General features: G+C 42.7%; 3 protein-coding genes across 3 annotated transcripts in view; 1 reads left to right on the forward strand and 2 right to left on the reverse strand.

Annotated features, from left to right (window-relative positions):
* The window catches only part of LOC106610330 (Rho guanine nucleotide exchange factor (GEF) 38), an 18,328-nt gene extending 18,016 nt beyond the window's left edge, over positions 1–312 (reverse strand). Inside the window, exon 1 of the mRNA XM_045722888.2 lies at positions 1–312. This exon is cut by the window's left edge and continues 48 nt beyond it. Coding sequence (XP_045578844.1) covers positions 1–190 — 190 coding nt within the window. The 5' untranslated portion in view covers positions 191–312.
* An 8,225-nt stretch (positions 313–8,537) lies between these two features.
* On the forward strand, positions 8,538–16,256 carry LOC106610355 (inorganic pyrophosphatase). Its single transcript, XM_014209672.3, has 12 exons — positions 8,538–8,819; positions 11,621–11,685; positions 12,370–12,414; positions 12,516–12,569; positions 13,154–13,273; positions 13,876–13,962; positions 14,456–14,582; positions 14,764–14,891; positions 15,110–15,195; positions 15,417–15,486; positions 15,627–15,666; positions 15,826–16,256. Exons 1-12 carry the CDS (start codon positions 8,645–8,647, stop codon positions 15,852–15,854), a joined length of 1,026 nt encoding a protein of 341 aa, XP_014065147.1. The 5' UTR covers positions 8,538–8,644; the 3' UTR covers positions 15,855–16,256.
* A 111-nt stretch (positions 16,257–16,367) lies between these two features.
* Positions 16,368–72,947, reverse strand: LOC106610354 (methylcytosine dioxygenase TET2). Its single transcript, XM_045722890.2, has 10 exons — positions 72,300–72,947; positions 32,529–35,678; positions 32,341–32,431; positions 30,950–31,043; positions 30,139–30,347; positions 24,543–24,693; positions 24,334–24,423; positions 23,655–23,792; positions 23,083–23,440; positions 16,368–22,575 (listed from the first exon to the last, which is right to left on the reverse strand). Exons 2-10 carry the CDS (start codon positions 35,632–35,634, stop codon positions 21,140–21,142), a joined length of 5,673 nt encoding a protein of 1,890 aa, XP_045578846.1. The 5' UTR covers positions 35,635–35,678; positions 72,300–72,947; the 3' UTR covers positions 16,368–21,139.
* Positions 72,948–108,771: the final 35,824 nt, after the last annotated feature.

The following is a 108,771-nucleotide window of genomic DNA, read 5'->3' on the forward strand; positions in this document are numbered from 1 at the left end:
CCAGGGTCCCAAGGTTGATGTCACCTTTAATGTCGGCAGTGGTGTCATCGTTGGCCACCACGATGGTGTCCGTCTTCCTCCTCTCCAAGTGCATGTAGCGCAGGAAGTTAGGCCTGATTCTCCTCTTGATCACTTTCTCTTTTTCCTTCTCTTTCTCACTGCCGTTGTTGGCCTCCTTGTTGGGATCCATGTCGACCAAGAAGCCCTCTTCTTCTCCCCCCGTGCTCTCTGTCCAGCCAGGGAAAAAGAGAGAGGGAGAGAGGGACGGAGGAAGAGAGAGCCTGAGAAGTGCAACAGGTGTACTGTAGTGCACTACTGCCAACGCCACACAGGTACTGTGGCCCCTCCCTCTCCCAGGCACCTGCCCTGTCGTACCTGTCACAGGAGAGCTCTGTGGCCCCTCCCTCTCCCAGGCTACTGCCTGGCATACCTGTCAGAGGAGAGCTCTGTGGCCCCTCCCTCTCCCAGGCACCTGCCTTGCCGTACCTGTCAGAGGAGAGCTCTGTGGCCCCTCCCTCTCCCAGGCTACTACCCTGCCATACCTGTCACAGGAGAGCTCTGTGGCCCCTCCCAGGCCCCTGCCTGCCATACCTGTCACAGGATAGCTCTGTGGTCATGCCCCCTCCACTGCTGTACTTCATGGCCCTGCACCCTCCACTGCTGTGCAATGCAACGTCCACGGGAACACCTGCATCTCTAGAGAGAGAGATAGAGGGATACGAAGGGAGCAGTGGAGGAGAGAGGGACTATGACCACTACACTAACAAATGTACTATTTTGGTTTTACTAAAGAGAAGGGTCTCAAGGGACAACATGCAAAGCAAAACAATGCATGGAAAACTCTAGGTATTACATTGGTTACAGTATGCGTCAAGACAATGAGCCAGCATTTGTACATTTTATTTGTAATGTAAATGTTGGTTATTGTTGTTTTTTTTCATTTGAAGAACCTGGGGTCTATATCTCAAGGTGTTTACTATTCAGAATACACACAACAAAAATACATCAAATATATAACCAATAGATAACCTTTATTTCTGAGAGCTCAAGGAATCCCACATCCATGTTCATGAGATCATTATTTCCCACCAACTGTAAAATTAGATGCATGAATTCAACAAGTGGGTTGCTGTGGGAAAAAAGTCTGTTCAAATGTCAATTAAGTGACTCATTGCAGCAGATGCTGCACTTTAGGCAGATAAATATTGAAGGATAAAAACAGAATGCACAGAATCCACATGTTCACAAACATACAGCATGTTCTTCATAATAGAGAAATGTTGACGATAATGCTTAAAGTTTGTCCAGGAGGGCTACAAGCTATAACTAGGGCCCAGAGGTTTTCCTGGTGATTTCACTTGGTCAGGGGAAAGAAACCTGGTCCTAATCATACTGTATATTAACAATGATGAAAAGTTGTCAGAAAGAGTTACTTGCATACCTTTATAGGTCAAATCTCTTCTAAACTACAGCAAAGTCAATAGGGGATTAAAACGAGAGCACAAAGCACCAGGTCAAAGTGCACAGTGAGGAGGGAGGAGGGTTTTAAAGTGTGTATACCCATCTGCGTACAGCATTTGACCTGTGTTGACCATTCCTAATCGACTGGGCTAGCCAATACGTTAGCTTATGTAGTTAAGACAAGCTACAGCAAACATTGAAAGCGATCAACAGTCATGAAGCACTGACTGCACTTGAGAGAAAGAGAGAGGGGCATAATAGTGTAGTTTAAACATCATGTACTCTATACAGTATGTTCAGTAAATGAATGGGCCAATCTGAAAACACATTTCATTGAACCTACAAATGATTTGATCACAGTAACACAATAATACACACGGTTCTCACTCTGCTGATAAAACTGCCATACATTAGCTTAAAGTTTCAATGTCACATGCACAAGTACAGTGAAGTGCCATTCTTGCAAACTCAAAACCCAACAACGCAACAATGCATTATCTGTCATACTTCAGCCAGATCTGGTTCAGCAGGTATGTTGGCCATACAACAATAAGCTACTACAATGTTTTCTAGACAGGTAGTGCATTCCATGGTGAGAGGACAATGAATGGAGGCATCATTTCCCTCCCCACTGAAGCACAGGGCAATAAAGGTTCATATTGTGTTTCCAGCTCACTGTGTAGCATGTTGTAGGACACCTGTTAGTCCTCCATTAGACTGTGTTGCTCCCTGTAAAACATCTCGTCGACTCCAATGATACTCAACTCCAACTCCATTTTCTTGACAATTTAGTAACAGCGTAGAGACTGTTTGTACCTCTGAATTACATTTTCCTCTCATACGTGTGTCGTCCCCCCAAAAAAAATATATGCAGCTTTTACAAAAGTGAAACAACAAAGGCACATGCATGATATTTAATCACTTGACTTATTTTTTTTTTATCAAGGTCAACACAGTGACATACAATAAAGTTACAAAATGCACTGTAACATCGACTCAGAGTATTCAAATACACATAGTAAACATTACATATCAGGTTGAATTACCTCATCCTGATTTTTTTTATTCCAGAATAATACTTTCCTCTTGTGTGCCAAGCCTGTTCAGTTGAAGTTCATATGCCCTGGGGGAGCTTGTGGAAGTTAGGTAACCATGGGTGTGGACTGAGGTTCCGGCTTGGCATGAGGCTGCTATGCTGCTCAAAGATAGACTGGCTACAATGACTTCACACATGGGAGAAAGGGAGAAAGTGACAAACAAACTCAAGATAAAACACACAATAGATGCGGTAAAGAGGTCAATGGAACTCGACCAGAACAATGGAAATACCATGGAAACGTGTGGGGGAAAGATCCCACATCTCCTCATTTCCCCCCAGCATAATTAGCCAACATATAGGCTATTGGTTACATGTGTATTTCACACTATATTGAGGTAAAAATCAGAGTATAATACTTGTATGGATGTCAACCCCAATACATGTTCATGTCATCGTCACCAATGAACTGCATTACAGTTAAAAATGACTTTGAGTACCACCGCCAATTTCTCTATGCTAGCTATGCTACCAGCTTATACGAGCAGGAGTTACCATTTAGCAGTCACTTCTTATAAACCTGAAAAGGGACTATATCTAAATGTTCAACATGGTCTCAGAGTATTTTGTATTATTCTGTACGTAAATCCGAGATACTCCATTTAGTATAATATGTTACGTTTCCGTATGATATGTTACGAATTATAAACTGGGTGGTTCGAGCACTGAATGCTGATTCAGATCGTATACCACGAGGTATGACAAAACATTTATTTTTACTGCTCTAATTACATTGGTAACCAGTTTCTAATAGCAATAAGGCACCTCCGAGGTTCGCGACGTGCCTAAGAACAGCCCTTAGCCGTGGTATATTGGCCGTATACCACACCTCCTTGTGCCTTATTGCTTAATTGTAATTTGCACAATATGTTACAAATTTGCAAAACGTACAATATGTTACAAATTTGCAAAACATATGGGCTCCTGAGTGGCACAGTGGTCTAAGGCACTGCATGTCACTGCTAGAGGTGTCACTACAGACCCTGGTTTGATTCCAGGCTGTACAACTACCAGCTGTAATTGCGTGTCCCATAGGGCGGCACACAATTGGCCCAGTGCTATTAGGGTTTGACCGGGGTAGGCGGTCATTGTAAATAAGAATGTGTTCTTAACTGACTTGCCTAGTTAAAGGTTCAATATTATTTTTTTTAAGTATATGTTAGAAATTCTAATTTGTTGTGGCTAATGTTAGCTAGGTGGCTAGCCCTAACAATAGCTAGCTCTAGGGATTAGGAGTTAAGGTTCAGGGTTAGCTAAAAGTGTCAGGGTTATGGGAAGGGTTAACTAACATGCTAAGTCATTGCAAAGTAGCTAAAAAATAGTAAGTAGTTACAAAGTTGCTAATTAGCTAAAATGTTAAAGTTGTCCGTGATAAGATTCGAACATGCAACCTTCGGGTTGCTAGATGTTTGTGGTATACAGCCACATTGTGGGCCTGTTAAAATACATCAATCATGAGTCATTGGACAAATATCCACTTTGTTAGATCACATTTGTTGAATGTGCGCCAATCCGGCGTCCTTCTATCCCCCACGGTCTGCGTTCCAATTACCTCTTTACCGCATCTATGTCTCAAGTGACTCCCTCAAACAGGTTACTGTTAGGAGAATTCTGTTCCCAATGTTCATAAACTGAACTTCAATTAAACTACTCAGTCTGCACCCCAGAGTTTAAAAGATTCTGGTTAAATGACACAGACAGAGGCCCAGCTTACAATAGTCAACCATGTTTATTCACGAGAGCTCTGCTTAAAAATGAGGACACAGTCTTTTTATATGTACACATACACACACACACACACACAAATGAACTCACATCAGTAGAGAACTCCACCCCGCTTTAGGCAGCTGTATTTTTCCACAGTACACATACATTCTTTATCACACTTCTGCCACCTGTCTCCTAATCTTCTGCCCGCCTAGCCATTTTCGGGCAGTTGTTCCCCTCCCTAACTCAGGGAGGCTCCTTTTCCTGTTACTTTCACAAGGTTGTCTTATCAACTATGCCCTGCACATTTTGAAATAGTAACAGTGTTCTAGTCTTAAAAAGTCTACTCACACACAGTATTGGATTATAGTCTTTAACACATTATTATAGCCTTATAATAATAGTAATTGTGTTTGTAGAAATATTTACAAATGAATTACAAATTAAAAGCGGAAATGTCTTGAGTCAATAAGTATTCAACCCCTTTGTTATGGCAAGCCTAAATACGTTCAGGAGTAAAAATGTGCTTAACAAGTCACATAAGTTGCATGGACTGTGTGCAATAATAGTGTGATTTTTGAATGACTACCTCATCTCATTTTACATTTTACATTTTAGTCATTTAGCAGACGCTCTTATCCAGAGCGACTTACAGTAGTGAATACATTTCATACATTTTTTTTCCCCATCTCTGCACTGCACTATGGAAAGTATTCCTTGACTTTTTCCACATTTTGTTAGGTTACAGCTTTAATCTAAAATGGATTAAATCGTTTTTTTTCTCTTATCAATCTGCACACAATACCCCATTATGACAAAGCAAAAACAGGATTTTTGTTTGCTAATTTATTACAAATAAAAAACTGAAATATCACATTTACATAAGTATTCAGACCCAGTACGTTGTTGAAGCACCTTTGGCAGCGATTACAGCCTTGAGTCTTCTTGGGTATGACGCTACAGGCTTGGCACACCTGTATTTGGGGAGTTCCTCCCATTCTTCTCTGCAGATCCTCTCAAGCTCTGTCAGGTTGGATGGGGAGCGTTGCTGCACAGTTATTTTCAGGTTTCTACAGAGATGTTCGATCGGGTTCAAGTCCGGGCTCTGGCTGGGACACTCAAGGACTTTCAGAGACTTGTCCCGAAGCCCCTCCTGCATTGTCTTGGCTGTGTGCTTAGGGTCGTTGTCCTGTTGGACAGTGAACCTTCGCCTCAGTCTGAGGTCCTGAGCACTCTGGAGCAGGTTTTCATCAAGGATCTCTCTGTACTTTGCTCCGTTCATCTTTGCCTCTATCCTGTCTAGTCTCCCAGTACCTGCCCCTGAAAAACATACCCACAGCATGATGCTGCCACCACCATGCTTCACCGTAGGGATGGTGCCAGTTTTCCTCTAGAAATGTTGCTTGGCATTCAGGCCAAAGAATTCAATATTGGTTTCATTTGACCAGAGAATCTTGTTTCTCATGCTCTGAGAGTCTTTAGGTGCCTTTTTGCAAACTCCAAGCGGGCTATCAAGTGCCTTTTACTGAGGAGTGGTTTCCATCTGGCCACTACCATAAAGGCCTGGTTAGTAAAGTGCTGCAGAGATGGTTGTCCTTCTGGAAGCTTCATCCATCTCCACAGAGGAACTCTAGAGCTCTGTCAGGGTGACCATCGGCTTCTTGGTCACCTCCCTGACCAAGGCCCTTCTCCCCTGGTTCCTCAGTTTGACCAAGGCCCTTCTCCCCTGGTTGCTAGCTCTAGGAAGAGTCTGGGTGGTTCCAAACTTTTTCCATTTAAGAATGATGGAGGCCACTGTGTTCTTGGGGACCTTCAATGCTGCAGAAATGTTTTGGTACCCTTCCCCAGACCCTTCCCTCGACACAATCCTGTGTTGGAGCTCTACAGACAATTCCTTTGACCTCATGGCTTGGTTTTTGCTCTGACATGCACCGTCAACTGTGGAACCTTATATAGACAGGTGTGTGCCTTTCCAAATCATGTCCAATCAATTGAATTTATCACAGGTAGACTCCAATCAAGTTGTAGAAACATCTCAAGGATGATCAATTTTCGAGTCTCATAGCAAAGGGTCTGAATACTTACGTAAATAAGGTATTTCTGTTTATTTTTATAAATGATAAAAACCTGTTTTCACTTTGTCATTGTAAGGTATTGGGTGTAGATTGCTGAGGGTTTAAAAAAATATATATATTTTAGAGTAAGGCTGTAACGTAACAAAATGTGGAATAAGTCAAGCGGTCTGAATACTTTCCAAAGGCACCATACAGTTATCTGTAAGGTCCCTCAGTCGAGCAGTGAATTTCAAACACAGATTCATCCAAAAAGACAGAGGAGATTTTCCAATTCCTTGCAGAGAAAGGCACCTATTGGTGGATGTGTAAAAATAGAAAAGCAGACATTGAATATCCCTTTGAGCATAAAGACTTAAAAAAAACAAAAAAAACAATTAGGAACTCAGTCTGGCTTCCAACTTACTCTTGAAATGTTAATAGTAGAATGCACTAGTAGAATCTTCTTGTTACAGTATGTCAGTTATTGAATACCTTAGAGAGATATTTATAACTTGTCATAAATGTCCAGATCAACTAGCCCATGTCAGCTAACATTTTTTAGCTACGGTAGGTTTTTTTATCCCAAAGATTTTGTTGTAATGTTTGAGTCACTGAAATATCACATGAATACACATTAGACATTGTAAAATGTATAGAATTGCAAGAAAATGTGCTTTAATACTGCAAAATGTTCTCTGTACCTCATGACAAAATGTATAGAACAGCAGGGAATAAGCTTTAAAAACTGCAAAAAAAATGTCCATATCTGTGTATGTAAGTGTGTGATTGTGTTTGTGTACATCAATAGTCTATTTATGAACATGGATACACTTTGAGATTTCAAACTTTGAGATTTTAAGGACGGGTGCAGCTTAGCCTACCACCCGCTGGTGTTTATAGCACTGATGTGTGCATCTTTTGTTTGAACAACCTGCGAGGCAATATGACAATAAAAGAAGACTGAGGGGAGGGAGAAATGCTGAAATGGCTGGTGTGGGTGTTTGTTTATTGATAAGGACTTTGGTCTCTGTGGCTTCGCCAGCTTAATTACTAGCTTCCAGAACCATTACACCATTCAGGATGTGCTAGAGATGAGAAACGCAAAAGCTAGGGCGCTACAAAGCCAGATAGGCCCGTTACTATGGTGGCCATAAGGAGGGACCCGTCGCTTGAAGGAGGTTCAGAAACTAGTGGGCAGATTAAACAGCTAAAAGATTGGCTGCTGGGGATTTGAAGGTCTGGAGTTGTCAGTGTCACAGCTGTAAGGAAAACTGGACATTAGCCTACAATATAGCCTAAGAAACTACCATTGTGGAATGAAATGGTATGAAAGTGTTATTTAAGCAATAAGGCACGAGGGGGTGTGGTATATGGCCAATATACCACAGCTAAGGGCTGTTGTTACGCCCAACGCAATGCAGAGTGCCTGGATACAGCCCTTAGCCGTGGTATATTGGCCATATTGCACAACCCCTCGAGGTGCCTTATTGCTATTGTGGCTTTCAGCAAATCAGCATTCAGGGCTCGAACCACCCACGTAATAATGTGTAATTAGTAGCCTAACTATGAAAAAACAAACGTTTCGCAACAGAATCGGCGTAATGAAGACCCCATGTCTGTAATTGTATTTTTTATTGTACTTTTATTTTTTTTCTAGCCCATATATTTTTTATTAATATCAGTCTGTGACCTTTTCCAAGATGGCGGTGAACAGGGCCAACCTGCATAACATTTTCATGCTACACAAGAACAACTTAGTGAGCTCGCCATCTACTCTGACGTCGACCTCAAGAAGCCCCTCCAAGGTCAGAGTTCAGGACCTCTCAAAGGTCATGCAGTGTGTCATAAATAGTCATATTTTTTTTTAGAAGAGATCTTTGTAATCAAAGAAAAATAATGTAATACCACCAATCATCAATTGTTTGTCAATAGCTGCACATATCACTTGAGGATGAGAAAGTGATTGCTTGAATATTTGGGCCCAATTAGTGCCCATGTCTGTAATGTTGAACAGGGGATGTCTTGGCTGCACTGTATTCACTATTACAAACAAAAATGTAATTCAACACATCAACAGACAGAGCCACGTCGACCAACACAGTCAATAACACAAGACAAGTCTACATTCTCCCATTGATGGATGTCAGCCATTTTCTTTTGGTAAGGTCTCCTGCGTCTTCCATGTTCTCCTTCCCTTGAGGAATGACCTTGGCTGAAGATAGGGGGCGGTAAACGATAAGGAAGGAACACATTCAGGAGCAACGCAGCACCGACGTGGGGAAATACTCAACGGGAAGCAGGAACTAAATGAAAAGAAGCCGCTATAATGCGTTTGCTTCTGCGCTCTTCGCTATGGTACACATCGGCATTTCTTGGTTCGCATACTGCATTTAAAAGCGAGCTTGTCACACAAGCAATTACCTCATATCTGATAAAAACGATGCATTATCAAACCGAAGAGCGAGGACGACCGAACTCCTCTGACTACAGGATATATTTTAGTAAGTTATTAGCCAACCACCATGCAAGACACGGTAGCTCATTCATTCACCGATCACCAAAACGTGGCCGTTAGGGTAAATGGTACGGTATTAGCTAAGGATACATATTTCACAGCTGGTTTGGTCATTTACAATTATGGCCGCGTGGTTTGGTTGCATTCGACACATTTCAAGTGTGAGATGTGTTTTGACTGACATGTTGTTGGCTTAAAAACGCTACATTTAAATATTATTAGCTGCAACACATTCAATTTACAGAGCTCTTAAATTTTGAAAGGACATGTTTTTGGTGGCTACAATGTTGACGTACCCTTTAACCTTTGTCACGTGTTCTGTCATTGGTGAATACTTGTTACAAGTCGCCACAAAGTAATCCGTTTTCGCTTTTTATATGGTCTGGCTGGTAGGCTGTCATATTACAAGTACAGGACTGATATATAAGTCAAATTTGAAATACTATTTTCTTTCTATGGGTATATATGGGTTGTTAAAATGTGCTCCAGTGTGACATTAACAATGGCAGGTTTAAAGACCGGTCCCCATTGAATGTTTTCATTGCAGAAGACATTGATGGGGTATTCAGTTTTAAATTTGCTTTGTGGAGCTCAGTCCATATAGGTCAGTGTCACCCGCCTGACAGTTATAACCATTGAGGGGGTAGGGCATGTTGTCTTTAGTGTGAACTCCTCCACCCCGTACTATGGGATGATAAGAAATGCACTCATTTACAGAGAGCGAGCGAGTCTGGTCACACCTATTGGTTTAAAATGTTTCGATTATTGTTATCTGGATGATGTAGAAAATTGGGTGAAGTCAGGTAAATGCCCAGATCAATGTCCTTTGCCTGAGGGATTTAACCCCAGAGATTGTGATTTAATGGCACCTACCGGTATGCCTTTTGCTTGTTAGAAAACATTGCCCTAATCCAGGTCAATGGGTTGGGGTTAACCTGGGTTTTGATGGGTGCCATATTAGTTACTTAAAGGGCAATTCTGCCATTTTCAACATCTCCATCACCGAACTAGTTTCTGCATGTGAAAACAGCGTGTTACTATGACCTGTGCTTAAAAAGATAGGCAGAAAGGTCCTAAAACAATGCTTCTCTGTGACATCACAGGGTAGGATTAAAAAGTGATTTTCCAATAGAGGATATTTTATTGCTCCTCACATCACTGCAAATATTAACTTTTGATCATGTCATCGGGTAGAACTAACTTAATTTATTTTTCTTTCTACAAAATGTAGAAATGCACAGTTTTCAGACGTTGACACTGGTATTGTGCCGGAGATAATGAAAATGTGGTTGAAAAGGGGTGGAGTTAACCTTTTTTGAAGCGTTAAAGTGGAACACTATTGCATTGCTTGTGACTCAAAATGCTACATTTTTCTGTGAAGTGGTCTTACATTTTCTGTACCAACCAGTGGAAGCTCCTCAGGGGAGGACCGTCCTCAGTGAATTTCAATAAAAAGAGTGAAACATTTAAAGTTATACATTTTTAGATTCAACTATACTAAATATATTCACGGCACCAAATAATTGACTTTTAAAACACAGTTTTGCAATAAAGGTCTACAGTAGCCTCAGCAGCACTCTGTAGAGTAGCGCCATGGTGTAGCCAGTGGACAGTTAGCTCACATCCTCCTCTGGGTACATTGGGTACATCCTCCAGTGTAACTGCTAAACTGCTTTCTGACTGTACAGTGTACTGCATGATTGAAGCTAGCAGGTTTACGCGTTAGTTCTAGTCGCTATGTTGACTGATATGACAAGGATGTAGGCTGTGTGTAGCGGCTATAGTGGTCATGATATGAAGGGTTAGCTTGGAAAGAGCTTTTTCGCCTGGTCACAGACAGCTGATGTGTTGTGCACTGAAGTCCGTAAGCGAAGGGAAAAGATGAGAGGAGGAGATAGTTGCGAGAAGGAATTATATATATGTAACAGCAATGGGGTCATGCTGTTTTTATGTGGGCGCATTGAAAGTGAACTGTTTCTGTGTGACCTGGTGTATTCATTACGCCGATTCTGTTGAAAAACATTTCTTAAATGGAAGCAAACGGAACTGGGATAAAAATACCTGAATTTGTCCAATAGAAATTCACATTTGTGACTGTTGGACTAATGATTACTCCCTAGATCAGCTAGATGCAGGCAAGAGTGTGCAAGGCGGTATTGAATGTGTCACTGTCTGTCACCTTGATTACTCAAAATGATCTATGTTGTAAAGTGTTATTCATTGGCTGGGTTGTAGCAGCCTCATGATGGTTACAGGGAAAGTTTGAGTCATGTATAGCCTAAACTTATCGATGTTACATTGAGCTGGGTGAATGGAATATGAATTACAGTCATCCAATATGCTGTAATAGAAAAGGCCATGTTCATAAAAATGTTTTAAAAAACATCCTCAAAAAATGTCAGGCTCCCGAGTGGCGCAGCGGTCTAAGGCACTGCATCTCAGTGCTAGAGGCGTCACTACAGACCCTGGTTCGATTCCAGTCTGTATCACATCCGCCTGTGATTGGTTGTCCCATAGGGCGGTGCACAATTGGCCCAGCGTCGTTAGGGTTTGGCCGGGTAGGCCATCATTGTAAATAAGAATTTGTTCTTAACTGACATGCCTAGATAAATAAAAATCCTCCCTCATCTTAAACGGCACCGACCGCCACTGGCACCTAGTAACACCATAAATGTTGCATCAAGCACTTGCGGTATACCAACAGTTCCAGAAAGGTTTGAGAATGAATATATTACTAATACAGTACATCAGTCAATTTACTTTGCATGCGTTTCTGTTTTCTTCTAGAAACCTCTGACGGGAAATACATCTCTCCCTTTCATGATATTCCACTTATCGCCGATGGAGATCAGGTATGCTCTCGATGGTGCTACACATTTTGTTCAATCTGGGTCTATTCTTACTTGGTTGTTGTAGCTTTTATGAAACCGGTCTATGTGATGCAAGGAACAATGTTTCCATATTTCCTTTTTGCATGTGGAAATTATAATGGGTGTGAGTATGGAACCTTTTAGGCTGGCATTTTCAAACAGAAGCCACATTCATTGCCATTGATTTTTGGTGCGTTCAAGTGCTAAGACCACGTGTCAAACTCATTCCAAGCAGGGCTGAGTGTCAGCGGGTTTTTGCTCCACCCTTGTACTTGATTGATGAATTAAGGTCACTGATTTAGTAAGGAACTCCCCTCATCTGGTTGTCCAGGTCTTCACTGAAAGGAAAAACCAAAAACCAGCAGACACTAGGCCCTCCTTGGAATGAGTTTGATACCCCTGGCTTAGACAGAAAATCTCTGAAAAAGCATGATTTGATCTGACAAGGAAATATGTTTATTGAATATGTAAAGGTTACACATACTTCTCAGTGGGTTTGTCAATAGTAAGGTGGCCTGCAAATGTCTAGCCATTTTGTAGCACCTCACTTGCTGGGTATTTTTCCTGTTAGTCTACTATTAGTGTCTGGAACCTCGTACGTGATGTCAGATATTGTGTAGGTCTACCAAATATGTCTTTGTTAATGTCATTTGTGTCTTACTGAAGGAAAATGATGTGCCATCTAAAAAACTGAAGAAGAATGACAATGAGGTATCTCTACTACAAACAAAGCAAAACAATTGAATCTCTTTAATGAATGCTGAACGCCTTGATTATATTATCTTTGATATAGTTCATATTTTGTTTTACAGGTTCTGTACAACATGGTTGTGGAGGTACCTCGATGGTCCAATGCCAAAATGGAGGCAAGTATTGTTTTGGGAGCCTGTCAATGTTACTTTAAGTATTAATCTAATACTATGGTGTGTCCATATACAAGAGAATTTGAGACAACCACCGACATAAAGGCGGTCGACTTTTGTCCGAGGTTTGTCGTCCCTCGTTGGCCGAGCTCTATTTTGACTGATCCAAACATCGTTGAGAGCTTTCTGACGTGCTAGCACACTGGTCTTTGACTAGAAACAGCCAGACAATAGATTAATAATGCATCTGTCTTAAAAACAAAGGTCCTATAAAAATCATCTTCCCTTCATTATAAATTATGTCCTTGCACCAGGCAACTTGTTAATGATATTTAAGCACTTCAGGCAGAGAGAGAGAGAGCTGGAGCTGTGTGAACTTTGAAAGTTGATGGAAAGGTCATCTCAAGCTCTCCAGCAGTGGCAGCTGATGGAATAGTAGAGGAGAATGAAAGTGAAAACTGGGTTTGTGGGTACTATTTATTTTATGAGGATTCTAAAATGGATGCCCTTCTGATGTCACTGTCTCTCTTAAGCTGGTAAACTGCTGACCCGAGTCATCGTGTGTTAATTATGCATCTTTCTTTTAGATTGCAACCAAGGAACCACTGAACCCGATCAAGCAGGATGTGAAGAAGGGCAAACTCCGATACGTGGCCAACGTGTTTCCTCATAAAGGTTACATCTGGAACTACGGGGCGCTCCCACAGGTGAGACCTCTGTCACCTCTGAGTTGATCATCCCGCTGTTGCGTTACAGTGTTCTCTTGTTACGGAGTTGATCATCCTTCTGTCGTGTTACGTATTTCACCATCCCTCTGTTTTCTTCCGGAGTTGAACAAAATCAACAACTGGAGAGATTCTAAATGGACGTCTATCCCATTGTTAACCCTATTCGCTAGTCCTTCAGCGGAAAACACTAGAACGTCTCAGTGGAAACTCGACTGCCAGTAATGCATTTCTTCTTTCATCCTCCGGCAGTATTGATTTAGCCAAAGTGAACGACTAATACAGGCGGATACATGGAAAACACTTCACAATTCATAAAATGGGTCTTGTTGGTGAAATCCACAGCGTGTGGCCCTGAGCGTTTTCATATACGAGTGCATTAAGCAGCCTGCCCCGCGGACATCATTGATTTGCCCATTACTTATTATTATTGTCTGCTGCCCTCCCCACTGGCTGAGAAAGATGCACTGTGGTCGGCTCGACAAATTTGACAGTTCATCTCACGATGTTCAACATTACGGAATACAAACAAAGTGTTAACAGGGCTAATGTTGTTAGCGCTGTCTGTTCTCGTGTTGAAACAGACATGGGAAGACCCGAACCACACGGACAAGGACACCAAGTGCTGCGGTGACAATGACCCCATAGACGTCTGCGAAATCGGCACGCTGGTAAGACTGTCTAGACTTTGGCTAAATCATATCCAAGAATAATAACATTACTTGTATGTATGAAAGTTAATTTAGTCAGTTAATAGTTAATTTACAAACAATATGTGTCTAGACCATATTATAATTAAGCAATAAGGCCTGACGAGGTGTGGTATATGGCCAATATACCATGGCTAAGGGCGGTCCTTACGCACGACGCAGCGCAGAGTGCCTGTATACATCCCTTTGCCGTGATATATTGGCCATATACAACAAACCCCCGAGGTGTCTTATTGCTATTATAAACTGGTTATATAAATGTTTTGTCATAGCCATGGTATACAGTCTGATATACCACGGCTGTCAGCCAATCAGTATTCAGAGCTTAAACCACCCAGTTTATAATATGTATATAAAGTAGAACGTATAATGAAATGCATGTTAATAAAGAACATGTCATGTATATTGTACTTTTATCTGAGGAGTTGTCTGTCTTCTTACCTGTGTCCTGCAGGTGTGTTCCCCAGGTCAGGTGATCCAGGTGAAAGTGCTGGGGGTCCTGGCCATGATCGACGAGGGAGAGACGGACTGGAAGCTGATAGCCATCAACGCTGACGACCCAGAGGCCCCCAGCCTTAACAGTCAGTCTTAGGAACTTGTCATTGTTGTAGTAGACATTTTCAACACATTTGTCATATACTGGTCCCCTGTGGGAATCGAACCCACAACCCTGGCATTGCAAGCACCATGCTCTACAAAACTGAGCCACACAGGACCAGCATATGTTTAGAATCACAGTGTGCTCTCTTGTATTCTCCTCAGGTATCGAGGATGTCCGCAAGAGCAGATCGGGTCATTTGGAGGCCACGGTCGACTGGTTTAAAAAATACAAGGTGCCAGATGGCAAACCCGAAAATCAGTTTGCGTTCAATGGACAGTTCAAAGACAAGGTACATGGAGTTTCTCCATTAGGGCCACATACTATATATTAAAGCGTAATAGCTGGGATATATCGTACTATTTTCCTGAAAGTGTTCCAGTCCAGTGCCATGGTAGTTACTTTAATAGGAGGGACTCTGATGGTGCAGTCCCTTCCCCAGGGATAGCAAATGATTAGTTTCTTTCTATTGTCCTTTGTCTCCCTCCCTCCATTCCTCCTCCTCTTTAGGACTTTGCTGTGGAGGTCATTAAGTCCACTCACAAGCACTGGAGGGCACTGGTGCAGAAGCAGACTAATGGTGGCGAGATAGATTGGTGAGGAGCGTGTGTGTGTGTGTTATCCCAGCAGGGTCTGTTAGCCCACCAGGGTGTGTGTGTGTGTTTCAGTTTCATCCTACGTTACACATAATACACTGCTCATGTGGTCGGTCAGCTAACAGCCCCCCAGCACCCCTTATGAAATTACAATAAGCCTGCATTATGTGTTGTTGATTTTTCTGTGTTGCTAGATAATGACCTAAGTTTCTTAACAACAGTAAAAACGTCTCTGTCTGCGAGAGCCCTTTCAAATTCACTGGGGAGGACGCCTACAATGTGGTCAAATCGGTGAGAATATCAATTCAGCTCTGTGTGTGTTGTAACTACAACTAAGCTTTGTGTTTTCAAGCAATGTCGTCAGGAACAGTCTTAGTATCGTGTTTGGATCTGATAGTCTTGTGACATCATATCCTGTGCTTCCTCCTTAGGCTCCTGCTAGTGGCGAGGCACTTCCTGTATCTCCAGAAGGTATGTATCAAGTGACTGACTTGCTTGACAATGAGACCCATTTTAACCACATGATTGAATTGACAAGAAATAAGAAATACATATATTCATATTATATATGTGTATATATTACATTCCCTTTTTTACTGTCACATTGATATCCACTATTGTCTGTTACAGTGGACAAGTGGCATTTCCTTTCCAAGTGATTCTGGAGTGAAGTCCTGCGATGTAAAAAGCCGAGAACTTTTGTCCAATATTCAAATGAAGCACTTCAAGTACTGTATTTTTTCTATTGTTACTGCACATTTTTTAGTATTCAGCTGAATTGGTTATTCCCATCTAAATTTGTAAATGATTATATCATGTTTTATTGCATTATGTTTGAGACTGATGTTCTTGTACAGACAGACAGGCCTATTTTATTTAAAAGTGCCAAAATGCATTTCAGTAATGGGTTGTATGCTATTGAAATAAGAACACGTTCTTTGATATTTCATATTCATAATTTCTCAATTCGAAAACTACATTTGCACAGTTTTCTTTGTAAAGTATCCAATGGTTCGAGCCACCTTCTTTTGATAAATTAAAGCTTCCAGGTGTGAGACGCATGGTGTGCCTTTGATTGACATCAACAACATTTCCACACACAAACATGCAGACCAAAATAAATATTTTAACCACTCAAATTCAAATGACAACTAGATGGGAAACTTAAAACGTGCTTTAAATAAATATAAATTTTATTAAAAACACCCACATCTCAGCAATATCAGGAATGATATCATAAACAGCTTTCAAATAAACTGCATTCAGTACATTACAATACTTACAGCATTATAACATTCTTAATTCCATTTTTAGCATACCAACCTTAAAGGGGAACAAGGGAAGCAGTAACAAAAAAAGACGGAGGCAGAAAATAACAAAACGTTTTAAAAACTTTAGTGTCTCAAACTGCAAAATACCAACACGTGTACATTAAACTGCTAGCTTAACATAAGAGCTGTGCACTCTCGTGCGTTAGTCAAGGTCAAAGTCATTCAAGTAATGTTGAATCACACTCCAACACTCTGAAGCTTTTCAAGTATGGCTATGCTCATCACCCGCTATGTCTCAGACACTCCTTTTCACAACCACAACCTGCTACTGTCGCTGGGTCCTGTACACTGAAATTCAACATTAAAATGATCTATTCTTTTTTTTCACAAACTGCAAACCTTTACAAAAACTAAGTGACTTTAGCTAACAGGAACCTTAGAGCTGTAAACATTGCTGTTTTTTGACAGTGAGTGTTGCAATCTACAAAACCCAGGAACATTATCTAACTGAGCGTCATGTGAACCTGGAAAAGACTAAAAGATAGATTTGAAAGAAGATTGCTGATAGAAACATGGGCCGTGGGTACATTTGACAAAATTACAATAAACCTACACCTTTTAACATATTACAATAGTAGGTTGTTATTAAAAATCAACAATTGTATTTCTGTAATACAAACACGTGGTATGTACAATGTGGCATAATTTATTTTAAACACATTTACAATAATCTACTGATTTTCTTAAATAAAATGTTTTGTAATATTTTATTACATTGTTTTTTTTTCTGAAAAGAGAAAGGAAGTGCTTTGGGAAAACGATAGTATAAATGTTAGAGTGGGGGGGTTGTCACTCAGAAATCACCGTTGACTCATATCATTAAAATCAAATGGAGAGAAAGATAATCGTAATATAATTGTTTAGTGGTTATAAATACATTTCACTATTAAACTATACACAGGCACACAAATGTGCGTCATCATCTAGCATCATAACTGCCCTGGTCTTGCCTCACAGTAAAAGCGAACGCATCGCTCTTTACCTTGTCAATGCCATACTTTCCCTTTAGTCAATTCAGTGCATATTATGTGTTCAAATTTACTTCAAAAGTATACCACCAATCTACTAGCTAAAGCATAAGTACAACAAAAAAAACGCAGGTCGTCAATTCCATATTTTTGCTGATAAAGTTTAGTTTTGTGTTTTCTAAGTGTGTGTATTTATGAGGGGAAAGAAGAAACCCACACACTGCTCTTGCTAGTGTCACTGCTCTTTATTAAGCTTTATGTATCAGCCTCAAGGCCTTCATCAGATGGCTCTGACGAAAGCTCTGACAAGCCTTGAGGCTGATACGAAAACCTTAATAAAGAGCGGTGGTGATAAGAGCAGTGTGCGGGTTTCTTTTTCTCATCTCAACTGTTACCGTGCACTTGCAACAAAGATAGCTCAGATGTGCGAGTGCCTTTTTTAAGGGTGGTGTGTATACAGTACCAGTCAAAAGTTTGGACACACCTACTCATTGAAGGGTTTTTCTTTATTTTGGACTATTTTCGACATTGTAGAATAATAGTGAAGATATCAAAACTATGAAATGACACATGGAATCACGTAGTAACCAAAAAAGTGTAAAACAAATCAAAATATATTTTAGATTCTTCAAAGTAGCCACCCTTTGCCTTGATGACAGCTTTGCACACGCTTGGCATTCTCTCAACCAGCTTCACCTGGAATGCTTTTCCAACAGTCTTGAAGGAGTTCTCACATATGCTGAGCCATTGTTGGCTGCTTTTCCTTCACTCTGTAGTCCAACTCATCCCAAACCATCTCAATTGGGTTGAGGTTGGGTGATTGTGGAAGCCAGGTCATCTGATGCAGCACTCCATCACTCTCCTTCTTGGTAAAATAGCCCTTACACAGCCTGGAGGTGTGTTAGGTCATTTTCCTGTTGAAAAACAAATGATAGTCCCACTAAGCCCATCCAGATGTGATGGTGTATCACTGCAGAATGCTGTTGTAGCCATGCTGGTTAAGTGTGCCTTGAATTCTAAGAAGATCACAGACAGTGTCACCAGCAAAGCACCCCCACGTCATCACACATCCTCCTCCATGCTTCACGGTGGGAACCACACATGCCGAGATCATCCATTCACCTACTCTTCATCTCACAAAGACATGGCGGTTCGAACCCAAACTCTCAAATTTGGACTCATCAGACCAAAGGACAAATTTCCACTGGTCTAATGTCCTTTGCTCATGTTTCTTGGCCCAAGGAAGTCTCTTATTATTATTAGTGTCCATTAGTAGTGGTTTCTTTGCAGCAATTTGACCATGAAGGCCTGATTCACGCAGTCTCCTCTGAACGGTTGATGTTGAGATGTGTCTGTTACCTGAACTCTGTGAAGCATTTATTTGGGCTACAATTTCTGAGGCCGGTAACTCTAATGAACTTATCCTCTGCAGCAGAGGTAACTCTGGGTCTTCCTTTCCTGTGGCGGTCCTCATGAGAGCCAGTTTCATCATAGCGCTTGATGGTTTTTGCGACTGCACTTGAAGAAACTTTCCGGATTGACTGACCTTCAAGTAATGATGGACTGTCATTTTTCTTTGCTTATTTGAGCTGTTCTTGTCATAATATAGAAATTCCACAAATTAACTTTTAACAAGGCACACCTGTTAATTGAAATACATTGCAGGTGACTACCTCATGAAGCTGGTTGAGAGAATGCCAAGAGTGTGCAAAGCTGTCAAAGGCAAAGGGTGGCTATATAAAATATATTTAGATTTTTTTCACACTTTTTTTGGTTGCTACATGATTCCATATGTATTATTTAATAGTTTTGTTGTCTTTACTATTATTCTACAATGTAGAAAATAGTATAAATAAAGAAAGCCTTGAATGAGTAGGTGTGTCCAAACTCTTGACTGGTACAGTAAGTAATTCATTGGGATTCAAGATGGAGGCAAATTGCTGAATGAGAGGAAAACTAGATGAATGTACAGAAATGAGTTGAAATATCCCTGATTTTGCTATTATATCAAAGCTTAAAGTTCAAGTAATTCTTCCTAGTAGATCGAGCATGAAGAAAGCAGTAAGCAATGAACTCAGCCTTGGTGGTGGCCTGAAGTCTGTTATTGTAGTTAACTTTTCTTGAAAGTGACAACAAAGGAAGGAGAAGGAAATGTCTTTGTATCATGCTCCTGTAATATTGCCAAACTAGTTCTGAGGTATATGGCAAGTAGGTACTTTAACTGTACATCATTCATTAGCCTTCTCAACGCCCCTAGGTTCTCACATATGTTCGCATAGCAGGTTGAGTAGCACCATATGTAATTAAAATCAGTTCAAACCCAAAGAAATATAACTTTTCTTTACAACACTAAAATCCTAAAGCGTTAAAAAGAGTAATTAATTTACTGTACAAATCTAATCTTTTATCATACAACTAGATTACAGTTATTTAAAGATCAACCACAGCAAGCCAGCTGCCTTTGAAACCGTGATACTGACATATGAGCTAACCCTGTTTCATGTCCTACACCAAAGGAAGGTAAGGAACATGTTCACAAAACAACAGTCGCATGACAACACGTAATATAGCCACAATTCAGTTTTTTTTCTGTGAACCTGTGGTCAAGAACTCTGAAACAGTTGCTGACAAAGTAAATAACCCTTGCGAAAAGCACATTTTTTGTTGTTGAAACATTACCGTCTAAAAATGCACCTTTTTAGAATGGCTCAATTTACAATGTAAAGGACATGATAACAATTGTGAAACTGAAAGCACCAGAAAGTAAAATGTAAAAATTAGATTGGCATGATATTCTTACTGTTTTACAGGTAGGCTACAGTAATTTAAATCAAGTTTTTGTGATAAGTCTATCAATTTCATGTCTAGAAAATAATTCCTTTGTTGTAACTGTAGATGTTTTTGCACCAATCATCTGATTTGAAGGTATTATCAAAATATTTCACCTTCAATATCAAACGTGCTTTTTTTTTGCTGATGATATTTTGTCGATTTTGTACAGTATTTTCAGTTTCATCCATTTTCACACAAATCATCTGGAGAAACACGTTTATCTATGCAAACTGATTTGGTTCAAACATGAAGACATTTGAACAAAACTGTAAAGTAAAGACACGCTCCACTTTTAGCACCGTTATTGTGGTGTGTCCACAAAGTTCAGTGTTTTTTACAGTATGTCAAGATTATATATAAAAAAATGTTTAAATGCTTAATTAGAAAATTAAAGCCACCAAAAAGAAACATTGTTTCCAGTAAAATAGAGGTCCTGATGTATTGGACCTGCAGAGCACCCGAGAAATGTTAACAGTGTGTATCTTGTAAAAGTAACCAGATAATAAATACTTCCTTAGTAGAGGGGGTCAACCAACCAATCGGTAAGGTTCAAACTTTCAAGAGGTGACAAACCTGATGTACTCTATAATGTGGTACGACTTCCAATTGGTCAAGTTCCTTCTCCACCCACGCTGTGTGTTCTTCTGACACTGTTGCTTACCGTCGGGAGAGAGAGGATGCTCTGTGTTTTGAGGCTAGTGGTGCTTCAGCTTGAGGTTTTAAGATAGCACCGTCAGTATAGCACCGTGAGTTTTTATTCTCAGTGTTATTCCTCATGAGTGAACCCTACAGAACAGTATGAATATCTCTTGTCTAGATGAAGCGGCTGTACGGCCCTGTGACCTTGGTAAAAGCGTAGGGCGACGTGTTGACGTAGGTGTTTGTGGTGCACGACATGGACCTCTCCATGAGGGTCTGGATGAAGCGCTTGTACGGAGGCTCCCCTTGCTGCTCCGACAGCTCCGGGTGCTCCCTCTTCGCTCCCTTCTTAGAGCTCTTGCTGGGCGTCACTGTGGCGCCCTCGGCCCCGTTCCTCTCGGCGTCCTCATCCTTCTCCCGTTGCTTCTCGGCCATCTTGGCCTCCCACAGCGCCAGGCCGTGCTTTGCCTCGTTCATGTTCTTGTGCTGGTAAAACACGAGGGAGATGCGAGCGGGGTGGTTGCGTTTGGGTTTTTTTAGCGGCGTGGTGGCATGCATCTCCCGCTTGGCACACTCGATGAGGATGGAGCCGTGGCTGGGCGCCACAGCCACCCCGCCGATCTCCGGATCCAGGAAGTTGTGCTCGTTGTCGGACCACATGGCCGGTTTCTCCTTGGGTGTGGTGGGCATTGGCGGACCCGACCTGGGCTCCTGCTTGATCATGGGGGAACCCCCGTGGAGGTGTTCGTTGGGGAGCCCTGGGAACCCTGGTTGCGTGGGTGTCATGCACGGGCTTTGGAGACCCATCTCTGTCTTGACTTGCATACAGAAGGGGTCCTGGGGGCTGCCCGGGGGGAACATTTTGGTGCTCTGGGAGAGGTAGGGGTTGGGGTACCCACCAAACTGATTGCCTTTGCTTACTGCTGCTGCATAGTCCAGCCCTGGGTGGTGGGCTGAGGGTGGCCTGGAGAGGGCATCCAGGTATTGGGCGTCGGGGGCACCGCTGGGACCATACGAGGGGGGACCGTAGGGGCTCATGGGGTGGATGCTGGACCTCATGCTGCTACAGTTGCTGTAACCATTGATCTGTAAACCGGACTCACCATACCGCGGAGGGTAGTTGACCCCATAGCGTTGGTGCGCACCATACTGCTGCTGCATGTCAGGGTAAAGCGCTTCTGGCCTCTGTTGCCGGTACATGTCCAGGTGCTTTGGGTTCGAGGTGTAGTAAGGGTGGTAGTTGTCTAAGGGCGTACCTCCGTTACACTGATAACCCGGGTAGGGGCTACCTGGAGTCATGGGGCTGGGATAAGAGCTCGGTGGATTCGACCCATTTATGTAAGAGGTGGGTACGTGCAAAGGGGAGGGGTAAGGGCTTGCTGAGGCTGGTGGCTGGGGGTACATGCTACCTGGCTTGGAAGTGCTTTGAAAAGGGCCGGGGTGGTTGGGGAAGCGGGCGTAGGGGCTGGCTGGATGGGGGGAGCCAGGGAAGGCGTGAAGGGCATTCTGGTGCTGCTGTTGCTGGAGTTGCTGGAGGTGGGCGCCGAGGGGGTGACCTGGCGGCTGACCTGGTGGCTGGGGGGTCGTTCCCATGGCGCCTGGATTTGGACCTGGGAGAAGAGAGCGATGGAAACACATCTTAGAAACAGGCAGCATAACTTGGGCCCGCTGTTTTGGGTGATCATGACCTAGATTTTTATCTTTATTTTAAGTATTTTCCAGAAATTAGAATTACACCAAAAATGCAAGCAATTGTCTGAGGATGGTGCTGCACCATCTGACATAAAATGGGACAGTTTGATGGAAAAGCTTTAAATGAAAGGTTAAAATCCAAGTCATGTGACAAAACACAGGGCCCTAAGCATAACATATATAAAATGCTAAGAAATACTGTAGACTGACTGTGTACGATATCACCAGTCATTATACAAGATGATGCCAAGGACGCATGTTGATCGATCTATAAAGATTCAATCTATTAGAGGCTGATGGAATGCTAGAATGTGCTGGAGGAGAACAACATTATCGTCTGTGTCTTCTATTCTAAAATATCACTAGTCCTCCTACATTAGCGTCTTGTGTCTGAACCCTTCTACACGGTGTACATCTCCACCCACCTGTCCCAGGAGTGCTCTGAGCTATGCTCTCATAAGTGCTACTAGGTTTCAGCTTGGCCTGTAGGGCTTTCTCCGCCTTCGAAGGCGTGTCCGGTCCACCGGCGTTCTTGTTCGCGGCAGCCCGCTTGGCGTCCAGCTTCTTCTGCCGGCAGGACTTGGCGGGCTCGGAGAGCATGCGGATCTGGCGGCGGAAGGCATTGAGCACCTGGATGGCGCCCGTCTTGATCTTCTCCTGCTGGCCCTCTGCACTGCCAAATTCGTCCGTTGGCGAGGCCTTGTAAAGGGGCAGCACATGGAGCTGCTCGTCCTCCGGAATCTTCCCGATCTGGCGGTTGTCCTCCTTGGTTAGCGTGCACACCTGGGATAGATGGTGGGTGGGAAGAGACAAGCTTGAGTGCTCTGTTTGCTTTTTACAAATGTTTTGACTAGTGTTATTTTATTTACATCTGAATATCCACTGGGAAGAGGCATCTTCTGTTTATTACAGTATATATATTTTTTTTTACTTTTTTTTTTGCAAATTCCAAAATGTGACACTGTATTGGAATTTTGCTCTGTCATATTTGGCTTACCACAGTGCTGCCCCCCTGCATGTTGTGGAGGTCTCTGTGAGCGTGAGCACAGAAGTCCATACAGGCGGTGACACCTGAGAAAGGTCGCCCCTCCCCCTTTCCCAGACGGCAGTCTGGCGCCCTTTGCTCATGTTCCACCTGTGGATGAACAATATGGGAGTTCGTCACTGTCTGCAGACAGGTGGCGTTATTCCCCAGGCGAGTCACTGTACTAGTGTAGATAAGTGGTTCTATCTGGCGTGAAGAGAATGTAGGTTACTGGGTTAAGTACCAGTATGTCACAGAAATACCAGGGTTGTGTTCAGTTGAAAATGTTTTAAAACATAGAGAAAAATGGAGGTACAACTTGAACTTGTCCAATGAACAAACAGATTTTCATCTGTGGTTGCAAAACATTATGCTACGGCGTGCCCCACTGAACACGACCCTCAGTGCAAAGAGAAGACATGGATGCCCATAGGGTTTATGTTACGAGCATAAAAATCAGTCTCACTAAATGAAACTTATCACTGTTCAAGCTAATAAATAATTTCATTTAAAGGCTCCTGTAGGTGATGTAGCCCCCTTTAAATTAATCATGGGTAGGATTTTTTTTAAAGCTAGTGTTAATGTTGATTTAATGCTTTACATGTAAAATGTCTGGCAGTACTGTACATGGAGGCTACCCAGAAATCCTTACCTGGTTTTGATAGGCATCCGGTGCCAGGGTTTTGTATGTGGGGGCCATTAGGGTTGCCAGATTCTGAAGGTTCTGCTCCAGCCTTTCTTCCTGATAGAGAAGCAAAACACATTATTTCAGTGTAGCTTTGTTTTGATGACTGCCAATGCATAATTAGAGTAACACTAAATAAATAGGTTTATTAATACAGTATGTACTGTATGTTTCACCTCTTTCGGGTCGTCCCCAGTTAGCTTGAATTTGCGTGGGATTTTGCTCCTGGCAAACTTGCAGCCGTTGTAGTACATGCTCCAGGAACAGCCGAAGGAGAAGGAAGCACCACAGGCCTCTGGGTCCAGCCCCTGGCACGCACACGTCCTCCTAAACAACAAGGATGAGAGGAATAACTCTGTTATATAATTATACTGAACAAAAATATAAAAGTAACATGCAACAATTTAAACTATTTTACTGAGTTGTAGTTCATATAAAGAAATCAATAAATTGAAATAAACTCATTAGAGCCTAATCTATAGATTTCACATGCCTGGGCACGGGTGCAGCCATGGGTGGGCCTGGGAGGGCATAGGCCCAGCCAATCAGAATGTTTTTCCCCACAAAAGGGATTTATTACAGACAGAAATTCTCCTCAGTTTTATCAGCTGCCCGGCTGGCCTCAGATGATACTGCAGGTGAAGAAGTCGGATGTGGAGGTCCTGGGCTGGCATGATTACACACGGTCTGCGGATGTAAGGCTGGATGGACATACTGCCAAATTCTCCAAATGACGTTGGAGGCAGCTTATGGTCGAGAAATCAACGTTCAATTCTCTGGCAACAGCTCTGGTGGACAGTCCTGCAGTCAGCATGCCAATTGCACGCTCCCTCAAAACTTGAGACATCTGTGGCATTGTGTTGTATGACAAAACTGCACATTTTAGTGTGGCCTTTTATTGTCCCCAGGACAAGGTGCACCTGTGTAAAGATAATGCTGTTTATTCAGCTTCTTGATATGCCACACCTGATGGATGAATTATCTTCGCAAAGGAGAAATGCTCACTAACGGGGACGTAAAGAAATTTGTGCAATTATTTTTGAGAAATACGATTTTTTGTGCATATGGATCGTTTCTGGGATCTTTTATTTCAGCTCATGAAACCAACACTTTACATTAACATTTTTGTTCAGTATATTTTGTGGGAGCTTATATTTGTCCTATTTCACACATATGCACATATTGGAAATGTGTTTTTTTGCATATGCCAATTCTCCCTGAGACATCCTAAGAGAGTGAGGTCATGGCCATGGTCTGCCATTATCAGCCACGATCTTAGATCTTAAGCTTAAGTGCCTTAAAGACACATCAACAGGTTTTTCTCCTTGTCGTCTCTGGGATTCCAACCAGCGACGTTACGGTTATCGGCCCAACGCTCTAACCAATAGGCCATGCTATTATACAAATATATAAACGCAACATGTAAAGTGTTTATGTTTCATGTTTCAGGAGCTGAAATAAAAATCCCAGAAATGTTCCATATGCACAAAAAATGTATTTCTCTCAAATGTTGTGTACAATTTGTTTTTAAATCTCTGTTAGTGAGTATTTCCCCTTTGCCAAGATAATTCATCCACCTGACAGGTGTGGCATATCAAGAAGCTGATTAAACGGCATGATCATTACACAGGTGCACCTTGTACTGAGGACAATAAAAGGCCAATCTAAAGTGTGCAGTTTTGTCACACAACACAATGCCACAGATGTCTCAAGTTGAGGGAGCGTGCAATTGGCATGCTGACTGCAGGAATGTCAAACAGAGCTGATTCCACAGAATTGAATGTTAATTTCTCTTGAATGTTGATTTCTCTACCATAAGCCGCCTCCATTTTAGAGATTTTGGCAGTACGTCTAACCGTCCTCACAGCCGCAAAACACGTGGAACCAAGCCAGCCCAGGACCTCCACATTCGGCATCTTCACCAACGGGATCATCTGAGGGTGGGGGGGTATCTCTGTCTGGTTCTGGCTCCCCAGTGGGTGGGCCTATGCCTTCCCAGGCCCACCCATGGCTGCACCCATTGCCCAGTCATGTGAAATCCATAGATTAGGAACTAAGGAATTTATTTCAATTGACTGATGTTTTTCTATGAACTGTAACTCCGTAAAACCTTAGAAATTGTTGCATGTTGCATTTATACCCCTGGCACGCACATGTCCTCCTTAACAAGGACGAGAGGAACAACTCCTTTATATCAGGCACATGTACTCCTTAACAACAAGGACGAGGGGAACAATTCCTTTATATCAGGCACATGTACTCCTTAACAACAAGGACAAGAAGAACAACTCCTTTATATCAGGCACATGTACTCCTAAACAACAAGGACAAGAAGAACAACTCCTTTATATCAGGCACAGGTACTCCTAAACAACAAGGACGAGAGGAACAACTCCTTTATATCAGGCACATGTACTCCTAACCAACAAGGACAAGAGAAACAACTCCTTTATATCAGGCACATGTACTCCTTAACAACAAGGATAAGAGGAACAACTCATTGAATGCTATTCATAAAACTCCAGGCTAGATTTACCAAGTGCTCCCTCCTAGAAGCACATTTGTCAAAACCCTTAATCAACACCTACTATTTATTGTCATAGGCTTGGTTTAAATCCTATGTATAAATATTTACTCAAACACATTGCTGTGAATTTATACATTTCCAAATACCAGGTGGTACGGTTACCATTCCAAAAAAGGTTTATTACGTACAGTTGAATTCGGAGGTTTACATACACCTTAGCCAAATACATTTAAACTCAGTTTTTCACAATTCCTGACATTTAATCCAATAAAAAATTCCCTGTCTTAGGTCAGTTAGGATCACCACTTTATTTGAAGAATGTGAAATGTCAGAATATTAGTAGAGAGAATGATTTATTTCAGTTTTTATTTCTTTCATCACATTCCCAGTGGGTCAGAAGTTTACATACACTCAGTATTTGGTAGCATTGCCTTTAAATTATTTAACTTGGGTCAAACGTTTTGGTAGCCTTCCACCAGCTTCCCACAATAAATTGGGTACATTTTTGCCCATTCCTTCTGACAGAGCTGGTATAACTGAGTCAGGTTTGTAGGCCTCCTTGCTCTCACACGCTTTTTCAGTTCTGCCCACAAATTTTCTATAGGATTGAGGTCAGGGCTTTGTGATGGTCACTCCAATACCTTGACTTTGTTGTCCTTAAGCCATTTTGCCACAACTTTGGAAGTGTGCTTGGGGTCATTGTCCATTTGGAAGACCCATTTGCGACCAAGCTTTAACTTCCTGACTGATGTCTTGAGATGTTGCTTCAATGTATCCACATGATTTTCCATCCACATGATTTTCCTGCATCATGATGCCATCTATTTTGTGAAGCACCCCCACCAGATGATGCTGCCACTCCCGTGCTTCATGGTTGGGATGGTGTTCGTCAGCTTGCAAGCGTCCCCCTCTTTCCTCCAAACATAATGTCATTATCGCCAAACAGTTCTATTTTTGTTTCATCAGACCAGAGGACATTTCTCCAAAAAGTACAATATTTGTCCCCATGTGCAGTTGCAAACCGTAGTCTGGCTTTATTTTTATTTATTTTTTCTGAGGTCTTGGCTGATTTCTTTTGATTTTCCCATGATGTCAAGCAAAGAGGCACTGAGTTTGAAGGTAGGCCTTGAAATACATCCACAGGTACACCTCCAATTGACTCAAATGATGTCAATTAGCCTATCAGGAGCTTCTAAAGCCATGACATCGTTTCTGGAATTTTCCAAGCTGTTTAAAGGCACAGTCAACTTAGTGTATGTAAACTTCTGACCCACTGGAATTGTGATACAGTGAATTCTACGTGAAATAACCTGTCTGTAAACAATTGTTGGAAAAATTACTTGTGTCATGCACAAAGTAGATGTCCTAACCGATTTGCCAAAACTATAGTTTGTTAACAAGACATTTGTGGAGTGGTTGAAAAACTAGTTTTAAAATGTCTCCAACCTAAGTGTATGTAAACTTCCGACTTCAACTGTATACTCCCAATATCTTAAGTCAAATATAATTGTAATTGCGAATACGTAAGTATGGATAATTGAGATTTATATAGGAGCTAATCCTCGCTTCCCAGTGGGAAAGTGTAGTTTAGAGCACACAAAGAAACTCCTATAACTTTTACTTATGAGTCAGCCTAGCAGTGAAAAATTACATTGGAAACCTGCAGTTAAGCCTGTCCGTCTTATGTCCCATGCCTATGTGAATAACACGGTAAAAGGAAAATAGCATGTCGATTTTGGCTAGCAGGGTGTGTATTCATTATATACTATCGGCAGTTGTTTGATGACACGGTGAATGACATTACATCATGCTGAAATGGCACGCTACACCATTACACATGCGCTCCTGTAGAGTGCAGACATTACACTTCCTGTTTGAGCGGTTGAGACAGATGCTGCCAGTAGAATAGTTAATGCAGTCATTGTGTGCATTGACTAGAACAAGCTGTTCTACCTGACAGAGTGTAGCCACGTACACAGCACTTTGGAGAGCTAAATTGGTTAGCTATGTTATACATGGAATAGCCTGGTCCCAGATCTGTTTGTGCTGTCTTAGCAACTCCTGTGAATGGTCAGCACAAACAGATCGGAGACCAGGCTAGACACAGAGGGATAAAGCATTAGAATGTCTAACTGACTGAGTGTAGGATGATTCTGGTGGACCAGCTTTGGGCAAACATTGTCACAAACAACGCTATGACATGGTAAGTGGGATCACTTCCTCTCATCACGGGTTGGGTTTAATAGCCTTCAACTATCAATAATTCACCACCAGGTAACTCATCCCAGATAGAGTTCAGGGTATTGTAAAGTGAAGCTACCCAGGAGACAACAGAAGGGAGTGCGTGAATGAGCTGTTCTGTTCATTGGTATCAGGACCGGGACAAGCTGGCCTTTCATATTATGGTATATCAACTGACCAAATGCCCAGCTAGTGTGTGTCATGTCTGGTCGTCAGTTAAGCAGGTATTGTTATTATGTATCCCCTATCATAACTCTACTACCTTAGTTTGTTTTCAGGTATTATATTCAATTTGAAGTTGTACACGGAAGAAAAAGATAAACGCAACATGCAACAATTTCTAAGATTTTACAGAGTTACAGTTCATATAAGGAAATCAGTAAATTGAAATAAATTAATTGAAATAATAAATTAAACTATGGATTTGACATGACTGGGAATACAGATATGCATCTGTTGGTCACAGATAAGCCTACCTTAATTGTACATTTGAATTAAAAACGTATTCACCTGAGGCGGTCTTTCCTGTTTTGAGTGTACTATTTTGCAGTGTACTGTATTTGCATAGCAATGAGTAGCACAATGTGGTTGCAGTCCCCCTCAGTAATGTCTTGGATTATTGCACGTTGGCCGTGTCAAATAAATAATATGACTAAAATTAGAAAAGGGGAAGAAAATGTGTGCGCTTGGTTCAGCTGTCTAAACACATGTATGGTATGATTAGAAGCAGGGGCGCAACTTTGGTTTTAGAAGTGGGCGATACATAATTTATATATATATATTTTTTTTGCCAGATGGATAAACTCTCCAAACAGCGTACCCGACCGCTCGGAGGCGTCCGCATGGTCCTAAAAACACACCATTGCCTCGTTTAGGATCACATTCCAATGCTAAAGCTGGGGGGGGGGACAAAAATGCAATTTCAGAATGTGGGAGGACACCCGTCCCCAGTGAAAGTTGCGCCCCTGATTAGAAATTACAATTTTAGAGGCAAAGGCCCTTACTCTTCGTTGATGGCACATCGTCGCTGGGTGAGGGCTCCGTGTCTCGTCAGCGTGTCGCTGAGCTCCATGTAGAGCTGGTCTGCCATGCTGGTGGGGATGCCGTCCCAGATCAGGATGATCACCACGATGCACGCCGCCTCGCACTTGTGGCGCTCCCGCTCACGCACCAGCACCAGGAGCTTCTCGTCCACGCTGCCGCGCCGGATCACCTGGAACACACCAATGTCTTGATTTATTTATTTGATTGTAAATCTCATAGAGATTAAGTGCCTTTTTCCCAGAGGCATCTGGTCTGAGATCACAGCGAGATAGTACAGTAAAGTTTCCCTTCAAATTACAATATGGTGCGTTTTCACAATTGACAATTTTGTTCTAAATACCAATCCTCGATTCTAATTTCGGCTATCCCAGTTGGGTGGCAGGTAGCCTAGCGTTTAGAGTGTTGGGCCAGTAACCGAAAGGTCGCTGGTTCGAATATCCTAGCCGACAACGTGAACAATCTGTCGATGTGCCCTTGATGAAGGAAAGGAACATCTTAATAAGATGCTACCACCACCCATGACTTCAACTCTATTCTTAAACCAATACTGTCTGATCAGTGTTCACCAAAGTATGGAGGTACATATTACAGCAGCCCCAATTCAGAGTGAATCCTCCATATATTTAGATTTTATAACCCTAATTTGCTCCAGAGGCGCTGTACTACTATGGCTGACCCTGTAAAACAACACATTTCCCTGCACCTATCCGGTGTGTGATAATAATAAAAAAATGAATTTCTGAGATATTGTCATACTTCATTCACACTTACCCATTTAGCAATGGGGCATCCCTGTGTACTCTTTCCTTCTTTGCCTGTGTACACCACTTTTTCAATCCTGATGGCACTGCCAGTTAGCCCAGACCTTCAAAAGCAAGAATGATAGTTAGAGTAGATGCATGTGATATAGTAACAGAAGTGTACAGCAAAAAATGAGAATATGAACAGCGTTTGTTAAGTGCGGGTGTAAATATGGGGTTCAGAAGTGTACAACGTTACAGAGCGTTCTGATTGTATCGTTACAGAGCGTTCTGATTGTAACGTCTCCACATTAAATGTGATATATATGATATATGCAATGATATATATATATATATACATACATACATACATACATACATACATACATACATACATACATACATACATACATACATACATACATACATACATACACTTGATGACTGACAGGGGACTCTGTGTTGAAACCACAGTTCCTCCATCTTGGCACTCTCCCACCATTGTAAATAATATTTTGGAAGCTTTAGAAATGCATTTATTCATGTCTACATTTTGTTTTTGCCACGTTTATTCTATTACAGACACCTTAATGCATACTATTAAATTATATGATGTCACCTAAACATACAAATAAAAAAATAACATTTTCCTTAAATTATTATTTTTAGAGATCACTAATGTTACTGTCCCCACTACAACAACAAAATACATGTAATTTTGTCCTTAAAACACTGTAGAATTCCATTCATTCCGAACACGGCCTGCTCCTAATGGGGAGTACCAATATGGCATCAAAGCCTCTCAATAGCATCAGCAATCCAGGGCTTATATACATCACTGGATATATGCCATTTAGCAGACACTGTTGTCCAAAGCAGCATACATTCATGCATGCATACATTTTACCTACGGGTGGTCTCAGGAATCGAACCCATTATCCTGGCGTTGCAAGAGCCATGTTCTACCAACTGAGCTACAGAGGACCACAGTCACACAGCTACAGAGGATCACAAATGTAAAAGGAATGGAACAAATACAGACTTGATGCACGTATTCCCAGGTTAAATACTAATGGAATGTCTACGCGTCATATCCATGTCATGATTTATATGCCACCATGTTGAATTCTGGTGAGTGGTAAAATCAGGAACCTGTCACTCTAAGTATGGAGGTCATGTGACCAGAAAGTGATCCCAAAATGGCTCTGGTGTGAGAAATCTTGAGTTGAAATGTTTGTTTGAAACCATGAAAAGTTCAGTAATTGTGCACAGAAATACCTGTTCCTATGGTTTATTTGCGTGTGAGAAAGCAACGGTTTAAATGTTTGTTTGAAACATTGAAAAGTTATACATTCAGTAATTGTGCATAGAAAAACCTGTTCCTTTGTATTATGTGGGATGACGCGGGATAAAACAACCCACCTTGTCTCCATGATGTCACGGATGGCCTTGATATTCGGAGCGGAGCCCAGGTGAGTGTAATACGGCCCTTCGTCCTTCTCACTGATTGACTCTGTGTCAAAACAAAGAAAGAGACAACCCCCATACCCAAATTAGACATCAACCAGCAAATAATCTGTGTGTAAAGACAGACATGAAATGTGACTCACCCATGCAGTGGCAGGAAGGGATATCATACTGGGTCTTGATAGGAGTATCCATTAGGTTTTTAATGGGAGTATCCAAGAGTTTCATGGGGGAATTCATAAAACTCTGGAGCAGGGGTTCCTGCTTGGGGGTGAAGTCTAGGTGGGGTCTTTTCAGCCCATTGGAGCCAGGGCGCCCCATCCCCATGTCCTCCATCCCACCCGACCCACCGTCCAGGTCCGCGTGAGTCGAGAGCACCGTCACAGCGCCAGACTGCTCCACCTTGACCTTGTTGGGTGACCTGATGACGAGGGACTTCCTGTCGAAGACTGGCGAAAGCTGATACTGTCTGAGAGTCTGCTCCATGGTGGCTAGGATGCTCCGCTGGGAGCTGCTCTGGCTCTGCTCCCTGCAGCACGATGTCTGGGGCTGTGGATTGTACTCCTGCTTGACCTGGATGCCCCCCGCTACCATACCCATCTCTCGGCCCTGCTGTTGATGCTGCATCAAGGGCGGCGGTCCAGGCCCTTGGTGGTGAGGGTGTTCGAACCGCGGCCCATTCACCATCTTGATGGGCCGGACGCCGCGCTTGAAGTCTGCAGGGGTCTGTGGATGAGGGGGACCCAGAGACCCCCGCTCAGACTGCCTCTGTAGAAGATGCATCCGCAGGGCCGCGTGCCTCTGGAAGTCCCCCTGGGGTCCCCCGTGTCCCAGGGGTGGAGGCCCCCCCCTCTGGAACTGGGCACAAGACTCCTGCTGATTCTGCTCCATTTTAGGATACATCTGCTGTTGCTGTGCAGACACCTGCTGGTTTAAAGCACCGTGTGGTAAGTGAGGTAGCGGTTGTGGGGGGGTCTGGGTAAGGGGGAAGTCCATGTGGTTGGGGTGTGGTTGTCGGAGGTGGGGCGGTGGCTGCTGCTGGTGGGAGTATTGCTTGGGTCCGGGGCTTGGAGTGTACTGCCTCTGCTGTTGTTGTTGGTGCTGCTGTTGTTGTTGCTGCTTCATCTCTAGCTCCATCTCCATCTCCATGGTATTACTGCTGCTGTGTCTCCATGACGCCTGCTGGGACTGCTGTGCGTCGTTGGGCTGAGAGGGGTCTACAGGATTGTACCCAGGGTTGTTTCTCATCATAGACTGTATCTGCTGCTGGTGCCCAGGCTGGGGTTGACCACCCTGACCTCTGTAGCCTCCACCAGGGGATTTCAGCTTTTTCTCTAGCCTGATGTAGTCCTCCAGCTTGAGTTTGTTCAGCTGTTGACCGTCCATCGTGCCCTGGTTGGGGTCCTGCGACTGGGGTGCGTTGACCGACTGCTGTCCATCGTACTGAGACGGATGGGACAGCGGGCGCTGCTGCTGCTGTTGATGTTGTGGATGTTGTGGCGGCTGCAAAAAGCTAGGTGATAGTATTTCCTCTAGATCTGGGTCACCTTCGCATAAGTGCTCTGGCTGCATGGGGGCTCGAAAACAATTCTCCCCTTGCTGCTGCTGTTGAGGAGGAGGAAGATTACACTGCTGCTGGTGCATGTGTTGTGTATGTGGCTGCTGTTGAGGAGGAAGATTACACTGTTGTTGGTGCATGTGAGAAGGGCCTTTAGAGTCGGCCTGCTGCTGCCACTCTGGGGCAGGGTTGTGTTGGGCAGGAGGCGCTTGGTGAGGTGACTGGGCCGGCCGCGGTTGCTGTTGCTGGTAGGCCCCTCCGGTGGGTCCTACGTCGAAGCTTTGTCCCCCCGTCTGGAACCTCCGTGCTGAGTCGGGCTCCAGCATCTGGCCCCGGGAGTTTAGATCTATCCAGCCCATCTGGGAATTAGGGCAACCGGGATCCGCTCCTCCTCTCTGCTGCTGCTGGGTCGTGTCTTTCATCATCCCGTTTTGATGGGAGCGTTGGGGTCCAGGCTCGCTGCCACCGGGCAGGGAAGCTGGGCCCATGGGGCCCTGGGGGCCCGTAGAGTCAGCTCCACAGGGGTTCCCGGTCTGCTGTTGCTGCTGCTGCATCCCATACTGTTGCTGCCGGCGCCTCCCCTCACTCTGCCCCATGCCTGGGCTGGGGAAAGGGCCGGGGCTGAACACAATGTCCTCTTCTGTCTGCAGCGGAGTGCTCTGCTCTAGAGGGGTCAGGAAAGAGTTCTGATGGTTAAACTCCTGGTTAGGTTTCCTGTAAATGCCCTCTGTGTTGTTCTGATGTTGCGAGCCGTCAGCGGGCTGCTGTTGCTCTCCTCTGTAACTGTTAGAATACCCATTCACCATATACGGGGCAGCTGAGTTGTTATATCCATTGCTGCCTTGTCCTTTAGGGGCTGCTACCCCAGTTTGCTGCTGTTTCTCAGAGGCAGGCATCTGGGCTGAAATGGGAGGGAACCCTGAGGTAAGAGAGGTAGGTGACTGCGTCGTGGCTTGTTTGGGCAGTTCAGGGAGTTCGTTGGTGAGTGAGCTAATGTCGTCGACCAACCCCACCTCCGGTTGAAACTCCTGCGCGCCCGTCTGTGCTGCGATGGACACTTGTTCTGGGTAATACTGAGACAGAGTTTTCTCTAGAAGGTCACCAGGTGTGCCTTCAATGGAATTGGGGCTCACTGTAGCACCGTTAGCTATTTGCTTGTTCCTCGATAGTGAGAAAATATCCCCTCCATTTGAGAAAGTATTACAGTTTCTCTTATCCAGTCTTGTCCCATCGCAGTCAAACTCCCCAGGCTTTGTCAACTCTGGGAAATCGTCCATGATGTCCCCACTATCCTTTTTGTCCCACATCTCCTCTCCATCCCCTCCATTAATCTCCAAATCCGATCTGAGCTTCTTGGCCTGGTGAAGGCCCAGAAAGGACTGGTCACAGAGCGCATGCTTCAGATCCCCGCCATTGATCATGTTATAAGAGCCTTGGTTGAACAGTCCCTGCACTCTGGCAGGACTGCTACAGTTCTCCCTGTGTCTCTTCATTGGGTTGACGACCCCTGCCACGGCCTTGTTGTAAAGGTTCCAGTTTCCGTCCCTGTTGATCTGCTGATGGGCTCCTTCCGGCGACTGGGTGCCATTTTGGAGCTTGGCGGTGATCAGGTTGTCTGGTTGAGTGGCAGCGCTGAGTTGTGCTACTATCAGACTTTCTTCCGTCTCCTGGCTGGCCTTTTCTGTTTCCATCTGGCCTGCTCTGAGTCCATCCACAGGGTTGGCCTCTGTGCGTCCTGCATGGGAGATGGAGAGAGAGGTATTACTAAGCATGAAATACAGAAACAACAGACAGTGATAAGGTATGATTACACATTTAAACAATAATGTGAATGGTGCACATAGCACTGATCTTGAATTAAGGTGGAAATTGGTATTATATGATGATAGACCATTTTTATACAACCACCCTATGATTCGTCAATTGTCATCACTAGTTTCCACTTTCCCATAACATCACATTTGTTTGAAACGAAAGGGAAAAAACACACATTCTCTCCTAAATTGAATGGAATTGGATTTATTTATAAACACTGAGGACAAAACACATGTGGGCGGCGACACTTTGCATGGGGGCGGAAGATAGCCTAGTGGTTAGAGCGTTGGGCCAGTAACTAAAAGGTTGCTGGATTGAATCCCTGAGCTGACAAGGTAACCATTTTTTGTTCTTTCCCTAAATAAAGCAGTTAACCCACTGTTCCTAGGCTGTCATTGTAAATAAGAATTTGTTCTTAACTGACTTGCCTAGTTAAATAAAGTGGCGGGAAACAGTAATTGAGTCTGAAATCATCGCCAGCCTGGGTTACAGAGTTGAGTCAAAGGAGTAATATGTTTACACTTGGCTCTGAGTGGATTTCAGTTATGCGATATGAAGGAAGAGTCACAGAATTAGATTATCCTCAACTGGGTGGCAAGCAGGGAGAGAAATAAGAGTGCTGGGGGAAGGTTATCCCAGGACAACGTGCCGGGTCAACATGGAGTGACACACACAGTGTGGGAACCAGCGCGGTTGAAACATTTTTACTTCTGGAAAAAGGAGGTCAGATTTTCTGTAATACTGTCCTGTGAGTTTCCGCCTTTATGAAATCAGAGATGGTGAAATACAATCAGCTCCATTTCCTTTAAAGTGCATTAAGTCAACCGAGCTAAATGTAAAAATACCACGAGGCCAGATGCATAATATTCCCAGTCTACATCCATCATGCTGTACCTGATGGGAGAAACGCCAGTGAAGTTGAGGAATATATCTTCTGAATGTGCTGCTCTTTTTAGACACAAATTAACCCAGTGGCACTCAGATTCTCACGAATCCATTGGCAGCCAGAGCAGTATGAATGCTTCTCTGAGACAGACTCTCTCAGGCAAAACATTATTGGGTAGACAAAACATGACCAAATTATGCACATTCACCCCCCTCTCCCAACCCCCACACCCTCAACCCCCCCACCCCCGACGCAACGAGGTATTAGAAACTGTCTCTGTCTCAATATAGAGAGACAGCTCCAGCAAGGAAGGGGTCTCGATAAAGAAAGAAAAGCCAGAGGCATCTTGCAGCATTCTTTGCGTGCGCAGCATATTCACAACACGGCACACAGCTCCGAACCTGAGCAGCTGTCTTTGGGGCTCAGCTTGGCGAGTGAGGCTTCACTCCACAGCTAGAAGCAGCCGAGCATGTTTACAGAAGAGCGGAGGGAGCGAGAGAGGAGACATACCAACGGTTCCTCTACTCCTCCACCATGCCTCTTTCTTCTCAGGCAGATGCTGCTTGTATCAAACAAAGGGGTGCATGTGTCTGATCACATGGCTAGACGCTGACCTCATTCCATTAACTGCTACATGCTGGGAGTTTATGCTATAGAATGCCTTGTAATACGTGCTGGAGGATAAGATGACACTACCCTTTTCTTGAAGGAGAGGATGGGGAATAGGTTTTGTTCCATTTTTTGCTGGGGACTGGTACCTTTTTTTATACAATTGGGAAGAAAAAATGTATATTTGTTAAAAGAGGATTGAATGGGATCTCAAGCATTTACACATTTGTAACGTATTGTACGAATTGGAATTCGTAACATATCATACAAAATGGATGACGTTGTGCACAATTTTCGGGGACCCGTTTTGGCTCATGAGCGCTAATTTAAAAACTACTGGCTGAAATTATACAAAACCTCTGTATCATCACTTTAAAGGTATATTAAATATATTTGTTACAGGTATAGTAAATATGTATATACACTGAATAAAAATATAAATGCAACATGTAAAGTGTTGGTCTATATTTCATGAGCTGAAATAAAAGATCCCAGAAATGTTCCATACGCACAAAAAGCTTATTTCACTAAAATGTTCTGCACAAATTTGATTACATCCCTGTTAGGAGAATTTCTCCTTTGCCAAGATAATCCATCCACCTAACAGGTGTGGCATATCACAAAGCTGATTAAACAGCATGATTATTACACTGGTGCACCTTGTGCTGGGTACAATAAAAAGCCCCTCTAAAATGTGCAGTTTTGTCCCACAACACAATGCCACATGAACAATTGGCATGCTGACTGCAGGAATGTCCATCAGAGCTGTTGCCAGAGAATTTAATGTTGATTTCTCCTACTATAAGCCATCGCCAACATCGTTTTCGAGAATTTGGCAGTACGTCCAACCGGTCTCACAACCTCAGACCATGTGTATGGCGTCGTGTGGGCAAGCAGTTTGCTGATGTCAACGTTGTGAACAGGCATGAGCTATGGACAACATACACAATCATGTTTTATCGATAGCAATTTGAATTCACGGAAATACCATAATGAGATCCTGAAGCCCATTTGTTTAAGGTATCTGTGACCAACAGATGCATATCTGTATTACCACTCATGTGAAATCAATATATTATTTATTTAACTAGGCAAGTCAGCTAAGAACAAATTCTTATTTTCAATGACGGCCTAGGAACAGTGGGTTAACTGCCTTGTTCAGGGGCAGAACAACAGATTTTTACCTTGTCAGCTCAGGGATTCAATCTAGCAACCTTTCTGCTACTAGACCAACACTAACCACTAGGCTACCTGCCTCCGCTAGATTAAGGCCTAATGAATTTATTTCAATTGACTGGTTTCCTCATATGATCTATAACTCAGTAAAATCTTTGAAATTGTTGCGCATTGGGCTTATGTTGTAGTTCAGTATATATTTATTACATCAATGCTGAGTTCCACATTTTTCAAACTGTTGAAACATGACTGAGGCTGCATCATGTAACAACGATATTCTCCTTCTGTAATGTTGATGTTTGAGACAGGCGGGGAAAGGAGGCTGGTAAAATTACAGATGGTAGATGGGAAAAGAGCTTGCTATGCGTCGGCTGTTTAGCACTGCTCACCTTCTGCCCCATTGTAATTTACAGGTAACTGCCAAAACAAAGGAAACACTTGAGTAAATGAGCCCCATTAAAGACAGTATGTTGGCGGTTCCTTTATTTTGGCAGTTACCTGTACAAGGGGTGGTTGAGGCCAACTAACTTATAGGAAACTTGGCTTTATCCCCTCCATATTGTCATGTCAGTAAGGCCATACTCTGGATAATATAACCCTGGTTCCACAGAGGTGTGAGTCCCTGGTAGCCAAGACAGACAGTCTACTCTGTCCTATACTGTAGTTAGGAACTTTATCATATGGGATTAGAGGTATAGAGTTAATGCAAAACTCCTATAGGACACCTAGCGGGACGATTGGGCAGTCGCAGATATTGAATTACATTATGGATTTGATTGAGTGTACGCTTATCAAATCCACGACCTTTGGTTTGGCCGTTGTGACAGACAGTCAACTTAGTTCACACTCTGGGCTGTCTATTGTTCACAAGGTCAAGCGATGACATCACGGCGGAGTCACGATCGGATAACACTGGATAGGCAGGAAATAAGATGCCTGATTCTCATAATGAGTCGGCCCCTGCAGTGCTCACCCACCACATCTTGCCCCCATTGAGTCATTCTGGTCTGTTGTGATTTGACAACAATGCTGACTTGTCCTGCCCATTGCACCGCAATATCACCATCTTAGTAAACATCAACACAGCCAAGTCTTTGTCAAATTTTCAGCAGGCAAATTATGCTGATGTAGCATAATTACAGTATGTCCTTGTGTGGAGATATTTCAGAGAAGGGTTTCAGAGCTACTGTACACCAACGGGCCTATCATAGTGTAGTAACTTGACAAGGAATGCCCACACGCATTTCAATATTACTTTCCTTTACTTTCAACCCAAACCTAAAAGGTGTACAGCCAGGTACAAACGGTACAAATAGAGCAGAACTATATAGCCCACTCAACCGGTGGTAGAATCACATTGCACAGAACTCACTCTTAGTGATGACATCATCAAAAGGGGAAGGTCACGGTCAATACCAATAATAACCATGTCATTATTTATATAGTGTCCACACTATAACACATAGCTAGGTGAGAAGCCAGTTAAAGGCTGTTGAGGGTTGTATTGCATTGTGATGCAGGGAGGCATCTCTCTGAAAGAGCAATACTGTGAACCTTCACTCCCCCCCCCACAAAATATAGATTCCAGCGATGGCATTGATTTCTGTCTGCCACATGCCATTATTAATGCATGTAACATCCGAAGCATCTGCGAAATAATTACAACGCGCCAGGGCCAGAATCCAGCCACAGTCTAATCCATCATAATTATGAGCAACTCCTCTGCAGATGTCTCGAGGAGGAGCCGGTCGTGGCTCAAAAAGGAAGGGACTTTTCTGTAAAATATCACTGAAAGAGAGAGAGTTTCGGTGGTTAGTTTGACGCGGTGGGCTTCTAATGATTGTCGACAGCGCCATTAAGCCGGGAGAGCGTTGTCATCCCGCCGTTGAGATTTATGCTGTATCGCATTAGTGGAAACCAAGACTGTTCTCAGGACAGGTCTGCTGCTTTTGACTAGCAGAAGTGACTTTTCAAAGCAAGTTAGGAGAATTAACGTGGCAGGTTAGGGCAATTAAGTTAAGGTTGGGAAAAGGGTTAGGGCAACCAAGACTGTTGTCAGGGCAGGTCTGCTGCTTTTGACTAAAACGTTGTCATCCCGCCGCTGAGATTTATGGGCCGTGGAAGACGAGAGGTGGTCGTGCATGGTGTGGTGGCACAGGGCTGAATCTCAATAGTCTAAGATGGCTTCCTTTTCTCTTTCTTTCCGCATCTCCTTTCCCTTCATCATTGAGACAGGGCATTGAAATGACAACTTCCTCAGATCTCTGTTCTCTTAGGGACCACACACACCGCACGGAATGATGATCTGCTGTTTGTCTGCAGTTTGTTCGGCGCGGTGTGTTTCAGGGACCACCCGCTGGTGGACATCTGACTGCTGACATTTTTGTCCTGTTCTACATGTAGAATCAGTTTGCAAATTACGGCTGGCATTATATTCAGAGGTGATAAGTACTCTTGGCTGGCAAACGCTACCGGTATGACCGTGACTTTTAAAGCTCTCAAAACTCATGTCAGCAAAAATGTGTGTTTGAGGGCCACTAAATCATGTCCTTTCGTGCATGGAGCTCAGTGCGGGGGCCTCTAGAACGAAACCGCCAAACCGCTATGGTCCGATAAGAAAAACATGGTCCCCAACCTTTGAAAAACATAATTGGATCCAGCTTTAGATTCCCATGAAAACTCTCTCCCTCCCTCAAAGCGCGTTCAGCTCTATATGGAGCCGAGGACTGGTGTAGAAAAAAAAGGGCGATTTAATAATAAATAGCAGTGGTCGCGTGGTATGTTTCATTTGGCACAGTGTGTATATGTGTGTCTGTGTGTGTTTGTGCACGTGCACACCAAGTCAGTGGGGTTGATGATCTGGAGGCCATTACAGTTGCTTATGATCATGCAAGAGAAGCTGTCACCTTCAAACTGCACACTTAGACACACACTCTCTCTCACTCTCACTCTCTCTCTCTCTCTCTCTCTCTCTCTCTCTCTCTCACACCTTCCAAGCCTGAACTTCATTTGGGCAAGAGAAGACTAAAAACAACCGTGAGAAAAAGTTGTGTGTGCATACTGTATGTCTGTGTATCAAAAATCTACTAATGCACATATTGATGTATGGAGAGCTATCTATTTATCTGTCCAAAATAAAGGGTTGACTGATAGTAGATACGGTATGCTGGCTACAGCTCAGTACAGACTAGGTTGAGGTCGAGAGGAGAAAGGGATATGAGTGTATGTAGAAAAATCTCACATGTAACCGATTCAGCTCCACATGTGCTGTATTCCATGTGTCTGGCAGGGCAGGGAGTGCATGAGGTACAGTTCAGTTTGTATGAGTTTCTGAGAGGGAAGAATTTAAATGGGGCACCTGCTGGGGCAGACTGACAGGAAAAACGTAATTCATCATACCCAAAGTTTAGATGGAAAGTTATTTCGACTTCTATGTCGAGGGTCATAAGGTTCACACTGTAGTGTGCTTCCAGCACTTCCAATCTTGTACCCTTTAGTGAGAAAAAATATGTTTTATTATCACATACACAGGATAAGTGCAGTGAAATGTTGTTTTACAGAGTCAGCCATAGTAGTACGGTGCCCCTGGAGCAAATGAGGGTTAAGTGCCTTGCTCAAGGGCACATTGACAGGTTTTTCACCTTGTCGGCTCAGGTATTCATTTAACTGGCCTAACCTGCTGCCCTCTACTCCTACAGTTTCGGTTAGTCATAATACAGAGACATTTCTTTACAGAAAAAGTTACTCGTCCACTAACTTGAGGCGATCAGATCAAGTCATTATGGTTCATGTTTGCCCCCTCCAGCTATGCAGTTGCATTGTCTGTTGGGAAACAACAATAAACTCAGAGGAAACTGGTCAAACTCAGGGCAGGCTGGCTGGGCATTAACAATGTCCCCCCCTGAGACTGTGTGTCATCCCTCCAGGACATTACCACCTCAGCACCAGACCCCCGGTGTTAGAGTGATAAATCACACTCTAACGAGCCAGCCTGCCAGGACAAAATGGGGTGCTGCTCTCCCTGTCACTCTCCCTGTCACAACAGAGGTGACAGACCAACTGGAGGAGGAGTGAGAGATAGGGCAATGGGAATTCTCATGTTAACATCCAATCCACTCTGGTGGTGTCTCTCGTGACGTGAACATGCCCCGAGCTGAGCACTGAGTTTGAGTATAAAGTTGATGTTGTGAGTAAGATGTCTACACTAAGACTGAGTATGTCTCAGGATCAGGTCGACAATGAAAATAAATGATAACGGAGAGTGGTGGAATGTTTTATACATTATAGCTATTTGTGAAACAGTCCCTTTTGCGAGTTACAATTACTTAATTTCCAAAACCATTTCTAGTAAACTATCAATAAACAATCAATAGCTGTCAAGACTTGAGTAAGTAAGTATGCCTTGGACAAGTAAGCTTGACTAAACAGGAATATAAGCAGAATATGACATGCATCTATATCCTGAATTAAACAATATACCAGGGTTCCTCAACTGGTGGTCTGTGGGCCAAATCTGGCCCGCGGGTGATTTTATTGGGTCCCACAATTTTTCTGAGCAAATGTATTTAATTATTTTGGACATAAAAGACTGTAAAAACACCAGCAAATCGTCTCCACGTGATTTTAACCCTTTCACGCGTGAGTTCCAAATATCTCTAACGGTTGCCACAGCGTGAGTTTTTTTGTGCACGTGATGTTAGAATGTTCTCTCCATTCCAGAATGTGATTGTTACGTAACAGTGCATTTAATCCGCGCTGCCCTCAAACCAAAGCACGCAGACTGTTTTTATTTATAGGCTGTTTCAACTTCAATTTCAAATGATTTTCTAACAAGTTTTTATTTTCTAAGAACAGTTTGAATTTAGGTGTGTTCCGCCTCCTCAATCATTCACATAAAAATAGTCATTTTTACTTTTGCGGACAATTACATTTTTGGGACATTTCTGACCCGGACAAAATTCCCCAAGCACTTTCCAATTCCAAAATGAGGTGAGTAAGAGTTCACTCATTTTTTGAGGACTTCTGGAAAAGAATGGTGGGATGTGAACGACAGTAGACACACCCCTTCAACGTGCATACTATAAACAGACCGAACTCATCTTGTCTGTTATTATCTTCGGTTTCTGTGAGGAAAAAAATGCATGGCTGCGCGCTGAAACTAATCGTCGGATTACTTTCGATTTCTAGAAAGTGTTTTACTCAATTATTTTGATCAACGGTGAGCAAACCCGTGATGTGATTAATTGTAAATAGTAATTGCTATTAGCTAATTCATAGTGTAGTTTATGTCAGCTGAGAGTTAGAAAATATGACCGCTTGTGTTGCGTCAATCTTTCCTCAGCGCTAGGACAAATGTAGCCTACATTTTTCCGGTTAGGATGATTGTGTTATGCTATAGATACTTCTGTGAATATCTGAACATTGCATCAAAAAATAAACTGCTCACATTCTGGACATAACTTTGTAAGGACTGTGTTTGTGTAAATAGTTTCTGAAAAAAGTGTGGCCAGCTGCGCGCTGAAACTAATTGTCGGATTACTTTCAATAATTGTACATAGTAATTGCTATTAGCTAATTCATGGTATAGTTTACGTAAGGACTGTTTGTGTAAATAGTTTCTGAAAAAAGTGTGGCCAGCTCAAATGTTGATTGTTGCGTCATTCGAAACTGGCCGTTCTAAATGAGCATTCTAAATTAGTGTTCTAATCACACGGGGTGTGATCGTACGCTTCAGGGACCACTGTAGAACGATCACACCCCGTGTGATGGTACGTGTGAAAGGGTTAATTTTGGAAATCTGTTCAAAAGTATTCTCACACATAATAGAGAGACACGTGGTCGTATACAAATGTAAGCAAGGTTTGAAATTATTATGTTTTAGTCAAATATTATATCTGTTTGGGTTTCTTGCAGTCAATTAGCAGTCTACGAATTATTTGCAATTATGTTCTGGCTCCCTGACCATTCGCTGAAGATAAATCGTCCCACGGCTGTATGTAGTTGATGATCCCTGGTATTGACCATCTATTCTAGAGTGCATTTCCTTAGTTATGATACTGGTAACGCATGGTGAAGATCAGCCATTAATAAAGCTGAACTGACTAATGTAGTTCCACTCAGACTGAGGAGCTATTAAGACCCTTAAAGATGACGAGTCTTCCAGCAAGCTGCTGATGTGTGCGTATTGCTGAGCTAATCCCTTTCAGACACAGCTGGATGTACCGTGCTACGGGCGTCTTCTCTCACCCTCCGCCATCATAATCAGAAGTGACAACGTCCCTTTGTTAAATAGCTTCACATATGGGCTCCAAAATACTTCAACATACCCAGACTGAGAATGAATGAATGCCTAATAGATATTGTCTTTTCACGAACCCAAAAGGCAAGACTTAGACAAAAAATATGGTCCACTTGACAAAAAAAAGGTATGGCCCCAATATAAACTACTGTCCCATGTGACTTTGTTTTGTTTAGTTTCCCTCTCCCACTGATGTGTAAATCAGTAACTAAGTCAGAGGTAGAGCACTATCAGCGATCTGCTCCCAGCCCATGGCGCCCAGCCTCCCACTGGGCCAGGTCAGTGTGCGGCCCCGCTCCGGATCCTCGGGGACTCCGCTCCAAAGTTTAGTGTTTGCCGAGCAGAGCTGAGCTGCTTGTCACAGTTGGATACACCCACACCGACAACACAAAAAAACTCTCTCTGAGAACACAGATAACAAAGCCAGAGATCCCAGCTGAGTGCTGTACAAGCGCACATGCACACACACACTGAGAAAAATGTCCAATGTTGACTGTGCCTGGCTCCAAAACAATAGGGACAGATTGACTGCATTCTGTGTACTGCTAATTAAAAGGAATAATTCACAGTCTTCCTATTTTAACTCAGGAGTCTTCTGCATAATATGAGAAACCAGTGTCCACAACAAACGTATGTTTCTATTGGGATCCATTGTGTTACAGGGCTTCACTGAAGATGCCTGATAGAACTTCACATTACTGATGCGTTTGATCTATTTCCCTCTCCAGTTCCTAATGCCCACCAGGGAAAAGCTAGGCTTGTTATTTATTAAATGACTCCCTTGCTTTAAAGGTAGACTCAGCAATATGATGTTGATGCAGAAAGCAAACAGCGTAGTGGGTCAATTTCCGCAACATCTAAGAGCGTTAAAGCGCGAGGCTCAACTTCTCCACTGTTTTGGTCCCTGTGGCTACCACACAGTAACAGCCTGAAGCGAACCAGTGCACCGTGCACCACAGATACTGTGTGTGACTGTGTGAGAACGAGGTGTTGCGTCTCGCTCATCTCAATATCTGCGGTGCCGCTCATGGCAACATCATTCCGCTGAGTCTACCTTTAAAATGGAATTCAAATTGAGCTAGGTCCCTTTGTCCCTCCAATGGTGTGTGTGCCCTTTGTTTTAATATTGTTGCTTGCACGCTGGGTTTTCTACCGTATGCTAGCGTACCTGTAGATTTCCAGTTATTGCGCTAATGCTAGTTAGCATTGGCTCGCAAAACAACCAGAATCTTGTCAGAATTGCCAGAATCTTGCAGTATCCCTTTAAGCCTGAGGGTAAGGCGTTAGATACTGGCAACAGTCAGTTATTGCTGTTAGACAATGTAGACAGTGTGCGCACCAGTGTCACTTAAGGACACTGGCAAAGGGGCGAGCATGTAAATATCACGAACAAGACATTTTAAGCACTAAATGTAAGGATTATGTGACTTTATCCGACAGGAGAAGATTACAGATGTTGTACTATTCATGTATGAGCCATACATTGACACGTGAGTTTAATAAAAAATACTGACATAGTTTTCAAGGTCCCATTTCAATCTCTTTAAATGAATGGAGGGCTATGAATGGCTCGGGGGGGGAGGGGGGGGGGGGGGCTACTGTAATAGGCCAACTAACAGTTTGTTTTGTCATGGTCACCATATGACTTTAAAGCGGCATTCAGCAGTTGAAACAATTACAAAAAGTGTCCTCCCCGCTCCTGTTTCGGTAAAAAGCTGAAGGATGGGACTGGAGAAATGTAACCACACTCAAATCTGTAGACAGAGCTATGTATGCAAGGACTGACCGTCCAAAATGATAGTTTTAACCATATTATACGGCTATATAGTGTTTGTTTACGTTTCTTTAGTTTACAAACATTGGAGTCAAAAAAGCTTATATTTTGGGTTCTGATGGGGTAAACAGTTGAACTAAGGTTAAGGCATTTCTAAGTTAAATTCTATAAGAATCGATGGGTATATACTGTATAATGAATTTATATATCCACAAATGTAGCAACTGCAGTTTCCCCCTTTAACAGAAGTGTCGGTTTCCCTTAGCAGCCTATTCAATGAACAGAGTGATTCATTTTGGAATGAACTGACACAAAAACTCTCCAAAATACGCTTGGCAGACATTTATCTGGACCCTAATGCTCTTTCGTTATGTCATAATCTCAACATTTCCCTCCAAGAAATAATCCATGTCTCTTCCAACTAGAGTTAAGTGCAGCAAAGTGCATTGCAGTGGACTCACACTGTGTTTTTGTTGTTTCAGAGAGAGAGGGAGCAGCAGCAGTAGGAGAGGTGCGTTAGCAGACAGGGTCTATTGGCAGCTGACTTGGCAGCCGTACGTGACATTCACAGATAATGACAGCCGCTAGAAGGACCATGTCTCAGTTGGTCTCAGGTTCAGACTTGGGCAATAGTGGGGGTCAGAGACGGACTCAACATACAGACTCAACATGTAGGGCAATTCTGGCAAATGCCAGAGGGGCTGGTCCATCTTTAGCCCAGTGGGCCTGTCTAAAGTCGGGTTTTAGCACGGAAATATCATTATTTTTTGCTAATAATGGGGGCCTTGAGGAAAGAATGGGCCGGTGTGTAATACACTGGTGGGGTAGAAGGACATGCTTGGGGTCTGTATATATAGTGTCTCAGAGTGCTGATCCAAGAACAGTTTAGCCTTTTAGATCATAATTTATATTATTATATGGACAGAGGCGACCTGATCCTAGATTAGCACTCCTTCTCTGAAAGGCATTGTGAGTACAGACCCAGAGCTGGAGATATTCAAGAAGGACTCGTAAATCAGATGCACACCCTGGCCGTCAAGCACCTTTTTCTTTCTCCCAGAATGGTCCCAAAAATAAGCCATTATCTCAAGTGTATGTTTCCCCTTCTTCGCCAATAGCTGCTTAACTATGTTCCTGTCTGGCGATACGAATGGGGAGCACGCTTCCATCGAGGCTGTACATTTTGGGAAAACGTTTGAGTCACTGCCAACCTTGTTAAACTGGATTACAAATCCAGCACTTCCAAAGTAACTTTTCTTAGTGTTTTATTGTCTTGTGTTTTTACTATTTCCACTTGATTTCCTCGTTTAAATGTGCCAAACACCTACATAGTGAAATGTTATGAAAGGCCATGTGATTAAAAACACATTGGGGTGAACAAATGTGGCGTGTTTGTCTGTCTGCCCAGTTTTTGATTTTCTGTTTTCCTTCAGTCAATGTAGTGATTTGAGGTTTAAGATACATTTGTTGTACAGTATCAGTTGAGGTGGACACTTAAAAAGACTAGAGAATTAACATTTGGACCATAGATGTTGATTTTGTAACCCAGATGTTTCAAGCGTTCAAGTCTCTGCATGCATGGTTTCTCTCTCTCTTTCTTTCTCTCTTTCTTTCTCTCTGTCTCGTTCTCTCTCTCTTTCTTTCGTTCTTCACCCTAATGCTTAATAAAGAAAATGGGGGGGGGGGGGGGGGGAGTCACAAGGTAGACCACTGACCAGCCCAGGGCACTTTTGAAACAGCCTGCCAACAACTCAGTCACTGTAGGACCTTTTGTTAACTCATTAGTATAGTACTCCAGTACTACAGACCTGTCTGGTTCAAACTTCACTGGACTGTATGTTTATCAAGTACTTTAGCTAGTTTACATGTTTATTTGAACAACATGGTCTCTATGCACCATTACCACAATGGGGTCCAATTAGAAGTTGTCTCATTATTTAGATTGGGACTGACCTCTCACCTCATACTGAACCGAAGCCACACACACACACACACACACACACACACACACACACACACACACACACACACACACACACACACACACACACACACACACACACACACACACACACACACACACACACACACACACACACACACACACACACACACACACACAAATGCATGCACACACACTTTTCACAATTTACTGTACATCTGACAGTCTAACGTTGAAATGTAGTCTTTGTCTAATGCAAACGTTTCATCTTTTCACAAAGAGATGTTCTGTTACTTCACCAGTACACCACTGTGAATAACAGCCTGGCTCTACTGTATCTGTCTTCCCTCTGGTCTAGCCAGGCAGCGCTGGACTGGTTTCAAGCTGCACACTAGCTGTACGACGTGAGTGACACCAAATCATTGGCTTCCCGTCCGAGCTGTAATTGGGTCAGATGACTGGCGTGCTACAGCGGTTTAAATCCCTCACATAAATATAGACTGGAAGACTCGCTTGCTATGCGAAGCTCCCCACATGACCGCCCCCCTTTCTCGCTACATTACTCCAGAGTCCAACTAGCTCTTCCTCATGCAAACAATCAAGTGAGTAATCAAGAGTCCTCGTATGTTGATTACTTTACATTAAGTTGCTGTAATGTAAAGTAACAACTTACAATAAATTGATGTAATGTAAAGTCACACTTTACAATAAGTTGCTGTAATGCAAAGTAACACTTTACAATAAGCTCTTATAGCTAAGTAGTAACACTGCAGTTACAACAGTAACAGCATAGTTATTTGTTAGTGTTACGAATACTACAAGTATTACAGCAGCGTAATGTCAAGTGTACTGATTTTATTCGGTCCATGGGGTAGTGCCTCAATGGTAATCCGCTCTGGATCCCTGAACCTAAACACTGTAATACGGTGTTGGTAATAAGAGAACTCATGGTTCATTGTACGGTAAATCCCAACTATGCCTTTAAACAAATAAAAAATGACAAGTAAGCATTTCAAACATTGAGTTGATTTTGATTTGGATCAGCACTCTGAGACACTTTATAAAATACAGGGCCTGGTTGATTAATGGAAAAATGTGGTACTTTCTTTGCAAGTTTTATTCTGACGTCTAAGTTGCAAAATAATACCAGGCTCTAAAGTACTAGATTCTTTGTCGTGAAATATGAACTATTACTTTCAGTGCCTTGAAAGTATTCACACATCTTGACTTTTTCCACATTTTGTTGTTACATCCTGATTTTAAAATGGATTCAATTGCGATTTATTTATTTTTTGTCACTGGCCTACACACATTACCCCAAAATGTCAGTGGAATGATGCTTTTTGGCATTTTTACAAATTAACAAAAAATGAAAAGATGAGTCTTGAGTCAAGTATTCAACCCCTTTGTTATGGCAAGCCTAAATTAAGTGCCTTCAGAAAGTATTCACAAAAATGTGTTGTTACAGCCTGAATAAAAATGTAAATAAATACGTTCAGGAGTAAAAATGTGCTTAACAAATCGCATAATAAGTTGCATGGACTCATTCCATGTTCAATAACAGTGGTTAACATGATTTTTGAATGACTACCCCATCTCTGTACCCCACACATACAATTCTCTGTAAGGTTCCTCAATTGAGTAGTGAATTTAAAGAACAGATTCAACTAGAAAGAGCAGGGAGGTTTTTCAATGCCTTGCAAAGACTCGGAATATCCCTTTGAGCATGGTGAAGTTATTAATTACACGTTGGATGATGTATCAATACACTACAAAGATAAAGGTGTCCTTTCTAACTCAGTTGCCGGAGAGTAAGGAAACTGAGAGCAAGGAAACAATGGTCATTGGTCATCGTTTCAGAGTTTAATGGTTGTGATATGAGAATTGAGGATGGACCAACAAAATTGTGGTTACTCCACAATACTAACCTAAATGACAAAGTGGAAAGAAGGAAATATTCCAAAACATGCATTCTGTTTGCAACAAGGCACTAAAGTAATATTGCAAAAAGTTTGGCAAAGAAATTTACTTTTTTTCCTTAATACAAAGTGTTATGTTTGGGGCAAACACAACACGTCACTGAGTACCACTCTTCATATTTTCAAGCATGGTGGTGGCTGCATCATGTTATGAGTGTGCTTGTCATCGGCAAGGACTAGGGAGTTTTTTAGGATAAAAAATAACGGAATAGAGCTATAAGCACAGTCAAAATCCAAGTGGAAAACCTGGTTAAGTCTGCTTTCCAACAGACACTGGGAGACAAAAGTACCTTTCAGCAGGACAATAACCTAAAACACAAATCTAAACTGGAGTTGCTTACCAAGGCTACATTGAATGTTCCTGAGTGGCCTAGTTACAGTTTTGACTTAAACTGGCTTGAAAATCTATGGCAATACTTGAAAATGGCTGACTAGCAATGATCAGCAATGAACTTGACAGAGCTTGAAGAATTTTCAAAAGAATAATGGGCAAATATTGTACAATCCAGGTGTGCAAAGCTCTTAAACTTACCCCAAAAGACTCGCAGCTGTAATCGCTGCCTAAAGTGCTTCTACAAAGTATTGACTTGGGGATATTTCTGTATTTCATCCTCAAAAAACATGTTTTCACTTTGTCATTATTGGGTATTGTGTGTAGAGGAGTGAAAAAAAACCAAAATGTTATCCAATTTGAATTCCGGCTGTAACATCAAAATGTGGAATAAGTCAAGGGGTATGAATACTTTCTGAAGGCACCGTAATCAAGTAAAAAGTGAATAGTGACCTGCTGAGCAGGAAGGTAGAGTAGCAAAAATGAATGGTATTACATAATAGCAGGGTGTGTGTGTGTGTGTGTGTGTGTGTGTGTGTGTGTGTGTGTGTGTGTGTGTGTGTGTGTGTGTGTGTGTGTGTGTGTGTGTGTGTGTGTGTGTGTGTGTGTGTGTGTGTTGAAGTGGGTATGCAGAGAGTTAGTGCTAGTAGGCTTAAGGTGCACGTGGTTGGCAGGTAGGTGGGAAGCCAGGGGTTAGTTGTTCAGCAGTCTTATGGCCTAGAGGCAGACACTGTTTCTGTCTCTGAACCTGTTGGTCTGAGCCCTGATGCTCCGATACCGCCTGCCAGGATAAGTTTGACCTTTAAGATCATAATGACTAAAATAACACGGACAGGGGGACCGATCTGAGATCAGCTCTACGGAGACTCTTTATGAATATGGACCCAGTGTGCTGGAGGTGTTGGGGGACAGATGTTCATTCACACATGGCCATCTCACTGTGTGACCGATAAACCACCTCACACTTGTGATTTGTGTCACATGTGCTCGTTGCAGAATCCAATAATGCACCTCAGATGGTCACCCATGCCTCCTCTCTCTCTCAACATGTGACGCTCTCGACGCAACTCTGGCTGGCTCTTCCAACAAAAGGCTTCTGTGTCTGCAGCACTCCGCAGTTAGTCTGCCTTCTCCCCCCAAAAAAAACATTTGCATGCTGCATGGAATATTGCAATGTTCTTTCTTCTCCAAATGCCTGCAACTCATTGAATCTGAAATGAAAAAGGTTAGGCAGCGTTTCAGGGCATTCACTGGAAGATCTGCAAGTACAGTATATAAGTACATGTCTCTTTTTGTCTCTCTCTCTTTCTGTCTCTCGCTCCCTCTCTCCTACTCTCTGTCTGAAGCAGAATCATGCAGACTCACTGCTGGTATACCAGACCTACCTGTTGGAGGCTCCCACTGTGTCCTCAGTGTTTGGGATCGGTGCCTGGATGACACAGTATACTAGCAATACTCCATCCTTCTGCATGAATGAAATGAGAGCGTTATACTGAGGGGGATGTTATAGCGGAGGATGTTGACGCAAATTCCATCAGCGACGTCAAATCAGATCAAAGCAGCCAGTTTGGCTGGATAAGATGAAATCAGACCACAGATTGCTTAGATCAGTCTAGCGGTCTACAAGCACAAACTTCATGCTCAGGACACTGCTTCTTCCTGACTGTAGAATGCTGAAAAAGCTCAACTTACTTACTTGAAGTAGGCAGCATATTCCCTTCACCTCCACTACGACATGTTCATGTTCAAGGATCTGTTGCCTGGTGACTGCTCTATTGGTCGCTCCATACATTCAGTATGAAACTGCCATCGTAGAAGTCTCTAACCAATCAGATGATCAAAGCCAATGACGTGATTCATGATCCGTGTAGGCAGGCTCTGGCCCAACCCATCGGTTTCTGGGACCAATGAGAATGTTCAGAATGTGTTCGCATTCTACAAGACGTCGGGGAGGAAAGCAAATCCAGACTCTTTATGGAGAGGAAATGGTAGTGGGTGTGGCTGGCTAGTCAGGCTAAAGGATCTGACTTTAATATGCAAAAATATAAATGATGAATGTATATTCTTGGTATGCATTTTCCACAAACCCCATAGAAATCGAACCAAAAATGATGGAGTGGATAGTCCATTCAATAACAGTATATCCACTCTCTGTGGCTGCATTTCCCCTTCAATTCACAACCATTAAAAATGATTGCTGCCCGCACCTGCCTGCCCATCCAGCATCACTACTCTGGACGGTTCTGACTTAGAATATGTGGACAACTACAAATGCCTAGGTGTCTGGTTAGACTGTAAACTCTCCTTCCAGACTCACATTCAGCATCTCCAATCCAAAATTATATCTAGAATCGGCTTCCTATTTTGCAACAAAGCCTCCTTCACTCATGCTGCCAAAATATACCCTCGTAAAACTGACTATCCTACCGATCCTTGACTTCGGCGATGTCATTTACAAAATAGCTTCCAACACTCTACTCAGCAAATTGGATACAGTCTATCACAGTGCCATCCGTTTTGTCACCAAAGCCCCATATACTACCCACCACTGCGACCTGTATGCTCTCGCTGGCTAGTCCTCGCTTCATATTCGTCGCCAAACCCACTGGCTCCAGGTCATCTATAAGTCTTTGCTTGGTAAAGCCCCGCCTTATCTCAGCTCACTGGTCACCATAGCAGCACCCACCCGTAGAACGTGCTCCAGCAGGTATATTTCACTGGTCACCCCCAAAGCCAATTCCTCATATGGCCGTCTTTCCTTCCAGTTCTCTGCTGCCAATGACTGGAACAAATTGCAAAAATCACTGAAGCTGGAGACTCATATCTCCCTCACTAACTTTAAGCACCAGCTGTCAGAGCAGCTCACAGATCACTGCACCTGTACATAGCCCATCTGTAAATAGCCCATCCAACTACCTCATCCCCATCCTGTTATTTTTTTTCTTCTCCTTTGCACCCCAGTATCTCTACTTGCACATTCATCTTCTGCACTTCTATCACCCCAGTGTTTAATTGCTGAATTGTAATTACTTCGCCACTACGGCCTATTTACTGCCTTACCTCCCTAATCTTACCTCATTTACACACAGTGTATATAGACTTTTCTATTGTATAATTGACTGTACATTTGTTTATTCCATGTGTAACTCTGTGTTGTTGTTTTTGTCGCACTGCTTTGCTTTATCTTGGCCAGGTCACAGTTGTAAATGAGAGCGTGTTCTCAACTGGCCTACCTGGTTAAATAAAGGTGAAATAAAAAATACAAATTCACTTAGCACGTTTACAAGTAGGTACTCCTCCAATACATTTGGATATGAATTGAAATACATTTGAAAATATTCCTAAGGAAAAGCTGCTAAGCTAAGCTGCTGTGTCTGTGTCTTTACCCTGTGTCCCCTGTCTTTAGATCAGGTGTCCCAGCGACCAGAGGCCGTTGCTGATTCCTATCTGTTGTTGGGTAATTGTCTCTGCTCTCCCCCTCTCAACGTTTCACCTTTTCTGATGTACAGAGGGGGACATCAACATATGAATAGAGGAGAAAGGGAAAGTTCCTCACTGGAACTAATTGGTGTTTGTCTCAAGTCACTCAATAATGTTGTAAAATGATTTTATATCAAATGTTTGCAACACATATGCATTACTTAGTTTCTATTAAAACAAGGAATGTCCATGTGGGCATCTAGCTCCTTCCTTAAACCTGCAGAAATAAAATAGTCAAACTACACTATATATACAAAAGTATGTGGACACCCCTTCAAATTAGTGGATTAGGCTATTTCAGCCACACCCGTTGCTGACAGGTGGATAAAACCGAGCACACAGCCATGCAATCTCCATAGACAAACATTGGCAGTAGAATGGCCTTACTGAAGAGCTCAGTGACTTTCAACGTGGCACCGTCATAGGATGCCACCTTTCCAACAAGTCAGTTCGTCAAATTTCTGCCCTGCTAGAGCTGCCCTGGTCAGCTGTAAGTGCTGTTATTTTGAAGTGGAAACACCGCAAAGTAGTAGGCCACACAAGCTCACAGAACGGGACCGCCGAGTGCTGAAGCGCGTAGCAGATAAAAAACGTCTGTTCTAGGTTGCAACACTCACTCCCAAGTTCCAAACTGCCTCTGGAAGCAATGTCAGCACAATAACTGTTTATCGGGAGCTTCATGAAATGGGTTTCCATGACCGAGCAGCCACACACCAGCCTAACATCACCATGCGCAATGCCAGTCATCGACTGGAGTGGTGTAAAGCTCTGCACCATTGAACTCTGGACCAGTGGAAACACTTTCTCTGGAGTGATGAATCACGCTTCACCGGCTGGCAGTCCCACGGACAAATCTGGGTTTGCTGGATGCCAGGAGAACGCTACCTGCCCCGAATGCATAGTGCCAATTTTAAAGTTTGGTGGAGGAGGTCTGGGGCTGTTTTTCATGGTTTGGGCTAGGCCCTTTAGTTCCAGTGAAGGGAAATCTTAACGCCACAGTCAACAATGATATTCTAGATGATTCTGTGCTTCCAACTTCGTGGCAAAATTTTGTGCAAAGCCCCTTCCTGTTTCAGCTTGACAAAGCCCCCATGCACAAAGCAAGGTCCATACAGAAATGGTTTATCGAGATCAATGTGGAGGAACTTGACTGGCCTGCACAGAGCTCTGACCTCAATCCCATCGAACACCTTTGGGATGAATTGGAACGCTGACTGTGAGCCAGGCCTAATCGCCCAACATCAGTGACCAACCTCACTAATACCCTAGAGGCTGAAGCAAGTCCCCGCAGCAATGTTCCAACATCTAGTGGAAAGCTTTCCCAGAAGAGTGGAGGCTGTTATAGCAGCAAAGGGGGGACCAACTCCATATTAATGCCCGTGATTTTGGAATGAGATGTTCAATGAGCAGGTGTCCACATACTTTTGGTTATGTAGTGTAAATCCTGCAAAATTCTGCAAAATGTATGTATTAGTTGCCTTACAGAAAAAAATGAATGGCCTTAAAAGGTTTATTGATATAAAGCTCTCAAACTCAGGACCTTGAAGCCAGTTCCATTGCTTTTTCCCCCACTGTTCCCCTATAATCAGGGACTGATTTAAACATGTTACACCAGGTGTGTGCAATTAATGATCAGGTAGAACAGAAAAACAGCAGGTTCCGGACTTCGTAGGGTAAGAGTTGAATTAAACCAGTTTAATGAGACGGTTGATGCTCTTGCAGTACATTTGGATCAGAGTACAGATGTAGGATCTTAATTAGACCTATATTGTCACAGCAAAATAATCCTGCAACAACAGGATTTGAATGTTTAGTCCGTAATGTTTCTTGATCGTTGGTTTGGCTATTTTGTTAGGCTACATGAAAAGTGAAATACTGTTAATAAATTAAATCAAATTGTATTTGTCACATGCTTAGTGAACAACAGGTGTAGACTAACAGTGAAATTCTTACTTACGGGTTCTCGCCAACAATGCAGTTAAAGATAAAAAATAAAACATAGAAATAGTGACGCAAGGAATAAATACACAGTGAATAACAGATATCAAGTTGTGTTAATGTGTTGTGGTTTTTCAGTGAATTTATGTAAATCACAAAGCTAATCTACATTTCCTGCGGTACAAGGAAATTCTCAGCAACAAAAGATGAATCCAATTAAAGCATGTATCAGTAGTTTAAACAATAACAAAAAGTTGTCCTCGCCCGTTTCGGTAAAAAGTTGAAGGATGGGGCTGGAGAAATTTAACCACTCTCAAATTCATAGACTGAGCTATGGATGCAAGTACTGACCATCCATGATATACAAACTATAGTTTTAACCATGTTTTCAGGCTATACAGTGTTTGTTTACATTTTACTTCGCTTTGAGTTAACCAAGCTTATATTTTGGGTTCTGATCGGATACGACAGTTGAACTAAAGCTCATGAAGCATTTCTAAGTTATATTCTTCAAGAATCCATGGGTACATATTATTAAAGTCCAAAAATGGTGCAACTGCAGTTTTCCCCTTTTAACAGATGTTGATTTCCCTTAGTAGACGATTCATTGTACAGAGTGATTCATTTAGGCAGTGTATAAGTCCAAATGGATGTAGCCTCTGCTGATTGCCCCTTTTAAGATCCAACATCTGTAGCGAGCTATCCACATGGCTGACTCTATCCGTTATAAAATGGATATCATTTACATTATACACAGGGCATGGATATTACATTAACAGATCAAATTGTTTTCCAGTGGAGAAGTTCCATGTCTAAAGTTTAATCAAAAGGGCTACATTGCTGGCAAATTATCACATTTATTTGGAGAAATAACAATAGTGTGGTATTTTATATAATGAGTATAATAGTTTCTATTATTTTCTGGAAACTGAATATCTCGAAACTGAAGCAGTTCTCTCTAGCTTTCTCCCTCGTGTCTCTGGTATAAGGGGGGTTAGTTTTGACAGTCTCCTCTATAATAGTGTGGTTTCCCTGTCTGAGGTGAAAGAGTCTAGAAACGTGATAACGAGAAGCTCAAACGTGTACATTGTAGTGTACAGTCTAGCTCGTCAGCTCTAGCTCCTGTCTCTGGTTTGGTTTGAGGTGGGTGAGATTTAACATTCTCCTCTGCAACAGAACAGCTTCCTGTTGGTGCCTGCAGTCCAGGCCTAATCACCAGATTATGACACGATAAAGGCAGGGTGTGTCACATGACTTGCCTCTGGAGCCCTAGAGCACTGAACTCCCTCTCTCTGTGTCTCTCCCTCTCTCTGTTGTCACTCAGTGATCAACTGGCTGTGCAATCCATTTCTGTTTCTGCAGACTGGGCAATCTCGTCTAGTGGATGCATTTCCCAATGCAAATAAGAATACAAACTATGCACATTTTCATGCACCTTTTAAAAATCCTCAGACATTTTAGGAGTTTGTTATACATACTGTAATATTCAGTAGAATTAAAGGGACACATCATGACATCTTCAAACTAGGCTAAACTGTAACCTAGTTTAAAGGCAGCCTGTTTGTATGTAACACCATTGCATTTACCACAGTACTTTGTATCAAATGACATCAACATACACGGTAATACCCTTCCTAAAATGTTTTCTTTGGATCTATATTAATAGATGACCTCAAACACACCTCACCCACTCCTGTTTGTAATTTCATCCCAGAAACCCCCAACCCCCTAAATGAGGAGCCCGAGCCTGGTCCTGCCTCTGCACCATACACCCCCAACCCCCTAAATGAGGGGCCCGAGCCTGGTCCTGCCTCTGCAAAGTACTCCCCCAACCTCCTAAAAGAGGTGCCCGAGCCTGGTTCTGCCTCCACACAATTCACATAGTCTAATTGTTGGCAGATGTGGCACTCTGTTTCTCTGTGGTACCGATTCACATTGAGGTATTTGTGCTCCTCTCTCTCTCTCTCTGTAGTGTACATTGGGAGTTAATGGACGGTCTCTGTTACCTCCACAACTGTGCTTTGACATCTATTCATCAGCGTTTCGTCCACATAATGTGTTTCAAATTTGACTTCAGTGTTGCGCTTAGTGAATGAATAGCGATCATTTGAATATCTGTAGAGACAGAGCAATACAACGAGACATCGGAAGTCCGACTTTGTCAGACTCGGTAAGGTCGGTTCGGTTCCAGTTCGATTATTAAAAAAGGATCACTGTTTTTCGATTTCGGTTTTGATTACTTGAGTTGAATGCTGTAACAACACAGAATAAAACAATGAATAAAAGTCCAATGATGGTAGTGACTGCCCATTACTGCTTATCACTTATCATTTATTCACATTACTTTACTTCAATAGAATATTTCTGTTGTATATATTACATTTGTTTTATTTGATGACTATTTCATTCCAAGTCATCTCATCTCGATAGAGCTACTGCCTATGCTGTCTGTGACGTTCGTCATTAAAGGTAGACCAAGGCGCAGCGTGAGTTGGGTTCATCATACTTTATTTTAAATGTGAACCAGCAAAAAACAATAAACAATACAACGAACGAAAAGCTAGGCGTGCAAACACATGCAACACCAAGACAAGATCCCACAACTGACTGTGGAAAAAAAGGGCTGCCTAAGTATGATTCCCAATCAGAGACGACGAATGACAGCTGCCTCTGATTGGAAACCATACTCGGCCAATCAAAGAAAAAGACAACATCGACATACAACACACAGAATGCCCACCCCATGTCACACCCTGACCTAACCAAACAGAGAAATGTCTCTCTCAGGTCAGGGCGTGACACTGTCTGCCAAAATTACTATTTTAGTAGTTCTTCAAAGTCAATAAGGCATACTTTTATGACTGCTGAATGCCAACTATCAATCTCTTTGATCATGCATTTTCAGGTAGAGCTACGTCACAAATCAACTGCTGCTCTCTACATCCCCTCACGATAGTACACTCTTGTCTCTTCTGTGGCAGGTGTAAAATAAACACAGACCGGACAAGTAGATGCACAATGGATTATGGTCAATGTAGTTAATTACCACGTTTTATGTGCTAAACTATGTGGAATATTAGCCTGTTGGAAACTGCAACTCCTTTCTATATCGCACAGTTCAGGCTGGATCTGATTTATCTCTAGAGAAACTGTGCAATGTGTGCCATTGAGCTCACAGGGAAAAAAAGAACGAAATGGAATTCAAATAATTGAACCGATACTGGTCAATTAGTTGTTTAAAAAATGAAAAATAACAGAAATTGCAGTTACTCGCTCAGCACTATAAGTCAGACTTTGTTGATCCCGGGGGTAGGAAAAAGATCTATACTGATGCCTCAAATTCGGCTTGAAATGAAATAGAGACTTATAGCTACTTTTTCATCAAATACCAGCTAATACTGGTTGCACCCAAATTGCACCCTATTCCCTATATAGGGCACTACTTTTGACCAGAGCCCTATGGTGCGCTACATAAGGAATATGGTTCCATTCGGGACGCAAACACTGACACAGATGTCAATGATAACCTGTCTGACTGGCTTTTTCTCTGGTTGTGGGTTGGGTCCATCCTTTCCCACCCACTTCTGCCCTGATCTCACGCAACTCGCTCAGCAGGAAGTGTGACTAAGTCATTTGCAAGCCCTGCACATACAAACTGCCACAAGTCATTATACAACAACCACACTATTAGCTGTGTGGTGTGCTTACAGTTAGATCTGCTCCCCTAGCATTAGCCTTGTTCATTCTGTAGCAATATACCTTTAGAGATTATCCAAACAGTCAAGCCCCACTACGCTATCTTGCCTTGTACCGTTGTCTTCCTATCAGGGAAAAGCGGTGCGTTTCATTTGGATTGACTGTTGCTGAGTGGCTTACTTACTGACGTCAGAGGTTCTTACTGCTGATCGCAGCAACAAAACCCAAGCCTTAGATTTGATCCTGAAACACAGTTAGCGTTTTCTGTTAACACTGCAACCAATGTTAGTGGTACCATCTCTGTGCTGGTTTTCAATGGCGTCAATATGCATTGACTGCATGGCCCTGTCCTCCCATATCCAGGTCCACAGAGGTCAGTGCTGATAGGTTGGGGTTGATCATTAGCCCAACCTGGACTGGAAATGTGTAACCTTGGGGTTTACCCCTCTGAACCAACTGACCCTGGATCATGGGAGACTCAGTCAGACTGGACTGGAAATGTGTAACCTTGGGGTTTACCCCTCTGAACCAACTGACCCTGGATCATGGGAGACTCAGTCAGCCTGGACTGGAAATGTGTAACCTTGGGGTTTACCCCTCTGAACCAACTGACCCCGGATCATGGGAGACTCAGTCAGCCTGGACTGGCCCTGGCTCTGCACGGCTTAGACACTGTAGCATGTGTTATTGACCTGTGCACACCAAGCTGCTATACAGATAAAGCCCTGTGTCCTTCTTTGTGTGTGTGTGTGTGTGTGCGCCCGTGTGTATGAAACCAAACGCACAGCAACCCAAACACACGCAACTGTGTAAACCGGCAACATGCTTCACAACCCACCCAACCTCACACAGCACACTCTCCAACCCCTCTGCCTCCCTCTACACCAACCATCCACCATTCCCTTTGTCTCTGCGCCACAGTCAATATATCTGACTAAACTTGATGAACTGTTGTACGCCGCAAAGTTAATTTCTTTCAGAGTGCACGGTAGCCATGGCAACCACCTTATTAGTGCGCTAAAGCCATCTGCTCTAAACATTAACTGGAGCGCGACTGAGTGGACAAAAGCTGCACTGGCAGGGAGTACATGTGCTTTACGCATTGATCCTACTCAGAGGGGATCGATAGAAAGCCACATTTGTGGTTGTTGCTGCTATGGTAGTGTTCGGCCATTTTGATTTTCTGTTTTCTCAAAACCAGACTTCTTTTAGTTCCTTTTTTTTTGGCTTGCAGGAGCTTGGAGCTGCATGAACTGTTTTGGTGAATGTAGTTTGTTTCATGTCCAAAATACTGAGATATACTACATTTCAAAAGCTGTTTTCTCCCAATGCTGCAGAGAGACACCATATTTAGATGGTGGTATAGTATTACCTTGCTGACTGTATGCTGCCTTGCACTGTAGTACTTTTGGTGCCGCTTTTGGGAGCAAATTGCTGTTAATGATTTAAATAAAAATGGAATTGAATACCTTATATGATTGGTCTGTTACACTTGACTGAAAGCATCTTTACCCACTGACCCAAGACTCATATATCATGAAGCGAAAAATGTATGTCATTTTCAGGCCAACTTATGAGGGATCCCAATGTTTCTATTCTGCAAGCCCCCAGATCTGGCAGTATACTTAGCTCACCTCACTGGAACATTTATTTAGCAAATGCTTTGTTTCTGTTTGAACGATCCAAATCCAAACCAGGGTGCCTTTAAACAGGAAGGGGGGGAGCCTTTAAACAGGAAGGGGATGCGCCTTTAAACAGGAAGGGGGGGTGCCTTTAAACAGGAAGGGGAAGTGAACAGTAAACAGGGTGCAGGGAAACATATGAAAAGGAAATCATAACATTAGACACACATGGCAGTGGAAGAATCCAAAACCCAAAACGCCTTCTCAACAGATCTTATCACTAAATAGAATAGGGCTGATCTGTATGAAAGACACATGAGAACTGGGGGCCTATCTAAAATATGTAGTAGTTGCACACAAAACAACAACAACAAATAGGCCAGTCATTTTACATCGCTTTCTCTTGGTAACATTTAACATTAAGTTGCTCTTGTGTAGTAATAACAATGTGTTACACAGTAATACAGTAATATCATTTAAATTATAGGCATTATGTTAGGTTACATCCAAAGCATGAATGCAGTGTGTGCCCCTGGACTTAAATGAATGAAAAATATTAGTGATGTTCTCCACCGTTTGAGCTCAGCTGGCAAAATATTGATATCCTTCCACCGCATTGGTTTCCAAGCAGCCTGAGCTAAACGACTGTTGCTATGGTCCCTCTTTTCCCTCCACTCAGCTGACATGAGGCACGTGACTCCCTCTCCTTATATGGAAGCAGCAGGATCACAAATCACTCTGAGTGAGGGATGCGTTCTACGAATTAAGGTTCCCAGAGAAGGACATTGAGTCACCACTAATCAAGTGGCAGATTCATTTATTTATCCTACCGTGCCATTTCTCTTACACCCATATATAGTTTTTTATGTTGCTCCCATTCATTTAAATGACTCATAGAGCTATATGAATCATTAATCATGTTGCACTACTATCAGGCCGTTTAGTAGGTTACTGTGCATAGCTGTACATATAGACTGTTATTCCTTTCACTGTGAATGTCTTCCCTGGCCTGTAGGCCTATAGTCAAACACATCTGGAAGACTAAGCAAAGGACTGTGGTGTGGTGTAGATAAGGGTCCATTATTCAATCAGTAGAGCAGGGGAGGACACAACAATTCACTCCACCAAGGGAATCAAAAAATAAAGATGGCCACCGCTGCTAAAACCTCCTAAACCTGCTGAACCAGACTTTTTCCGCAATTCGCAATGTAAATACGTACGTCTGCATGAAAAACAAACAGCCTTGACATTGAGAGGGGGAAGGGATTGAAAGGAGAAGCACCAGCTGCCGCACCGGTCACATTCCACTGAGGAAACCTCATATCTGAGGCTGGGCTAGGCTGCTCGCTATGAGCCTTCAGAAGAAGTTAGTGATGTCATTCCATGCAAAGTATGGCCGTGGGTAAGGGTTATGCTCTTGAATGACATTCAGGACCAGCTGTCTTTGCGTGCTCCATGCTGCTCCCTCTGTAGACAACAGGGGAGCCAGTTGGAGCCCTGGTAACCTTTTTCAATGACAGCTCCCGGAGTTGGAGGGAGAAGCCATTTTAGTAGGACGTGTGAAATGCCATGGACCTCACGATACGATATGATCACAATACTTAGGTGCCGATACGATATGTATTGCGATTCTCACGATTCTATATGCATTGCGATTTGATGTTCCAAACATATTGCTCAGTATACTGTATGTCTGCTGCAGAAAGACAATAGAGAGCGTGAGCAAATGAGTTTTTAATCAGTCAGGGAAATAAAAGTGCTAAAAAAACATTTGCTAACTTTTTAAAAAGAAGATAGAGAACAAGCTATAGGATGAAAAATACCAGCGTTGTAGCACAGGTACAGCCGACTACCTCTAGCTAACTCTATGTACAGTAGCATTTTATTGATTTTTTAAAACCGATTCTTAGAGTCAAATATAATAATAATAATAATAATAATAATAATAATAATATTCAGTACATTTTAGATGAAGGCAAACAGTCTCAGAAGAAGCAGTTGTTTATATGTGGTCCCTGTGTGGATTCCTCAATCATGGGGGGAGGATTGGGTTCCTCTTCAGATCATGCGACTCACTAATGAAGGCATTAGTTATGGAGATACATTTTCAGATCTTAACCTTTAAAAAAAAAATCACAGATCCGGATGCAGATTGTGCAGCTCGGTGCTTTGACAGTCAAATGCTTTCATCCTTCTCTATTGGCCTTAAAATGAACACTTTGATTATCCAGTTACACCCCTACTTTCTGGGTTCAGATCTCTAGATATCTGATTCTCCCTTGTGTCCTTAGAGTAGACTTTTTGAGTTACTGGCATTGATTGACCTCCTTCACACTTTGGATGGGTTCTGACCCATAAGCCTTAGCTTCTCACCCTAACTCTGCTGGTTTGTGGTTGGGTTGTTCTTACGGTAACTACTAGCCAAGCATCTTGATGAGGTGTGTGTGTGTGTGTGTGTGTGTGTGTGTGTGTGTGTGTGTGTGTGTGTGTGTGTGTGTGTGTGTGTGTGTGTGTGTGTGTGTGTGTGTGTGTGTGTGTGTGTGTGTGTGTGTGTGTGTGTGTGTGTGTGTGTACTGCCACTCTCCACACACTCACACCCACGTGTTATAAACCACAGCTGTAGTCAACCATGCTGTATCAGACAGCTAGTAATCAACCATGCTGTATCAGACAGCTAGTAGTCAACCAGACTGTATCAGACAGCTAGTAGTCAACCAGACTGTATCAGACAGCTAGTAGTCAACCAGACTGTATCAGACAGCTAGTGGTCAACCAGACTGTATCAGACAGCTTGTGGTCAACCAGACTGTATCAGACAGCTAGTAGTCAACCAGACTGTACCAGACAGCTAGTGGTCAACCAGACTGTACCAGACAGCTAGTAGTCAACCAGACTGTATCAGACAGCTAGTAGTCAACCAGACTGTATCAGACAGCTAGTGGTCAACCAGACTGTATCAGACAGCTAGTGGTCAACCAGACTGTATCAGACAGCTAGTAGTCAACCAGACTGTATCAGACAGCTAGTGGTCAACCAGACTGTATCAGACAGCTAGTAGTCAACCAGACTGTATCAGACAGCTAGTAGTCAACCAGACTGTATCAGACAGCTAGTGGTCAACCAGACTGTACCAGACAGCTAGTGGTCAACCAGACTGTACCAGACAGCTAGTGGTCAACCAGACTGTATCAGACAGCTAGTAGTCAACCAGACTGTATCAGACAGCTAGTGGTCAACCAGACTGTATCAGACAGCTAGTGGTCAACCAGACTGTACCAGACAGCTAGTAGTCAACCAGACTGTATCAGACAGCTAGTGGTTAACCAGACTGTATCAGACAGCTAGTGGTCAACCAGACTGTATCAGACAGCTAGTAGTCAACCATACTGTATCAGACAGCTAGTGGTCAACCAGACTGTATCAGACAGCTAGTGGTCAACCAGACTGTATCAGACAGCTAGTGGTCAACCAGACTGTATCAGAAAGCTAGTAGTCAACCAGACTGTATCAGACAGCTAGTAGTCAACCAGACTGTATCAGACAGCTAGTAGTCAACCAGACTGTATCAGACAGCTAGTAGTCAACCAGACTGTATCAGACAGCTAGTAGTCAACCAGACTGTATCAGACAGCTAGTAGTCAACCAGACTGTATCAGACAGCTAGTAGTCAACCAGACTGTATCAGACAGCTAGTAGTCAACCAGACTGTATCAGACAGCTAGTAGTCAACCAGACTGTATCAGACAGCTAGTAGTCAACCAGACTGTATCAGACAGCTAGTAGTCAACCATACTGTATCAGACAGCTAGTAGTCAACCAGACTGTATCAGACAGCTAGTAGTCAACCAGACTGTATCAGACAGCTAGTAGTCAACCAGACTGTATCAGACAGCTAGTAGTCAACCAGACTGTATCAGACAGCTAGTAGTCAACCAGACTGTATCAGACAGCTAGTAGTCAACCATACTGTATCAGACAGCTAGTAGTCAACCAGACTGTATCAGACAGCTAGTAGTCAACCAGACTGTATCAGACAGCTAGTAGTCAACCAGACTGTATCAGACAGCTAGTAGTCAACCAGACTGTATCAGACAGCTAGTGGTCAACCAGACTGTATCAGACAGCTAGTAATCAACCAGACTGTATCAGACAGCTAGTGGTCAACCAGACTGTATCAGACAGCTAGTGGTCAACCAGACTGTATCAGACAGCTAGTAGTCAACCAGACTGTATCAGACAGCTAGTAGTCAACCAGACTGTATCAGACAGCTAGTGGTCAACCAGACTGTATCAGACAGCTAGTAGTCAACCAGACTGTATCAGACAGCTAGTAGTCAACCAGACTGTATCAGACAGCTAGTGGTCAACCAGACTGTATCAGACAGCTAGTGGTCAACCAGACTGTATCAGACAGCTAGTGGTCAACCATACTGTATCAGACAGCTAGTAGTCAACCAGACTGTATCAGACAGCTAGTGGTCAACCAGACTGTATCAGACAGCTAGTGGTCAACCAGACTGTATCAGACAGCTAGTGGTCAACCAGACTGTATCAGACAGCTAGTGGTCAACCAGACTGTATCAGACAGCTAGTAGTCAACCAGACTGTATCAGACAGCTAGTAGTCAACCAGACTGTATCAGACAGCTAGTAGTCAACCAGACTGTATCAGACAGCTAGTAGTCAACCAGACTGTATCAGACAGCTAGTAGTCAACCAGACTGTATCAGACAGCTAGTGGTCAACCAGACTGTATCAGACAGCTAGTAGTCAACCAGACTGTATCAGACAGCTAGTGGTCAACCAGACTGTATCAGACAGCTAGTGGTCAACCAGACTGTATCAGACAGCTAGTGGTCAACCAGACTGTATCAGACAGCTAGTGGTCAACCAGACTGTATCAGACAGCTAGTAGTCAACCAGACTGTATCACCACCACAACACCCCTGCCGAGTTACAATGGATCAATCTTACACACACGCACACACACACACACACACACACACACACACACACACACACACACACACACACACACACACACACACACACACACACACACACACACACACACACACACACACACACACACACACACACACACACACACACAACCACCATCTTAACATGTTTTTTGTGGGTTTCAAGTGTTTTAATTCATCAGAACTACAGTCTAAAATCTGGTCTTTGATGAAAACAAATTCCCCTGGCGCTGTTTTATATCTGTATTGGATTTAGACACTGTAGTGTAGTGTTCAGTTGTTTTATCTAACCCTGAACTCTCTGAACTTTGCTAATCCGACCTAGTCAGAACTCTACCCAGCTTGGCTATATTTGGAGTTGTAAGGCAATGCTAGGGCAACTCCACTCACTCAGTCACGTGTTGGTTTTGACTTACTCTACATTCTTGACAAAGGGAAAATTAACTTGTTTGCCATTTGCACAGCTGGTAACAGTAAATATCCTTCCAGATTTGAGAAAACCACATTTGCTAATGAATTGACACCTCTTCAAATAGTCTGCCTCATCAAAAGGCAACATAGAGGAAACCAACACGAAAGATTCTCGGAAGGGGAGATATTAAAGTGAAACAAATATAAACGCCTTCAGAGGTGTGTGTTTGATACTCCAATATTCCGCTTTTTGGGGTTTCATTTCTGCCATGACTTCAGCCACAGTAAACTTCTTTCCTTTATTCATCTGAGAAAGGCTCAACCAGTAAAAGTTACAACCAGTGAGTAATTACAAGAAAAGCACCTAGTCATTCCATGCGCTGAGCAAACTGAATGCCTGTTTCTCATAACTTTTGTTTGATCTTTGGACTGAATATTGCAACACGGTATGAAAATAGATAGCATGCTTCTAGTTACTAGCTTGGAGCCAGCCGTACTAGTGTGTAGGCTTATTTAGCCGTTCACGTGCTCTGGAGTCTCTGCTGTCAGCGTGGCGGGAGCTCAGAGAGACGCTGACGCTGTCTTTAGCGTTGCCATGTTCTGCTTTCCAGACACTACCTTGGCCGGCGTCAATCTTCGTCTCTCGCTCACTCGCTTCACCTCTCCGCCTCCCCCCTTCCTTTCGCTTGTGGTGGTGTCGGGGACCGATGGCAGCGTTCAAATATCTTGAGAGCGGAGAGGAGCGGCCGAGTGGCGGGAACGGGGAAGAGATGCTGCTCGCTTTCGGAGCTGTTACGTAACGAGGTCTACTCTGGAATGCCTGGATGGTGTTTGTAAACAGTGGCGGCCATGTGCTCACACTCACGTGGAGACCGGAAAGGGAGTTCTGTCCTAGTCGTGCCCTCACCGGCAGGTCTCCTCACCCCTGAGGTAAACCCCAACCGGCTGACATCGATACACACTTCAAGGGCCAAAAGAACACTCCCTCCAGTCGGCCCGTGCCACTTAGTCTCAACGAGACAGCCTTATCACTCTGAAGCGTAGCCATAATTAAAACACAGACAGACGAATGGAAGGGCCAAGGCTTCTTTGAGAGAAAGAGAGAGAGAGTTACAACACTGTATATAGACATGTGTAATGTTTACTGTACATTTTTATTGTTTATTTCACTTTTGTTTATTATCTACTTCACTTGCTTTGGCAATCTTAACATGTGTTTCCCATGCCAATAAAGCCCTTAAATTAGAGAGAGAGAGAGAGAGAGAGAGAGAGAGAGAGAGAGAGAGAGAGGTGTTCTGTCGTGGGTAGAGATACAAGGTGTTGCTTAATCACAGGAAGAAGATAATTGTGTAATTCTAGCGATGAGTAACAACCAGGGCAGGGCCAAAAAGAAAAACTGTGGTTTCTATACCAACAGTCAAATGCCAAACGAGGACAGAAATGCATGGTGATCTTTTGGGAAATGAAACTCTTTCATAATATTGTTTAGAAATACACACCATAGAAGCTGAAAAGCTAGAAGTGCCTCATTTGAACACAACCTAAAAGCCTTGTAATGAGACAATCTACAGAGGTTCTAATGTAAATCATAAAGTAGACTATCTGGACAACATGCACGTTGAAAGTAAAGGCCATGCACATTGAATGACCGTCTAAAGAAATTGCATCCAATACACTCATGTAATAAGGCAGTAATAACCGATTGCAAGCTTTACCACGGTTCTTCAACTATCGAGGCTGGGAGCAGCAGAGAGCTAAATCAATATCTCCAGAGGTCAATATGAGACACAGTATGTCGCCATTTTGTCTGAGGAGGAGGGACGTGATCAACAGAGCCAGGTTGGTAGCTACACAGAGGCAATGCATTTTAAAATGTCTCTTAACCTGTTCCACTGTGTCATCGCTGCAGCAGGGTTACCGTGGCCTTTGGGGTCGAAATGTGATGCGTGGCCTGCGGTTGGAGGTCAGAGGTAAAACCCAGCCCATTGTGAATGGACAGCATTGTTGCAGAAACCATGGAGACTGAAACCACTGGACATTCTTACCCCCAAAGCTTGATATTGTCTTTTCTCCCTTAGATAACATAAAGGGGAAGAAGCAAGGGGAGTAGTCCAACCATACCCAGCTTTATCAGTGGGTGTGGATTGATGAGAACAGCCATGTCCATTCGTGTGATTGATCTTTCTGACTGGACTGCCCCCCCCCCCCCCCCCCTCACCCTCCTCTAGCCACCATGTGTTGACATTCTCCCTACTAGGATCTCTGGCGCAGATATGGTGCCTTTTTCCAATGCTGATGTAACAACACATGTGGTGTTAATGAAAACAGCACAAAGGGACAATGGAGGTTGTATGTTCAAGACAATATCTTGGCTTGCCAAGTGACTCCTGTCTTGTGCAAAGACCTCCTTCTGTGGTAAAATTACACAATCTAGTCATTGCTTTGGGCACAATATTTTACCCATAAATGAAGTAACTGACTTTTTTGTCTCGCTTTATATCTGTACTTATGATAGCACACTATTATCTCTTGATAGAAGTTGAGAAACAAACTATTGTATAGCAATCTTGCTGTCTGGTACCATCTAATATATCCATTGAAATAAAAATGTCTTCCTCGACTAACATTCTGCAGTATCAATGATGTAAGCAGTGCAATGTGGATTGATTTCAGTCTACTTACTGAGAAATGCAGTCAACTCAAGAAAGACACACTTAACTCAAAGACGAAGTCCATGCATCCTCCAATATTGGCTTGCAGCTGTTTGATCCACTACAAAATAAAGCTAGTCTTATCCTTTAGCTTAGGTTATTAAGCATACAGCTCCAATATGAATCAAGTAGAATTATTTTCACTCAAGGCCTATTTCTCTACATTATCTTATCTGGGGCAAATGAGCCTCAAATGGCACAATTCATTTCAAAACATAAAAAAACAGTATACTACCTCATCCAGTCAAAACAAACTTCACGAGAAATATGGAGTACTACGGTGCACTCCCCTAGTTACGTTAGGAGATAGGTTGACGCTGCGCAGTCATTGACCATGCTTACCAAATCAAAACAGAGCCGGAGCCACGCTGCCATTGTTGCATCGAAGGCTTTTGATGCCTTCTTCAAAATATAATGAAACTGTGAATACTTATATATTGCTCTCTGTTCTCTGATATCACGGAGGAACATTTTAGTTTGTCGATAGTTCTGTGGTAAAGATATATATATATTTTTAAATTCTATGTATACTTTATATGGTGGAGTCATTGACTAAAATGCAGATGAAGATTTGCCTTAATCAACAGTTCAAATAGCTAGATTAGTTTTAACGAGCAACTGACATTTTTTGCTTAACATAACTGCAGTTCCCTCCAATACGTTTCCCCCGTTAGGCTAGCTTTAGCCTAATACATTTACCCTGGCATTCCAAGCTATCACAGGTGATATTAGTTTGTAGCACTTGGCTGAGATTCCTTCATTGTTCTAGCATTAGCATATGTTAGCCTCTGCACTGTGCACCTCCCCTTGGCTGTGGTGTTTATTTACAACAGCTCATTAGTAGCCACTTGTTGTGCTGTGCTCCCCCTGGGCAGGCATGCCTTACTTTGCATTTCACACAAACTACTACTGCTAGCTGCTATTGTGGGATGACCCCCGATTGAAAGTGCATGCAGGGCCAGCGCAATACACAAGCCCAAATACACAAATAAGGGCAAAAGATAGCAGGCCTTTATCTGTGTAATATTCTAGTAGGTCATTATGATGCTAATCCTAAATGTGGCCTGTTAGCAACTTCAGCAAAGATAACAGGAAAACAACACGCTCCATTAGCAACTAATTTGTTCAGGGGAAGAGAGGTGTTGGGCTAATAAAACCAGTCATCCTGGTTAGTGTAGCTTGGATGTGTGTAGGAATCCCTATTATTCGTTAGTACTGTATCTGACAGCTAGCATAGCATAGCTATGTACTGATGTCTAGCTAGCTAATGATGATGTGCCATGGTTTGTTTTCTTTTCAATTAAAGTCAATTTATGTCAAATAAATACATGACAAAATACGGCAAATTGTGACAAAAACAAATGTCAACAACATCGAATCCTTTCTGTTCATCAGTAAAACATAAATGCAAATTGAGATCGAGTAAATGCTAGAAACACCTCCATTACTGCCTTTGTATTGACAATAATCTGTTTATTAAAGGTGCTGTCTGCTGGCTTCTTGCATGGCAGTGCATGTGTTTTGCCCAGACACATTATCTCAGACTCTCACAAAAGACAACATATATCATTTTATGTGTTAAATGATTAATATGTTAAACAGTAGGAAAACTGTTTGCATAATGCAAAGCTAACATGTCCTAATATGTTATATTATATTATAGTTGTTGTTGTTCAATTGCTGGATTCTTAACATTTTCATGGTGACTTCATGGTGTAAGAGAACTGAGTCAACTTCTGGGAGACATATTTGTTGGGGTCTAGTTGGGAAAAAAAATCTATTTCGGAAAAGACCTGCTTCCAGGATTCCAATTCTTGTGTCGTTCAACTAATGGTGTGGTCGTATTGAGTTTCAATTTCCTTTAAAGCTTCTGACCTCATCATCCCTCTGCTATCCACCACAATTCTCTTCTCTCTTTTCCACTCCTTGGACTGCGCTGGCCTGCCTTTGTGTCTGCTTGTCATTCACCGGTGAATGCAATGAAAGCTGATTCACAGGATGCACAAAGCCAGAAGCTAGCTACACTCTCCCCCGCTCCCAGCTCTCTTTCCCAGGCACTATAGTCTTAGTGATGGACTGGAGGCATAGCGCTGTTCTAAATTAGACCCAACATAGCAGAAAATAATCAACACAAGAACACAACCGTGAGACTACAAAGAAAAAAGGACAGAAACTGACTGCATGAATGATTTCTGGTTAAAGAGTCCTTCTCTATGATAGATTTGCAGAAGAAAATGATACATATTTTCCCTATAAAACAAAGCACTCAAATAAAACGTCAAAATAAGGACAATGGCCATTTTAGAGATGAGATATTTTTCAACTGGGAGCTAGCTGCTTCTCTGTTGCACTGAACATCAGAGGGATTTTCCTTGTTCATAATGCCTCAAGAAAAGTACTGAACAAGGTCTCCATTTTCTACACTAGACACATTCCTAAGGCTACTTGAGTGTCCACTGACCAACAGAGGCAAAAAACTGATATCTCTCTATTTCAACTAGCAAAAACGAAAAAAGAAAATTGTCAGCCATGTTGGAAGGAGAAGCTTTATCTAATATCCCCCACCTTATTAATTTAGCTAGCTCATGCTTTTGCTGAGGGAACATTAGCATGCCTTGTACTAAGCCACAGAGCCACCGAAAAGACCAACAAAAGGTCAAAAGGAGAAGGACAACGAGTGCAAAAAACAAACGGAGCTGAGTCTCACCTCTTTTTACGTCCCTCCACTTTGTAGAAATTCCAACAAACCGTCTGGATCTCCTCTTTAACAAATCCTAAAGGGCCGCCATCTTGCTTCCTTCTGTTCTTCTATGAAACAGACTATCCTCCAACATCAATATTCATGGGGCCAGTCTCTGACGTCAACATCGACTCTTATCATCAGGAGGAGAAGCCCGGTCGGTCGGTGGTGTATCCCTGTTGGCCACTCCGAGTGCCACACATATGTAACTGGCAGAGAAGCAGCCAGCCAGCACGCCGTGTGGACAAGTTGTGTGTGTGTGTTCGGTGTGTGTGTGCGTGTGTATGTGTGTGTGTGTTTGTGTTTGGTGTGTATGTGTGTGTGTCAGTGGTAGAGTCTTGCCTTGCCTTGCCTTGCTGGCAAAGCTGAAGTAATGAGAAAACCTCTCTCCTGGTGAGTCTCTCCACCACACAAAGGGCCTGGGCTTTCTTTCCCCCTTTTTTTCCCTTCTTCTCCTTCAGCCGCACACAGTAGTGCACACTATGACTACGGCTGGCCCCAAGCACCGGACTGGATCTGCACAGTGACAGGACATGGGTTCCGCTCCGCCGTCCAATCCCTTTAAACTGACTACAAGCTCTCTGGGCTTATCTGTCTGTCTGAGAAACAGAGGATTGGAGAGTAGCAGGGAGGCACACTCCCCCCTTCCTTTAGTCAGACAGGAAGTGTGTGTGTGTGTGTGTGTGTGTGTGTGTGTGTGTGTGTGTGTGTGTGTGTGTGTGTGTGTGTGTGTGTGTGTGTGTGTGTGTGTGTGACTCAAGGAAACTCATGCCGAGCTCTAGGGGGATTTTTCCACCACCCCTCTCTCCGTCTTGACTTCCTGGTTCTTCTTTCGGTTTCATCAGTTTCTCTCAAGCTGTCATAGGTCTCAGGAGTTCCCCCATTGCCTCGTGGCTTCTTTACGACTCCTTGGAGACTTGCTTCTTCTACTCAGTCTCTCAAGACAGTTAGCTTCGTCTTCAGAGTACGCGAGTCGTGCCCTGCCCTCATTTCCAATGTTTCTTCTGGGTTTTGTTTTGGCACGCCTTGGCTGTCAGGCAGGCTAATTTTTGGAGCAGGCGTAAGACAACACTAACCTTTGAAAGGATCCATACAGGCAGCAGCATCCTTTTCTTTATGTGTCTGCCAAGAGCCCCACCTCCTGTTGACATTGGCCACGTGGGCTAGTAGCGAGGGAGAGGGAGACGGCGGGAGAGGGAGACGGCGGAGAGGGAGACGGACGGAGAGGGAGATGGCGGGAGAGAGGGACAGACGGAGAGAGAGCGAGAGGGACGGAGAGACAGAGAGACAAAGAGAGAGGGGAGAGAGCGGGAGAGAAAGAGAGAGCGGGAGAGAGAAAGAAGGAGAGGGTGTGTGAGCGGGAATGTTTAAAAATACAAATTCAGCACTGTGAGGTATTTGAGAAACGAGGACGGACCTAGCATGGCTGTCAGGACGTTTAATTAGCTGCTACTGTTTAACACACCACCCAGCCGAGGGCTTTGTTTTGAGTTTCCCTGACAGTTATGTAGTAGCTGCCACTGTTTCCATGGGCTACTACGCCTACCCTCTGTCAACATAATAACTGTGGTGGATTGTTGCCATCATAATATAACCCAGAAATTAGGAAGTCGGCAAACTTGCATCTTGCATGAATGAAAAATCGCAGTACTAGGATTTCATTTAGAATTATTCACTAGGTTTGTGCTGAAATACTGTTGAAGTGTGTGCAAATGGGCTTTGTATCTCTCTTTTGCCATTAGGCCTATTTGCTTCATTGTTTTGCAAGAAGAAGAGGCAATGGCACTACATAAGATCAAGACCAGCCTACTTAGTACATGACTAAGTGTATGTCTAAGTATGCTGATGATTAAACACTGTACACGTCAGTTACCACAGTAAGTGAAATCAATGCAACACTTAAAAAGAGCTGCAGTCAGTTTCAGAATGGGTGGCAGGAAATAAGCTGGTCCTAAATATTTCAAAAACTAAAAGCATTGTATTTGGGACAAATCATTCACTAAACCCTAAACCTGTCACGGGTGTCGTAGGGTAAAGACCAAAACGCAGCGGGAATATGTACACTCATCTTCTTTATTACGGACAAAGAAGGAAAACCCAAAACAAACACGTATACAAAACACACCGACGAATAACAGGCCGGTAAGGCACAAAGCTATACACAGCACAATCTCCCACAAACTAACAGGTGAAACAGGCGACCTAAGTATGACTCTCAATCAGCAACAACGATGTACAGCTGTTCCTGATTGAGAGCCACACCAGGCCAACACAGAAATACACAACATAGAAACCCTAGAATACAAAACAAGAACATAAACCAAATACCTTGGAACACATAAATTCAACACCCCTCTACATACACACACACCCCGAACCATATAAAACAAATACCCCCTGCCACGTCCTGACCAAATTACAATAACCAATAACCCCTTATACTGGTCAGGTCAGGACATGACAAAACCTCAACTAAATAATGTGTAAATTGAGCAAGTCGATAAAACACATTGATGCAACGGTAGCTAAGATGGGGAGAGGTCTGTTCATAATAAAGCGCTTCTCTGCTTTCTTGACATCTCTATCAACAAGACAAGCCATACAGGCACTAGTTTTGTCACACCTGGACTACTGTCCATTAATGTGGTCAAGTGCCACAAAGAGGGTCATAGGCACATTACAATTGGCTCAGAACAGAGCAGCATGGCCCTTAGATGTACACGGAGAGCCAGCATTGATAATATGCATGTCAATCAGTGGAGGCTCCTCAAAGGAGGAAAGGGAGGACCACCCTCAGTGAATGTATTTTTTTTTTTAAATAGTGAAACATTTTTAAAAAGTTAGAATTTTTAGATTAAACTATACTAAATACAATCACGTCACCAAATAATTGATTAAAAAACACTGGTTTGCAATGAAAGTCTACAGTAGCCTCAACAGTACTCTGCAGGGTAGCACCATGGTGTAGCCGGAGGACAGTTAGTTTCTGGGTACATTGACATCAATACAAAACCTAGGACGCTCCTGGTTCTCACCCCCTTCCATAGACTTACAGAGTAATTATGACAACTTCCAGAGGATGTCATCCAACCTATCAGAGCTCTTGTAGCATGCATTGACATGGTGTCCACCCAATCAAAAGATCAGAGAATGAATATAGTACTGAAAGCATAAGCTACAGCTAGCTACCACTGCAGTGGTGAAAAGTTAACTCCAAGAGAGAGAAACACAATAGTTGGAATAGTTTGGAACAAATTCATTTCTTTAAAAAATTAAGAAGAAGCGAGAGAGAGCTATATTTAGTTGTATTTTTTTTCACCTATTGTACACTTAATTAGTTAATGAATGCAGCTAGCTAGTTTAGCCGACTCAAACATCCGGATTAAACAGAGAGGGATGCTATGTTAGCTAGTTGGCTATGGCTATCCAACGCTGGAACTCAAGGTAAGCCTTTGGTTTTATTAATTGATTGCCACTGCGGCCTGTCGGTGTAACTGCTTGCTGCTGACTGTACACTGTACTGCATGATTGTAGTGGGTTTACTAATGCGTTAGTTCTAGTAGCCATGTTGACTATGACGTTAAAATGGTGACACCGATGTAGGCTGTGTGTGTAGGCTGTGTGTAGCAGTTAGTGGTTATGATATGAAGGTTTTGCTTGTAAAGTTTTTTTTGTTGCCAGGTCACAGAGCTGATGTGTTCTGCACTGAAGTCCATAAGCGAAGGGAAAAGGTGAGAGGAGGAGAGTGCGTAGATGCAAGAAAGAATTATACAACGATCAAAGGGATCATGCTGTTTGTATGTGGCTGCTATGAAAGTGAACTGTGTTTGCGTGTGATCAGGGGTTTATTCATTCCGCCGATTCTGTTGACAAAGTTCCTTAAACGGAACAAAATAGAAACGTTCAATTATTCCTATGCAACAGTTAGACTAATGATTACACCCTAAAACAGCTAGATTCAGGCAAGAGTGTGCAAGGCGGTATTGAATGTGTCAATGTCTGTCACCTTGATTACTCACATTTCTCTTGACCTGTGCACATACGTTGTAAACTTTCATTCATTGGCTAGCTTGTAGCAACCTCATGATGGGTATAGGGAAAATTAGAGTATCATGTAGTAGCCTAAACCTATCTCTGTTACATTGATCTTGGTGAATGGAATATGAATGACAGTCATCCAATATGCTGTAATAGAAATAAAGCCATTCTCATAAAAAACAACGTCCTCCCTCATCTTAAATGGCACCGACCGCCACTGAAGTCAATCTCTCCTGGCTCAGAGTGGAGGAGAGATTGACTGCATCACTGCTTGTCTTTGTGAGAGGTATTGATTGACATGTTAAAAAAACAGAGCTGTCTATTTAAATGACTAGCACACTGCTCAGACACCCATACATACCCCACAAGACATGCCACCAGGGGTCTCTTCGCAGTCCACAAATCCAGAACAGACTCTGGGTACCGCACAGTACTAGACAGAGCCGTGACTACATGGAACTCTCTTCCACATCAAGTAACTCAGTCAAACAGTAAAATCAGATTTTAAAAAACAGATAAACCTACACCTTACGGAAGAGCGCGAACTGTGAAGGGACACATCATTCGCAAACACATGCTAACACGCACTCTACACACACATACATTTGAATATTGTTATTTTGCTTTATTATTGATTTTGTATTGTAGATATGTTATGGTAGTATGTAATAATGTCTTGTGTTAAGTATTATTGGACCACAGGAAGAGTAGCTGGTGCCTTGGCAGCAGCTAATGGGGATTCTTAATAAATACAAGTACAAAAATGCAAAGTACAATCGAAAACCGAATTGGAAACAAATTTGGCGCCTGGATTACATTTCTCTGGAATAGTACACCATGGAAAAAAATACTAGAAATCCACACAATCGAATTCCCATATGAGTGCCTTGAAGTCATTCCAAATACCTTCCAGGGGCCTCTCTTTAGCCAACCACATGTTAGAGAGCCATCGGTCCTTCCCTCTATAGCTCTAATTCTCCCTTTTTTGTCCCTGTGCTGATTTTAACAGGTGGTTATTGTCTGAAAATAATCTGCCTTTGGCTCCAATCCAGGTTTATTAAAGAGAGAGACTCCACCCCTTCTTCCATCGGCGCTGACTGCTTGCCTGCCTGTCTGCCTTGCAGTCTCTAGCTGGCATTTGTTGACTCAATAGTTTCAGGGCTCGGAGCAGGAAAGGAGATTTGTTTTTACACAGCGTGGGGGAGGGGCATGGGGCAGGGGCAAGGGTCGGGGGGGATGGGGGGGGGGGGGTCAGCATAGCTGCGGCTCAGATATGTTAGGGCTAGGAGTGAGACTGGGACTGGTGCTTTGCTTGCAGCCTGAGCTGCCTTGCTGAAGGAGGATTCCACATACCTCAACTGGTTCAGTGTGGAGGTGGTGCTGGAATGTGTATCTAGACAACCTACTTGTCCTCTAGTGTTGTCATGATAGGATCCAGTTGCTTCACATGATTTCAATTAAGAGTAGACCTGTCCACTCTGCACCTTTCCGCTTTTTTTCCCCAGAGAGAGCAACTGTTGATCAAATATTGATGACATTGTAATAAAATCAATTCTAAGTAGTTATTCCTTTTAATCTTACCAGGAATCCAGCATTGACGTGTGCTTTAATTTGGTAGTGAGTGAATATTGAATAGATGGCGTATATTGAGTAGTGTGATGGATTCTGCAGTGGGAGGGGGAGAAGGAGAGGGAATGTTTTGTGCCTGTCTTTGTAGCTTGTCTTTCTTTTCAGAGACTGAGGTCATCTTACTGAGACAATCCTATTATCCCGCGTCAAGCATTAAATGCCTTTGATATTGTTCTCCTTGGTCACCGACTTCCATATTTATGTAGGCTGTTGTATTTTTTTTAAGGATTTTGGGCTAAGTCCTTGATGCTTTTTCAAACCTGCCTAATAGATGGGTAGGTTGACAACGTAACTGAAATGATGCGCGCGCATCGTAGAGGCAAAAGGCTGTGTGGTGTTATCGTTCTGAACGGTCAGATAGCTAGCAACAATGACAACAATGTGGGGAATTGTGGTGGCTTGTTCCAGCTAGCTGTATCTTCTTCTTCATACCATGTCTTGTTTTGTGGTGTTTTGACTTACATTTGTATATACAGTGCAATTGGAAAGTATTCAGATATTTTTTCCCACATTTTGTTACTATACAGCCTTATTCTAAAATGGATTAAATCGTTTCCCCCCCCTTTTTTTCCCTGACAAAGCAAAAACAGGTTTTCAGAAATATATTCAGACCCTTTGCTATGAGACTCAAAATTGAGCTCAGGTGCATCCTGTTTCCATTGGTCATCCTTGAGATGTTTCGACAACTTGATTGGAGGAAACCTTGCACCATCCCTACGGTGAAGCATGGTGGTGGCAGGATCAAGGGAAATATGAACGGAGCAAAGTACAGAGAGGTCCTTGATGAAAACCTGGTCCAGAGTGCTCAGGACCTCAGACTGGGGCAAAGGTTCACCTTCCAACAGGACAATGACCCTAAGCACATATACAAGACAACGCAGGAGTGGCTTTGGGACAAGTCTCTAAATGTCCTTGAGTGGCCAAGCCAGAGCCCGGACTTGAGCCAGATCAAACATCTCTGGAAAGACCTGAAAATAGCTGTGCAGCAACTCTCCCCATCCAACCTGACAGAGCTTGAGAGGATTTGCAGAGAAGAATGGGAGAAACTCCCCAAATACAGGAGTGCCAAGCATGTAGCATCATACGCAAGACTCGAGGCTGTAATCGCTGCCAAATGTGCTTCAACAAAGTACTGAGTAAAGGGTCTGAATTCTTATGTAAATGTGATATTACCATTTTTTTATTTCTAAAAACCCATTTTTGCTTTGTCATTATGGGGTGTGTAGATTGATGAGATTATAATATTTTTTTCATCCATTTTAGAATAAGGATGTAACATAACAACATGTGGAAAAAGTCAAGGGATCTGAATACTTTCCAAATTCACTGTGTATATATGGTGTATATATGGTGTAGTATGTGGACACCCATTCAAATGAGTGAATTTGGTTATTTCAGCCACACCCGCTGCTGACAGGTGTATAAAATTGAGCACACAGCCCCACAATCCCCATAGACAGACATTGGCAGTAGAATGTCCTTACTGAAGCGCTCAGTCACTTTCAACGTGGCACTGTCGTATGATGCCACCTTTCCAACATGTCAGTTCGTCAAATTTCTGCCCTGTTGGAGCTGTCCCAGTCAACTGTAAGTGAAGTGGAAACATCCAGGAGCAACGGCTCAGCCGCAAACTGGTAGGCCACGCAAGCTCACAGAACGGGACCGCCGAGTGCTGAAGCACGTAACGAGTAAAAATCGTCTGTCTTCGGTTGCAACACTCACTACCAAATTCCAAACTGCCTCTGGAAGCAAAGGAACGGGAACTTCATGAAATGGTTCTTGCTGCCATTGGACTCTGGAGCAGTGGAAACGCATTCTCTGGAGTGATGAATCACGCTTCACTGACTGACAGTCAGACGGACTAATCTGGGTTTGGCAGTTGCCAGGAGAACGCAACCTGTCCGAATGCATTGTGACAACTATAAAGCTTGGTGGAGGAGGTATAATCGTCTAGGGCTAAGTTCCAGTGAAGGTAAATATTAATGCTACAAAGTACAATGACATTCTAGATGATTCTGTGCATCCAACTTTGTGGCAAAAGTTTAGGGAAGGCCCTTTCCTGTTTCAGCATGACAATGCCTAAGGCACTGCATCTCAGTGTAAGAGGCGTCACTACAGTCTCTGGTTCGAATCCAGGCTGTATCACGTCCGGCCGTGATCGGGAGTCACATAGGGCGGTGCACAATTGGCCCAGCATCTTCCGGGTTTGGCCGGGGTAGGCCGTCATTGTAAATAAAAATCATTCTTAACTGACTTGCCTAGTTAAATAAAGGTTAAATAAAAAATAATATGTCCCTGTGCACAAAGCGAGGTCCATACAGAAATAGTTTGTCAAGATCGGTGTGAAGAACTTACCTGACATGCACAGAGCCCTGACCTCAACTCCATCGAACACCTTTGGGATGAATTGGAATGCCGACTGCGAGCATGGCCTAATTGCCCAACATCAGTGACCGACCTCACTAATGCTCTTATGGTTGAATGGAAGCAAATCCCAGCAGCAATGTTCCAACATCTAGTGGAAAGCCTTCCCAGAAGAGTGGAGGCTGTTATAGCAGTAAATGCCCATAAATGGCCATGATTTTGGAATGAGATGTTTGACGAGCAGGTGTCCACATACTTTTTGTCATATAGTGTATGTCCTATGCTAATATGGCAAATATTCACTAGCTAGCGAACCAACAACTGTAACTGAAGGTATCAACTCTCCATTTGGGCAGATCTGTGACCTGCTAGCACCTGTCACATCTGTCGTATGATGGAGACCAAGGCGCAGCGTGTGTATCATTCCACATTTTATTATAACTGTGAAACTATGCAAGACATACAAATAAACTACTAAACAAAATAACAAACCGTGACGAAGAGGTGAAACATACACTACCTCAAAATAATCTCCCACAAAACCTAGTGGGAAAAACAACAACTTAAATATGATCCCCAATTAGAGACAACGATGACCAGCTGCCTCTAATTGGAGATCACCCCCCCCCCCAAAACATAGAAATACAGAAACTAGAACCCCACATAGAAATACATAAACTAGACAAAACCCCCAACATAGAAAAAAGAAACTAGAACCAACATAAACATAAATAAACTAGAGAAAACCCCCTGACCTACTCTACCATAGAAAATAAAAGCTTTCTATGGTCAGGATGTGACAGCACCTCCCCTGGTCAGAGGGGAATGTGGCAATCTCTCTGAGTTTATAAAGTGAAAAATCAGAGTTACAGCTTTATTCTGTCACCGTGGAATTTCCCCACCCACACGCACAACAGACAGGAAATAAACATGGGAAGGATTTGGTTCTGTAATACAGGAGATAAACAGTCATGAATAGGCTGTACACAATTAGCATAGCAATGCAAGAGCAATGATACCATTTGTAAGGACTGTAGAAATATAAATGCCTGTATTAAGACTGTATAGATCAAGGCTAGATAAGATAACAATTATCAGTAACTGCTACCAACAGTAAATTGTAAACGCACACAAGCACAAGTTACAATAACAATATTAACTCGCATATGCACGCACTCCATCAGACAAGTCCACTCAGAGGAGAAGTAAGGAGACAGTGGCCTGCACAGTCAGAGGGGCTGTCCTGCCCCCTAACAACATGACTAGCAACGAATCAGGGGCAGGTCACACAGGTCAGAGAAAGTTTGAGTGGCCAGTTCATGGTACTCCGTTCGACCCCCTCAAATTCTGGACCTCAAAACCAGTTTCACTGCTTTTTTGTTGTTAATTCTTCCCCTTTAATCAGGATGTGATTTAGACCTGGGACACCAAGTGGGTGTAATTAATTATCAGATAGAACAGACTCCGGCTGGCTGTCACGTCCTGACCATAGTAAGATGTGATTTTCTATGGTAGAGTAGGTTAGGGCGTGTCAGGGTGTGTGTTGGGTTTTTCTATGTTTTCTATTTCTATGTTTAAGTTCTAGTTTTTCTATTTCTATGTTGTTTTTTGGGTTGATCTCCAATTGGAGGCAGCTGGTCCTCGTTACCTCTGATTGGAGATCCTATTTAAGTAGGGGTTTTTCTTCCTGGGTTTTGTGGGTGATTATCTTTTGAGTAGTCTGTTTCTTTCTGCGTCACGGTTTGTTGTTTTGTATATTCAGTTCTTTTGTGTATTGCAAAAGTTTCACGGATTTAATCAAATGTGGAACTACAACCACGCTGCACTTTGGTCCGATCCTTTCGACAGCCGTGACACAGGCTCTGGACCTCGTAGGGTAAGATTTGATTACCCCTGCCTTAGACTCAGGTTGTGTGGAATGGGGAGTGGAAAATGTTTTTGAGAGACAAGTGCTCATTGTGCAAATGTATTTATACTGAACAAAAATTTAAATGCAACATGCAACAATTTCAAAGATTTTACTGAGTTGCAGTTAGTTACATATATAAGGAAATCAGTCAAATGAAATGCATTCACTATGCCCTAATCTATGGATTTCACATGACTGGGAATATAGATCTGTATGTGTTGGCCACAGATACCTTTTAAAAAAAGGTAGGGGTGTTGATCAGAAAACCAGTCAGTATGTGGTGTGACCACCATTTGCCTCATGCAGAGTGACACATCTCCTTCGCATAGAGTTGATCAGGCTGTTGATTGTGGCCTGTGGAATGTTGTCCCACTCCTCTTCAATGGCTGTGCGAAGTTTCTGGATATTAGTGGGAACTGGAACACGCTGCCATACACGTCAATCCAGTACATCCCAAACATGCTAAATGGGTGACATGTCTGAGTGTGCAGGCCATGGAAGAACTGGGACATTTTCAGCTTCCAGGAATTGTGTACAGATTCTTGCGACATGGGGTCGTGCATTATCATGCTGAAAAAATAGGTGATGGCGTCGGATGAATGGCACGTCAATGTGCCTCAGGGTCTCGTCACAGTATCTCTTTGCATTCAAATTGCCATCGCTAACACGCAATATTGTTCGTTGTCCATAGATTATGCCTGCTCATACCATAACCCCACCACTGCCATAGGGCACTCTGTTCACAACATTGACATCAGCAAAACAACGTCATACACGTGGTCAGCGGTTGTGAGGCCGGTTAGACGTACTGACAAATTCTCTAAAACAACTTTGGAGGCTTATGGTAGAGACATGAACATTCAATTCCTTGGCAACAGCTCTGGTGGACATTCCTGCAGTCAGCATGCCAATTGCACGCTCCCTCAAAACTGGAGACATCTGTGGCAGTGTTGTGGGACAAAACTGCACATTCTAGAGTGGCCTTTTATTGTCCCCAGAACAGGGTGCACCTGTGTAATGATCATGCTGTTAAATCAGCTTCTTGATATGCCACACCTGTCAGGAGGATGGATTATCTTGGCAAAGGATAAATGCTCACTAACAGGGACGTGGACAACATTTGAGAGAAATAAGCTTTTTGTGCATGTGGAACATTTCTGAGATCTTTTATTTCAGCTCATGAAACATGGGACCATCACTTTACATGTTGCGTTTATATTTTTGTTAAGTGTATGTTTTCAAGAAACATTTGGAGAGGAAATGTATTAAACCAAAGCCTTCTGTTTTGCCCCAAAGTTGCGCACGCCTTGCATCGGTTTGCTGTAATAAAAAACACCCGTCTATATAACCTATTATCTATGTAGGTCTACTGTTTGAGGCTTGTTGTGAGTTGTCATCGCTGAGGCCAGAAAGAGCTAGCTGCATGTTGTGCTCATTCCCTGAACTACTACAGTAAACATTAGAATACCCTACTGCTACAGTAAATGCATCGTAAACATCAGATTACCCTACTGCCAATCCCCTTTACCTCCCTCTTTCCTCCTTTTTTGGAAGTGGTGAAACCTCTCACCTCATCACCTCATCCGTAAACAGTGAGGAGTGAAGTGAATGACCCCGTGCCGCCGGGGGGGCAATCAGGATATGGACACACTTGTCAATTTGAGAGAATTCACACCTCAACTTGACTGTGTGGGTATTGGGGGGAGATGGGCGAGTGGGATTTGAACTAACATTTTTCTAAAGTGGAAATGGTGGAGGGGATGGAACAGGTTGGACGGGGTGGAAGGGATGAAGGGGTCAGCACTCGGAGCTCAGTGGTCCTGCTGATTTTTATACCACCGCTTAGCAAAACAAGGTGCGCACACACATACAGGCCCTCTACAGAGGGGGCTGGATACTGGGGTTAAAGGGAGTTAGAGACCTGCTTCACTATGATGTCACGCAATCCGGTGCTGTATGACATAACACCCTGAATGGAGTCGGAGTTTTTGTGGCTTTTATGTTGTTGAATTGGGTTAGGGATTATTATTATGTTGATCATTTGATTGTTGTGAGTAAAGAAAAGCTAAGGTTTGTTAAATACTCACACTTAACAAAACCTCATTCGTTGATGTTGGTTAGTATGAAGTTATTCTCACAGTCTACCTCTTTGTGTGTGGATCATGTGAATTGAACCATGTTTGTAAATAGCTGGAATCGGCCTGTACCTCAATGACTTAAATACGTCCTCCAGTGATTTTTGAACTTTTCCTGTTGAAAAGCAATATCTCAAGTATAAATACATTAAAGGGCACACACTTAAGGGTAAGACAACTGTAAACTCCAAGGAGGCCATTACAAGGAGTTGATCTGTGAGGGACAATTCCTTGAGATAGGGGGTTAGGGTGTCTCTAGAGGTGCTACTTGGCCTCAGAGGTGCTGTCATTGCCTCCGAAGCTGACAGCTCCCAGAGGCCATCAGTGGAAGTTCACACAATCACCTGGAGTGTTTACACACACACACACACACTTCCCCAACGTCAGGCTCCCACTGAGCCAATACACAACTAACCGATTGCTGCATCCTCTCTAACAACATGTCCCTCCCTCCCTCCAGTTATCTTAAAAGACCAGGGAGAGTTGTTAGTGTGTATCTCGCGTGGCCTAATTGCTTAATTCACAGTAAGGGGTGTAAGGAGCTGGGGTGGGGGGGTTAGGTTAAGATTAAACTAGGAGGAGGAAAGGGGGAGGGACTTCAGATAGCCTAAGGAACTGCAGTTCAGGATTATCTAGCATTCTGAGCACTGTAGAGTTTTAATAGTCATTTTTTTTAAATTGAACTAGGCAAGTCAGTTAAGAACAAATTGTTATTTACAATGACGGCCTACCCAGAGTTGAATCTTATTGAGCTATTTTGGAGCTATATTTCTGATCTTTCCCTAGCACTGTTGATCAAATGAACCTGGGCCACTTTTCCATTTTCAGTATGTTTTCATTCAAGAAATCGGCTAGTGGCCATTCTCGTTTTGTTGTTGTTTTTCCACCTTTTGTCCTCGTCTATCTACACCAGCTGCTGTCTGCGGTGTGTGTCATCTAATAATTGACAGAGTTCCCTATTCGGCACAGCAGGGTTGGGATGAGGCCGATCAGGAATGAGCATTGTTCCCGTGGCAACCTGCTGCTTCCAAGTAGGGTTTTAGAGCCTGTTCCCGCATTGATGCCTCCATACATCCCACTCAAACCCTTCACAACAGCCCCAAGCCAAATTATCCAGAAGCAGGCTGTTTTTCAGGGTTTAGGAGTTACCACATTCAGGCAGCGGTTGGCAAGCCCCCTATGGTCTCGTGTAGCTCAGTTGGTAGAGAATGACAGGGTTATGGGTTCGATTCCCACGGGGAATTAGTATGAAAAAAAACCATTTAAATCTATACTCTCACTACCAGAGCATCTGGTAAATGACTAAAATGTCATATGTAACTGGCTGTAGATTACTGAAGTTAGTGGTTCTCATACCTGGGTCTTGGAGGGAGGGTTGGTTGTAGGCTGGTTGCCTGGCTGTGTGGACCTCTTCTGGGATTCCTTGCAGATGGGCATGGGGGATCCATTCCTTAGCTTCTAGCCCCGATCCCATCCAAATGCACCTGCAAGCTGGGTAGAGTGAGAGGGGTTTAGTCAGTCAATACTGGGTATAAGTGGGTCCCTAGTGGGCACCTGCAGTTAGCTCATTAGTCCGGCCGCACTGTTTCTACTCCTAATATGGCTGAAATTACAGTGTGAGGGGCACTTCCTGGTCCCACTGTCCAGATGCCACACAACTGGTATGCTGATTATAATTGAATGTTATTTGTCTTTGTTTGGCCAGTCACTGTATTAGTTAATCAACGCGCATTCCACTTTTGTTGGTCAACTATAGTCTAGATTATCATGGAAGTTAGCTAGCCAATCAATTTAAGCTTGGACAGTTCTGCCCTGAAGAGAAACCTGATGCTGTCTTTCTGTTTTCAGAATACTGCAGATAATTCCCAGAATGCTCTTCGGGATAGCTTGTTACCATGGGAATTTCCAAGGGTCCCAGGAGTTAATGAGGACCATATGTTGACATGTCATGTCAAACAGCACTATGGGACCGGTATCCATGCCAATCACAGGGGACAAGATGGTCATGTGAAATGGAGGGATGGACGCCCCCTACTGGCTGAACAAGATAATGAAAGCCTTCAGTCTATCAAAGTAAAATACAGTCGTGAAACCGTTTAGATTCCCAGGCTGTGGTTTCTGCATGGTTTCCTAGTGTAATATTCATTATCAAGCAATCCACTATCCAAGATGTTCCTTCCCACTATGCATCTCAACATAGTGGACTTGTGATTCTATTAAACAGTCATATTCACCGATAATTTCAACTCAGAGCTACTGTTTCCAGATGACCATAAATAACAATGACCTGACAAACGTTTGTGTGTTCGAGGTCATTTGAGGTAATAGAGTTATGTTTTTGAGAGGTTTTCCTGGAGAAACAGTTTCATTTGAAATGGTTTATTCCAAAAATCTATATTTATAGTTATGCATCCAAGTTCACACAGGAAATGTAAAAATAGACATTTCCCCACGGCTGTCGGACAAATTTCCCATTTAGATCCCTGTAATTCAAAATCTGTACCTCAAATACAACATTATTGTTTGACGTGAATGGAAAATATTTTGTTTTGTTGTCTAATGGTATTCCCAACCCTCCTGACACCACACATGCACATGAGAGAGAGTACGGGTTCAACCAAATAGACTGAAAACAGAGCCAGATTTAATCATGGTCAGGGTGTTTCTCCAATGTTGGCTATGTACTGTATATAATATTAATAATAATTAGGGGTGCTTATATAGTCCTGTTTCACTATATGTCAAGTGGGTAACCTGTAAAGGTGTGAAATGGAAATGTCTTTTTGCATATCATACTCCCCCTGAGATACCTTCGGAGAGTGGGATCACGGCCAGGGGATCAGCCACTAATGACGATGACCCTGGAGAAATTAGGGTTAAGTGGCTTGCTCAAGAATAGAACGCCAGATCTGTTGAGTCTCTCTACAGCAGGGATCATCAACTAGATTCAGCCGTGGGCGGATTTTTTTCTTTTTTTTTCTTGAGCGGATGGTCAGGGGTCCGGAACATAATTATAAGAAATGTGTAGACTGCTAATTGACCTCTAGGCCCAAACAGATATAATATTTGACAAAAGAAAATACATTTCAAACCTTACTCACATTTCCATACGATCACATATTTTGTATTGTATTAGGATCCCCATTAGCTGTTGTGATAGCAGCAGCTACTCTTCCTGGGGTCCACACATCATGAAACATGAAATAATACAGAACATTCATTGACAAGAACAGCTCAAGGACAGAACTACATACATTTAAAACTTCACATGTACGGTACATACATAAAAAATATCTAGGTCAAATATCTCTCTTTTATGGGTGGGAATACTTTGGAACTTATTTACAAAATTAAAATCACTTAGAGCTGATTTTCTGGTGTTTTACAGTCTTATGTTCAACAATTAAATAATAAAAAAATATCAATTTTGGAGGGCCAAATAAAATCCCCTGCGGGCCATATTCAGCCTGCGGGCCGGCAGGTGGGGAATCCTACTCTACAGTATCTGCGAGTGTACATTTCAACCGACTAGAGAGAGGGGGAAACAGTGTGTCCCTGTGCTGCAGTAGTCAGACAGCTGGCCCTGGACATCTGTCTGTGCCCCAACACTAATTCAACATCTCCTCACGGCAGCCCTGTGTAGCCTACATGGTCCCCATACCGACCAAACAACAACCTAATTCAACATTACCATCCAGCTGATCAGGGGAGGGAGGCTGTGCGAACACACACACACACACACGCCAACAACTGTCCCTACAGCAGGCAGTCCTAAACCCACCACTGTCACACGTCTGTAACACGCCCATCACTACAGTTTTTTTCAATTGCTAACATACATTAGTCAAAACTGAAGTCACATTGTCAAAACTCTTCACACAGTCAGTGAAATAGAAGTGTATGTGGACTAAACTGTGAATCATTTTTCATTGCTTTCACACAAAATGCATCAATGACCACATTCTCCGAAATCCATGAACTCTTTTCTCATTCATACTCCAGTTTCCAAAACTGTTAACACATTCAAAACAGAATGATGGCAAATGTCGCGCATTTCTGCAGTAACCAGATTGAAACATATAGAAAATCTCAGCAGAATATTGAATAATTCCAAACACACCTGATTGCAGTTTCAGCTGCAAGCCTACCCTAGTGTCCTGTTTTTAGTCTCGTTACCAAACAGACAAGAGGACAGCTTCAGAATGATTTCGTTTGGAAACATGGATCAAGGAAGACAGGTTGGTGGGGAAAGAAGAGTGGCAGGGAGAGGGAGAATGCATGGAGGACAAAGGAGAGGAAGACCAAGAGAGGTGGTCTCTGATGAGATAAGGGCCACAATTATTGACCATGTTGTAAACCTTGGTCTCTCTTTGAGAGAGGCCGGTTGAAGGGTGCAACCAAATCTGCAGCGTTCAACAGTTGCATCAATAGTATGAATTTTCCGGCAAAACAACAGGTGAGATGTGCATCCTTCAATGATAATTGAACTACATATTACAGTACAATACAGTATGTTCACATTTTTACATGTACTGACATTTTGAAATATATTGATTGGTTTGTGTTTTTCAGAAGGATCCAAAGGTTGCCTCCCACAGGAAGGAGAGGCAGAATATTATCAGATGCACAGGAAATTGCCATTGTTGCCATGGTAATTGCCATGCCATGGTAATTGGCAACAATGCAATAAAACTGTGGGAAATTCGGGAGTCCTGGCAGACAATTTCACTTTTGGGAATGTGAATACGGTCGGCACAACGACAATTCCCAGAGTCCTAGAGAAACATAAAATAAGGATGAAGCAGTTGTACATGGACCCTTTGAGAGAAACGGTGAACTTGTGAAAGAAGTCCGGTATCAATATGTCCAGGTAAGATGTCTGTTCAATAACCAAACAGGGTACATACACAGCTATGCATAATGTAAAGTACTGTAAAACTGTGGATTTACTGTATTTTAGAGAGTAATGAAGATGGAAGCCAGGCAAACTGCACATGCATTCATCTTTGTGGATGAAGCTGGATTCAACCTGGCAAAAACACTCCGCAGGGGAAGAAATGTGATTGGACAGAGAGCAACCGTGGATGTCCCAGGCCAGAGAGGAGCTAACATCACAATGTGAGCATCACTGTCCAAGGATGGTTTGCTGTTACACAAACCACTCATTGGCCCCTACAATACAGAGAAGCTCAGTTCTTTTCTTGATGATCTGCATAATGGACTTGTGCCAGCAGAGGAGAGCGGGGCAAGAAACTCCCCTACCTTTGTTGTTGTGTGGGATAATGTGGCATTCCACCACTCTGCTGCAGTCCCAGACTGGTTTGCTGCACATCCCAGGATGTCAGTACTATTCCTACCTCCATACTCCCCCTTCCTAAACCCCATAGAGGAGTTTTTCTCTGCGTGGAGGTGGAAGGTTTATGACCACCATCCACATGACCAGATGTCCTTACTGGATGCCATGAATGCAGGGTCTCCTAAAGACTGCCAGGGTTGGACTAGACAGTCCAGAAGATACTTTCCAAGATGCATCGCCAGAGAAGACATAATATGTGATGTTGATGAGAATGCAGGAGAGAGGGAGAACTAGAACCCTCAAGGTACTGTACAGTATGTGATTATACTATACATGTTGATGAGAACTAGAACCCTCACAGTACTGTACAGTATGAGTGATTATACTATACATGTTGATGAGAACTACAACCCTCACAGTACTGTACAGTATGAGTGATTATACTATACATGTTGATGAGAACTAGAACCCTCACAGTACTGTACAGTATGAGTGATTATACTATACATGTTGATGAGAACTAGAACCCTCACAGTACTGTACAGTATGAGTGATTATACTATACATGTTGATGAGAACTAGAACCCTCACAGTACTGTACAGTATGAGTGATTATACTATACATGTTGATGAGAACTAGAACCCTCACAGTACTGTACAGTATGAGTGATTATACTATACATGTTGATGAGAACTAGAACCCTCACAGTACTGTACAGTATGAGTGATTATACTATACATGTTGATGAGAACTAGAACCCTCACAGTACTGTACAGTATGAGTGATTATACTATACATGTTGTTGAGAACTAGAACCCTCACAGTACTGTACAGTATGAGTGATTATACTACACATGTTGTTGAGAACTAGAACCCTCACAGTACTGTACAGTATGAGTGATTATACTACACATGTTGTTGAGAACTAGAACCCTCACAGTACTGACAGTATGAGTGTTATACTATACATGTTGATGAGAACTACAACCCTCACAGTACTGTACAGTATGAGTGTTATACTATACATGTTGATGAGAACTAGAACCCTCACAGTACTGACAGTATGAGTGATTATACATGTTGTTGAGAACTAGAACCCTCACAGTACTGACAGTATGAGTGATTATACTATACATGTTGATGAGAACTAGAACCCTCACAGTACTGTACAGTATGAGTGATTATACATGTTGATGAGAACTAGAACCCTCACAGTACTGTACAGTATGAGTGATTATACATGTTGTTGAGAACTAGAACCCTCACAGTACCGTACAGTATGAGTGATTATACTATACATGTTGATGAGAACTAGAACCCTCACAGTACTGTACAGTATGAGTGATTATACTATACATGTTGATGAGAACTAGAACCCTCACAGTACTGTACAGTATGAGTGATTATACTATACATGTTGATGAGAACTAGAACCCTCACAGTACTGTACAGTATGAGTGATTATACATGTTGATGAGAACTAGAACCCTCACAGTACTGACAGTATGAGTGATTATACTATACATGTTGATGAGAACTAGAACCCTCACAGTACTGTACAGTGAGTGATTATACTATACATGTTGATGAGAACTAGAACCCTCACAGTACTGTACAGTATGAGTGATTATACATGTTGATGAGAACTACAACCCTCACAGTACTGTACAGTATGAGTGTTATACTATACATGTTGATGAGAACTAGAACCCTCACAGTACTGACAGTATGAGTGATTATACATGTTGTTGAGAACTAGAACCCTCACAGTACTGACAGTATGAGTGATTATACTATACATGTTGATGAGAACTAGAACCCTCACAGTACTGTACAGTATGAGTGATTATACATGTTGATGAGAACTAGAACCCTCACAGTACTGTACAGTATGAGTGATTATACATGTTGTTGAGAACTAGAACCCTCACAGTACCGTACAGTATGAGTGATTATACTATACATGTTGATGAGAACTAGAACCCTCACAGTACTGTACAGTATGAGTGATTATACTATACATGTTGATGAGAACTAGAACCCTCACAGTACTGTACAGTATGAGTGATTATACTATACATGTTGATGAGAACTAGAACCCTCACAGTACTGTACAGTATGAGTGATTATACATGTTGATGAGAACTAGAACCCTCACAGTACTGACAGTATGAGTGATTATACTATACATGTTGATGAGAACTAGAACCCTCACAGTACTGTACAGTATGTGATTATACTATACATGTTGATGAGAACTAGAACCCTCACAGTACTGTACAGTATGAGTGATTATACTATACATGTTGATGAGAACTAGAACCCTCACAGTACTGTACAGTATGAGTGATTATACTATACATGTTGATGAGAACTAGAACCCTCACAGTACTGTACAGTATGAGTGATTATACTATACATGTTGATGAGAACTAGAACCCTCACAGTACTGTACAGTATGAGTGATTATACATGTTGATGAGAACTACAACCCTCACAGTACTGTACAGTATGAGTGATTATACTATACATGTTGATTAGAACTAGAACCCTCACAGTACTGTACAGTATGAGTGATTATACTATACATGTTGATGAGAACTAGAACCCTCACAGTACTGTACAGTATGAGTGATTATACTATACATGTTGATGAGAACTAGAACCCTCACAGTACTGTACAGTATGAGTGATTATACAATACATGTTGATGAGAACTAGAACCCTCACAGTACTGTACAGTATGAGTGATTATACATGTTGATGAGAACTAGAACCCTCACAGTACTGACAGTATGAGTGATTATACTATACATGTTGATGAGAACTAGAACCCTCACAGTACTGTACAGTATGTGATTATACTATACATGTTGATGAGAACTAGAACCCTCACAGTACTGTACAGTATGAGTGATTATACAATACATGTTGATGAGAACTAGAACCCTCACAGTGCTGTACAGTATGAGTGATTATACATGTTGATGAGAACTACAACCCTCACAGTACTGTACAGTATGAGTGATTATACTATACATGTTGATGAGAACTACAACCCTCACAGTACTGTACAGTATGAGTGATTATACTATACATGTTGATGAGAACTACAACCCTCACAGTACAGTATGAGTGATTATACTATACATGTTGATGAGAACTACAACCCTCACAGTACTGTACAGTATGAGTGATTATACTATACATGTTGATGAGAACTAGAACCCTCACAGTACTGTACAGTATGAGTGATTATACTATACATGTTGATGAGAACTAGAACCCTCACAGTACTGTACAGTATGAGTGATTATACTATACATGTTGATGAGAACTACAACCCTCACAGTACTGTACAGTATGAGTGATTATACTATACATGTTGATGAGAACTAGAACCCTCACAGTACCGTACAGTATGAGTGATTATACTATACATGTTGATGAGAACTACAACCCTCACAGTACTGTACAGTATGAGTGATTATACATGTTGATGAGAACTAGAACCCTCACAGTACTGACAGTATGAGTGATTATACTATACATGTTGATGAGAACTAGAACCCTCACAGTACTGTACAGTATGAGTGATTATACATGTTGATGAGAACTAGAACCCTCACAGTACTGACAGTATGAGTGATTATACTATACATGTTGATGAGAACTAGAACCCTCACAGTACTGTACAGTATGAGTGTTATACTATACATGTTGATGAGAACTAGAACCCTCACAGTACTGACAGTATGAGTGATTATACTATACATGTTGATGAGAACTAGAACCCTCACAGTACTGTACAGTATGAGTTATTATACTATACATGTTGATGAGAACTAGAACCCTCACAGTACTGTACAGTATGAGTGATTATACTATACATGTTGATGAGAACTAGAACCCTCACAGTACTGTACAGTATGAGTGATTATACTAGACATGTTGATGAGAACTAGAACCCTCACAGTACTGTACAGTATGAGTGATTATACATGTTGATGAGAACTAGAACCCTCACAGTACTGTACAGTATGAGTGATTATACATGTTGATGAGAACTACAACCCTCACAGTATTGTACAGTATGAGTGATTATACTATACATGTTGATGAGAACTAGAACCCTCACAGTACTGACAGTATGAGTGATTATACTAGACATGTTGATGAGAACTAGAACCCTCACAGTACTGTACAGTATGAGTGATTATACTATACATGTTGATGAGAACTAGAACCCTCACAGTACTGTACAGTATGAGTGATTATACTATACATGTTGATGAGAACTACAACCCTCACAGTACTGACAGTATGAGTGATTATACTATACATGTTGATGAGAACTAGAACCCTCACAGTACTGTACAGTATGAGTGATTATACTATACATGTTGATGAGAACTAGAACCCTCACAGTACTGTACAGTATGAGTGATTATACTATACATGTTGATGAGAACTAGAACCCTCACAGTACTGTACAGTATGAGTGATTATACATGTTGATGAGAACTAGAACCCTCACAGTACTGACAGTATGAGTGATTATACTATACATGTTGATGAGAACTAGAACCCTCACAGTACTGTACAGTATGAGTGTTATACTATACATGTTGATGAGAACTAGAACCCTCACAGTACTGACAGTATGAGTGATTATACTATACATGTTGATGAGAACTAGAACCCTCACAGTACTGTACAGTATGAGTTATTATACTATACATGTTGATGAGAACTAGAACCCTCACAGTACTGTACAGTATGAGTGATTATACTATACATGTTGATGAGAACTAGAACCCTCACAGTACTGTACAGTATGAGTGATTATACTAGACATGTTGATGAGAACTAGAACCCTCACAGTACTGTACAGTATGAGTGATTATACATGTTGATGAGAACTAGAACCCTCACAGTACTGTACAGTATGAGTGATTATACATGTTGATGAGAACTACAACCCTCACAGTACTGTACAGTATGAGTGATTATACTATACATGTTGATGAGAACTAGAACCCTCACAGTACTGACAGTATGAGTGATTATACTAGACATGTTGATGAGAACTAGAACCCTCACAGTACTGTACAGTATGAGTGATTATACTATACATGTTGATGAGAACTAGAACCCTCACAGTACTGTACAGTATGAGTGATTATACTATACATGTTGATGAGAACTACAACCCTCACAGTACTGACAGTATGAGTGATTATACTATACATGTTGATGAGAACTAGAACCCTCACAGTACTGTACAGTATGAGTGATTATACTATACATGTTGATGAGAACTAGAACCCTCACAGTACTGTACAGTATGAGTGATTATACTATACATGTTGATGAGAACTAGAACCCTCACAGTACCGTACAGTATGAGTGATTATACTATACATGTTGATGAGAACTACAACCCTCACAGTACTGTACAGTATGAGTGATTATACATGTTGATGAGAACTAGAACCCTCACAGTACTGACAGTATGAGTGATTATACTATACATGTTGATGAGAACTAGAACCCTCACAGTACTGTACAGTATGAGTGATTATACATGTTGATGAGAACTAGAACCCTCACAGTACTGACAGTATGAGTGATTATACTATACATGTTGATGAGAACTAGAACCCTCACAGTACTGTACAGTATGAGTGTTATACTATACATGTTGATGAGAACTAGAACCCTCACAGTACTGACAGTATGAGTGATTATACTATACATGTTGATGAGAACTAGAACCCTCACAGTACTGTACAGTATGAGTTATTATACTATACATGTTGATGAGAACTAGAACCCTCACAGTACTGTACAGTATGAGTGATTATACTATACATGTTGATGAGAACTAGAACCCTCACAGTACTGTACAGTATGAGTGATTATACTAGACATGTTGATGAGAACTAGAACCCTCACAGTACTGTACAGTATGAGTGATTATACATGTTGATGAGAACTAGAACCCTCACAGTACTGTACAGTATGAGTGATTATACATGTTGATGAGAACTACAACCCTCACAGTACTGTACAGTATGAGTGATTATACTATACATGTTGATGAGAACTAGAACCCTCACAGTACTGACAGTATGAGTGATTATACTAGACATGTTGATGAGAACTAGAACCCTCACAGTACTGTACAGTATGAGTGATTATACTATACATGTTGATGAGAACTAGAACCCTCACAGTACTGTACAGTATGAGTGATTATACTATACATGTTGATGAGAACTACAACCCTCACAGTACTGACAGTATGAGTGATTATACTATACATGTTGATGAGAACTAGAACCCTCACAGTACTGTACAGTATGAGTGATTATACTATACATGTTGATGAGAACTAGAACCCTCACAGTACTGTACAGTATGAGTGATTATACTATACATGTTGATGAGAACTAGAACCCTCACAGTACTGTACAGTATGAGTGATTATACTATACATGTTGATGAGAACTAGAACCCTCACAGTACTGTACAGTATGAGTGATTATACTCGACATGTTGATGATGTAATTATTATTGCAGTCCTGGAATTTCAGCAACTTGTTTTTTGTTTCAACTTTTTATTTTCACAAGTAAATTATTATATGCAAAGATATAGAAAAAATAAAGGCTATTGAAGCAAATTGCTGCATTTCTGATACATTCTTGTTACATATACTTTAGTACAGTCAATAAAGTGAAAAGGTGTTATTCTCATTCTATAATGAAATACTGATTTATGTGAAAAATCATTCAAACTTCAGAGAGAGAAGTTAATCATTTATGTAATGCTCCCTGTTGTTAGTGTTTTTTAGGTCAGTGTGTTATGACTGACAAGTTATGCTTTCTGAGTGAGAATCGTTGCCATTGTTATGGTCGAACAAGCTTATTTTGAGACATGTATGAAGCATTTGGTAGTTTGAGTGAGTTTTGGAGGTGAGATCAACTGTTTGGCCAAGATGCATGTTGGTAATGCAGACTGTGTGAAGAGTTTTTAAAAAGTGGCGTCAGTATTGACAGATGCTCATTAGCAATTGAAAAAACTGTAAGTCCCTTCATAGGTAGGCTAGACCATAGAAATACAAGTCCTAGAAAATACATTCCTATACATTTAATTGTATTTCTATGGGCCTCGAAAATAGGAATTTTATTTTATTGTATTCTATTATGAAAGATTTTACTGTTCGATACCAAGTGATGATAACTCCGATAAGTGGACCTCTGCTCTTTTGAGGAACCTTCAAATATTGAGAAACCTTTCCAATGTTCCCAGCTCAGACAGAGACACAATAGAGACCCTCTCTGTGTGAGCGATAACAATGACTGGGCTAGTGTTGCTCAACACGTTGGTCCGTCTGGAATGTTTGCCGCAACAGCCTGCAACAGAGCTGTTGGCCGGTTACAGCAGATGTCTTATAGCTTGTATAGCCTGGTGTGTGTGTGGTGTGTGTGGGTGTGTGTGTCAGGTTGTGTGTGTCAATGTCGGTGTTTGTTTGTGTGTCGGGTTGTGTGTGTCAGTGTTGGTGTGTGTGTATGTATGTGTGTCAGTGTCTGTGTGCGAGCGTTAGTGGTGAAACGGACCGTAGTTGATCCGTGATCCGTACAGATCACCCCACGGTTCGGCACGCATGTGAACCGCCGATCAATTGCAAAGTTTAACCATCATAGTGTGAAATACAGTTTTACTGCCACAATTACTTTTTAAAGTAATAATTCCCTAAATCTCGATGCAGAGTTTCAGTGAAAAGATAAAGACAAGACAGATACGTGCTGTGTTTTACTCTGAAGCCTGAAGGTTGATTTGATTATTTTTTTTAAAGCAGTTGTGTGTACGGTTCACGTGAACGGAGAATGTTGAATCCCAACGAATTCATCCTGGATGCCCGCATTGCAAAAAGCAAAGAAGAAAAAAGAGCAGTGACAGCCATGGCTGGCGGAGGAGCAGAAAAACTGGAAAAGCCTCCCGCTTCATTTAAGTCTCATGTATGGGAGCATTTTGGCTTTCCTGTCAAATATGATGACAGAAGAAGGGTGGTGGACCACACCATTACGGTGTGTAGGGTATGGTCATGGAAATACATGGAGCATGGCCACACATTTAAAGCGTCATCACCCTGGTGTGTCAGTGACGGGAGCCAACTCAGCCAAGAGACAACTTCTCACCGTGACATTTAAGCAGCCCTTTGCTGCAGAATCAGACCGGGCTGAAGCCATCACCAAATCTATTGGGATGTTTATCACTGCAGACATGAGGCCATACTCTGTTGTGGAAAACAAAGGGTTTAAAAATATGGGGAAAGTGCTTGAGCCACGCTACGAAATCCCCTGGTGCATCCACTTCAGTATGAAGATCGTGCCAGATCTTTATGAACGGGAAAATATCAAAATTGTCGACGAATTATCCAAGGCATCCTCTGTTGCCCTCACCACAGACAGGTGGCCCTCCAGGACAACAGAAAGCTACGTGACTGTGACTGCTCACTACACCACAGAGGAGTGGACCTCCAGGACAACAGAAAGCTACGTGACTGTGACTGCTCACTACACCACAGACAGGTGGACCTCCAGGACAACAGAAAGCTACGTGACTGTGACTGCTCACTACACCACAGAGGAGTGGACCTCCAGGACAACAGAAAGCTACGTGACTGTGACTGCTCACTACACCACAGAGGAGTGGACCTCCAGGACAACAGAAAGCTACATGACTGTGACTGCTCACTACACCACAGAGGAGTGGACCTCCAGGGTAACAGAAAGCTACGTGACTGTTCACTACACCACAGGGGAGTGGCCCTCCAGGACAACAGAAAGCTACGTGACTGTGACTGCTCACTACACCACAGAGGAGTGGGAGATGTGAAGTCCGGTGCTACAGACACGCCCCCTCTATGAGAGTCACACAGGCACAAATCTGACGCAGGTACTGCTAGGAGCAGTAGCAGAGTGGAAGCTAGAGAGGCCCAATAGCAATATCCCTTTTTCCACCGAAGCACAACAGCCGCTCATGTGCTTAAGACCCAGCAGGAAATGTTACAGCTACCAACCCACAAGCTCATACACCATGTCACAACAAGATGGAACTCCACTTATGACATGTTGGAGCGCTGTCTTGAGCAGCAGGCAGCTGTATACTCTGCACTGACAGACAAGACACTGGAAAAACATAAAGACATCGTCACCATGTCTGATGATGGCGTGAAAGTGGCAGAGGAGGTCCTCCAGGTGCTCAAACCCCTCAAAACGGTTACAACCCTATTGAGCACTGAAACTGCACCATCTGTGTCCATGATCCTACCTCTGAAAACAAGGATTCTACAATCCATGGCCCCAAGTGAGGAAGACAGCACCATCACTAGAGATGTCAAAGCTGCCATTAGAGAGGACCTGAACCCCAGATACCCCCCTAATGTACAGGACTTCCTTCATAGATCTACTGCACTGGATCCAAGGTTCAAGTCCCTGTCTCATCTAGACCTTTGTGAGCAAGGACACAGGCAAGACGTTTGCCAACACCATCAAAGAGGAGGTGGCATCCTACAAGGCAGCAAGCGGCATTCCAGTGGATGGTGATCCACTGGCATGGTGGAAAAGCAATGAGTGTAAATACCCTCACATTGCCATGATGGCAAGACGCTACCTGGCTGTGCTTGGCACTTCAGTTCCTAGCGAGAGGGTGTTCTCCACGGCAGGGGACATAGTGACTGCAAAGAGGTCTACCCTCTCCCCAGACAATGTAGACATCCTCATCTTTTAGAAAAAGAATTTGAAGTTATAAGCTCAGGTCTGCTTTGCTTTCTTTTCTTTACTTTTTTTGATGATGTGGACACAGGCTATTTTTTCATTCACTATTGTTCAAAGGAAGAAGGTATCATGCCGCATATTGCACTTTAATTGAACAATTGAGTATTGAATATTTTATTTAAAGATTTTATTTAAACATTGAAAAGATCCTTGCTTTAAGTGTTCTTTAAGTAATAAATGGAAAGCAAAGTTATATTTGTCTCTCTTTTCTTTTTGCTGATCCGAAAAATGATCCAATCCGTGACTCAAAACCGTGATCCGAACCGTGAGTTTCGTGATCCTTTGCACCACTAGCGAGCGTGTGTGTGACAGCCGAGGCAGTCTTTCCAGATAGCACTGACATGAAATCATGCCGTCACCTGATACAGGCCTGGCCCAGCATGACACACACGACAAGGCATGTTGTTTTCACCAGTCAACACGTTTACTTCCTGACTCAGTGAATGCATCTGAGAGCTCAAAACACAGAACGAGATTGTGGGCAAAGAGGGAATGTTTTAGCCTAATGTCTTTATGCCGAGGGAGGCAAGGGCATGTGACATGAACGCTGTCACTGCCTGGCTTAACGAACAAATCACCTATCTAATGTTGGGCTTTTTTACAAGAGGGAGAGAGAGACTGAGAGAAAGACAGAGAAAGTTTGAGAGAGAGACAGAGAGAGAAAGAGGGAGAGCGAGAGATCGACCGGAAAGAGAGAGCGAGACCAACCGAGAGAGAGACAGATCTCCAACATAAGGATATTTTATTCAGTGAGACATGGCCTAAGTGATTTCATGTGCAAATGTGATGGGTCTGGACCTGCCACCCTCCCCCGGGATCTAGCAGCACCAGTCTCATTAGAAGCTCTAATTGGCAGAGTCCTGAGAAAGGCAAAGCACTGAATGGGGCCATTAAACCCACCATCAAAGAGGTGTGGCTCTCATCCATAATTCTTTTCTCTTTCTTTTCTTTTCTTTTCTTTTCTTTTTTGTTTTGTTTAATGCTCAACAAAATGTACCTGGGGTTCGTATTAAGAAGGGGGAAATTCTATGAAATATGGTGTAATGCTGAAATATTACATGAAATAATGTGTTGACAGTTATTATTTTAGGAATGAAATTTTAATAGCCATATGTCTGAGTTCGGTCTTTGCTGAGTCATGTGTTATTGGGTTTGCGGTAACAGACAGGTCCCAATTAAAATTTGAATTGCAATTGTTGCTAATAACAGCAGGTGCGTTGGATGGACACTAGTAACAACATGCTGTATGTAGTAACACTGGTATTACACTAGTAACAACATGCTGTATGTAGTAACACTGGTATTACACTAGTAACAACATGCTGTATGTAGTAACACTGGTATTACACTAGTAACAACATGCTGTATGTAGTAACACTGGTATTACACTAGTAACAACATGCTGTATAAAGTAACACTGGTATTACACTAGTAACAACATGCTGTATAAAGTAACACTGGTATTACACTAGTAACAACATGCTGTATAAAGTAACACTGGTATTACACTAGTAACAACATGCTGTATATAGTAACACTGGTATTACACTAGTAATAACATGCTGTATGTAGTAACACTGGTATTACACTAACAGCATGCTGTATATAGTAACACTGGTAGTACACTAGTAACAACATGCTGTATGTAGTAACACTGGTATTACACTAGTAACAACATGCTGTATAAAGTAACACTGGTATTACACTAGTAACAACATGCTGTATGTAATAACACTGGTATTACACTAGTAACAACATGCTGTATGTAATAACACTGGTAGTACACTAGTAACAACATGCTGTATGTAGTAACACTGGTATTACACTAGTAACAACATGCTGTATGTAGTAACACTGGTATTACACTAGTAACAACATGCTGTATGTAGTAACACTGGTATTACACTAGTAACAACATGCGTATGTAGTAACACTGGTATTACACTAGTAACAACATGCTGTATGTAGTAACACTGGTATTACACTAGTAACAACATGCTGCATTGTACATTAGTCAATTGCATTTCCATTGCATGGGAATAGAGCTGAGTGTTTTTTGCAATTACACAAGGAATAGGAACTGCTCCCTAATCCTGTTGTGTAGGTATTAGTAATGTGTCAAAACGCCACCAGAGGGCAATGTGTCCAATGTATTCAACCTGATGTCACATACCGAGAGGTTTTTTAAGGGTCGTCCATGAAACTCAACCACGCAGGAAAAATGTGTGCGTGTGTGTTCCTTAATAGCGTATTACATCTCCATTACAGTGTTCAAATCCAATATCCAGCCTCATATCCACCGTCATCTAATAGTCTGTTCCTGTAGTTTCATAAGCAGCCCAGAACCACTAATACACGACCACTAGGACCTTCTCTCCATGTCCAAAGGAGGGTATAATGACAGGGTGTCCTCATGTCTTATACTGTAGCTCTAGGACCTTCTCTCCATGTCCAAAGGAGAGTATAATGACAGGGTGTCCTCATGTCTAATACTGTAGCTCTAGGACCTTCTCTCCATGTCCAAAGGAGGGTATAATGACAGGGTGTCCTCATGTCTTATACTGTAGCTCTAGGACCTTCTCTCCATGTCCAAAGGAGAGTATAATGACAGGGTGTCCTCATGTCTAATACTGTAGCTCTAGGACCTTCTCTCCATGTCCAAAGGAGGGTATAATGACAGGGTGTCCTCATGTCTTATACTGTAGCTCTAGGACCTTCTCTCCATGTCCAAAGGAGAGTATAATGACAGGGTGTCCTCATGTCTTATACTGTAGCTCTAGGACCTTCTCTCCATGTCCAAAGGAGGGTATAATGACAGGGTGTCCTCATGTCTAATACTGTAGCTCTAGGACCTTCTCTCCATGTCCAAAGGAGGGTATAATGACAGGGTGTCCTCATGTCTAATACTGTAGCTCTAGGACCTTCTCTCCATGTCCAAAAGAGGGTATAATGACAGGGTGTCCTCCTGTCTAATACTGTAGCTCTAGGGGAAGGGGAGTGTGGTTTAACTACTATCTCCATTTCATCAGAAGAAGTATAGCATTAATTTCCCCTCACATAGAGGAGAGAGCTTACCTCCTCATCTTGCTCTCTCTATCTACACTGAACAAAAATATAAACGCAACAGGTAAAGTGTTGGTTTCATGAGATTAAATACAAGATTGCAGAAATGTTCCATAAGCAACAAAAAAGCGTATTTCTCTCAAGTGATGTACACAAATATGTTTAAATCCCTGTTAGTGAGCATTACGCCCTTGCCAAGATAACTCATCCACCTGACGTGTCATATATCAAGAAGCTGACTAAACAGCATGATCATTACAAAGGTGCACCTTGTGCTGGGGACAATACAATAAAAGGCCATTCTAAAATGTGCAGTTTTGTCCCACAACACAGTGTCACAGATGTCTCAGGTTTTGAGGGGGTGTGCAATTGGCATGCTGACTGAATGAATGTCCATGAGAGCTGTTGCCAGAGAATTACATTTTAATTTCTCTACCATAAGCTGTTTTAGATAATGTGTCAGTACATCCAACCGGCCTCACAACCACAGACCACGTGTAACCACACCAGCCCAGGACGTTCACATCCGGCTTCTTCACCTGTGGGATTGTCTGAGACCTGCCACTCGGACAGCTGATGAAACTGTGGGTTTGCACAACCAAATCATTTCTGCACAAACTGTCAGAAACGTCTCAGGGAAGCTCATCTGCGTTTTTGTTGTCCTCACCAAGGTCTTGACCTGACTGCAATTCAGCGTCGTAACCGACTTCAGTGGGCAAATACTCACCTTCAATGGCCACTGGCACGCTGGAGAAGTGTGCTCTTCACGGATGAATCCCGGTTTTAGCTGTACCGGACAGATATCAGACAGCGTGTATGGTATCGTGTGGGCAAGCGGTTTGCTGATTGTCAACGTTGTGAACAGAGTGCCCAATGGTGGCGGTGGGGTTATGGTATGGACAACGGACATAATTGCATCTTATTGATGGTAATTTGAATGCACAGAGATACTGTGATGAGATCCTGAGGCCCATTGTCGTGCCATCACCTCATGTTTCTGTATGATAATGCATGGCCCCATGTCGCAAGGATCTGTACACAAAGCTGAAAATGGCCTGCATGTCACCCATTGAGCATGTTTGGGATGCTCTTGATCGACATGTACGTCAGCGTGTTCCAGTTCCCGCCAAAATATCCAGCAACTTCGCACAGCCGTTGAAGAGGAGTGGGACAACATTCCACGGGCTACAATCAACAGCCTGATCAACTCTATGTGAAGGAGATGTGTCGCGCTGCATGAGGCAAATGGTGGTCACACCGGATACTGACTGCTTTTCTGATCCACGCCCCTACCTTTTCGTAAAGGTATCTGTGACCAACAAACGCATATCTGTATTCCCAGTCATGTGAAATCCATAGATTAGGGCCTAATTTATTTATTTCAATTGACTGATTTCCTTATATGAATTGTAACTCAGAAAAATCTTTCAAATTGTTGTGTGTTGCTTTTATATTTTTGTTCAGTATATTTCTCTCTCTCTTTCCCTTCCTCCCCCTGTCTCTCCCCCCCCCCCCTCTCTCCCCCTATCCTATCCCTCCTGTAGAATCATGGGAATTGTGCGCCCTGCCCGCGGCGCACCGGTAGGAGGCGTGTGGTAATGATCTACTCCTCGCTTGCCAGCATCGCCCCTCACAATTAATTCCCGCTTCGCCTCGCACCTCGCTCGGCGCTCTCGAAAGAGGGGAAAGGGAGGCCCTCTCATTAGAGAACTGTGACATGCGGCAGTGAGCGTGAGCAGCAAGCAAGTCTCTCCTCTATTTTGCCCATGTTTGTTTTATGGGCTGGGCTGCCGACATGTCTGCTTCAGAGATGCTTCATCCATCCATGATTTTGAGGGGAGAAGTGTGTGTGTATGTACTATGACAGGGTGGTGTGTGTGTGTGTGTGTATCATCAACTCTCACCAATGCAGACGGACTGACTGACACCTCAGAGCCAGAGGTGCAGTTCCCACCCAGCTGGCCTAGTTGAGATGTTTCTACTTAGCTTGTGTTTTTGAACTTTTTGATGCGTGGAGATTATTACTTATTCACTGTTGATAGCTACCTATTTGATGTTGTTCTTTACTGCTAGCCCCGGGCCAAAACCCCCAATACACACACCCACACACACACTGGTGTTTTAACAATTAGACTAGGCTTCTACACTTTTGCTACAAACTCCATCCAACAATTAGTGCGAAAAAACAGATAAGAAATTGTTCTCGTTTAAATCATTTCAACACTGTCCTCTCTAGTTCTACATGGGATTCTCCAACAACCACAAACCATGAGGTAATGATGTCTGGCTGTGCTCTGGTGTGTAGGCCTACTTGCATTCACTTCCTAAGTAAAACATGGGACAATATCACAAAGTCTCCAACCTCAAACTCCCAGATGCATCCGAATCCAAATAAAACGGAAGCTGACAACGTGCAGAGATAAACTGCATCTCAGAGAACACTGCTGCTCAGACATGCTATGCAGGTTACAGCGGTGGCAGTAAACTGCGTCTCTCGGAGCCCGCTCATTGTAGGAGCGGTGCTTTTAGACTGTTTTCCTCTATTACATCGATTTTCTTTTCTCTCACCATTGTGCTCGGTACCAATTTATACTGAGTCTACCATTGTCGACTTTGTCTGTCCGAGACTTCAATATAGGAATCCAGTCAGATAAAATAGAAGCTAGTTATGGTTGAACGTTCTGACGGAGAGGAATCAAAAGTTGTTTTCATGTTGCTTGTGTGTGTGTGTGTGTGTGTGTTTGGGCGTGCAGGTATGCACGTGTGTTCATGCTTGCAGGTGTGCACGTGTTTGTGAAAGTGTGTGTGTTCGTGTGCTACATTTTTCAACTGATCCAGAATGTTTGTGGCTCGGCTCCTGCAGCCTGTAGAGCACTCATAACGTTTTATGTGTTCATTTCCAATCTTCTCTTTGAACCTCTTCCTGATCTAGCTGGCAGGCTTTTTACGATCTGTTTTCTCCATTTTATGGAAGACGCCGTTGACCCGCCGTCTAGTGGGACAGCATGATGGAATATTGCCAGCCTGTCCATCTCTATGACATAAAATGAGGGACAGACACAGATGTACGTCAAATGTGTTGACAGTACTGTCTTTTTACCTAAGTTCAGGTTCAAAACATTGCCAGTTTTTGGGACAGAATGAGATGACCTGCTCTTTTCTCTGAACATTTATTTCCCTTTACAGATAGGCCAGTGTTCAGGTAGTGCCTTTCCTGTCTTAAACTACCTATAGCAAACCTTCAGGTTAAATCATCAGACATTACACTACACCACAGCCTCTCTATCACTCCACAGCTCTGACAGAGCACAGAAAGACGGTTCTGTACGGATGTGAAACATAACATAGTGGTGGATAGTAAGAAAATACCTTCTAAGAGCAAAAGCCCTGTGTGTAAACACTTCCTGAGAGCATAAGGTGTGTAAAATATACACGTTTGAAGCTTTGCCCTCCTGAGCCACATTCTGACTGACTGGTTGGCTTAGCATCGCGTCTCCAAAGTCTTTGTATTTGCCAAGGCTGCTTTCTCACCTGCTTCCTCAGATGAGCACGACGCCTCAGTGTTTGCTGATATTGGCACGGAGGCAAAGCGAGAGCACTTTCCCATTCTCCCGCAGTGTGTTCACTAGGAACCAAACAGAACCAAATGGAACGAAACGGGGAGGGACCTAGATGAATTTGTCAAATAGAAACTCTCATTTCCAATGTTTCGGACTAATGATTAGGCCCCTGTTCTATTACAAAGGGGGACACTTTGGCCGTTACACGTGGCAGTCACTTGTTTAATGGTCTGTGCTGGCCGGGATCCTTGGGACGTCCCTACCCCATTGAAGTTGAAATGTTAAATGGTAAGGTAAGGGTTATGTTTAGGGTAAGGGTTTAGGGTAGTGACGTCCCAAGGAACCCGGATAGCACTGACCCTTGTTTAATGAAGTCAGACGTTGTTGTTTGAGAGAGCATCTTGGTTTGAGGTGGATGTCTATACAATGCCAAATGCCAACAGCTGGCACTTGTAAGAAAATGATTAGGTAAAATGATAGCTCAACTCCAAGAATGATGACATATTAATACACTGATGTTAGTAAAGGAGACAGGTAAACTGTTGCGTAATACTAGTTTAGTGATATTTGGATCAGATCAGATGACAGTAAGCACGCAACAGATATTGTCCAAAAATCTAATCTACACAGAGGGAACACCTACTCAGCGGGTAAAACTGGAATTACGACATCTCTTGTGAATGTTAAATCATGGTCAGGTTGTATACTGGTTGTAAAAGGACGTTTTTAGATTCATATTTCACTGATTGTATGACCAGGTAACAACTAAAATATGACTTTCAACAGTGTCTTTATGACATCATCAAGAAATAGGAAGTCTTCACCTGGTTGTAATGTGGTTTACGTCTTTACAATCCCAAAACCAGCTTTGAACCCGATCATGACATCATTATGACGTCTCATGCCAAATTCTGCCCGCTGTGTAATGTGCCGTGTAGTTTCCAAACCTGGCATTGGTCTGGACTCTCTCACCCTTCTTCATACAAACACATCCAACCCGTTCTACCTCAATAAGCTTCCTGTTTGTTATCTTTGGTCCGGTTAATCACCTTCTGGCGTCTAAGGGAGCTCATCGTTGTTGCATTGTCCTATTGTTTACATCTGTGTGGCTGGTAATGTTTTGTTCTTGTTTACACACTAGCCCTCCAATAACGTACTCTCCAACCACTTGAAGTTAGATGGAGTCATCGTTTCCATGCAGACTACAGCTGTGTCTCAATACACAAGGACGTTGTCTTTTGAGGCAGTTAAAATAGCCCTTTTAAAGTGCCATTTCCAAGGTATCTTAACATGCTGCTTATGGATTGAGACACAGCCTACGTGCCAGGAGTCATAGTTGGTCAGGTCACGGTGTCACTGTCAGCAAAGCTGCATGTTAGATAATTAAGGGTGCTCTACACACTCCAATTAAGCCGGGAAATGGTAGAGCAGTGTGTGTGTGTGTGTGTGTGCACGCACTCCCCTGTATATCAGAGAGAGATAGCCAGGGTGAATACAGGTGATCTGCATCATGTTGCCACAGATGGAGGGATAATGTGCGTGAGGTGAGACAGCGCCATATATTACCTCAGAGGGGAGGGGGAAATGAGGCAGGTTTCTAAATAAACACCAGCCAAGGTTGCTGGCGTGCTGAGGAGGCGCATCACTGCCAACGCTACTGCCGTGCAGTAATCTCCTCACACTGTTTACTCCCTTCCCTGCCTGCAGTCAATCACTCTCTCTCTCTCTCACATTCTCTCTTTTTCCCTCACATTCCCTCTTTAACACTCTCTTTTTACTCTACACTTTCTCTCTCGTCCCTTTCTCTCTCTCCCCTCTTTCTTTCTTTCTTTATTTTCCCCCTTTTGATCTCTCCCCCTTTCTCTCTCGCTCTACCTCTCTCTCCTCATGCTCTAGGGGGCTCAGGGGGATGCTAGTCTCCATAACAGGCAAACTGGATGAGCTCATCAGATGCACCTCCAGGATGAATAGCACTACAACGTTGCTCCTCCTCTTCCCCCTTTCCATCTCTTGTTTTCATCATTCCAATGAGAAACAGATCCAATGATAAGACTGTGCCATTCTATTTTTATAGGATTCATTAACCAATATTAGGAATAATTTCACATGTATTGTTTAACCTGGAGTGTAATGTATGTCCATAGTTTGATGATTTTGTTGAATTGCCATTTATATACTCACTAATTTCATTCATTTAAAGGGGCTCTGACAACAGATATGAGGACTTGAAGAACAAGAAAGATGATGCTCTTTCTCTCTCTCACACACACACACACACACACACACACACACACACTCCCAGCCCGCATGGCCAATCCGCCCATGTTCCACCTCCACACGCCCAGGCCGCCTGGTGTCTCACATACCATGACCTTACTCCTCCTGGATCCCATTTCCATCGACTAAACGCTGGCTACACTTAAATCTGGCATCGGCATTATTAATTACTCCTTGGAGTTCACTTAAAATCCAGAGTGTGTGTGTGGTGGGGGGGGTTCTGGGGCACACAGCCAGGAACAAAGGCCTGCCACGTGGAGCCCATTCCTCCCACAACTAGCCTAGAGACCCAGCCGCCCCAGTCGAGACCCTGCTTCCTAA

Source organism: Salmo salar, chromosome 08, assembly GCF_965601325.2.
Source record: "Salmo salar chromosome 08, fSalSal1, whole genome shotgun sequence".
NCBI classification, from domain to species: Eukaryota; Metazoa; Chordata; class Actinopteri; order Salmoniformes; family Salmonidae; genus Salmo; species Salmo salar.

Coding starts and splice junctions, on each gene's coding strand:
- LOC106610355 (XM_014209672.3), top strand. CDS start 8,645: ATGCGTTTGCTTCTGCGCTCTTCGCTATGGTACACATCGGCATTTCTT. Junction 12,415..12,515: donor TGAAGAAGAATGACAATGAG/GTATCTCTACTA, acceptor TTTGTTTTACAG/GTTCTGTACAACATGGTTGT. Junction 13,274..13,875: donor ACTACGGGGCGCTCCCACAG/GTGAGACCTCTG, acceptor GTGTTGAAACAG/ACATGGGAAGACCCGAACCA.
- LOC106610354 (XM_045722890.2), bottom strand. CDS start 35,634: ATGGAAACAGAAAAGGCCAGCCAGGAGACGGAAGAAAGTCTGATAGTA. Junction 24,694..30,138: donor CGATGTGCCATCAACGAAGA/GTAAGGGCCTTT, acceptor CTTGTTGTTTAG/GAGGACGTGTGCGTGCCAGG. Junction 23,793..24,333: donor CGGATGCCTATCAAAACCAG/GTAAGGATTTCT, acceptor GTTCATCCACAG/GTGGAACATGAGCAAAGGGC.